Consider the following 144,179-nt stretch of genomic DNA (forward strand, 5'->3'; position numbering starts at 1 on the left):
GTGGCCCCTGTGTCCCTGAGAATTACTATGGGCTTGCTTGCCCCACTCGAGGGGTATGGGGTTACTTCCCCTTCAGAAACAAAACCCTGATAACGTTTTAAATTTTTCGACACTTGCAGCCATAAGCTTCCTGGGTCTCACTCTTACTGCAGTTAAAGCCATAGCTTGTTCTGCTATGCTTTCCATTACAGAGTGGGTGTGCTCTGATTAACCCTACTGGTTTCCCCTTTAGTTTCCAGCTGTCATCTCTTAAAGCCCTGCTTTATTACAATGGAAGCACACAGGGTCTCACTCTTGCTCACAGCACCTTCCTTTTTGGCCAGAGGAGGGCCCCCTGTGTCTCCTCCTTTTCTTTCTCTCCGAGGACTGCTTGGGCTGCTATCACCTTCCCACTCTTTGTCCTTTTCGGATTTATGGGGGTGATTAGGAAAGGTTCTCGCCTGGGAAACTGACTTATAAATTAAAGCAAACTCATCAGCTAGAACGGTCGCTTGCCAGGCTCTCGGAACCCACTGCTCCTCTACATGTGGAGAGTGGGAGAGAGTGTTTAATTCCACTAACAGAATTACTTCTCTGAGATTTTCATAGCTGAGCTGTACTTTAAGAGCCCTCAGCCACTGGTCAAAAGCCAGTTGCTTACTTCTTTCAAACTCCAGATAAGTTTGCATCTTGTGGGTTCTAAACTTTCCACGATAGGCTTCGGGTACTCATTCATATGCTCCAAGGATAGCATTTCTGATCAGTGCATAATTTGATGAATTCTCATCTGGCAACAGGGAATAAACCTCATGGGCTTTTCCAGTTAGCTTGCTTTGTAGTAAAAGAGACTAGGTCTCAGCTGGCCAATTTAGTTGCCTTGCCAGTTTCTCAAAGAACACAAAAATTCTTCCACATCCTCCTCATTGAATTTTGGAATTAGTGGAGCTAGTTTTAAAAATTTTGTACCCAGCCCTGAATTATGCTCCTCCATATTGGCCATGCTTTCACTTGGTTTACTTTGTCACTCCCTAGTTAACTCAAGCCGCTTCAACTCTCTCTCTTCACATTCCTACCGGAACAGTCTTTCTCTCTCCCTCTCCTCAAATTCAAGTTTCCTCTGTTCCAATTATATCTTTGCTAACCATACCCTGTCAGAGTCGGCTTCTAACCCTGTTTCTGCTTCTTCAGATTCAAGGAAAAAATGGTTGGCTGTTAGCCTTAGGAGTTCAGACTGCCTAGCCTTGCCACGTACAGTGATCCCACACTGCTCAGCCATTTTCCTCAACTCCTCCATAGACAGTGCTTTTAACTTATCCCAAGTTACTTCATCCTGGCTTGGAGAGCTACTAGCTTCAGTTGCAGACATGTTAGTATTCAAGCACGCACAACCACAAGAAAATCTGCATTGAAATCTTGCTTTTTTTTTTACTGGGAACAATTTGGCTTCACACTTCCAATTTCTCTTGTTTGTCTGTGGGTCAATTCCAGTTGCTAGCACCCAAATTTCTGTTCTGACCAGGTGAGAAAGAAGTCTAGGATTCCCTTTCAGCCTTTACCTGGTCCTACTGTAATAGGGTTTAATTTTAAACACATCATGTTTTTAGCTTCCCCTTAGTGAATCTTTGTTCACCACTTTCCAATTATAAGGCAAAGAAACCAGCACAAACAGGCTTTCTTAGGTTTAAAGAGGAAAGTTTGAAATTTATTAAACTTGAACTTAAACTCTAATTCGGTTAACGCCTATGGATACATGCCACACTCATGCTAGCATGCAAACGCGATACACACATGCAAATGGAGACAGAAAAGAGCAGAAGAAAAATAAAGTGGAAAGGTTTGAGGCAATATCTGAAGAGTTTTTGTTAAGGTTCTTCGAGCTCATTGTAGAATCCTTGATTGTAGGTAGATCTTGCTTTTCTTTGAGGCCCAGTATTCTTCTTAAACCTTGTTCACTGTGGGAGACTTTTCCCTCTTGAAGTCCATGTGTCTTCAGTGGATTCAGAGGCTTGTGAGAAAGAAATGGGAGCATACAGATAGACAGGAGGTCTTCTTCAGTCCAGGAGCATTCTGCTTTCTGCAGGCTCTCAGTTCAAACTGTACAATTCAAAAAACTCAAGTTGCCCAAAATGTTAGTCATGTGACTAGCTGGTTTGACCATGTCCATTTGTGTATTTGGCCATCTTAGCAGTCAACCTGGAATGCGAGCTCCGCTACCTTCAATGTCTGGTGATCAAAAGTCCACTGTGTGTTGAATGTATCAGGGAATGGCTGCTTTTTCCTTCCAAACACTGTCTGTTAATATGCAAATGTCATTTCCAGCCACAGTTGATCTGTTCAACAAGTCTTTTCTTAACTCCAGTAACAGTTTAAACTAATGTTCATGACAAAATTAATGTGCCTCATTCTTGGCAGGTGAGGGCCTAGCAGGACACCACCCCTAACAAATCTTCCAAGGACCGGTCCCATTAATCACTCACAGTGAGCAACAGAGCCTAATCTGTTAGAAGAAATGGGGCTTGTTTCAGGAATGGGAAACTTGGCGCCACTGCCGGTACATAAAGGAGAATGCATTTTTGCTGGTGATAGGTTTTTCAGCACTTGCCGTGTGCCTCAAATAGTGTGTCCAAACACCACGTTTCCTAATGCAATGCTGGAGGTGCTACTGGAAGAAGAGCACCATAAAGAGCTGGTCTGTTTGGTGCTGTAATGCACCTCCTTAAGAGAAAAAGCCTGGGAGGAGGTGACACGAAAAGATAATGCGATGTTCACAATCTAGGAGACCTGGTTCCAAATGCAGAAAAGGTCACCAGAGCTGACAAGATCAGTCAAGGTAAGGCTACTCACCATTAACTTATGCCAAATATAACACTAGTACATGCACCCAGACCCATGATATCCAACAGCACGGGTATTTGGATGCACCTTTACATGCTCGTAGCATTTATAACATCTCTGTACTACTCCTTTGATTGCAGTACAATGTGACTCATAACAGAAGGAAGCAGGCATGCATGGGAGTAGAACGCTGAAAAATAGAATAGAACCACAGAATGATTATCGCACAGAAGGAGGTCATTCAGTCCATCAAGTCCATGCTAGTTCTCTGCAAAAACAATTTAGCTAGTCCCACTCCTCTGCCTTTTCCCCATAGCCCTGCAAATTTGTTTTCCCTTCAGGTGCTCATCCAATTCCCTTTTGAAAGCCACAATAGAATCTGCCTCCAACACCCTTTCAGGCAGTGTATTCCAAATCGTAACCACTTGCTGCATAAAAAGTTTTTCCTCATGTAGCCTTTGATTCGTTTGCCGATTACTTCAAATCTGTGTCCTTTGGTTTTCGACCCTTCCACCAATGAGAATAGTTCTCCCTACCTACGTTGTCTTGGCCCCTCATGATTTTGAACACACCTATCAAATCTCCTTTCAATTTTCTCTTCTCTGAGGAAAATAACAAATTCACCAATGTATCCAGGTAACTGAAGCCCCTCATCCCTGGAACCATTCTCACAAAATTTTCTGACCCTCTCTACAGCTTTCACATCCTCCCTAAAATGTGATGCCCAGAACTGGACGCAATGTTCCAGTTGAGTCTGAACTAGTGTTTTATAAAGTTCATCATAACTTCCTTGCTTTTGTACTCTATACTTCTATTTATGAAGCCCAGGATCAAAGAACAAAGAACAGTACAGCACAGGAACAGGCCATTCGTCCCTCCAAGCCTGCGCCGATCTTGATGCCTGCCGAAACTAACACCTTCTGCACTTACGGGGCCCATATCCCTCTATTCCCTTCCTATTCATGTATTTGTCAAGATGTCTCTTAAATGTCGCTATCGTATCTGCTTCCACCACCTCCCCTGGCAGCAAGTTCCAGGCACTCACCACCCTCTGTGTAAAAAACTTGCCTCGCACATCCCCTCTAAACTTTGCCCCTCGCACCTTAAATCTATGTCTCCTAGTAACTGACTCTTCCACCCTGGGAAAAAGCTTCTAACTATCCACTCTGTCCATGCCACTCATAACTTTGTAAACCTCTATCATGTCGCCCCTCCACCTCCGTCGTTCCAGTGAAAACAATCTGAGTTTATCCAACCTCTCCTCATAGCTAATGCCCTCCAGACCAGGCAACATCCTGGTAAACCTCCTCTGTACCCTCTCCAAAGCCTCCATGTCCTTCTGGTAGTGTGGCGACCAGAATTGCACGCAATATTCTAAGTGTGGCCTAATTAAGGTTCTGTACAGCTGCAACATGACTTGTCAATTTTTATACTCTATGCGCCGACCGATGAAGGCAAGCATGCCGTATGCCTTCTTGACTACCTTATCCACCTGAGTTGCCATTTTCAGTGACCTGTGGACCTGTACGCCCAGATCTCTCTGCCTGTCAATACTCCTAAGGGTTCTGCCATTTACTGTATACCTCCCACCTGCATTTGACCTTCCAAAATGCATTACCTCACATTTGTCCCATGTGCCTTATTAACGACTTTCTCAACCTGCCCTGCCACCTTCAATGATTTGTCCACATATGCACCCACTTTAGAATTGTACCCTTTATTTTACATTTTAAGTTGTTAGGTAGGGAGTTCCAGGATTTTGACCCAGTGACAATAAAAGTATAGTGATATATGCCCAAGTCAAGATAATGGACTGAATTTTATCAGCCCCCTCAAGACCGGCTGGGAGGCAAGAGTCCTTGTAAAATGGCTGTGGAAGGCATCAGGATGGGACCCCAACGTCTTCCCGTTGCCATAGGATATTGGGGATGGCAGCAACATGGCTGCCCACCGACTGGAGGTGGCCAGCCAATTATTTCAATTAATTGGCCAATTAACGGCCACTTTCTGCTCCCATCCGCATTTTACCAGTGTCGGGACAGGCCCCCACCCCATGGGGAGACCTCCAGGCATATTGTGTTGTGTGGCACTATCACCGTGCTAAATGGGATAGATTTTGAACAGATCTAGCAATGCAAAACTGGGCATCCATGAGGCGCTGTGGGCTATCAGCAGCAGCAGAATTGTACTCAACCACAATCTGTAACCTCATGGCCCGGCATATCCCCCACTCTACCATGACCATCAAGCCAGGAGCCCAACCCTGGCAAAGAGTGCAGGAGGGCTTGCCAGCAGCAGCACCAGGCATACCTACTAATGAGGTGTCAACATGGTGAAGCTACAACAGAGGAATACTTGCATGTCAAACTGCATCAGCAGCATACAACAGACAGAGCTAAGCGACCCCATAACCAACGGATCAAATCTAAGCTCTGCAGACCTGCCAAATCCAGCCGTGAATGGTGGTGGACAATTAAACAAATAACTGGAGAAGGTGACTCCACAAATATCCCCATCCTCAATGAGGGGGGAGCCCAGAACATCAGTGCAAAAGATAAGGCAGAAGAGTTTACAACAATCTTCAATCAGAAGTGTCGAGTTGATGATCCATCTCCGCCTCCTCCTGAAGTCCCCAGCATCACAGATGCCAGACTTCAGTCAATTCGATTCACCCCGTGTGATATCAAGAAATGACTGAAGGCACTGAATACTGCAAAGGCTATGGGCCCTGACAATATTCCGGCAATAGTACTGAAGACCTGTGCTCCAGAACTTGCTGCGCCCCTAGCCAAGCTGTTCCAGTACAGTTACAACAGTGGCATCTACCCTGCAATGTGGAAAATTGCCCAGGTATGTCCTGTACACAAAAAGCAGGACAAGTCCAATCCGGCCAATTGCCACCCCATCAGTCTACTCTCAATCATCAGTAAAGCGATGGAGGGTGTCATCAACAGTGCCATCAAGCAGCACTTGCTTAGCAATAACCTGCTCAGTGATGCTCAGGTTGGGTTCCACCAGGGCCACTCAGCTCCTGACCTCCTCACAGCATTGGTTCAAACATGGACAAAAGAGCTGAACTCAAGAGGTGAGGTGAGAGTGACTGCCCTTGATATCAAGGCAGCATTTGACCGAGTATGGCATCAAGGAACCCAAGCAAAACTGAGGTCAATGGGAATCAGGGGGAAAACTCCCCGCTGGCTGGAGTCATAACTAACGCAAAGGAAGATAATGGTTGTTGGAGGTCAATCATCTGAGCTCCAGGACATCACTGCAGGAGTTCCTCAGGGTAGTGTCCTAGGCCCAACCATCTTCAGCTGCTTCATCAATGACCTTCCTTCAATCATAAGGTCAGAAGCGGAGATGTTCGCTGATGATTGCACAATGTTCAGCACCATTCATGATCCATCAGATACTGAAGGAGTCTGTGTAGAACTGCAGCAAGACCTGGACAATATCTAGGCTTGGACTGATAAGTGGCAAGTAACATTCGCACCACACAAGTGCCAGGCGATGACCATCTCCAACAAGAGAGAATCTAACCATCTCCCCTTGACATTCAATGGCACTACCATCGCTGAATCCCCCACCATCAACATCCTCGGGCCTACCATTGACCAGAAACTGAACTGGAGTAGCCATATAAGTACCGAGACTACAAAAGCATGAGAGGCTTGGAATCCTGTGGTGAGTAACTCATCTCCTGACTCCCCAAAGCCTGTCCACCATCTAAAAGGCACAAGTCAGGAATGTGATGGAATATTCTCCACTTGCTTGGATGGGTGCAGCTCCAATAACACCCAAGAAGCTCGACACCATCCAGGACAAAGCAGCCCGCTTGATTGGCACCCCATCCTCAAACATTCACTCCCTCCACCACCAACACACAGTGGCTGCAGTGTACCATCAACAAGATGCACTGCAGCAATGAACCAAGGCTCCTTAGACAGCACCTTCCAAACCCGCGACCTCTATCAACTAGAAGGACATGGGCAGCAAACGCATGGGACCACCACCACCTGCAAGTTCCCGTCCAAGTCACATACCATCCTGACTTGGAACTATATCACCGTTCCTTCATTGTCACTGGGTCAAAATCCTGGAACTCCCTTCCTAACAGCACTGTGGGTGTACCTACCTCACATGGACTGCAGCAGTTCAAGAAGGCAGCTCACCACCACCTTCTCAAGGGCAATTATGGATGGGCAATAAATGCTGGCCTAGCCAGCGATGCCCACATCCCATGAATGAATTTAAAAAAATTTTTTTTAAATTAAGGCAGTCTCCCAGCGTGTTCCCAGAGGAGGAGGACCTTCCTTTGTGGCTGCTCCATGGCCCATAGAGGGGGCCCCTTGGTGGCAATGCGTGCTCCCGTGACTCCGACGTCGCTGGAGGGTTCACCCCTCCAATTGCCAGAGCTTACTTGTCTGGCCATGCAGGCAAGGACAGCTTCATTATCTGAAGAATTACAAATATTGCTGAACACATTTGACCTAATGATGGAGGGAAGGTTATTGATGAAGCAGTTGAAGTCAGTTGATCCTGGGACACTGCCCTACGGATCACTTGCAGTGATGGTCTAGAGATGAGATAATTGGCCTCAAACGACAACAATCGTCTTCCTTTGTGCTTGTTGTGACTCCAGCCACTGCAAAGTTCTACTCTTGATTGCCATCGACTTCATTTTTACTAGAACACCCTGCAACAGAACATAGATAGGCTAGCAAAATGGGCAGACAGGCGGCAGATTCAATTTAATACAGATAAGTGTGAAGTGATGCATTTTGGCAGAAGGAATAGGGAGAGGCAATATATACTTAATGGCACAGTTCTCAAGAGTGTGCAGGAACAGAGCGACCAGGGGGTGCATGTGCATCGATCATTGAAGGTGGCAGGACATATTAAGAGAGTGATTAGCAAAGCGTATGTGATCTTGAGCTTCATAAATAGAGGCATTGAGTACAAAAGCAGGGAAGTTATGCTGAACCTTTTATAAAGCTCTGGTTCAGCCCCAACTAGAGTATTGCATCCTGTTCAGATCACCACACTTTCGGAAGGATGTGAGGGTCCTTGAGAGGATGCAGAGGAGATTTACCAGAATGGTTCCAGGGATGAAGGATTTTAGTTACAAGGTTAGGTTGGAAAAGCTGGGGTTTTCTCCTTAGATCAAAGGAGATTGAGGGAAGATTTAATAGAGTTGCACAAAATTAAGACAGTTAGATAAGTTAGTTCAGGAAAAACTGTTCCCATTAACTAATGGTACAGACTAGGGGACACAGATTGAAGGTTTTGGGCAAGACATGTAGGGGGAATATGAGGAAGAACATTTTTACACAGTAGGTGATAATGACCTGGAACTTGCTGCTCACAAGGGTGGTGGAAGCAGAGACAATCAATGACTTCAAAAGGAAATTGGATGGTCACTTGAAGGAAATAAACTCGCAGGGCTATGTGGATCGAGAGGGGATGTGGGACTGACTGGATAGCTCTGTGGACAGCTGGCATGGACTCGATAGGCTGAATGGCCTCCTTCTGTGCCAGAAATGACTATGACTTTATGACTCAATGACCTAGATGCCACACTCAGTCAAATGGTGACTTGATGCCAAGGACATTCTCACTTACCTCACCTCTGGAATTCAGCACTTGTGTCCATGTTCGGACTCGGCTGTAGTGAGGTCTGGAGCCAAGTAATTCAAGCAGAACCCAAAATGCACAGTCCTCAGTGCAAACAGTGTATTTAAGGTAATCTACAAACTTTATTATTTTCTTCAAATATCAAAACAACAAAGACACTTCTCCTGTGCCTGAAACACAATAGCTTTCTTCTTACATGGCTACTCACCACCACAAATTCCTCTGATTAGGCTCATACTCCTCTTTGTTTCCAGATGACTGGTTAGCAGAGCACAGGTGACCAAATATAAGCCCACAATCAGAAATTCATGGTGACAATGTTACACAGCTAAAGCACTACAAAGAAACATGGCCCTGTCCCTCTCATTGACTTAATTCATGTCTCTTTCTCAGATTTGGCTATCAATTAAGCTGATTAAAATGATCCCTAATGATCACTGGCCTAATACCGGTGTCAACCGGGCGAGGCCCTTAATTTGGCATTAATTGCCCACTTAAGGGCCTCAACTGGCAGCGGGATGGGAAGGCCATCCACGGGTCGTCCCACCACAGACTTAATTGGAGTGGAGGTGGGAAGATGGTGGGCTCCCCACCCGCCACCATCCCACCTGATTAAATGATCTCCCCACCTCCAAACCCGTCACAGGGAGAGCATAAAATCCTGCCCTATGAGTGATTTGTCAGACAAGTTACATCCAAGTACAATGGCAACAATCAAACATGCATACCAAGGCCTTCCTGAACTATATATGTTTCTGACTTGTCCTGAAATTTGAGTATTACTGCTGAAAGTAACAAAATACTGTACAAGAAATGGGTAAACTGAAATGTTTTATTTGTGTCCTGACCTAGCAAACTGCCACCCAGGGCCATGCAAAGGACTTCAACATACTTAATTACAGACCCCTTCATGCATTTCTTAGCAGCATGGACAAATTACTTTTTCCATGTAAAGCTTTTAACAACAGTAAATTGCACCTTGAAGTTAATCATTGTCCTGATTTAGGGGCCACAATCTAATCATACACATAGATGTCAAGAACAGCATTATTATCCGTAAGTCATTCTGAACAAAATTAGTTTGAGGTCAGCAAGGCTTTGAGATTTTTTGATATGGTAAGGTGCTATTAAATGCACACCCCCATCATAAAGCAGCAAAGCTCTTTAGGTTTGGTTACTGCCTACCTAGGGGAAGCTAATCTCAAGATAAAAACTGTGAGGAAGGCAACGGGCAACCTGTAGTAAGTGACTCAAGAATCTCATGTTAGACTTGAGATAGGACCTGCCCTAGGTCAGAGCACAATAGGTGGGATGCTAGAAGCCTGGCTAGGTTTAACTTAGTGATTGGAAAATTCCAAGTATATGCAAAAGGAGGACCGACAGGGGGATCAATCAATAGAAAGGGATGTGATATAAACATTGCTGAAACCTTACATTCTAGATGACTGATTAACTTTTCACAAACTGTCAGCAAGCCAGCTAAAATATGAGCCTTCAGCTTCCTTTCTGCTACGTTCACAGTTGGATGCATACTATCACCAGCCCTGCAGTGTCACTACCTCGAGTCTACAGCTAATAAATTGCTTCACTCCTGGTGACTAGAGAACAAACAAATTTGATTTATGTAATTCTATTGTGATTTTGAAGCAGTGTTTCCTTCTGCCATTTCAAATACAAATGCCTACAAAGTGTCATAGACTGTCAAATTCCCCAAACTAATATTAAAAAGTAATATCAGGGATTACTGCATGAGATGCAAGTTTCCAAACAGCAACAACGACAACAACCTACATTTATATAGCACCTCTAACATTGTAAAATGCCCCAAGGAACTTCCCAGGAGCCTTAACAAACATAATTTGACAATGGCCTGAAATTTATGTTGTTGCCGCTGCTCCTGGCAGCAGCTGTAAAAAATGGCGGTGCCACCTTGATATTAAACGTGGCGGCTCATTTACATGGCCAGGGCGTACCACACCGCCCAATGACGTGCAGGGGGCGGGAGATCCATCCCTGGCAAAGACGTCTGGCGCCACTGCGCAGGCACCAATGCCATTTTTAAAGGGCTCCCAGCCCTTACATTTAATTTACATTTTTAAAGGAATATGCACTTTAGATTTAATTTTTTTTTAAAATAAATATTTCTATCCCCTCTCCCACACCCCAATATCCATTCAGTTCATTCCTTGCCCTCTCAACCCCCCCCACCCCCAAAATACATACCTTATGTACTGACCTTCCCCCCGCCAAAGTTCATTAACTTTTACCTTCTATCTCTTCCCGCCATCCCCTCTACCAATCAGAATGGTTTTGCCCCACTTCTCCCCAAACCCGCACTGAAATACTTACCTGCTCCCCCCTCCCTACCAGTGTCCCACGTCGGATCTCCGAACAGATATCTTCCAATATGGGCCCAACACCCTTGGTATCAGGCTCTGTGGGGGTGGGGGGGGCACTGCTGGTGCAATCTTCTGCCCCCCACCCCCCTCCAACTTAGGGGCTGCAAAAAAATCCAGCCCAGTATTCCAGGTATGTTCTTACCAAAGCCCTGTACAAGTGCAGCAAGACCTCTTTATTCTTGTACTTTAAATCCTCTTTCTAGTAGTCTGAAGAGACCATGTCTGCTGACGAGGTCAAAGGCTTTGGTGAGATCAATGAAAGCAACGTAGAGGGGCATCTGTTGTTCGCGGCATTTCTCCTGTAGCTGGCGAAGGGAGAACAGCATGACAATGGTGAATCTGTCTGCTCGAAAGCTTCACTGTGCCTCAGGATAGACACGCTCAGCCAGCTTCTGGAGCCTGTTTAAAGCGACTCGAGCAAAGACTTTCCCCACTATGCTGAGCAGGGAGATTCCACGGTAGTTGTTGCTGTCACCGTGGTCACCCTTGTTCTTATAGAGGGTGATGATATTGGCATCGCGCACGTCCTGTGGTACTGCTCCCTCGTCCCAGCACAGGCAAAGCAGTTCGTAGCGTGCTGAAAGTATAGCAGGCTTGGCACTCTTGAATATTTCAGGGGTAATGTCGTCCTTCCCAGGGGCTTTTCTACAGGCTAGGGAATCAATGAAATCACCGAGTTCCAATTTTGTGGCTGTGCGTCCAGCTCATCCATGACTGGCAGAGACTGGGCTACATTGAGGGCGGTCTCAGTGACAACATTTTCCCTGGAGTACAGTTCTAGGTAGTGCTCCACCCAGCGGTCCATTTGCTTGTGTTGGTCAGTGATTGTGCCCCCTGATTTAGATTTGAGGGGGGCGATCTTCTTGACGGTTGGCCCAAAAGCTCTCTTAATGCCATTATACATTCCTCTGATGTTTCCGGTGTCAGAGGCCAGCTGAATATGACTGCATAGTTGTTGCCAGTAGTCATTTGTGCAGCGCCTGGCTGTTCTTTGTGCAGCACGTCTGGCTGCTTTAAGTGCTAGGGATGTTAACTTGCTGGGGGCTTTCCTGTAGTTCAGCAGTGCAATGCGCTTAGTGGTTATGACAGGTTCCAGCTCTTCAAAGTGAGATTGAAACCAGTCTGCATTCCGCTTCACACGTTTGCCATCGGTGGTCATTGCTGAGTCATAGATGGCGTCTAACCTTCCTGCACACCAGGGAGTGGTTGGTGTCGCAGTCCACACTGTGGAAGCTGCATTTGATTTGAACGCTGTTTAAAGAGGCTCACCTTGTGACAATGAGGTCCAGCTGGTGCCAATGATGTGATGTTGGGTGCCTCCAAGAAACCTGGTGACAGGGTTTAGTATGAAAGAACAAGTTGGTGATGCAGAGGTTATGATAGGTACACAACTCAAGCAGTCTCTGTCCATTCTCATTCATCCTTCCAATGCCATAGCGCCCAAGGCAGGAGGGCCATGAGTCATGGTCGGCCCCAACCCTGGCATTAAAGTCCCCCAGCAGGAACAGATGTTCGGTACCGGGGATGTGACTAATGATATTATGGAGTTCCTTGCAGAACTGGTCTTTAGCTTCAGGTGGGGAGCAGAGTGTTGGAGCATAGATGCTGAGTAGGTGTACTGGACCAGAGGCGCTGAGCAGTCGGATGGACAGTATGAGTTCCGAGCCATTTGAAGGTGGCTCTATCATGCTGAGCAAGGATTTTCTGATGGTAAAGCCCACTCCATGCTGTCTTGGTTCTTCAGGATCCCTACCCTGCCAGAAGAAGGTGTAGTCTTGCTCTCCTGGAGATCCGCTTACAGGGAGGCTTGTCTCCTGAAGTGCTGCAATGTCCACATTGAGTCTACTAAGCGCGTTGTTAATGATGGCGGTCTTCGAGAATCGTTGATTTGTGTAAGGTCTTCCGACAGGCCAGGACACATAGTTCTGGTGTTCCAGCTTGCAAAACGAAGGGCTGGTGTTTTCTTTCCTTTTTTGTCGTGCTGTTTGGTGCGGTGTTGCAGTCCACTTTTTGAGCAATGACCTTGAGCTCCAAGCACCCATTGAAGCAGGTGGACTGTGGCGGGACAGAACCTTATTGACCGGAGACTGCCCGGTTTGAGGCGGGCGGTAGCTGTCCGGTGAGATGTGATGACCTCTCCCACCGACAAAGGCAGTCCGTGGCGCCCAATCTCTACGCCAATTGAGCTGGACTTATAACCCGTAACTGCCGCCTTCTGTGTTGTTTTGGTTGCTGTGAGGCGACTTTGGAGTGACCTCTCCATGGCGCATGTATGGAGGTTGTGAGTTGCCCAAGCATCAAAACCCCCCTTCTTGGTGGGGTCCAAAGGAGTGCAGAGCATGACGTTTGGCACCGGTATGGCTGCAGGAACTGCCGGAAATATGCCAAAGTTGACACATTGGGGTTCTACTCTGGATTTACTGTTAGGGTTTACTCCCTTAGCCTTGGTCTCTCCTGAGACGCCCACAAGGCAGTGGGGTTGTTAGAGCCCCTGTTCAGGGATAGGTGGATGTCGGTGGGAGGAGGTGGGGGGAAGGGGGTGCTGGGGGGAGGGGGTGCGAAGGGGAGGGGTGCGGTGAGAAGGGGTAGAAGGAAGGGGGTGCGAGGGGGAGCTGGGAAGGGGTGCAGGGGAAGGGGGTGCGAGGGGAAGATGGTGCGAGGGGGGAGCTGGGAAGGGGTGCGAGGGGGTGGGGGAAGGGGGTGCGAGGGGGGTGAGATGGGAGGGGGGCGCAAGGGGGGAGCTGGAAGTGGGAGCAGGAGGCGGGGAGGGGGTGGAGGAAGGGGTGCAGGTAATAAAACATTTCATCAGCTCCCACTATTGTCCTCTAATGATCTGAATGCTGGTGGGGTACCTTCATTAATTGGTTAGTTGTAATGCACTTAAGAAAGGACCTCATCAGGTAAATCGGGCTCTCGGTGAACCTGTTCGCTTCCATCTGCATCTGACCTTGTCAGCAGACGTGGTCTCTTCAGACTACTAGAAAAGATCGGATGTCCACCAAAGCTACTAAGTATCATCATCTCATTCCATGACAATATGAAAGGCATAATTCAGCATAGCGGTGCCTCATCAGACCCCTTTCCTATCCTCAGTGGCATGAAACAGGGCTGTGTTCTCGCACCTACACTGTTTGGGATCTTCTTCTCCCTGCTGCTCTCACATGCATTCAAGTCTTCAGAAGAAAGAATTTTCCTCCACACAAGATCAGGTGGCAGGTTGTTCAACTTTGCCCATCTAAGAGCGAAGACCAAAGTACGAAAAATCCTCATCAGGGAACTCCTCTTTGCTGACGATGCTGCATTAACATCTCACACTGAAGAGTGTCTGCAGAGACTCATCGACAGGATTGCGGCTGCCTGTAACGAATTTGGCCTAACCATCAGCCTCAAGAAATCGAACCTGTCTCTCGATGCAGAAATCAACAAGCGCATGGGAAAGGCTTCCACTGCTATGTCCAGACTGGCCAAGAGAATGTGGGAAAATGGCGCACTGACACGGAACACAAAAGTCCGAGTGTATCAAGCCTGTGTCGTAAGTACCTTGCTCTACGGCAGCGAGGCTTGGACAACGTATGTCAGCCAAGAGCGGCATCTCAATTCATTCCATCTTCGCTGCCTCCGGAGAATCATTGGCATCAGGTGGCAGGACCATATCTCCAACACAGAAGTCTTCGAGGCGGCCAACATCCCCAGCATATACACCCTACTGAGCCAGCGGCGCTTGAGATGGCTTGGCCATGTGAGCCGCATGGAAGATAACAGGATCGCCAAAGACATATTGTACAGCGAGCTCGTCACTGGTATCAGACCCACCGGCTGTCCATGTCTCCGCTTTAAAGACGTCTGCAAACGCGCCATGAAGTCCTGTGACATTGATCACAAGTCGTGGGAGTCAGTTGCCAGTGATCGCCAGAGCTGGCGGGCAGTCATAAAGGCGGGGCTAAAGTGTGGCGAGTCGAAGAGACTTAGCAGTTGGCAGGAAAAAAGACAGAAGCGCAAGGGGAGAGGCAACTGTTTAACAGCCCCAACGACCAATTTTATCTGCAGCACCTGTGGACGAGTCTGTCACTCTAGAATTGGCCTTTATAGCCACTCCAGGCGCTGCTTCACAAACTACTGACCACCTCCAGGCACTTACCCATTGTCTCTTGAGACAAGGAAGCCAAAGAAGAAATCCTCTTGAAATAAAGGCTGACATGCCATTTGCCTTCCTACGTCCTTGCAGTACTTGCATGCTAACTTTCTGTGCTCCTTGTACAAGCACACCCAATTCTCTCTGAACATCAACATTTACAAGTTTCACCCCTTCTAAAAAAGTCTGATTTTCTATTCTTAGCAAGCAAAGTGAATAACTCACACTTCCTTACATTATACTCCATCTGGCACCTTGTTGCCCACTCACTTAACCTGTCTATATCTCTTTGCAAACTCTGTGTCCGCGTCACAGCTTGCATTTCCATCTACCTTTGTATCATCGCAAACTTAGATACATTGCACTCTGTCTCTTCATCTAAGTCATTAATATAGATTGTAAATAGCTGAGGCCCTAGCACCATTCCTTGCAACACTCCACTAGTCACAGCCTGCCAACTTGAAAATTCAGCATTTACACCTGCTCCCTACTTTTTGCTTCCTGTCCATTAACCAATCCTCTATCCATGTTAATATAGTACATCAACTCCATGAGCCATTATCTTGCATATTAACGTTTTGTGCGGCACCTTGTCAAATGCCTTTTGGAAATCCAGGTACACTACATCTTCTGGTTCCCCTTTATCCACCCTACTAGTTACTGCCTCAAAAAACTAGTAAGTTTGGCAAACATGATTCTCCTTCTGTAAAACCATGTTGACTTTGCCTGATTTTGCAATGTTTTTATCAATGCATGGTTTAGACTTCCTTAATAATAGATTCCAGCACTTTCCCAATGGCTGATGTCAGGTTAACTGGCCTGTAGTTCTCTGTTTTCTCTCTCCCTCCTTTCTTGAATAGCAGTGTTACAATTGCTAACTTCCAATCTGCCGGGATTGTTTCAGAATCCAGGGAATTTTAGAAAATCATAGCCAGCACATCCACTATCTCTGCAGATATCTCCTTTAGAACCCTAGAATGTAGACCATCAGGTCCTGGGGAATTGTTAGCTTTTAGTCCCTTAAGTTTCTCCAATACTTATTCTCTACTGATACTAATAGCCTTAATTTCCTCCCTCTTTTTAGCTCCGAGTTTACCTTCTATTTCTGGTCTGCAACTTGTGTATTCTATCGTGAAGACAGACAAAAATATTTGTTCAATGTCTCTGCCATTTCCTCATTCCCCATAATAATTTCTCCTATCTCTGCTTCTAAGGGATCATCATTTACTTTAGCTGCTCTCTTCCTTTTTATATGGTTACGTAAGTAAAAGCTCTTACAATCTGTTTTAATATTCTAAGCTAGTTTATTCCCATATTCTATTTTTCCCATTTTATCAACTTTTTGGTGGCCCTTTGCTGTTTTCTAAAACACTCCCAATCCTTAGATTTGCTTCTATTCTTTGCAACATTATAAGCCTTTTCTTTTAATCAAATGCTATCCTTAACTTCCTCAGTAAGCCATGGATGGATCTTTCTTGCTGAGTTTTTATTTGTCAATGGAATATATTTGATGTTGTTTCTTTAAATGTTTCCACTGTTTATTTACTGCCAGACCTTTTAGTTTACTTACCCAATCAACCTCAGCCAGCTCTCTCCTCAGACCTATGTAATTCACTTTAAGTTTAAGATTTTTGTTTGTAATTGAAGTAGGTTGCTTTCAAACTTTTTAAAAATTCATTTCATGGGATGTGGGTGTCGCTGATCAGGCAAGTATTTATTGCCCATCCGAAGGCAGTGGTGAGCTCCCTTCTTAGAGTAATAGAGAGATACAGCACTGAAACAGGCCCTTCAGCCCATGGAGTCTGTGCCAGCCATCAATCACTCATTTATACTAATCCTACATTAATCCCATATTCTCTACCTTCCCTCAATTCTCCTACCACCTACCTACACTAGGGGCAATTTACAATGGCCAATTTACCTATCAACCTGCAAGTCTTTGCCTGTGGGAGGAAACCGGAGCACCTGGCAGAAACCCACACAGTTACTGGGAGAACTTGCAAACTCCACACAGGCAGTACCCAGAACTGAACCCGGGTCACTGGAGTTGTGAGGCTGCAGTGTTAACTACTGCGCCACTGTGCTGCTCACTGCACACTACAGTCACTGCGGTCCATGTGTGGGTAGGTACAACCACAATGCTATTAGGAAGGGAGTTCTAGGATTTTGACCTAGTGACAGTGAACGAATGGTGATACAGATTCAAGTCAGGATGAAACGTGACTTGCAGGGGAACTTGCAGGTGATGGTGTTCCCACGCATCTGCTGCTCTTGCCCTTCTAAGTGGTAGAGGTCACAGGTTTGGAAGGTGCTGCCGGAGTAGCCTTCGAAGCCTGAACATGGAATTCAATTGTATTATGATCACTACTTCCCAGCAGATCTTTTACTATGAGATGACTAGTTAACCGTGCCTCATTACACAATGTTATATCTTAAATAGCTTCATACCTAGTTGGTTCCACAATGTCTTGTTCCAGGAAACTGTCACGAAAACATGCCAGAAACCCATCTTTTAGACCAGCTTGCCAATTTGATTGGTCCAGTCTATAGGAGATTCAAGTCGCCCACAATTATTACATTGCCTATGTTACAAGCTCCAATATTTTCTTGTTTAATGCTCTATCCAATGGCATATCTACTGTTAGGGGGCATATAAACTACTTCCATCAGTGTTTTATAACTCTTGCTATTCCTAATCTCCACCCATACTGATTCTACTTCATGACCTTCTGAGCCAAAGGCCTTTCTCAGTAATGTCCTTATGTCATCCTTTACTATCAGGGCAAGCCCTCCTCCTTTGCTGTTCTGTCTGCCTTTTCAAAATATTGTGTACCCTGGAATATTTATTTCTCAACCTTGGTCACCTTGTAACCATGTCTCTGTAATTATTTTAAACAGATTAGCACCTCCACGATAATAGCAGGAAGAAGAATTTCAGACAAATGCTTTAATTGCTGGTACATTAATGTCTCACACACGACGGGCTATATTTTGTTTTCCTGTTGCCAGAAGCGGCGGTAGGCGTACAAAATGGTGGCCAGCATGCGCACATCATGCACTGCCACACCGCCACGATCTTGAACCCAGCAGCTTATTAGAATATGCAGGGCAGCCACTGGCCCCCACCACCCAATCGAGTGGCGGGGCGGCCTCGGTGACATGTGAATGCGGCAACGGTCTCTGTGCAGGCTCTGGTGCCATTTTTAAAAGGCTGCCAGCGATGCATAGAGAGTGCAGAGTTGCCCCCATTACCTCCCCGCTATACGCAGAAAATAAATGCTTTCTCCACCAGCCCCCCCATCACTACATTAAAATTGCAGAGTTGACCCCTTCTTCCCCCAACTGCACAAAGTGCAGAGTTGACCCCTACCTTCGCCTCCAACAATTGCGCAAAGTGTACAGTTCACCCCTTCCACCACCACCCACCCACCCCCCCACTACACTTCAAATGCAGAGTTCTCCCCTCACCCACCTTGGTGAAACCAGCATTCCCTGGATGGGAAAGTGAAGACATGTGAGGGCCGCCCGTTGCGCTGAAGATCCAGAACCAACGGTAAGACCGTGGGCAATTCAAATTAATTGTGTGCAAGCAGGTAATTTCAATATTTAAACCATGGTCCTGCTGCAGAGGGGTGGAAGGACCACCATGGAGCTTCCCCACCACCGGGAGGTTCGGGCCCAGCAATCCCGGTTGGACTCCGTGGTAGGCCGCTGCCGCTCCAATCTACCGGCCCCCCACCTCAGCATGGAGCCCGACATCAGGAGGTGAACAAAATTCAGCCCTAAGTTGCAGGCCAAAGTTTAAATTTCAAAATAATTTTATTATGTTTGAGGCATTTCAGCTAAAATCTAATCAAATGTGCCTGTGATTGTAGATGCTCTGTTGACAATTCTACAATAAATATGACCAAAATGATATTAAACAGTTTGGAATTTTAAATGTGCTAAATCAGAATTACTGCTGTGACTGAGCTGAGGTTACTCTACACCTTGCTGATTCCCTCTAAACTGCCATTGAACAATATGTAGTATCTGTGGCTTGTGAAGGAGAGCCCTCAGGCATGTAGGTAATTACAGGCCGGTGAATCTAACATCAGTGGTAGGGAAACTATCGGAAAAAATTCTGAGAGGCAGGATTAATCTCCACTTGGAGAGGCAGGGATTAATCAGGAATAGTCAGCATGGCTTTGTCAGGGGGAAATCGTGTCTAACTAACTTGATTGAATTTTTCGAGGAGGTGACTAGAGATGTAGATGAGGGTAAAGCAGTTGATGTAGTCTATATGGACTTCAGTAAGGCTTTTGATAAGGTCCCACATGGGAGAGTGGTTAAGAAGGTAACAGCCCATGGGATCTAGGGCAAGTTGGCAAATTGGATCCAAAATTGGCTTAGTGGCAGGAGGCAGAGGGTGATGGTCGAGGGTTGTTTTTGCGAGTGGAAGCCTGTGACCAGTGGTGTACCACAGGGATTGGTGCTGGGACCTTTGCTGTTTGTCATGTGCATTAATGATTTAGATCTGAATGTAGGAGGTATGATCAGTAAGTTCGCAGATGACATGAAAATCGGTGGTGTTGTAAACAGTGAGGAGGAATTCCTTAGATTACAGGACGATATAGATGGGCTGGTAAGACGGGCAGAGCAGTGGCAAATGGAATTTAATCCTGAGAAGTGTGAGGTGATGCACTTTGGGAGGACTAACAAGGCAAGGGAATATACAATGGATGGTAGGACCCTAGGAAGTACAGAGGGTCAGAGGGACCTTGGTGCACTTGTCCATAGATCACTGAAGGCAGCAGCACAGGTAGATAAGGCAGTTAGGATGGCATATGGGATACTTGCCTTTATTAGCCGAGGCATAGAATATAAGTGCAGGGAGATTATGATGGAGCTGTATAAAATGCTAGTTAGACCACAGCTGGAGTACTGTGTACAGGTCTGGTCACCACACTATAGGAAGGATGTGATTGCACTGAAGAGCGTGCAGAGGAGATTCAACAGGATGTTGCCTGGACTGGAGCATTTCAGCTATGGAGAGACTGGATAGGCTAGGTTTGTTTGCCTTAGAGCAGAGAAGGCTGAGGGGGAACCTGATTGAGGTGTACAAAATTATGAGGGGCATATATAGGGTAGGTAGGAGGAAACCTTTTCCTTTAGTGGAGGTGTCAATAATCAGGGGCATAGATTTAAGGCAAGGGGCAGGAGGTTTAGAAGGGATTTGAGAAAAAGAGGGTGGTTGGAATCTGGAACGCAGTGCCTGAAGAGGTGGTAGAGGCAGGAACCCTTACAACATTTAAGAAGTATTTAGATGAGCACTTGAAATGCCATAGCATACAAGGCTACGGGCCAAGTGGTGGAAAATGGGACTGGAATAGATAGGTGCTTGATGGCCGGCATGGACACGATGGGCCGAAGGGCCTGTTTCTGTGCTGTTTAACTCAATGACTCTATGAGATGAGGAGCACAGTTGGAGAACCTCTCCAGGAAAGTTCCACCTAGTGATATTATGATCCACAGTACATGATGTTTTGAAGACCATTCATGAGTTGATTGGTAACACAGTAGGAACAGCTATCAACAACAACTTATATTTATATAGTGCCATTAATGTAATAAAGCATTCCAAGGCACTTCACAGGAACATTATAAAGCAAAATTTGACACCAAGCCACCTAATGAGATATTAGAACCGATGACCAAAAAGATGTAGGCTTTAAGAAGTGTCTTAAAGGAGGAAAGAGAGTTGGATAAGTTTAGGGAGCGAATGTCAGAGCCTAGGGCCTTGGCAGCTGAAGGCATATCCACCAATGATGGAGTGATTGAAATCAGGATGCTCAAGAGGCCTGAATAAGAGGAGCACAGATAATTTGGTGGGTTGTGGAGCTGGAGTTGATTATAGAGATAGATCACGGAGAGATTTAAAGCAGCAGCCTACGAGTCTCCACACCAGGAGATTAGGAAGTGGTAAAGACCTCGGCCTGCAGTAGCAGCAGAAGTACAGAGAGAAATGAGCCAATCCCCTACCTCTGGGGAGGTGACCAGAGAAGCATCTGAAAACATGCAACCCCCATAGGTGAAATAGATTTTATATATATAAATATGTATCTGTATATTATAGTATAAATGGAATTGATCTGACACTCTTGTTGAAGGGCTCACCAAAGATCTCAATTTTTAGACAATACCTCCTGCCCTGTTGATTACTGGGATTTTCCAGCTCTGGTCAGTGCCTTGAAATCATAGAAGAAAGTAATCATACATGAGAATTAAATGGACTGAAGTGTCAATTTGATGCTCCATTTAACTGGTGCATAACAGGCAGTTGAGAAGCAAAAATAAATGCATTAACAGGAGGTCTGTGTAATAATGTGCATTAGAAATATTTAATTCCAGAACCAAGTTTAGGAGAGTGTATGCATCAAGAATTACTTCAGAGGAATTATTAGTAGTTCCTAGAATTATAGAATGGTTACAGCACAGAAGGAGACCATTTGGCCTATCATGTCCATGTTGGCTCTCTGCAAGGGCAACTCAGCTAGTCCTACTCCCCTGCACTTTCCCCAAAGCCCTGCAAACTGAAATGCTGTAACCTGCAAGGCTACGAACTAGGTGCTGGAAGGTGGGATTAGAATGGGCGGCTAGATTTTTCAGTTGGCACAGACACAATGGGCTGAATGGCCTCCTTCTGTGTCGTAACTTTTCCATGATTCTATGGTTCTGTGCAGATTCTTATCCATTTCCCTCTGAAAGCCACAATTGAATATGCCTCCACCACACTCTCAGGCAATGCATTCCAGAGCCTAACCATTTGCTGTGTGAAAATGTTTTTCCTCATGTCAGCATTGGTCCTGTAAACAATCACCTTATACGGGTGTCCTTTGGTTCTTGAACCATCCACCAATGGGAACAGTTCTCCTTATCTACTCTGTCATGATTTTGAACAGCTCTACCAAAGTTCCTCTCAACTATCTCTTCTCTAAGGACAACAATCCCAGCTTCTACAATTTATCCATGTAACTGAAATCCCTCATCCCTGGAACCATTCTTGCAAATCTTTTCTGCACCCTCTCTAGAACCTCCACATTCTTCCTAAAGTGCAGTGCTCAGAATTGGATGCAATACTCCAGTTGAGGCCAAACCAGTGTTTTAAAAAGGCTCATTAGAACTTCCTTGTTTTTATACTCTATGCCACTATTTATAAAGCCTAGGAACCCATATGCCATTTTAACCACTTTCTGAACCTGCCCTACCACCTTCAACGATTTGTGTACACATACCCCAGGCCTCTCTGTTCCTGCACCCCCTTTAGAATTATACCTTTTAGTTTCTATTGCCTTTCCTCATTCTTCCTGCCAAAATATATCACTTCATACTTCTCTGCATTAAATTGCATCTGCCATGTATCTGTCCATTCCACCAACCTGATTATATCCTCTTGAAGTCTATCACTATCCTCCTCACTGTTCACAATACTTCCAAGTTTTGTGTCATCTACAAATTTTGAAATTGTGCTCTGTACACCCAAGCGTAAGTCATTAATATATATGAAGAAAAGCAGCGGTCCTTGAACTGACCCCGGGGAACCCCACTGCATACCTTCCTCCCGTCCGAAAAACAACCATTCACCACTCGCCGGCATTGACTCGATGGGCCGAATAGCCTCTTTCTATGCTGTCAATGACTCTATGACTCTACTCTCTGTTTCCTGTCACTCAACCAACTTCGTATTCACGCTGCCACTGTCCCTTTCATTCCAAGGGCTTCAATTTTGCCAGCAAGCTTATTATGTGGCACTATATCAAAAATCTTCTGGAAGTCTGTGTACACTACATTAACTGCATTCCCTCTCTGTTACAGAATCACAGAATTGTTGCAGCGCAGAAGGAGGACATTTGGCCCATTGTGTCTGCACTAGCTCTCGGAAAGAGCGATTCGCTCAGTTCCATTCCCCCGCCTTCTCCCTATAACCCTGCACATTCTTCCTATTCATAGAACTGTCCAATTCCCTTTTGAATGCTTCAGTTGAACCTGCCTCCATCACTTTCTCAGGCAGTGCATTCAGGACCTTAACCACTCGCTGCGTGAAAAAGTTTTTCCTCATGTCACTTTTGCTTCTCTTACCAAATACTTTAAATCTGTGCCCTTTCATTCTTGATCCTTTCATGAGTGCGAACAGTTTCTTTTTATCTAATCTATCCAGATCCCTCATGATTCTGAACACCTACATCAATCCTCATCATTGCCTCATCAGAAAACTCAATTAGGTTAGTCAAATACCATTTGCCTTTAACAAACACATGCTGTCTTTCCTAAATTAGTCCACACTTGTGCAAGTGACTGTCAATTTTGTCCTGAATTATCGTTTCTAAATGCTTTCCTACCACCAAGTTAAACTAACTGGTCTATAGGTGCTGTTTTTATCCCTACACTCTTTATTGAACAAGGGTGTAATATCTGCAATTCTCCAGTTCTCTGGCACCACTCCTGTATCTAAGTAGGATTGGAAGATTATGGCCAGTGTCTCTGCAATTTCCTCTTTTATTTCCATCAGTATCCTCAGATGCATCCCATCTGGTTCTGGTTATTTATCAATTTTAAGTACAGCCAGCCTTTCCAATACCTCCTCTTTATCAGTTTTTAGCCCATCCATGTCTCATCTATCTTCTTTTCCACTGTGACTGGCAGCATCTTCTTCCTTGGTAAAGACAGATACAAAATACTCATTTAGTACCTCAGCCATATCCTCTGCCTTCATGCGTAGATCCTTTTTTGGTCCCTAACTGGCCCCACCATCCTCTTACTACCTTTGTACTATTTATGTGCCTTTAAAAGACTTTTTGATTCCATTTAATATTAGCTGCCAGTCTTTTCCCATACTCTCTCTTTGCCTCTCTTATTTCCTTTTTCACCTCTCCTCTGAACTTTCTATATTCAGCCTGGCTCTCACTTGTATTAGCAACCTGACATTTGTCATACACACCCTTTTTCTGTTTCTTCTTACTGTCTATCATTCTTGTCACCAAGGGAGCTCTGGCTTTAGTTGTCCTGCCTTCCTCCTCGTGGACATCTACAGTGACTGTATCCCAACCATCTCCTCTTTAAAAGCAGCCTATTGTTCTGTTACAGTTTTGCCTACCAATCTTTTATTCCAATTTATCTGTTTTCATCCCACTGAAATTGGCCTCCTCTAATTAAGTATTTTTACTGTAAATTGCTCCTTGTCCTTTTCCACAGCTAACCTAAAGCTTATGATACTATGATGACTGTTCCCTAAATGTTCCCCTACTTACACTTCATTCCCCAGCAATGCCTCCTTCCTCATTGGGCCCATAAGGAACTGATTAAGAAAATTCTCCTGAACACAATTTCCCTGCAAATCTGCTCCTTTATATCTTTCCCACTAGTTGGTGGTCAATAGAATGCAACCAGTAGTGTAATGGTACCTCCATTGTTTCTTAAGTATAATCAAATAGATTCTGTCCTCGACCCCTTCAGGACCTCCTCACTCTCCTGCTCTGTGATATTCTCCTTAATCAATACCACGCACCCCCCCACCACCCCGCCCACCCCCTCTCCCCCTTCCATATCTTTCCCAAACACTTTGTATTCAGGAATATTTAGTACCCAGTCTTGCCCTTTTTTCAGCCATGTCTCTGTTATCACTACAACAACGTATCCCCATGTGGTTATTTGTGCCTGCAACTCACCAGCCTTATTTACCATGCTTTGTGCATTTACATGCATGCAAATTAAAGCTAGTTGTGACTTTATTGCATTCCCTCTTACTCTAACCCCACCTAATACCTTACTATTTCTTAGTCTGGTGCAATCTATCTCTCCTAATCCTTTGTGCATCTTGGTTTTCATTTCTAATGCTACATCCTAGTTTCCGTCTGCCTGCCAAAGTAGCTTAAACCCTCCTTAACAGCACCAGCAAACCACCCCATGAGGGCATTAGTCCTGTTTCTGCTGAGGTGCAATCCGTCCAGCCTGTATAGGTCCCATCTCCCTCAGAACCAGTTCCAATGTCCTTCCTCCTGCACCATCTCTCCAGCTACACATTCATCTACTCTATACTCCTATTTCTATACTCACTAGTGCATGGCACCAGGAGTAATCCGGAAATTACTATATTTGAGGTCCCGCTTGCTAGTCTCTTTCCTAGCTCCCTAAATTCTACCTGCTGAACCTCATCCCTCTTTCTACCTATGTCACAGGTACTGATATGGACAATTAACTCTGGCTGTTCACGCCAACCCCCACCCCACCCTCCCCCCCACCCTGCCATTGGAATATTCTGCAGTCACTCAGTGACATCCTTGACCCTAACATCAGGGTGGCAATGTACCATCCTGGATTCACATTTGCAGCCGCAGAAATGCCTGTGAGTTCCCCTAACTACTAAATTCCCTATCAATATTGCTTTCCCAATCTTCCTCCTGCCCCCTGTACAGCTGAGCCACCCATGGTGCCTGATCTTGGCTTTGGTTGTACTCCCCAAATGAACCATCACTCTCACCAGTATTCAGAACTGAATACCAGTTGGAAGCAGCACAGTGGCGCAGTGGTTAGCACCGCAGCCTCACAGCTCCAGCGACCCGGGTTCAATTCTGGGTACTGCCTGTGTGGAGTTTGCAAGTTCTCCCTGTGTCTGTGTGGGTTTTCGCCGGGTACTCCGGTTTCCTCCCACCACCAAAAGACTTGCAGGTTGATAGGTAAATTGGCCATTATAAATTGCCCCTAGTATAGTTAGGTGGTAGGAAAATATAGGGACAGGTGGGGATGTGGTAGGAATATGGGATTAGTGTAGGATTAGTATAAATGGGTGGTTGATGGTCAGCACAGACTCGGTGGGCTGAAGGGCCTGATTCAGTGCTGTATCTCTAAAAAATAAATACCTGCCTGGTCCTCTTTGACTGCTGGCAGTGACCCATTTCCTCTCTGCCTTCATACCCTTAAGCTGCATGGTGACCACATCCAGAAACATCTATCCACATAGTTCTCAGTCTTGTGGAAGTACCACAGTGATGCCAGCTGCTGCTCAAGCTCCTATACCTGATGACACTTCCTACACATGTAGTTGTTCAGGACATGTTAAGTGTACTGGAGTTCCCATATGGAACAGGATATGAAGTCCACAGGACTGAGATGCCCTGCCATGCCTCTATTGTTTAGAGTAACTAAACTTAACAGAAATAAACTAAAGACTTTTTAAAGATTTATATAAAAACTAACTTCCCTTGTATTCATCTCACTTTTAGTTTTTTTTAACTTCACCTCCTGATGCTCATGCTCACCCTTCTCCGATGCTCCGCCCCAAAACTCCTTCAGGTCTGCTGCTTTTATCTGTTGGCCTCCAGCACGGTTTTCCCTCAGGCTCACTCTCTCAGATTTCTGTTGATTCCCCACCCCCACTTTAACCTGTGGTCTCCAGCACTGTTTTCCCTCAGGCTCACTCTCTTGGATACCCGCTGACTTGCTGCCACCACTTTTACCTTTTGGTTTCCAGCACTGTTTTCCTCAGGCTTAGGCTCAGGAGTGTTGTAAACAATCTAATGGATGGGATAAACAGTAATAGAACTGATAGTCATTGTCAAATTTCTTTACTCTGTTTTGTTGTTTTTATACGAATCGATGGCCCCATCCTGTGAATGAATAAAAAAAAACTACCCTCTTCCACTCCAAATTGTGACGCAGTTTATTGGATTCAGGAGAGGCAGCTCTCAGCTCTTGACCCAGTACTATTGGAGGTAATTTTAACCTAACGCATTCTGTGGAAAACTGACATGATCAGATTGGATGCCTATTTTATATGGTGCCTGATTTTTCTTTCTATTGACTTCAGTTTGGCATACAGGGCAGTGTGCCTGTTTTGTCTAGCAGCAGGAACTAAGGATTTCCGGTAGTTCATGGTACCATAACAGGAGAAATTATGACTTCTTTGCTTATTTGTGTTTCTACTGAAGCCATATCACATTAGGGTCTCAAAGGCCCATCTGGAGAGGATGTCTGCAACTTCATCAAATTAAAAGCAATCTTTTGTTGTGCACCTATTGTTCTGAGAATTTTGAATGAACAATATCCTTCATGCACATAGAATGAGTTTTACTAAGGTATTAACTGTGTCAAATAATATGAATTAACAGTATGTTATTTATAATTTCCATTTATTGTTTCAGGAGACAAACATTGCAATTAACTTTCCACATTAGCACATTTTTATTTTAATGCAGCATAAAATGTTGACAACACCAAATATTTGGAATATCCTAGTTATATGTATAAGCCTTAGCTTTAATTTGAACACTTACATACATCTAGTGAAAAAAAATTTCTTTAACTGAATTTTTCTTCAATTAACATGTAAATACAGTTAAATTACAGGTGAATAAGACAATACTTATATAATTATTTACACAAAATGTTTTTACATTAAAAGTAATTTGAAATGTTTTGCCACGATAATATGCTATATAAATGCAAGCATTATTATGAACATGTATATATATATTCTTCGAAAGGAACTATAGCAAAGATCCTTTAAAACAAGGTAAGCACTTAAGAACATGACTGCAGAAAAAAATGTCAACTGCTGTCCATGAGTGAATGATAGCCTGAGTGATTATGATCTTAAAACTATGCTGTGCAATGTCAGAGCACAAATGTTTAATGTGTTCAGATACCAGTTTTGAATCTGCTCTTTCAGTGCTGATGTTAACCTATGAAAATGGGGAAGCACCTTTGGTGAAAGAGCAGAGAGATACATTGATATGAATTTGTTCAGCATTAATTTGCAGATCTCACAGAGTGATTTCAAACCCCATGTGTGCACTTGCTGCATATTAGAAATTCTATCAAAACGTTTAGAACATATTCAGTTCTCAAAAACATCTGCTTCAGCTTATATATGTGTTAAATTGGAAACTGGTAAAAATCAATAATATGGCTCACAATATGGGCGATCATAATGTAAGGACCAAAAATCCCATTAGTCTAAAATGGAAACAGCCACAAATAAAGTTAGAAAGCAAATATTTTTGCATGCTATTGCCTAAGTACGGGCCAATAAGCAGCAATATTTCAGCTTATGCCTGCAATAGGTTTTATTACAATCAAATGGATATTTTGGAACTTTGATATGGATAACTAATTTTAACAAGCAGAAGTCTGTTTTGTCCTTACCACTTGGTTATTTGACCTCAGTAGCATGCATCCAAAAATATTCAATGTTTTGTAAGATTACTCTGTGCTTACAGTCAAAAAGCTCCTAACTGCAATAATGAAGCTTACAAAAAGTGCTTTACATTCAGTCACAAAAGGCAGATATTAATACTATTAATTTTGTGGTGAAATAATCACAATTACTCAAATGATGAAAGGAATAAATATTTCACTAACATGCAATAATACATTTATCATCAAATAAGCATTAATATATTTGGCACAATTAAATTACTGCTTTTTGTGTAGACAAATATTACTGTAGCTTAAACAGTTGCTTAACCCTTCATACTTTTTCAGTGGGGGTGCTAGCCTTCTCTGGAAAACTGACTTGGATTAACCTGCATGGAATTTTTTATTTTCTTACAGTAATGCATGTTTCAGATTCTGACTTATTACCCATGAAGATAACTTTTCACTAATTGAGTTTGCTCATTTTAAAATAAACAGCATTTGATTTATTGAAACCAGGAATGGTTTCATTTTATTCATTTTAAAAATGCAACAAAAGTGTTTATTTTCAAAGGTCTATATAATTTGAGTCAGCTCCACATTTAAGTTAATTTTATTCTTCTGCAGGCCAGTAGCCGAATGAGTCTCTACTTCTAGTCATGCAACATTTTCACTGCCATCTGTATTCTTACATGAGTAAGCAACACCTTTTGTGATACTTCTCATCCCGTTTGACACCTTAAGTTCTTTTTTAAAAGTGGAGGGAAAGCAAAACTCTTTAAAGCACCTTTTAAAGTTTTCATCCAGAAAGGCATAAAGAACAGGGTTGAGGCTGCTATTGGCATATCCAAGAGCAACACAAAAATACCAGCTTGGCATAATTGCCATAATTTCATGATTACAGACAGCTTGCACTAAGACTAGAATATGGATTGGGGTCCAACAGATGACGAAGACTGCAACAACCACTAAGACCATTCTTGTGATTCTACGCAAGTTCCTGTCCTTCTCTTTTGATCCAGAAAGCACACGCACACTTCTCAACCGCCTAAGCATTAATGTGTAGCAAACTGTTATGATAGCAACCGGAATAACGAAGGAAAAAAGAAACACAGCTATTTCAATTGTGGGCTTCCAGTAACTGTGGGGCTGAGGATGAACCAAAAGGCATTCAATTTCTGGAACAAAAGAAACAGAAAGCAAGTTAAGACATGTTAACATCTGAATATTTGTAATTTTTGCTGCAATGATCCTGCACATTTTTGTACTACAGGTTGTTCCCCTGTGGCATTGCACATGAGGACATGAATATAATGGGCCCCCCGGAGACAGGTTAGGAGGCAGGGGGGGGCCCCATAAAATTGCAGCAGGAGGTGGGAGGCTGGAGGTGGGAGGCTGGGGGCAGAGGGCCCATCGCCTTCCTGTCACAACGCAATTAAGTCGGGGACGGGATCGGCTGACATTCCCGCCCAGAGGCCAATCGAGGATCTTAAGAGTCCTATTACCAGCCACTTAAGGGCTTCTTCCCGCTGCCGCTGGGATTGCGCCAGTGGCGGGGGGGCCTCCCCCATGCGGGGGGGGGGGGGGTCACCCAGTAAAATGAGGCATATTAGAAATTCTATTGGGATGCAGACTTATTTGGGGGGGTGGGGCTCCTCAGTAGGCAATCTGTGGCTCATGGAGGGCCCCTGCCAGCAAACAACCCACCTCCCGCATTGCCGAGGCATGCTGGTCTGGCCTGGCGACCCCACCTCACTTACCTCAGGTTCAGGTCTCCAGCACTGGGCCTAGCAGCACTGCCAATACTACTAAGCTGCCAGCCCTCTGATTGGCCAGCAGCTCTTGGAGGCAGGATCCCTGTCTTTAAAGGGACAGGGATCGATGCCAGGCTGTTAATTGCCTGGGCATCATAGAATCGCGCTGGGGAGGCTCCGAATGGCAGATGCGGGATTCTCACTGCCTTTTCAGGAGCTCTGCTGGCTCCACAAAATTCAGCCCTAGGACTCAAGTTGAAGTATAATCTTCAGATGTAATGTGGTTAGAGGGCAAGAGATAACTGGATCAAGAAGTGCAGATTTTATTCAATACCCATTTTAAAGTCATGGGCTGCAAAATTCAGCTCCATGGCCCCCATATTTTCAGTACTATGGGTGTTGTTTCGCATCCACTTCTGGTGCGGCTGCCCCAACGCAATTTTGGATATGTTGGTAGCACAGGCAATAGAAGCATGCACCAGAGTATGCAGAGTGATGTCAGTCAGCGAGTAACACTGATTTGACTCTAGCACTGCCATTTTCAACATCAGCTGTCCAGCTAACATCCTCTCTTAACCATGGACAGCGGAACATATGTTCCACAGCAGGAAGGACGACCCCCCACCCCCCACCAACTCTATTTAAAGGGATCATCAACAACTTTCAAGTAAGTTACTGATTGATTTCTACTGGCTGCTGAGTTGGTAGAAGTGCTTGATGGTTTGTACTGTCATTTAAAGTTGAAGTCTACCGGGAGTGGTTTGGCATATAGTGAAGGTCTTGGTTCTGACTTCAAGGGTTCTGCTCGACCACTTACTCCCAGTCATGGGCGCTGCAGTTTCCATTCCCCTCGGCCTGCAGCATGACAGTGAGAGTCAGCAGAGGCAACATTAAGGACAAGCTGCTCAAAGAGGGAGTTGGGGGAAGGGGGAGAAAAGCTCTCAACAAGAGGCCATATCCACCAGGGTCTTCAGGAAGCAATTGTCTGACCTCAACTGCAGCGAGGAACAGTTCATTAGATGCCTCCATTTCACTAAGGGGGTTTCCACTGAAATCTGCCACGTGTTGCAGGCAGACCTGCAGCCTTAGAGCAGGGCGAGAATGGCACTGCCAGTGGCTGTGAAGATGACTGTGGCATAAACTTTGTCACGTTGGGCTCCTTTCAGGCCGGAACAGGGGGCATCTCCTGCAAAATCTCACAGTTCACTGCACACTGTTGTATAAGGAAGGTGTCTGGCACACTGTATGAGAAGAGAGGGGAATGCATTGCCTTCCGAGTGTGCATGTGGCTTCACCGGGATAGTAACGTTCCCCATGGTGCAGGGTGCCACTGATTGCACACATGTTGCTTTGTGGGCACCACATCTAAACTCAGAGAAGTATCAGAACTGAAAAGAGTTCCACTCCCTCAATGTGAAGCTGATGTGCGACCATGCTCAGCACATCAGGCAGATCAATGCATGCTATCCTGACAGCAGTCATATTGCGCCAGCCCACTGTGCCAGCATTTTTGGGCCCCATGAGAAACTAGACGGTGGCTACTGGATGACAAGCATTATCTACTGGCCTAAAAGCAAAATACTGCGGATGCTGGAAACCTGAAATAAAAACAAGAAATGCAGGAACCACTCAGCAGGTCTCGCAGCATCTGTGGAAAGAGAAGCAGAGTTAACGTTTCGGATCAGTGACACTGGCACTTCTCTGACACTTCCCTTCCCTTCCTCGACTTCTCTGTCTCCATCTCTGGGGATAGGTTGTCTATTAATATCCATTATAAGCCCACCGACTCCCACAGCTATCTCGACTACGCTTCTTCACACCCTACCTCCTGTAAGGACTCCATTCCATTCTCCCAGTTTCTCCGTCTTCGACGCATCTGCTCTGATGATGCTACCTTCCATGACGGTGCTTCTGGTATGACCTCCTTTTTCCTCAACAGAGGATTCCCCCCCACTGTTGTTGACAGGGCCCTCAAACGTGTCCGGCCCATTCCCTGTACCTCTGCCCTCAACCCTTCCCCTCCCTCTCAGAACCGTGACAGGGTTCCCCTTGTCCTCACTTTCCACCCCATCGGCCTCCATATCCAAAGGATCATCCTCCGCCATTTCCGCCACCTCCAGCGTGATGCCACTACCAAAGGCATCTTCCCCTCCCTTCTCCTGTCAGCATTCCGAAGGGATCATTCCCTCCGCAACACCCTGGTCCACTCCTCCATTACCCCCACCACCTCGTCCCCGTCCCATGGCACCTTCCCCTGCAATCGCAGGAGTTGTAATACCTGCTCATTTACCTCCTCTCTCCTCACTATCCCAGGCCTCTTTCAGGTGAAGCAGCGATTTACTTGTACTTCTTTCAATGTAGTATACTGTATTCGCTGCTCACAATGTGGTCTCCTCTACATTGGGGAGACCAAGCGCAGACTGGGTGACCGCTTTGCGGAACACCTCCGCTCAGTCCGCAAGCAGGACACTGAGCTTCCGGTTGCTTGCCATTTCAACACTCCCCCCTGCTCTCATGCTCACATCTCTGTCCTGGGATTGCTGCAGTGTTCCAGTGAACATCAACGCAAGCTCGAGGAACAGCATCTCATCTACCGATTAGGCACACTACAGCCTGCCGGACTGAACATTGAGTTCAATAATTTCAGAGCATGACAGCCCCCCATTGTACTTTCATTTTTAGTTGGTTTTTCTTTTTTTCTTTTTTACATTTTTTACAACCTTTTTTTGCACTTATTTCATTTCATCTTAGTTTATTCAGTTTGCTTACCCACTGTTTTTTTTCATGTTTGCACTTGCTGCTATTCAATATTCAGTCCGTTAACACCTTTTCTGTACTAATGTTTTGTCTTTCAACACACCATTAACATATTGTTTGCCTTTGCTCCATGACCTTTTGGTCAGCTATGTGGCCTTGTCCAATCTACACCTTCTCCTTTGTTATCTCTTGCCCCACCCCCACCTCACTTGCTTATAACCTGTGACATTTTTAATATTTGTCAGTTCCGAAGAAGGGTCACTGACCCGAAATGTTAACTCTGCCTCTCTTTCCACAGATACTGCCAGACCTGCTGAGTGGTTCCAGCATTTCTTGTTTTTATTATCGACTGGCCACCTGGCTCATAACTCTGGTGCACAATCCATGTGCACTTGGTCAGTGTGCGTATAACAAGAGCCATACTGCCACATGGAATGTTATCGAACAGATGATTTTGCATTCTTCAGCATCACTTCTGGTGCCTGGACAGCTCTGGAGGAGCCCTGCAGTACTTTCTAGAGGGCACTGCATGATTAGTTGTGGTTTGCTGCAACCTGTATAACCTCAGCATCATGACAGCAGAGCCCTCACTGCTAGCTATACATCAAGCAGCCGAGGAGGAGCAACAGGAGGAGCAGGAGAAAGGAAGGAGGCAACCAACACATTCCCTTTTCGACTGGGCTGTCCGTGATCAACTTATCCGACTCTGGTACTAAGGACACAACCTCAATTCTTCATTCTACAATAATCCCACACCTTACCTTCCTCTGTCCCTGACCATTTCAGCGCCCTTGTTCCCACAGAGCAATCATTCCAAACTAGCTTTATCAAACAAACCATCCAATATTCCATACAAAAGTCAACTAATCACCCTTGTGCATACCCTTAGTTCTTGTCTTCCATGTGCCTTTGTCTGGCCTAGTGCTCCTATGCATTGCGACCTTAGTGGCTACAGCATGGCTGGCAGAAGACTGCTGACTTTTGGGGGAGGAGACTGCAAATGGCCTTGAACTGTCTTCAGATTGCACCACTGCAGCATGGGTGACAGTGGTCTGGGTTGGCTGGCAGACAGGTAACAGCAGAGACACTGGCAGAGTGGCAGTGGAGGGAGGACGAGACTTGTAAACTTGAGAAAGGACAGCAGGTTTGTGCTCCACGGAGCCAATCCCCAGGGGCGGTGCCTCAGGAATCCTAGTAATGAGTTGGAGGACAGATTGCTGGACTGCTTTGAGACTCTGCAACCTCTTTGAATACTGGTATCTGCAGCCATGAAGGCAACAATCTGTGCTTGCATGGCAAATTGCCGCACCTGCATGGGCTTAGTCTGAGTTCCCACTGCAGCACTCAGGCGTTGGGTGGTTTCTGCTTGTGCAGCAATGGAAACCGAGATATCGGCCATCAGATGCTGTGTCATGGTCGAGTCCACAAATGTGTTAATGGAACTGGCCACCATTTCCATGTTGGAAAGGTTGGGCTCCAAGCTCTGTGCAAAATCATGTGTAAGGATGGTGCCAGACTCCTCTATGCTCCTTGACAGTGACAGCAGGCCTTCTGCCAGGCCCGCCAATGCACCCTTCATTTCTGTGTGCCTACCCATTAGGCTTTTGCTGTACACAGTCCAACTGAAGTCCTCATCTGAGTCATCTACAGCAGAACCCATCTGCAACTTTATCCTCTGGTGAGCTGGTATCCATGCTACCCATTTCTTCTGACCTGGCTGCAGGCCATTTGTGTCCAGTGACTCACCACATGCAGACCCCACCTCTATGCTAACCTTTAAAGTACGCACAGTGCCAGTATCTGATCTCATGGCTGCATGTATGAGATTGAATGATGGTATTTCATCATCATCATTCTCTTCTTCCTCTTGCACAACATGCTCCTGCACTATTGCCTGGCCAGTTGCAGTTTTTGGGTAGGAGAAAGGATCAAGGGTAAGGTTGCAGTGAGGTTAAGGGGTCAAAGCAAGAGATGCATGCTTACATCATTAGCAGCTTGTAAATCAGAAGAGATTGTGGGATATGGAGGATGTGAGATGTGAGAAGGAGGATTAGATATGAGCAGACCATCATTTTTGATGCTTTCAGCCCCGCCACTGGCCATGGCCTCAGTCATGGCTGCTAGAATAATGGCGAGCACCGTCTCCTCCATGCAGCCATGTCTGTCCCTGGCCGGTTAGTTGCTGCTGCCTGCAAAAGTGAAGGAAGTGCGTCAGTGAGTGTGGTGCAATGTATTTGGGTGATGTGACTGTAATGGTTGACTAGCTGGCAGTGTCTGCAAGCTGTGAGATGTGGGTATGAGGCTTGCAGTAGTGCTAAGTGTGTGAGGGTGAGCTGAAGCTATGAATGTGAAGTATGTGTCATTGTTACGACCAGGTGAGAAAGAGGTCGAGGGTTCCCTTTCAGCCTTCACCTGGTATTACTATAACAGGGTTTAATTTTTAAACACACTGTTTTTAGCGTCCCCTTGGTGAATCCTTGTTCACCACTTCCAAATTATAAGGCAAAGAAATCAGCGTATACACAGGTTTTCTTAGGTTTAAAGAAGAAAGATTGAAATTGATTAAACTTAACCTCTAATTTGGTTAACGCCTATGGATGCACATCGTGCCCATGCTAGCATGCATACCCTACACACGAATGCAAATAGGGACAGAAAAGAGAAGAAAAATAAAGTGGAAAAGTTTCAGGAAATCTCTGAAGAGGGTTTTTTTGTTACTGTGCTGTGAGCTCGCTGTAGAGTTCTTGATTGTAGGCAGGTCTTGCTTTTCGTTGGGGCTCAGTAGTCTTCTTATACCTTGTTCAATGTAGGAGACTTTTCTCTCTTGGTTCATGTGTCTTCAGTGGGTTTTTGGAGTGAGAAAGAGATGGGAGCAGACAGGCAGACAGGGGGTTTTCTTCAGTCCAGCAGCATTCAGCTTTTCTGCAGATTCTCAGTTCAAGACTGTACAATTCAGAAAAAAACCCAGACTGCCAAGCAAGTTAGTCATGTGACTAACTGGTTTGACCACATCTGTTTGTGGATTGTATTGGAGTAGGGGATAGCTCCTTTGTTCCAAACACTGTCTGTTAATATGCAAAAATGTCTTCCCAGCCAGGGGCCTGGCAATCCCTTGTCACAGGCCTTCTCTTCTTCCCAGCAACAATTTGAAATTTAATGTCCATGTGGCGAAATTACTGTGCCTCAGCATTGGCAGGTGGGGGCCTACATGGCAGTCATATTTGATAGAAATTGTTAGTAGGTGAGTGATAGGTATGTGGTACATTGCACAGGCTAGCAGTGCAGTTGGTGGAATATGGCATTTCAAAATGCATTCACTCTCCATGACCACTGGTGTGAGGTCACTGGATTTCTTTTGGAACTGCATCCAGCTCCTCAGGGCTACACTGTTGACATTGACCTGCATGGCAATCTGCTCCCATTGTCTTCTCAGAGATTGTCTGGAGGGTCTCCCTGCCCTTTAGATAGAGGACTTCTCTTCTCCTGTCCACCTCCTGCATCCAGGCTTCCAGAGCTGCATCCAAGAACTTTGGAACTTGCTCTCTGCCATGTTTTGCTACTCCTTTGTTTTTATCAGGTCAAACTGACTTCTAGAATGACTTCCAGCACCTGTTTCAGCCAAAATACACCTGCCTTTTAAGAGGTGCAGGCTGGCTTTAATTAGTACAGGCGAGCTTGAACTCATGCTAGCCTTTCGAAATTTTGCGCCCCCTATTCAGCCCTGGCTGCACACGGCAATCATTGCAATAAGCAGGCAATATGAAATTTGCAAAACTGCCTGTATCAGAAGCAAAGGCGGGGGTCAATCACGCTTTGCGATCCTTGCGCTCATTTTTGGTGCTTTGTTAATTTTGCTCCCACTCATTCTGTTCTTATTTTTATATGCATTATAATTCCTTTATCCATATTTGCCACGGAAACTGCCAATGTAACTTGTTATACCGTAACTATACTCCCGTGCTAGTGGCTCAGTGAGTTTGTTTATTGAGTCGTTGACCTATATCAACCAGGAGGTTCCTCAGTTCGATTTAAGAGTTTGTTCTGAGTTAGTTGACCTTGTCCAGTAGAAATACTATAATTAGTCTGTATCGGCATTCAAATTAAGAAGTGGAAAGGTGGCTAGAGTTTCTACTCCTGATCACTATCCAAGTGACATTTGTCAGAACTGCACATGTGTGGATGCTGCAGGAAGACAGAATCATGCTTGACTAAGATGCCACTGAGGTAAATAAAATAGATTGCTCAAACACAATGTCAAGACTTGCAAATGCAGAATGCCCACATAGGCACAATACTAGAGGTATAAAACCACATCCCAGCAAGGTCTCTGTGTTTTTAAGGAATAAATGCATTGGAATGGAAAAACGATTGGTGAGAAAAGAAAAAATAACACACCGGAAACAGTGATTGAATAAAAAACAAAGTTTGTACTTGTCTTTGTCTTTGACTTTTGTGAGGATTATAATATAACCTCCCCCAAGATCATATATTTGATCAAATAAAATCTTTATAATGGAGCCTGCATGTAGCCAGTAGTAAATACAGGATTACTCTGTGGCATTGATATGTTAAAAACTTTCCAGGTCAGTGCAAAAAAAGAAGACAAGTATCAAGTCTCGTACTTGATCAACACCATTTGTCAATAATTTAAATATTTTTATTTGGCAGCCTTTTTAACTTTTTTTGTACACTCCACGGTGTTAGTGGTGGAATTATTTTTTCATTTGAAGCGCCCAGTGTCAGCATTAAGCACCCTCAGGCCAAAAATAGCACAGGTTAGCAGCATTATAATTTTCTGTCCCTGGTGCCCCATCAATGTGCCTTAATCTCAATCCCGAAAGAGCACCTGTTACTGAATGAATGTGTTATTTCCACTTTCCAAACATTTTTTCTGTTGACCATGCCATACTGGGTTGGGACTACCCAAAATCACTTCATGTTGGGTCGTTATAACCAACAGAGAGAGGAGACTTCCATCCCAATAGCGGACTTTGATTTGTACCAAAGTCTATGAGGTGAGAAAGATTGCTGGATTCACCAGCAATGAACTGTTACTGATGGAACAATAAAAGCACATATACCATCGGCAATGCCAATTAAGAGGTACTGTTTCTTTTATATGACATATATTTGATAGTATATGATAAATATAATATAAAGCAATACTTTGTTGTGACTTACCATTGTTTTCCATGTCAGCCGATCCCATAATCATTGCTGGTATTCCAATCACAGAAGCAAGTACCCAGATGCACACATTGACAACCTTTGCATTGAAAGGGGTTCTTATATCTAATGCTTTAACAGGGTGACAGACGGCTATGTACCGATCAACGCTCATCACTGTCAGAGTAAAGATGCTGGTGAACATGTTGTAATAGTCAATTGATATCGCTAATTTACAGAGTATATTTCCAAAAGGCCAGAATCCCAGGAGAGTATCAGTTGCTTGGAAAGGTAACGTGATTAATTCTAATGCATCTGCAAGTGCTAGATTGAAAATATAGATGTTTGTTGCTGTCTTCATCTTTGTATATCTGAAAGAAATGGACCTTATGAAAGTCACTGAGCTTTATTTGGAATTTAAACAACACAACTGAAAAAAAAATCAGATGTATACATCATACTTATCAAGATACTGAAACTTCTCTTTTATAAATATACAATATAGAGGGGGTAATTTTCACTTTATCACTAATCTGGCTGAGCTGATTGACAAGCCATTACAGAACCCAATCAATTTTCATTCCATTGTATTTGTGAAAATTACCCACGAGTATTGTTTCACATAGAGAGCTGTCGGTCACTGGAGTAATCCTCTTGCTATTGTACTTTGTTGACCCTTAGCGAAAACATGGTCCCTCACTTGGTTTTCTACACCTGCTACAATGTACTTGAGTAAACTACAACATAATGATTGTACTGATAAATCATCTTTCTGTAAACATATTGATGACTCTTAAGTAATAACTTTTTTCAGCCTTATGATTCAAAATCAAAGAAACTATAGCACAGAAAGGATCTATGTCAATGATAGCTCTTCTAGTGGACCTATCCTAATCCCATTTCCCTGTCCTTTGTCCTATATACTTGTATGTTCTTTTTCAAATACTTAGTTCAGTTCTTCTAGTGATAATCCTCAGTCTATGCAAAGATTTGTAGGATAATACAGTTAGATTATATGGAGGACCTAGCATGCCAACAAGTTTTGGTCTGACAGCAATTTATATCTAGAAATTCAACTTGGCCTGGATTAACAGCAAGTGAATCATCAAATGACAGCAGTTTTCAGTGGAGGACCAAATAGCATGATATGTATTGTAAAATTTTGTACAAACTGAAAGGGTCAAAATGTACACAACATAATTATTTAATAGTTTGCCTTAGTATAAAAGACTTTGAACAGCTATCCTCTGCATTGTGTTGAAACTTGCAAAATGATACACCATTCAGTATTCTTATTCCATAAAAAACTAATATACCTCAATAGGATTGCAAACCAGTTATCATTGCAGTAAAACTGTGCCCATTAAAATTCAAATCGTCGTTGAAGAAAATACATTTTTATTAGTTCATGAATACTGAAAGATGAGACAAATGAGGCAAATTATAGTTTGCTGTGTAACTGTAATAAGTTGTTAAAGATGAAAGTAAATATATCTAAATACTGTTCTAAAACTGGAATTATGAAACCCACTAATTTGTTTACTGTGGTTGGTAATTTTTTTCCCATTGTACTTTTTATAATCATACCCAGAAATGGCAAACTGGAGTAAAATAAATACATAAAATCAGTCAAATGAAATAAATTAATTCAATTTTATATAACATACAATGATGTAAAATACAAACATGTGTATGTGTAAAATGGGGAAACACATGATTAGTTTCACGAGAAAGTATGGGTTCATAATCTATGATTAGGGCCAGTGGAAACCTTCCAGGAAAATTTTTAAACTCTGAAGAAATAATGAATTAATTTTCAGGATCACATTGTCACTCCAAAATGTATTTTCACATTGTGAAAATTGATACACTTTACCTTAACAATAAAAGCACTTAAATAATTACAGACATATTCATTTAGTCGTTTGGTAGTACAGAACTTGAGTATTGCTGAAAATAGAGACATGTCGTTGAAGCTTTCCATCTTGCACTCATCAGGACGATACGCAAGAATAACCAATGTAAGGGAAAACAACAACTTATACTGCATGAGAAGAGAGTGCTGATGGGTTGGCAAGTGAACTCTGATTGGTAGAGGCGTCGCGATGAAGAATGCACTAGTTTACGGTGACCGACAGTTAACTGTCAGGCTTTGTTTGAAATTTAAACCAGGCAGCTTGGCTCTGATTGGTCAAGGTGTTACCCAAAGGAATGAAACAGAGAATGGCTGTCAATTATTTTGGTCAGCTGAAAAAGGCGCAATGTTTGTACATATTCTTTCTGTCTGCAAAGAACAGTGTCCAGTGTATTAATATATGTAGCTTCCAGTACGCGCAAATGTGCCACACAGTGAGCCCCATTGACAATATTAAATTGGTTGCCAGCGTAGTTCTTTGCACACTGTGGATTATTTAGCAAATGTTCAATCACAGAATCATATCTAATGTTTAGGAGGCCTCCAGCGTTTGAGGTCGTGGTGGGGGGCCCGGAAAATTCGTCCAGGAGAGGCCCACCATGATCCCCGATGCTGAGAAAGCCCCGCCGCATTTTACTGGTGGCGGCGAGGCCTTGGTGCGACCCTCCCCCGCCTCTGAGTGGCAGGAGCTACATTTAAATATGTTAATAAAGGTTAATGCATGCAAATAAACATAGCTGGTCCTGAAAACCGTCCCACACCAATATTCCAGCTGCCGGCCGCAACTCATGCGCCGTCAGAAGTCCATTCGGAATTCCAAGGCATGACACTGGTGGGGAGGGGAGAGAGTGAAAATTTCAGGGCAGGGGACAGGGGGGAGTGATGAAAACCACTCCGACTGGTTATGGGGATGGTGGGAAGGGGTTTAGGGTCAAATGGAATAAAGTTCAGGGGGAAAAGTTGTGAGTGGAAAATCACTTTTTTGGGGGAGATAGGACAAAAATCAACTGATTATTCATGGGGGGTTTGTGGGAGAGGGGATTGGAAATGTTAATAAAATTTTATTTATTTCGAGATACAGCACTGAAACAGGCCCTTCAGCCCACTAAGTCTGTGCTAACCAACAACTACCCATTTATACATTAATCCCATATTCCCACCATTCTCCTACCACCTACCTACACTAGGAGCAATTACCTATCAACCTGCAAGTCTTTGGCTGTGGGAGGAAACCGGAGCACCCGGAGGAAACCCACACGGTCACAGGGAGAACTTGCAAACTCTGCACAAGCAGTACCCAGAACTGAACCCGGGTGGCTGGAGCTGTGAGGCTGCAGTGCTAACCACTGTGCCACTGTGCCGCCCTATTGCACTATTATTTCACTTTTATTTCACTTTTTTACAACCCTGTCTCTTTAAACATTTAAACGGCTCTGAAGGGCTTTAAGCCATTTAAAAATGGTGCCGGTGCCTGCATGGCAGTGCCGGACGCTGTTGCTGGGGACGAACGGCCGCCCCCTCTATGTCATCAGGGGCGGCCGCTCCGCTCCCTCCATTTAAATGAGCCGCTGCATGAAATATCACAGGGGTTCAAGCGTCAGTGCATCTGCACCTGAAGACTGCCGACTTTAAAGCACGTCGCCGCAATGTAGGGCACGCTAATAAAATTCAGCCCATCGAGTCTGTAATCGATTTCATAAAGGAAATGGCCTTGTAATGTTGAACACCAGGGATGCACAACTGAGTCCAGGATTACTCAGGTGAAAATACCACCAATTGTCTCATTTTAATATTAATACCTAATGCCACTTCTGGTGGTATATGCCGGAATTTCGATTGCAAGGCTCCAATTTTCCTCCCTGCTTACCTGTATTGAGAACAATTGAGAACAATTAATGAAAGCAGCTTTATTTCCTTTTAGTTAACTTTATATAACATTCATATACTTTGTGCAATCAAGGTATGGTTTTGTTGCATGGTACTTGTGCAAGAATTGATTATTGCATTGGGATTGTTAACATGGTATGCATGCATCATTGACACTGCTTTTATGGTCAGGGCAATTTTGTATGGCCTCTGGGATTCATCTGTGCCCTCCTGGAACATAAAAACTGTCCATGTGTGGGATCAGAATTCCTTTCCCCCAACTGGACCTTAAAATGAACTTTGTGGAGTATGGGGAAGGAACCTCAACCCCCAGGAAAATAGTACTGTGAATGAGAGCCAAACCTCAACACAAAGCACACAGAGGAAGGCTGCATTCTGATGGGTCAATGTCAAACATTCCAACATCACAACAGAACTGATACTGTTAAAGGACAGGTATTTGGAACATTATCATAACAGTGACACAGCATAACTGCCATCATCTTAAGTAATTGGGGAGGCCATTGTTACAACTAACCGGCCTCAGTCCACAGCATTCACTCCCGTCAAGACAGGAGAGAAACCTTTTTCATATATATCAGCTCTGGAGCCTGGACTAACTCACCTTGGTGGAGCTCATTGTTCTCGGTCATGGAAATAACATCATCAGTAAATGGATTTGTCTGGACCAGGCAGGTAACAGAGGAAAGAGATTAAAAGGTGCTAAGTGCTGACCATCCAGCAGGATGGCTTCAGGAGATGTGTTCATGATATTTTGATAAGGATTGTCATAAAAAGGACAAGATCAAAGGGTTTGGCACTGCAGTTATGTGAAGAAGGATGGGGACTGGTCATCTCAGGTCCAGGCCTACAATCAACATTGGTAATGACCAGCCATATGGGTGATTGAAAGTTTTTCAGTCAAATCTTGAAGGGGTTTGTCCTGTGGGGGCTGCAGTTGGAAGAAGGGTCGAAGTTGGTCATCTTGATTTAGGACTTACAAACAACACTGGGACTGACTGGCTGTGTGGGTCATTGTAAGTGTTTTTAGCCAAATCGTTGTGATCTTGGTCTGTGGGTTCGGGACAAAAGCATAGTGTTTTTTGCCTGAAATTTGTAAGTTTGAGCCAAGTCGTAGTGACTTTGTTTTGAGTAACTGGGAACAGTGGTCAAATCGCTGAAGGGTTCAGCAGGGAATTGGGATGTCAATTTTAAGTTACTGCAGGAGGCTTTGTACTGAGGACAGTTTTGATTTATTTCTGTTTCAACTAACCATTGAGGTGTCTGTAAAGGGGTTATTATTGGATTCAATAAAACAATAATTCATGGTTAAGCCAAACCCTGTGTCGTGTGTAATTTTGTTCTTGTAATTCCTAAAGTCCAAGAACTGTAGTAAGGGGGTACGGGAATGGAACCTCTTACACATGTGAACTAGAATTAGTGTTTTTTTTATGTTATATTATGTCAGAAATAGAACTCTGCAATGTGGTAGCGTTTTATTCATCCTTTTCTGATTGCAATTTTGTGACCTGCAAGATGATATTCTGTGCAGTGACAGGTTTATGAAGTCAGGAAAGCAACATGTTCCATTGTATTTCTAGTCTCCTCCCGCACTTTTTTGGCTAGCCCAGAGTTCAAATGTAAATATTTTCATGGGGTATTTAATGTAGTAAAGATCCCAAGATGCTGCAGAGTAAGGGGTCCAACCCAAGCAGGAAAAGAGAAATCAAAGAGGGTAGCCAAAGGCACTGTTGAAGAAATGGCTTAAAGGAGGATTTTCAAGGTAGGGAGAAAGGTAACAGGATAGAGGAATTTATGGAGCACATTCCCTTCATAGAGTGTAGAGAGAAGATGGTTGAAGCCTCAGTCATCACATATAGAGCAGAGGGAAAGAGGTAAAATTTGAAGCAGACTTGCATTAGAAGAATGGAGGTGCAGCCAAGGATACAGAACAAAAAGATGCTGCACAGGTAGTGAGAGGCTAAACGGTGGGTAGATAAAAGCAGCAATTTTGGTATTAATGGAAGTTGGCAAGAATGAGGGTGAGTGGTTAAAGGAATTTTATGCGGAATAGGATGTAGATAGCAAAATGCTAAATTAATTGGTGTTTGTGTATAGTGTTGGAGGCCAGAAAGGAGGCAGTTGGAAAAGTCAACTTGAGAGCTGCCGAAAGTGTACTCGAGAGCTTCTGATAAATTTTATAGCATTGAATCTTTCTACTCTTGGTGAACCCCTCTAATCTTATGTTCCAACACTCATCCTTTGCTCCTCTATCACCAGACTACTTCTTGTTACTTGCTGTCTTTGTCCTCATTGATGGTCACTCTTTTAACTGCTTTGTTCCTATCCTCTGGAACTCTCTGCCCATTTCATTCTGCCTTGCCACCTTGTTTTCAAAGATCTCCTTGAAACTTTTCTTTCTAACCATGGGCACCCACCCTAACTCCTATATTTTCCCTTTTCTCAACAGCTGAACACCTATTGCTTTTTCCTCCTTACTGTAAAGCAGTCAGTCCTGCAGATAAGCAGCACTGTAGGAAGTGCAACTTGTCACAGATTGGCAAACAATGAAAAAAAAATTACCATTATCCACTTACTCCATTTATTCTCACCCCCATTTCTCTCAAATTTATACCATATTCACGGACTCACTTTTAATAATACCATGTGAAATCCATGATTATATAGTTTACCTGTATAGTTACAATAAAAGCTCATGCAACAGTCCCTTCTGAGATGAAATCCAGCTATTTTTCCAGACTAAGTGACCTCTTAAGGATTAAAATTAGAATGCTAAGTAAGAGGACCACTTAAGAGAATAATAATGGCAATTAATTACTATTTTTACTGGCACAATCGGTTTGGGAAGCTGCCAATTTTCTGTTCCTTATAGTATGCTCTACTTTCTATCACCAATTCATAGCACAATATGTTGTTTTGTTTCATGGTTGGGTGACACTAGAAGTGGTACACAAGAAATCTTTTGGACTAAAAATTGGGTTGCTTCTGTTTGCCAGCACGGGGATCGCGATTAGCCTGCACCATTTCTGTTGAGGCAGGCAACATGCAAACTTCATGCTGCCTGTTCAAATGAATGTAGGGTTCAGCCAAGTGTGACCCGCGCTGCTGGCTGACTAAGCGATCAATAGGGGGCCCAGCTGTTGCTGTCTTGCAAGTGGTTGTAAGGAGGAGACCAAATGGGGCACCAGCCAAGAGAGGTTCTCGGATGTGGTGCTGGAGGCCGTACACCAGGGAGGCTGACAGGAAGAGAGAGGTCATCTTTCCGCAGTGGGCCAGGAGGCCCTCGAGGAACACCCTCAGAAGGCAATGGGGGCAGGCTGCCCAAAGGACCTGGCTGCAGTGCCAGAAGAAGTTTATTCACCTCATGCAGGGTGGTCAAGTTCAGTGCATGCATCTTCAATGGACATCTCCTATCCTCTGCACCACCAACCTCTCCCGCTGCTCAATGCACCACACACCTATCACTCACCAATCTGCAGTCCTTAGCAGTCAGGATTCAGGCCTAATATTCAGATGCTCCACCTCAACCTCATACACCTTCCAATGCTGCCAACTTCACACCCACCTCTCACATACGAACATACGAATTAGGAGCAGAAGTAGGCCATTCAGCCCTTCTAGCCTTCTCTGCCATTCACTAAGATCTTGGCTGATCTGTTTGTTTCTCGAATTCGACACTCCCATCTACCCCCGATAACCTTTGATTCCCTTGCCAAACAAGAATCTATCTACCCCCGTCTTAAAAATATTCAATGACCCCGCCTCCACAACCCTCTGAGAGAAAAAGTTTCTCCTCATCTCTGTCCTGTTTTCTGCCTCCCCCCTTCTTGAATTGAGGGGTTATATTTGCTATTTTCCAGTCTGATGGAACCTTTCCAGAATCTAGCGAATTTTGAAAAATTAACACCAAAGCATCTACTATCTCATTAGCCACCTCTTTTAAGATCCTAGGATGATGCCCATCAGGACCCGGGGACTTGTCAGCCCACAGCTCCATCAGTTTGCTCAGTACCGCTTCCTGGTGATTGTAATTTCACCAAGTTCCTCTCTTCCTTCCACCTCCTGATTTACAGCTATTGCCGGAATTTTTTTGTATCCTCCACAGCCTCCATATACTTCCAGCTATTCAGCAATGGTAGGCACATTGCAGTACAATCACTGACATTCTTTCCTCTCTCTTATAGGACAAGATGGCCCCTAATTGCAGGGAGCAGAGAAGGACCGGAGGGGGATGTGGCATGCCTGCATCGCCCAAGTCCGCTGTGCTCAGCATTATGGGGATGGCTGTGACAAAGGCCATTGCATCCTGTGCTGCCAAGAACATTCAGGATGACAAAAAACGCTAGAAATACTCAGCAGGTCAGGCAGTATCTGTGGAGAGAGAAACAGAGTTAACATTTCAGGTCTATGTGACCTTTTCTCTCTCCACAGGTGCTGCCTGACCTGCTGAAATATTTCCAGCATTTTCTGTTTTTGTTTCCGATTTCCAGCAGCTGCAATATCTTGCTTTTGTACACTCAGGACGAGGCCTGTTCCTGCTTTATGCCCTCTGAAAGTCCCACTTCACTCTCATCCCGCTATCTGGCATAAAGTGCAAGCTGCTGATGATGTGACCATGAACCACTTGCTTTCAGGTACCCAAGAACTGCCGCCTGATCACTGCAACCCCATGAGGAAGGTTGATAGCAGCTACACACCTGAGTAAGAAGCACCATCACCTGATCTGACACTCTCAGCCACCAGCTCAGATACTGACACAGCGCGAATGCTAGAGGGTAGTATAGAGCTGGGATCTGCATGCGGTGACTCACCGGGCATTAGTGGGCTGCAACTAGGCCAGGGGGAAAGGACAATTTACTGGCCAGCCGCCCGGAGGGAGAGGTCACAGACGAGTTCTGCTACAGGGGACTCAGATGAGGATTTTGATCGGGTGATCTATAGGGGAACGTTGATGAGGATGCATACTGAGATATTTGGTGCATTTGCACCCTGCTAGACAGCCTCCTGACACTGTAAAGGAGCGTGGAGGAGTTCAATGTGTTCCAATGTGGCACAGGATTTTGTGCAGAGCTTGGGTGCCCATCCTTTCCATCATGGAAGTGGTGGTCAACTCCATGACAGCACTTGCGGACCCAGCCTGATTGGACATCTCGTGGCCGTTGTCTCAGCTTCCACTGCAGCAGACGCAGAAGCGTCCCAACATCTCAGTGCTACAGTGGAAGCTCAGGTGAGGTCATGAGATCTATGCTTGCTGCCATGCAAACTTAGGCTGCTGTCAGCATAGCCGTGGATCCCAGTGCTCAAAGGAGCATGCAGGCTATCACAGCAGTCCAGCAATCTGTCCTCCAACAGATTACTAGGACTGCTGAGGAGCTGCACCTGGGGAGTGGCAGAGGCTTCTGCTGCCCTCTCTCAGGATGAGAACATTCACGCTCCCACCACTGCCAGCCCACTAGTCCCCCTTCCGTTGTCACATCGTCAGTCAGCCCAGACTGCTGCCACCCAAACCTAAGTGGTACAGTCCAAAGGTGGGGCCTCAAAGCCAACAGCTGCTCAAGGTCATCCTCCAAGGCCATCTGCAGTCTCCCCCAGTGTATGTCAGAAGCCTTCCACCAGCCATGTTGAAGCCACTAGGGTAGCACTGCTTGGGAGCACTAGGACAGGCAAAGGCACTAAGGGAATGCACAAGGGTGAATAGTTCAGTTTTGTATGTGTTATTGGAAGTGTTGTTGGATAAAGTTGTTACGAAAAGGTTTTTATTTGATGGCTTTAATTGCTGGATTTTAGCCGAAAGACACTGTGATGGAACTCAGCAGATGGATTGAAAGGTGGGGAATGGTGGAGCAATGGTGGTGACAGAATGACATTATAAGGGAACCAGAGTCTCAGTAGGCGTTCATGGACAGCCTGTCTGGTGCAAAGGGGTCCTGGATGTTTCAGCCCTGCCTCCCCTTCCCCCTCAGCCCCTCCGCCTCCTCCTCTTCCTCCTCCTAATGTGGCCTCCGTATGCCTGATGGCAAAGGCTGCACCCTCGTAATAGTAAGGTTGTGGAGAATGCAGCAGACCACCATGAATTTTAGGACACGTTCCGGCGAATATTCTAAGCATCCCACTGAGAGGTCCAGGCTGCAAAACCGTTGCTTGAAAAGGCTGACAGTCTGCTCCACATTACTGGTGGTAGCATGACTCTCACAGGCATGTTGTCCTCGCATGGTCAGGTGGAGGGGAGTCATCAGCCATATGTATAGTGGGTATTCCTTGTCTCCAGCAGCCAGTCTTTGGTTCTCTGTGGTGGCCTTCCAAGCATGGGGCATTGCGCAGGCCGTACCAGAGGTGGCTGTTCTGAGAGCCTCCAACTTTATGTAGTGCCAGTTTCAGTAACACTACAGAGACAAATCTTGCAGCCTTTGAACTGTCAAACCAGTAACTGTCATCAACATCATCAGGAATGAATAACACCTGTGCCAACTGAAAACCTTAGGCAGAATTTTATCTGGCCCTTGGAGATAGGAACAAAGGCGGTGGGGGTGGGGGCATGGGGGGTGGCAGCATTAAATCAGGAAGGAAGATGTCAGACAGGAAGTCCCATCCCGATTTTGTCAATGGCAGCAAACATGAAGGGCAGAGATCTGACATCGACGTGCCGGCAGACAATTAGGGAAGTTAAGAGGCCTATTAACAGAGATTTTATTCTCAGTTTTAAATTTTATTGACAGCACTCAGGAATAATGCGACTTCAGAGCCCTGTCTGGTTGAGGGAGGTGACATGGAGACGGGAGCTCATTGCTGGCTACAAAGGGAGGCCATCGGGAGAGGCAGCATCAATTGCAAGGCAGGGTTGAAAATGGAGGGCATCGGAAATAATCTGAGGAGATCGAAGCAAAGGTCTCAGAACTGCAGGAGAGTCATACAAGGGGGCAGACAGGCATGTAGCATCTTGTCAGACATTACAAGCGGGGGAAAGGAGATGGGGAGGGGACTGTTGCAGTGAAGGCCTTGCACTTAGTGGGAGGCCACCTATCATGGGCCTCATTCATCCAGTCTTTGGAAATGCACCTGAGCGGAAAGGAGGTCCAGGCACTGGCAGCAGCCCCGGTGTGACCTGTGAGCCCACAGGAGGGTCGGTATCAGCTGCCACATGATGGAGAAGGGTGCAGAAGGGAAAGCCAGCAGCTTCCTCTGTGCAGAACAAAACTACCCTCTAGAGAGGGACTACCAGTCAAGGCTCAACTACCTACAGAAGACCGACAGGCAGTGCCAACGAAGACTCTGCCTCTCCACGCAGGCTGTCATTGGTCTATGCGTTGTGATGCAGGATAAGCTGAGCCCCAGGGGACTTGGTGGAAATCCAATGCCAGTGGTGCTGAAGGTCACTGGAGCACTGAACCTCTACACCTCTGGATCATTTCAGGGATCTACTGGGGACATTTGTGGAATCTCAAAGTCAGCGGCCCATCAGTGCATCAAGGAGGTCACCAAGGCCCTTTTCAAGAGGGCTGGCAACTATGCGCGCTTCTGCACCAATCCCAACTCTCAAGCTGAGAGGGCCATTGGGTTCGGGGCCATCGCTGGTTTCCCCCAGATGCAGGGTGTCATCGACTGCATGCATGTGGCCATCAAGGCTTCTGCACACTAGCCAGTGGCTTTCATCAACAGGAAGGGCTTCCACTCTCTCAATGAACAACTGGTCTGTGACCACCGCAAATGGATCCTGCAGGTCCATGCACACTTCCCAAGAAGATGCCATGATGCATACATTTTAAGATAGTCCCAGGTGCCAGAGCTTTTCCAGCCTCTCGTGCGCCTTCAGGCTCCTTGGAGACAAAGGCTAGTCATTGAGGACATGGCTACTAACATCCATGAGGAACCAACGCACGGATGTAGAAGAGAGATACAACACCTGTCATGGGACAATGCGAGTGACCATCGAGCAGGCCATTGGTCTAGTGAAGATGAGATTCAGGCGCCTGGATCAGTCTGGTGGAGCCTTTCAGCATGCCTTGGAGAGGACATCATGTATTGTAGTGGTCTGCTGTGCACTACACAGCCTGTCGCTACAAAAAGGGGAAGCGTTGAACAATGAGGATAGCGAGGAGCGTGCTGCCTCTTTGGACATGAGGATGCGAAGGAGGAAACTTGCCAAGCAATGCCAGATGAAGAACACCAGGGACAACAGAAAAGATGCCATGCAATACATGCAAGGAAGATTCATGATGCCCTTATACATTCGCGTTTCCTTTGATCTGTACTATCACATGCAGGTTGGGCAATAAAGACCTACCTTCATGCAGCCCTATTATCACCTTCCTTCCTTTAGCAAGTCATTGCCCACCGCCCAGGTGCACAGCGCTCAGCTGGCAAGACTCTAGACTTGACCCCTCTCAGCATGATCCCTCGCCTCAGGCCCCTTGACAGAGGCAGAATTGAAATGAAGCACCAAAGGCCATAAATAAGAGGGAGGGATCTTGTGAGATGAAAACTTATCTTTATTCACCGTCACAACAAACGCTTCCCTTTCCATTCACATTACACTTTCACCCATGAACCCCGTGGACCTCTAGGTGCCCTTCTTGATTCTTTTGCATGTGCTCCTGCGCGGTGCTCCCCCTGCGCTGCCAGCGGCTGCTGACCTTGTTTCCCCTTGGCTAGGGATGACCTTGGTGGGCGTCCTCTGGATGCCTTAGGCCTAGAGTGAAGAAGTAGTACAACCCTCTGTCGTCAGGGGTGAAGAAGGATCTGGCGTCATTGGCAGAGGTGCTGAGAACTGTTGCCCATACCAGGAGCACCCCGAAGGGCCCCCAGCTGTGAGGGACAGCTGCTCCCCTTCCTTTGCAAGCCATACTTGTGCCTCCCTGCTGATCAGAGAGGTGATGCCAAGGGCCTCATCCCCAACTCACCCTGTCACTGCTGACGTGAGCTCATGGTCAAGTCGAGGGTATGCAGGTCTGCACGAACCTCCTACAGATACTCAGTGCTCTGCTGGATGTGGCTCTACAGGACAGCCACCAATCTCTCAATAGAGGATGCCACTCGTGCACCTGTGAGAGACAGTGCAGCACTCAAAGCCTGGACAGACTCCTCCACTGTCAATGCTTGAGCATGCATAGCCTCTGGCATCTCTGCCAGATGTTCCCTGACCTCTTGCAGCAACTGCAACATTTCCCATGATGCTGGACACCAGAGGCACATCCTGAGACTTGGGCTCAGTATGGGCCTGGCCTTTCACAGTCCTCCAACTGTCTGAGGCTTGGGCTGTCACAGCCACCATCAGCTGGTGGGTGTGTCCATGCTGTGTCCACCAGGTTGTGTGCCCGAATCTAACCATAAACACATACCCACTGAGGTGAGAGTATCTGTGCTGGTGGAAGGTGCGGGGGTATGAGGTCACGATGTACCCTCTGAGGCTCCATCCTCCCCTCAGAGGTGGCAGGGTCTCCCACAGTCCTGGCGGTCCTTTGTGATGTTCTGCGTGACCTGCATGAGAGAAAAGAGACATTGAGGGGTATAGGGCCTCCCCTCCCAACAGAGCAAACACACCAATGGTGGAGATCCGTGTAGGCGCTGGATGCCTCTTGAGCAGCATGGCTACATCACTGCAGACGCATCCTTGTGCTCCAAGATGACCTTACTCACTATCTTGAGATGGTGCCCTGTCTCTCTGCTAGCTCCCATGGCCTCCTCCTCCTTGAGGCTCAATACATGGAGATGTGGCAGCCCACCACCACTCTTGGCCTGCTCAAACGAACATATGAATTAGGAGCAGGAGTAGGCCACTCGGCCCCTTGAGCCTGCACTGCCATTAGATAAGTTCATGGCCGAACTGATTACTCCAAATTTCCACCTACCCCCGATAACCTTCCACCCCCTTGCTTATCAAGAATCTATCTACCTCTGCCTTAAAAATATTCAAAGACTCTTCTTCCACCACCTTTTGAGGAAGAGAGTTCCAAAGACTCATGACCCTCTGAGAGAAAAAATTTCTCCTCATCTCTGTCTTAAGTGGGTGACCCCTTATTCTTAAACAATGACCCCTAGTTCCAGATTTGCCCACAAGGGGAAACATCCTTTCCACATCCATCCTGTCAAGACACCTCAGGATCTTATATGCTTCAATCAAGTTGCCTCTTACTCTTCTAAATTTCAGCAGATACAAGCCTAGCCTGTCCAATCTTTCCTCGTAAGACAAACCCACCCATTCCAGGTATTAGTCTAGTAAACCTTCAGTGTACTGCCTCCAACGCATTTACATCCTTCCTTAAATAAAGAGACCAGTACTGTACACAGTACTCCATTTGTGGTCTCATCAATGCTCTGTATAGCTGAAGCACAACCTCCCTACTTTTGTATTCAGTTCCTCTCGCAAAAAACGATAACATTCTATTAGCTTTCCTAATTACGTGCTGTACCTGCAAACTGCTTTCTGCGATGGTGTGCTATCTTCTGCTGCAGACACAAAGATGAGTGTTGTTGGTCTTCCAATGGGGACAAGCCCAAGACATCTGATGGTAGTAATCCAGAGGGTGCTGATGGGGGGACCCAGATGCCTCCTGCAATGTGACCCCTTTCCAGGGACATTGTAGGGATTTTCTATGAGAAACGGTATCCCTTCAACACCATTCAGCCATGCCTCAGGCAGCTTGTCCACTGTCTGAACCTTTGCCCATGATTGGGTGGGCTCTCCCTCTCCACTCATGCACCCTCCTACTCTGACACATGCAAGGCCCAAAAGATCAAGGGTTTATGAGGTACTTTCTTTCGCTGTCCAGATGAGGTCATTGAGCGTCTTGCAGCACTGAACCCAGGTCCTTGAGGTGACTTCAAGCTGCTGGTCTCCTCTGCTATCTGAAGCCAAGCTTGCTTGGTTAGGTGCCCAGCTCTCCTCCTCCCATCCCTGGGGAAGAGGACCTCCCACCTTTCCCTAGCAGCTTGAAGGAGAACCTGAAGCTGAAGCGTGGGGCCACCCAAGGCCTTCTTTCTGACATTGTTCTGCTCCCTCTGACCCCTGAAGAATTCCTTCCGCTTGGCCGGCAAATGTTGAATGCAGGGCTGGCAGCCACTTAAATATGTTGCCAGCACCTGCCATGGCATCATCTGTTGCCAGTGGCTCCGCCTCCGCCCCGCCACCTCCACGTTATTCGATGGCCCTGCACCTCATGAAACTTAATTGGCTGGCTGCCGCTTGATTGTGTGTGACTGGCCGCTCTTGGCCCCGATGGAAGCCGCACCCACTTCTGGTCCAGATGTCAGGACCTGAGACTTCCGAATAAAATCGGGCCCTTAGTCTATGCTGAATTAGATATCAATCAAGGTATAATTTGAAGCACCGTTATTTGCCTCAGTATATCTGGACTGGTGGGTGCCATTGAAACTATGGCTTGTAATATCCAACCTATAGCAGCTCCTGCTGAATGTGGCACATTCTGCACGTACATGCGTGGAGTTTGGATCAAGCTGGGCAGGTTCTGGCTGTGGTATCCTCACAGTGGATGGCTCGTGCAAATTTTCATGTGACCTTACAGAGTCATGGCTCACACCTCAAAAATGACCTCCTAGGGAAATATCATAGAATCTTACAGAACAGAAGTAGGGCACTCAGGCCATCAGGTTGGATTTTATTAGTGGACTGCGCCGTGCCCCCGCGATATTAGGCGCGGGGGCTGTTTTAAATAGAGGGGGTGGAGCGGCCGCCGTGTCTCCGGCAACAGCATCCAGTGCCACCGTGCAGGCCCTGGCACCATTTTTAAAGGGCTTCAAGTCCTGACAGCTGATTTACAATTTTTAAAGGGACCAGCACTTGGAATGTCAATAAAACCATTAAATTCAACATGAAAGTGCCACTTCCACCCCCCCGACAATGGTCACAAAATAAGTTTATTTCCCTCTCCCCCTGAAAAACCATTATTGACAACCCAGACCTTTAAACCCCAAACTTTCCACTCTTTGCCCTTCAACCCCTTTCCACCATCCCCACAGCCAATAAAAAATGTTTTCCTCTCTCCTCCACTCCTCCCGCCCTGAAAATTCTGTTACTCCCCACTCCCTGCCAGATTCTTGCCTCGGAACTCCATACGGCCAAGTGCTGGAAAATGGGATTAGAATAGTAAGGTGCTTGATGGCCAGCACAGACACGATGGGCCGAAGGGCTGTTTCTGTGCTGTATAACTCTAAGATTCTATGACTCTAATTCCAAAGGCGTGCGAGGGATAAATGGCAGCTGTAAAATTGGCGTAGGTCGGCTGCTGCCAGTAGGGGAGTGAATTTGCATCTAATTTAGGCTAATTTGAATATGTAGATAATGGCCCTGCTGTCAAGTGGCGGGGGTGGGGCCGCACCGAGGTCCCCCCGTCACCGGTAATATGCAGCAGGTCTTTCTTGATGTCGGGGGTTGAGATGAGCCTCTCCCTACAGATTTTACGGGCACCCCCCCCATGACAAACAGTATCAAGGGGCTCATAAAATTCAGCCCATCATGTCCATGCTGGTTCTTTGGAAGAGCTAGTCAATTAGTCCCACTCCCCTGCTCTTTCCCAAGAGCCCTGCAATTTTTTCCTTTTCAAGTATATATCTGTTTTGTCTTTATGTTGTTTCTGGTTCCCAGATGTTGGAAAGAATCACACTTTAAACTTGGAAAAGGCTGGAGTCAGTCTGGTTTATTACAGCACCATGCTTTGTCCTGCAGAACCTGGTTGAACTGGTTCTTGTGTTACACATAACTTGACTCCCTAGTGCAGCCGTGAATGTGACCCCCTACTGGAACACTTACACATAACAACTAGTTCCTGGCTAATTAGTTCCTAACACTTTACAGATAGTATAACAATATATACTTATATAACATCCCTCTTTCTTTAAAACATCATGCCCCTATATCAATATACCTGTCAATATAAATAAAAAGAATTATCATCCAACTTGTGGAAATAATCTGAACCCCTTTTTAGAGTCTTTTACAGAGTATTCCTTTTTAAAATATTATTCGCGGTATTGCTTGGGTGGTAAGATGTTGTGCCTCCATCTTGTAGATTTGGCATTTGTTGCTCTCAGTGGTGAGTTGGCACACTGTACAGGCGATGTTGTGTCACTTGTTGGTGATGTTACTAATGTTGTCTCTCTGGATAGTGATGTTTCTGGTGTTGTTGATGGTCTTTTCTGTTGCTCCAGCTCAGGTGTAGGTTGAATATGGATTCTGTTACTTCTCATTTGGTTACCTGTTTCGGTCTCAATGATATAAGACCTTGGAGTCTCAGCTTCACTCACAACTTTTGCTGGGCTCCAGATTTTCAAGATTGGATCCTGTATACGTACAGTTTGTCCTTTCAACAGCTCGGGTACAGATTTAGCATATTTGTTGCTCACTGTGCTTCAGTGAATTGTTGTCTCACTTCCTCCTGGTCACTTAAAAGATGTATTTTGGTTGGCAGAGTTATCTTATATTTTCTTCCATTTAACAGCTCTGCAGGTGATTTCATGTCAGCCTTGAGAGTTGTGGATCGGAGTGACAATAAGGCCAGGTTTGGGTCTTCCTTCATCTCTTGGCATTTCACAAGTGTTCTTTTGACCGTCTGGACATGTCTTTCTATAAATCCATGTCCCCGTGGGTAGTGTGGTGATGAGGTGATGGTGTTGAACCCATACTGGTCAGCAAATTCCTTAAATTCTCTGGATGTAAATTGGGTGCCATTGTCACATATTAACCTTTCAGGACTCCCTTGCTCAGCGAACAGAACTCGTACTGCTGAGATTATTGTTGTGGCTCTCAAGTCTTTCATCTTCCGGATAAAAGGGAATTTTGAGTAGTAGTCTGCGACTATGAGGTACCATTCTTGATTATGTGTGAATAAATTGACTCCTACATTATGCCATAGTCTGGGTGGTACTTCAGTAGCTATCATCTCTTCTTTCTGTGTGAGTTTCTGTACATCTGGCCTACATTGCATGTAGACACCATATTTTCAATATCTTTGTATATGCCTATCCAGCACACAGCTGATTTGGCTCTGAGCTTACACTTCTCCATTCCCATGTGGCCTTCATGTATCTTTTGGAGAAGTTCTTCCTGCATTGTTTTGGGTATGATTATTCTGGATACAGCCAGCAGAACACCATCTTCTAGTGAAATGTCATCTCTGATAGACCAGTACTGCCGTATTGCTGGCTGTTTGTGCTGTATCCTATCAGGCCATCCCTGGATCACTTGCTAAGAGAGCATCTGTAACTCCTCGTCTTTGCTGGTCTCATCTCTAATTCGACTCAGTTTTGGTGGTGTTACATTCACTAGATGATGAATCTTCATGCCTAGATCTTCTATCTCATGTTTCTCCTGTGGCGACAACTGAGATAGGGTGTCTGCCAGTCCCATTTCTCTTCCTGGCCTATATTTCAGAGTGAAATCATAACTCTGAAGCCTCAAGTGTAACCACTGCAGTCTTACTAGTGCTTTACATAGATTTTTCTTGTAGATCTGCTCCAGTGGACGATAATCACTCTCCACTATGAACTTTCTCCCATAGAGATATGTGTGGAACTTCTCACATCCATACACGACTGCCAAAAGCTCTCTCTCTATGTTGGCGTATCTTGTCTCAGCTGATGTCAGAGCTTTGGACGCAAATGCTATTGGCTTTCCCTCTTGTACCAGGTCTGCTCCCAGTCCTTTTGTGGAAGCATCTACTTGTAGAGTGACAGGTTTCTTTCTGTCGTAGTGCAACAGACTTGTCTCCTTGCATACTATCTTTTTGAGTTAGTTGAAAATTCTGTCATGTGACTCTGACCACTGGTACTCTGCATCTTCTTTCATCAGCTCCCGCAGGTTTGCCGTGTTTTCTGACATGTGCGGAATAAAGGAGCTCATGTATTGTATCAAACCAAGGAAACTTCTCAACTCTCTCTTATCTCTTGGGGCTTCCATCCTCGAGATGGCTGAGATTCTTTCAGGGCTCGGCTTAACTCCATCAGGTGTATACACCATTCCGAAGAACTGACATTCTGTCACTTTCACAATACATTTGTCTGCGTTTAGCTTAATCCCAGCTTTCCTGGTTCTCTCCATGGCTTCATGTAGATGGTTGTCATGATCTTTTCCATCTACACCATATATCTGGATATCATCAGCTATGCCAACTGCTCCTTTGCATCCCCTGTATGTCTCATCTACTTTCTGTTGGAAGACATCCTGGCTCACTTTGAGGCCAAAGGGTAGACGCAGGAATTTGTACCATTCGAAGGCTGTGTTGAATGTTGTCAACAGTGAAGATTCTACATCTGGCTTCACATTCCAGTAGCCATTTCTGGCATCAAGCTTGTTGAAAACTTTTGCCCCTGCCAGTGCTGGTGTGATTTCTTCCAATATTGGAACAAGGTTGTAATCTCTCTTTACTGCTTGGTTAAGATCTTTGTGATCTAGGAAAATTCTTAGCTGTCCATTTGGCTTCTCTCTGACCATGATGGAATTTACCCAATCTGTTGGCTCTGTGAGTCTGGCAATTGCCTTCTTTTCTTCCATTTCTTGGAGCTCTCTTTCAAGCTTTCCTTCTAGTTCTACTGGTACTTGACATGGGGGACGAATCACTGGTTTCATCATTGGGTCAATAGTGATGTGATACTAAAAGTCTTCAAAGCATCCAACTGTCTCATGAAAACAGTCTGGGTACATTTGTACCAGATCTTCTTTGCTTCTTATCGGAGGGCGCTTTTCAACGGGTGTACTATCTTCTACCCTCAGTCTCGCCTCCTTCACCTCATGGTTTACTGAGATAATCTGTAACTCTTCACAACTGCTCAACCCCAGGATAGCTGGACCATCTGTTTCTGTGATGTAGAACATACAGTTAACATCTTTTCCTTTGTGTGTCCCTCTGATTTGATTGTTCCTATGTTCCTAGCTGTTAAATCTCAGTTCCCCCGTGTGCTGTTAGCATGACGTTGTTTGGTTTCACAGCACCTTCCCTTGGATAACCATTTTTCTCCAAATTTTCAGGAAAGATCTGCTGGTATAGTCTGAGCGGGATGATGTTACTCTGTGCTCCAGTATCAACCTTCACCTTCAAGAACATGTGCATTAATTACAACAATTATTCATTCCTGTCTGGCGCAAAAATAAAATGGGAAAGGTGGCTCAACTGTGGCTTACAAAAGAAATTAGGGATAGTATTAGATCCAAAGAGGAGGCATATAAAATTGCCAGAGAAAGAAGCAAGTCTGAGGATTGGGAGCAGTTTAGAATTCAGCAAAGGAGGACAAAGAGATTGATTAAGCAGGGGAAAATAGAGTATGAGAGTAAACTTGTGGGTAACATAAAAACTGATTGTAAAAGCTTCTATAAATATGTGAAGAGAAAAGGATTAGTGAAGACAATCCTTACAGACAGTCCCTTACAGTCAGAAACGGAGGAAATTATAATGGGGAACAAAGAAATGGCAGAACAATTAAACACATAGGTTAAACACATGGTTCTGCCCTCACAAAGGAGGACACAAATCACCTCCCAGAAATGTTAGGGAACCAAGGGTCTAATGAGAGGGAGGAACTGAAGGAAATCAGTATTAGTAAAAAAAATAGTACTAGGGAAATTAATGGGGTTAAAGGCTGAGAAATCCCCAGGACCTGATAAGCTACTTCCCAGAGTACTAAAGGAAGTGGCCCTGGAAATAGTGGATGCACTGGTGGTCAACTTCCAAAATTCTATAGACTCTGGAGCAGTTCCTACAGATTGGAGGGTGGCAAATGTAACCCCACTATTTAAAAAAGGAGGGAAAGAAAAAACAGGGAATTGCAGACCAGTTAGCCTTACATCAGAAGTGGGAAAAATGCTAGAGTCCATTATAAAGGATGTGATAGCAGAACATCTGGAAAGCATAAACAGGAGAGGACAATGTCAGCATGGGTTTACGAAAGGGAAATCATGCTTAACAAACTTGCTGGAGTTTTTTGAGGATGTAACGAGTAAAATAGATGAGGGAGAACCAGTGGATGTGGTGTATTTGGATTTTCAGAAGGCCAATGCTGCATGCCTTTATTTAAACCACTGCAAAAAAAAAAACCCTTAGCAAATGTAATCACCTCTAAGTCTGCCAAATGATGCTCCACCTCCCGAAGGACGTGGATGAGCTTTCCGGACGTCGATGGTGGGCACTGAGGAAATGGCTTATTACCTGCACCAGATTCCACCCCCCCTCCCCCCCCTTTACCCCCCTTCCACCCCCCCCACCCCCGTCCCCTTCCCTGCTCCACCCTCTCAGCTCACCCCCTCACAACCCCGTCCCAGCCCGCACCCCCCTCGCACCATCTTCACCCCGCACCCCCTTCCCCTGCACCCACCCCCCCCCCCACCCCCTCCCTCTACCCCTCCCCCTTGCATCCCCTCCTCCCACCGGCACCATCCTACACCTGTGTAGGGGCCCCAACAACCCCACTGCCTTGTGGGCGTCTCGGGAGAGACCAAGGCTAAGGGAGTAAACCCTAACAGAAAATCCGGAGCGGAACCCCGTAGGCGGTCATGTGTCACCTTTGGCATGTTTCCGGCAGTTCCTGCAGCCATACTGGTGCCAAACGTCGTGTCCTGCACTCCTTTGGACCCCACCAGAAAGGCCGAGAGGGGGGTTTTGACGACTGGGCAACTCTCAACCTCCATAAATTTGCCCAGGCATGCGCCATGGAGAGGTCACTCCATAGTTGCCTCACAGCGACTGAAACAACACGGAAGGCAGCAGTTACGGGTTATAAGTCCAGATAAATTGGCGTAGAAACTGGGCGCCACGGGTTGCCTTTGTCGGTGGGAGAGGTCATTGCACCTCACTGGACAGCTACCGCCCGCCTCAAACCGGGCAGCCCCCGGTCAATAAGGTTCTGTCCCGCCACAGTCTGCCTGCTTCAATGGGTGCTTGGAGCTCAGGGTCATTGCCCGAAAGGTGGACTGATACACCGCACCAAACAACATGAAAAAAGGAAAGAAGGTACCAGCCCTTCGCTTTGCAAGCTGGAACGTCAGAACTATGTGTCCTGGCCTGTCGGAAGACCTTACACAAATCAACGATTCTCGGAAGACCGCCATCATTAACAACGAGCTCAGTAGATTCAATGTGGACATTGCAGCACTTCAGGAGACTCGCCTCCCCGCGAGTGGCTCTCTAGCAGAGCAAGACTACACCTTCTTCTGGCAGGGCAGGGATCCTGAAGAACCAAGACAGCATGGAGTGGGCTTCGCCATCAGAAACTCCTTGCTCAGCATGATAGAGCCTCCCTCAAATGGCTCGGAATGCATACTGTCCATCCGACTGCTCACCACCTCTGGTCCAGTACACCTACTCAGCATCTATGCTCCAACACTCTGCTCCGCACCTGAAGCTAAAGACCAGTTCTATGAACAACTCCATAACATCATTAGCAGCATCCCCAACACCGAACACCTATTCCTGCTGGGGGACTTTAATGCCAGGGTTGGGGCCGACCATGACTCATGGCCCTCCTGCCTTGGGCGCTATGGCGTTGGAAGGATGAATGAGAACGGGCAGAGACTGCTTGAGTTGTGTACCTATCATAACCTCTGCATCACCAACTCGTTCTTTCACACTAAACCCTGTCACCAGGTTTCATGGAGGCACCCAAGATCACGTCGTTGGCACCAGCTAGACCTCATTGTCACAAGGCGAGCCGCCTTAAACAGTGTTCAAATCACACGCAGCTTCCACAGTGCGGACTGCGACACCGACCACTCCCTGGTGTGCAGCAAGGTTAGACTCAGACCAAAGAAGTTGCATCATTCCAAGCAGAAGGGCCACCCGCGCATCAACACGAGCAGAATTTCTCACCCACAGCTGTTACAAAAATTTCTAAATTCACTTGTAACAGCCCTTCAAAACACTCCCACAGGGGATGCTGAGACCAAGTGGGCCCACATCAGAGACGCCATCTATGAGTCAGCTTTGACCACCTACGGCAAAAGTGCGAAGAGAAATGCAGACTGGTTTCAATCTCATAATGAAGAGCTGGAACCTGTCATAGCCGCTAAGCGCATTGCACTTTTGAACTACAAGAAAGCCCCCAGCGATTTAACATCCGCAGCACTTAAAGCAGCCAGAAGTACTGCTCAAAGAACAGCTAGGCGTTGCGCAAACGACTACTGGCAACACCTATGCAGCCATATTCAGCGGGCCTCAGACACCGGAAACATCAGAGGAATGTATGATGGCATGAAGAGAGCTCTTGGGCCAACCATCAAGAAGATCACCCCCCTCAAATCTAAATCCGGGGACATAATCACTGACCAACGCAAACAGATGGACCGCTGGGTTGAGCACTACCTAGAACTGTACTCCAGGGAGAATGCTGTCACTGAGACTGCCCTCAATGCAGCCCAGCCTCTACCAGTCATGGATGAGCTGGACATACAGCCAACCAAATCGGAACTCAGTGATGCCATTGATTCCCTAGCCAGCGGAAAAGCCCCTGGGAAGGACAGCATTACCCCTGAAATAATCAAGAGTGCCAAGCCTGCTATACTCTCAGCACTACATGAACTGCTATGCCTGTGCTGGGACGAGGGAGCAGTACCCCAGGACATGCGCGATGCCAACATCATCACCCTCTATAAAAACAAAGGTGACTGCGGTGACTGCAACAACTACCGTGGAATCTCCCTGCTCAGCATAGTGGGGAAAGTCTTTGCTCGAGTCGCTCTGAACAGGCTCCAGAAGCTGGCCGAGCGCGTCTACCCTGAGGCACAGTGTGGCTTTCGTGCAGAGAGATCGACTATTGACATGCTGTTCTCCCTTCGTCAGATACAGGAGAAATGCCGTGAACAACAGATGCCCCTCTACATTGCTTTCATTGATCTCACCAAAGCCTTTGACCTCGTCAGCAGACGTGGTCTCTTCAGACTACTAGAAAAGATCGGATGTCCACCAAAGCTACTAAGTATCATCACCTCATTCCATGACAAGATGAAAGGCACAATTCAACATGGTGGCTCCTCATCAGAGCCCTTTCCTATCCTGAGTGGTGTGAAACAGGGCTGTGTTCTCGCACCCACACTTTTTGGGATTTTCTTCTCCCTGCTGCTTTCACATGCGTTCAAATCCTCTGAAGAAGGAATTTTCCTCCACACAAGATCAGGGGGCAGGTTGTTCAACCTTGCCCGTCTAAGAGCGAAGTCCAAAGTACGGAAAGTCCTCATCAGAGAACTCCTCTTTGCTGACGATGCTGCTTTAACATCTCACACTGAAGAATGCCTGCAGAGTCTCATCGACAGGTTTGCGTCTGCCTGCAATGAATTTGGCCTAACCATCAGCCTCAAGAAAACGAACATCATGGGGCAGGATGTCAGAAATGCTCCATCCATCAATATTGGCGACCACGCTCTGGAAGTGGTTCAAGAGTTCACCTACCTAGGCTCAACTATCACCAGTAACCTGTCTCTAGATGCAGAAATCAACAAGCGCATGGGTAAGGCTTCCACTGCTATGTCCAGACTGGCCAAGAGAGTGTGGGAAAATGGCGCACTGACACGGAACACAAAAGTCCGAGTGTATCAGGCCTGTGTCCTCAGTACCTTGCTCTACGGCAGCGAGGCCTGGACAACGTATGCCAGCCAAGAGCGACGTCTCAATTCATTCCATCTTCGCTGCCTTCGGAGAATACTTGGCATCAGGTGGCAGGACTATATCTCCAACACAGAAGTCCTTGAAGCGGCCAACACCCCCAGCTTATACACACTACTGAGTCAGCGGCGCTTGAGATGGCTTGGCCATGTGAGCCGCATGGAAGATGGCAGGATCCCCAAAGACACATTGTACAGCGAGCTCGCCACTGGTATCAGACCCACCGGCCGTCCATGTCTCCGTTATAAAGACGTCTGCAAACGCGACATGAAATCGTGTGACATTGATCACAAGTCGTGGGAGTCAGTTGCCAGCATTCGCCAGAGCTGGCGGGCAGCCATAAAGACAGGGCTAAATTGTGGCGAGTCGAAGAGACTTAGTAGTTGGCAGGAAAAAAGACAGAGGCGCAAGGGGAGAGCCAACTGTGCAACAGCCCCAACAAACAAATTTCTCTGCAGCACCTGTGGAAGAGCCTGTCACTCCAGAATTGGCCTTTATAGCCACTCCAGGCGCTGCTTCACAAACCACTGACCACCTCCAGGCGCATATCCATTGTCTCTCGAGATAAGGAGGCCCAAAAGAAAAGATTGAGAATTGGTTGACAGACAGGAAACAGAGTAGGAATAAACGGGTCTTTTTCGGGGTGGCAGGCAGTGACTAGTGGGGTACTGCAGGGATGAGTGCTTGGGCCCCAGCTATTCACAATACATATATAATGACTTGGGTGAGGGAACTAAATGTTACAATTCCAAGTTTGCAGATGACACAAAGCTGGGGGGGGGGGGGGGGGGGCGGGGAATGCGAGCTGTGAGGAGGATGCAAAGAGGCTCCAATGTGATTTGGACAAGTTGGGTGAGTGGGCAAATGCATGGCAGATGCAGTATAACGGGGATAAATGTGAGGTTATCAACTTTGGTTGTAAAAACAGAAAGGTAGATTATCTGAATGGTGATAGATTGGGAAAGGGGGAGGTGCAACGAGATCTGGGTGTCCTTGTACACCAGTCGCTGAAAGCAAGCATTCAGGTGCAGCAAGCAGTTAGGAAGGCGAATCATATGTTGGCCTTCATTGCAAGAGGATTTGAGTACAGGAGCAAGGATGTCTTACTGAAGTTATACAGGGCCTTGGTGAGACCACATCTGGAGTACTGTGTGCAGTTTTGGTCTCCTTATCTGAGGAAGGATGTTCCTGCCATGGAGGGAGTGCAAAGAAGATTTACTAGGCTGATTCCTGGGATGGCAGGATTGACATATGAGGAGAAATTGGGTCGACTAGGCCTATATTCACTAGAGTTTAGAAGAATGAGAGGGTATCTCATAGAAGCCTATAAAATTCTAACAAGACTAGACAGGCTAGATGCAGGGAGGATGTTCCCGATGGCCGGGGGGTCCAGAACCAGGGGTCACAGTCTCAGCATACAGGATATGCCATTTAGAACCGAGATGAGGTGAAATTTCTTCACTCAGAGGGTGCTGAACCTGTGGAATTCTCTACCGCAGAAGGAAGTGGTGGCCAAGTCATTAAATACATTCAAGAAGGAGTCGGATATATTTCTTAATGCCAAAGGGATCAAGGGGTATGGGGAGAAAGCAGGAACAGGGTACTGAATTAAAAGATCAGCCATGATCTTTTTTGAACGGCGGAGCAGGCACGAAGGGCTGAATGGCCTACTCCTGCTCCTATTTTCTATGTTTCTAAATCCAGCTTTCAGTTTGCCAGTTTGTAGGAAAACCTCGCCTTGGCCATTCAGCGCCTCACTGAAATGCAGCAAAATGCCCTCCAGCTTCTTGGCTAGCAGGGAAGTGAGGAAGGTTGTGAGAGGGAAGATGGAGAAGGGGGACTCATGGAAGTGGGGACTCTGCTCAAAGCCCTCCCACTCCTACCCACTTTTCTTCAAAACCCAGAGAATATCAGCATGATCACTTGAGCAGTCGGAGCAGAGGAAGTAGTAGCCTGCCACTAGCTCTGCTGAAGACATAAGGATAGCTCCATGTCAGAGTAATATGAAAAGGAAGAGAACGAATTTGTAGTTGCACAAGAGTTGCCAGACTTGAGTATTTCCAACATTTGCTTTTTTTTTTAATCAGTTAGATGTTTAGTTCTGTGTTAAATTGTCAATTTTAGGTTCAATGTTATTCAGTAATTTAAAATGGGTTACTCACAGGTGGTGAATTGACTGTGATTTAAAAAGCTTATTTTTGTGATAACCCCATTTTCAGCTGTATTATTCAAGCTTTAACAATTTACCACTCAAGTATTTCAAGGGATATTTATTAAAGCAAAATTTTTAATTATTTTAGATTACATTTTAAAATGCTGCCCAATTATGTTGTTTCATGACAAGTTTTGCATTCGCCAATGTACAATGAGCTTCAGCAAAAACTCAAAAAATGGAACATTTCTCAAAAAGGTTGCAATTTGCACTGGAATAGCCAATTGCACCCAAAGTGGAAACTTTCGTCCTATATCTTCACGTCAAAAAGTAAAACCTCAATCAATAATCAAGTTAACATTGAATTGTGAATGGTTCTACACATCTTATTAACAAGACTATCCAAAACTTACTAAATTTGCTGCAGTACGTTTTCATCTTTATTGCCTGGGTATTGAGTATTGCCTGGGCAGAGAACAGGAAAATCTGGAAGTTTCTGTAAGGGACATGCTTTCCTCCCAATCAGATTCTTCTTTCTATGTTGCCCTGGAAATGTTTAAGTGACAGGACAGTGGAGAGGAAAATCTACTCCAACCTTCTATCATTACTAAATGGTTGTATTTTAACTTGCCATGGAATGTAAGCATTCAAATTCAGGATTCAAAAATCAGATCTAATTTAGAAGTTGTGAAGTATCGAAATGATTCTTAAGTGAACATAAATATTCTTTGCTTTTACTACTACCATAATGCTGTAACTGTAAAAATTCAATATTGTAGTGTTAAGAGTGTACAGTAGTGTTCTGCTGCACTGACAGCTACTTATCTGAATTATATAATCCTATATTGATCCTGGTTATGAAATGCCTTTCAAGAATCTTGAAGTTAAAGGCCATAAGTACACATAGGGGTTCCCTGGTGAAAGGGTGAAAACAGGGGTTAAATGTGTGCTGTGCTAATGAGAAATACCTGTTTGAAAGTATGGATTTAGTACACAATTTTCAGGTGTATTGATAATTATCATAGTTCAAATGAACTGGCTGGCAGAGAAGCAAACATTGAAGGATGGCTCAGTGAGCAAGAGAGAGGGCACCTAGGTTCCTGAATGCGGCACTGAAGGTCTTGTGGAAGAGGTCCAGAGCAGGAGGGATGTCCTCTACCTGTAAGGGGGAAGGAGGGCACAGAGACAGCACACATGGGAAGAAATCACCCAAGAGGTGACAGCTAGGAGTCCTGACTCCAGGACATGCCTCCAGTGCTGCAAGAAATTTAATGACTTGAAACAAGTAGTCAAGGTAAGATCAAATCTCATGAACACACCACTCAATAACTGCACAACTACCAGCATCACAACTTTGACATACTGCATCCACCATTTAACTATACATTGACATTCACACACCTCACACTATTGCATCCTTCAGAGCACTAGGCACACCTCAAGACACATCTCACAACTTATCAGCCATGTGAGGCAGCACACACACACACGCACGCACGCACGCACACACACACACGCGGTGGCGTAGTGGTATTGTCACTGGACTAGTAACCCAGAGACCCTGGGTATTGCTTTGGGGACATGGGTTCAAATCCCACCACAGCAGAAGGTGGAATTTGAATTCAATTAATAAATCTGGAATTAAAGCTAGTCTAATGATGGCCGTGAAACCATTGTCGATTGTTGTAAAAACCCATCTGGTTCACTCATGTCCTTTAGGGAAGGAAATCTGCTGTCCTTACCTGGTCTGGCCTAAATGTGACTCCAGACCCACAGCAATGTGGTTGACTCTTACATGCCCTCTGAAATGGCCTGGCAAGCCACTCAGTTAGGGCAATTAGGGATGGGCAATAAATGCTGGCCTGGCCAGCGACGCCCACATCCCATGAATGAATAAAAAAAAACACTCACACCTGTCAACACACTCATTCATGATCACCACTCTTTCTCTTTCAGGACAAGATAACATATAACAAGCAGCAGGACCTGATTGGGTGAGGGGAACCACACCTACATGACATCACTCCCCTTGAGGAGGCAGTGCTGACCAAGATGGGGAGGAGAGTGGGAGACGCTGTGGCCAGAGGCAAAGCTGTGGGTACATCACCTAGGTGGCCGCTCCACCTTCCTTATCGATGCACAACTCTTCCTGATCCCTAATCCTCAAACCAGTCCTTACTCCCAAGCTCCATATGGTCTCATCACACACACCCTCCTATAGTGGCCACACATGCTGCACCCTAACCCTTCCAGTTTTATCAGTTCAGACTCCCAGCAACAAATTCCATCTTGTCCTCCAAAGGAAGCGGAAGGCAAGCAAGAGCCACCTTGCCCACTCTTGCTGTTCCCCTCCCACCAAACGGAGGAAGAGGCGGAGGCTGAGAATGAGGATGAATGCACTGTGTCAACTGCTACCACTGTCACAGGCACCAGTTCAGAGACCAGCACCATGCATAACTTGGAGGCTAGTTTAGAAGACGGATCCCCACAGTGGGATGCACTGGGCACTAGTGGGCAGCAGCAATGCAGGGTGGAAGGGACAACATGGGTGCTGCCTTGCCAGGGGGAAAGGTCACATGCTAGTTCTGCTGTAGAGGAGTCAGATGAGGATCTTGCATGGCCAAATTTCGGAAGAAGGCTAACTGTTCAGACAAATCAAATGCTGGCTGCAACGGACAGCTTATTTGACAGCCTATGGGTTGTGAGTAGGGAGATCGAGTATTCCATCTCCACCTTGGTGCATGGCTTCACGCAGAGCCAGAATCCATCCTGTCCAGTGTGAAGAGGCTGGCCAATTCCAACTGGCGACCTGTGGAGCCCAACATCATGCAGCGTCTGATGACTGAGTTTTCAGATTCCAAGGAACAACAAAGTGCTACAATGGAAGCTCAGACAGCTGCCATGGTGACTCTGGACTCCTTCCTTGAAAGATGCTTGCAGAGTGCTTCTGATGCCCACAGTTCTGTCCTCCAACAGATCACTGGGCTGGCTGAACACAGACTCCAAGATAGTGATGTAGCAATCATGGAGCAGGAACATCTGACCTCTCTCCAGATGCCAGCATTGCTTCTCCTTCCCCGGTCACTACACCATTGCTTTTGCTGTTGCCTGTCAGCCAGGTGGCCCAGTCTGCTGAAGCCATCACTGAGATGGTGTAGTCTGAGGCAGGGCCATCACGGACCACAGCCTCCCAAGGGAGTCTCAGGAGGACTTCTGAACTGCCTTCTTCAGATTCTCAGTGGCCATCCACCTCGCCTGTTTCTGTCACTGGGGTTGAAATTCATAGAATGCAAGGGGACTTATACAATAGCCACTAATGGTAAGCACCAGGGTGACTAGTTTAATATTTATAAGTGCTGTATCATGTTTACATGGTTTGTTTTTGATAAATATAAACAGTGATTATGGTAATTGGGCAGTGGTGGAATTGGCTGTCTTTTTTATTGTAATCTCTGTGGGGAAAGGGTTGAACGATTGATTGCAGACGATGGACTTCCTGATGGATCCTCAGCCATGCAAGGTATATCGTGGCAACAGTGCTCTGGAGACTGATGATGGCGGACGTCTCTCAAAAGCTCTCTTCAATTAGATGGTGGCAAGCGTCCCTTCCAGGCACGGGATATCTACTTGGAAGCCTCTGGTGCTCTTCCTCCTCTTGTAGCTCCTGAGCTTCACCGTCTGGCACAATTGCTTTGGAAACACTGGTCTCACATAATCATTGAATTGCAGAGCATGCAACAATTCATCAGGAATCTGGACACCTTCTCAGCTGAGTACTGCCAGGCACCTCCTGACCTGTCAAGGCATCTAAACCTCTGCTTGAGGACCCCAATGGTCTGCTCAATTATATTCCAGGTGACTGAGTGGCTCTCATTTTATGAGTGCTCATCTGGTATCTGGAGGTTTCTCAGGGGAGTCTTCAGCCATGACATCATAGGGTATCCCTTGTCACTTGTCAAACATTGCATTGGGGCTCAAAGATCTGTGGGATGTATGACTATTTCTTATAAGTGCATTGTGGCACCTCCCTGGATAGCAGGCATTCACCAGCATGTCACAGCTGGTCACAAACAAGTGCACAATGAGGGAATGGAAACCCTTCCTCACATGGCCACATTTGTACAGTCAATGGCTCCCTGGACCATGGGGAATCCTGCAATCCTGTCAACTCATAGAGCTCTCTGCCTCTGGTTTTCTCTGGCAATAGGGAGTGATATATTGTCAATTGGCAGAGTGTATAGAGCCGCAGCAACCTCCCTTATTCAGGATTGCACAGGGGATTGTGAGATGTGACTGATATCACCTGTGGCAGCCTGGAAGTTCCAGTCACATAAAAATTAAGTGCCACTTTGACCTTGACTGCCATAGGTAATGCAGTCCTGGTTGTACTGAAAGGTTTGAGTCTTTGTTCCATAAAGCCACAGATTTCTGTGATGATTTCCTTGGTAATACGCAGCCTCCTCATCCACTGGTTTTGGGTCATGTAAATTTAGACTATTGCACTCTGAAGGCCATGGGTGGATAGGGCCTCCTGCTGAAAGCCCTCCTGTTCCTCTCTCCTGCAGCAGCTAGTGATGCTCTGCCTGGCCTCATCTCCTCCTCCCATTCCTCATGCAATCCAAGGGGGACCCCTAGCAAAATACCCATAACCAAGCACTCCCTTGATCCTGGTGACTCCTATAAGGTGTCTAATTATATAGAGTATCACAACACTCAATCTTTTTAGATGAAGTTCTGAGAGAACATCCAGGAAAAATGTTGATAGACTGTTGGTGAACTCTAGACAAAGTGTCCAGGAAAACTCACAGGTGTCTCAAAAGCCCTCTTCAAACACAAGGTAGTCAGTCAATCTCTAGCAGTAAGTAAACACTTCAGGCTGACCATGGCTTTAAATATTGTTGGAAATTCTCAACAATGACTTGTTTATTCCTGTTCAGCAAGGTGCTGTTAGAAGAGGTTGCTCAGTGGTTATCCACCAAAATGACATGCAGCCTGTTTAACGGGTGGTAGTAGGCGACTCAATTGTCAAGTTGCCTCTTAATGATTCTCTGGAAAGCTATTCCTAGCCCGCAGTTAGTTTCTTTACCAAGATGGTGTCTTGTGCTAAACATGGACTGAACCAACAATGCAGTTTAAGACCCCATCTCGGCTACCTCTTTAGTGCTTAAGTATCGCCCCTATATTCTTTACTTTGTGGTATTGTTCCTATGTTAGCTTAGCAGTAACACTGAAGCACAGATTTGAGAAAAAACATGCAACATACTTATCCGCAATTTACATACAAATTCTAAACAGAAATACATGCCTAATTGTTTATCCCTTGCATGTTATACTGTATATTGGTTTGCAAGACTGCACAAAGCTATTGATAAAAAAATAACTTTTTTGTAAACTAAGTTTGATTCAAGCACAATATTAATTGCACATTTTGTCCCTTTCTACCATCCCTAATCTCAGAGGCTTAATCTAAATTCACTTTCTCTGTATAACATTTCAAGTGTAACAACCCTATAATGTCACTCCAGTTAAGGCTTCTGAGCTGGTTTACACTTCACCGTTTATAAACTTTACTGATCTGATCCAAAAGCTCATTGATATGCATGTTGGAACAAGTCATACGGTATATGAAATGGACAGCACATAGCACTGCTGGAAGCAGTAATTTTAGCAAATGTTGAATGTTATTATTTACAAAAGTAGAAGTGTTGCCATTACAGGGCTATGAAGCAGCAGGGCCATTGTCTGGAAGAGGTGTTAAACTGAGACTCCATCTGCCTGTTCAGCTGGATGTAAAAGATTCCATGGTATTATTCAAGGAATAGGGTGTCCTGGATAATATTCCTCCCCAAACCAACACCAATAAAAGCAGAATAGCTGGCCACTTGTCTCATTAACTATTTGTGAAACTTTGCAATGCTATATTTGACTACATAACAGTAACCACACTTTAAAAGCACTTTGGAATGTCGTGAAAAGAAATGAAAGATGCCATTATAAAGGCAAGCTCTACCTTCTTGCTTTTCTGGGTACATCAGATTTTCCACATTTTCAATTAGGTGCTACACTGCAACAGCATCAAAGCTTTGCCGATTACAGTCAATGAATGCCTCTTTAACAACTTAATAAGTAGCTCAAGAACATTTTTGTAAGTGTGATCTGACTACCTCATCAGTTGTGTTTGGACTGTAACTACCAGTGTAGCCAGCTTAAGCATGTGAATGGGAGACAGCCTTTGTGAACAGGAAAGGAGACTGAGCATGATGGAGAAGGAAGACAACCTCCGTGAAGAGGAGTGGAAGTATCAATAAAGGGGGCTCAGCACTTTAATGAAGGAGGAAGATTGCATCTATGAAGAAAGAATTGTCTCTGTAACAGGGAAAATTGCCTCTGTGAATGGTAGACTGTACCTCTGTGAAAGTGGGGGAGGGGTGGATTTCTGTGAAGTTGTGAGTGTCTGCATAGGGAGGAGAGTGTCTATCTGTGAAAGGGAAAGAAGAAAATGCTTCAGTGAAAGAGGATGAGAGATTCTGCTTGAAAGAGGGTAAATGTGTGTCTGTGAAAGTAACAGGATAGAATATATTCCTGAAGGGACGGCGCAAATGCATCAGTTAAGGGTCAGTGGCTTTGCAAATGGGGAAAAGTTACAATTCAAGGATACTTGAGGCAGTGATAGTCTGCTGAATGCAGATTAAACCCAAATGTACTTTATTTTGCTATGTGTTTTTAGATTAAAAATCTATCAGTTGGGAAAGATAAAATATATTTCAAATTTAACCAGAATTTTCCAATTAAATATAAACAATTCAGAATAATCAGGGGAGCATTCCCTTCTCCGCACCTCCAGAAAATGCATGTCAATGAGTAAGAAGGGTAAGGCAACATATGGAAGGATTGTATACAATTTAAATGTGCTGCCTAAACCCTCGGCTCCAACAAATCTGAATTTGCATAAATCATTCTGCTCAAATTAAAGTGCGACTAAGTGTGGGTTAAAAAATGTAGGGGAAAAAGAAATGATACTCATTTCACCCATTTTGTGTCAAAACAAGAAGTTACTGCAATTTGTTTCAAGTAAGTATTGACATTTGGTCCTGCTCAAGAAATTTACTGAAGGAAAGGGAGACAGGAGGGGATAAGGAGAGAAGAACAAAGAGTAAGACAGTGGAGACCTACTTAACAGCATGTTTTCTAGCTGCTGGCATTGAGCAAAAAGATGATTCTGCCCCTCAGCCCCTCCATTACTTCAAATTATGTTTTGAATTAGAGTGGATGTAAAAATATTGGACTCATTCTTTACAATGGAGGAAAAGAAAATGCCAATTTTATAGTATAATGGAACAAAAATTGCAAAAGGCTAATACATAATATCATTGTAACTAAATTGTGCAAGAACTGTAGGGTAGATATACTATGTTTTGACTAGAGACGATGTACGTTCTTGGCAGGCAGATGAATTGTACAGGAGAAAATATCAACAGTAAAATATCAACAATGTGGGGAGTTTATTCTTGGATTCTAATCTTCACACAAAAAATTAGCTAATATTGTTTAACAGTCTGGCACACTGCTGTGTGTAGGGTGGAGCATGGAAAAGAACTACTGTAAAAGACAATGTTTTAACGTGTTATGTGTCTATTGCTCAGGAAATGTTGGCGGGTCCATTGCCTACAACACGTGTTGCGTTTGATGCATATTAGGCTTAAAATATAGAGTCAGCCTATATGAAGGTAATTAGAATTTGAAATGTAAACGTTTTCTCCATCTCCCTGCAGAACTGATATATTCCACTGCAAAGCCGATTTACTCCAGTAACCATAGACAGGGCAAGTGCAATAAACTCCAGTTTTATTTTGGAAAACATAACGCACTAGGGTGCGCCTTAGTTCTGAACTTGTCGTATACTTAAAACGCAATAAAATTAAGCCATTAACAAACCCATCCCAGAAAAAACCCGAAACGTTCCAGAGAATCGTATTTTCCCCTTGTTTGTAAAAAAAACAATCGATTAGCTTCAGTAACTATATTGAAAAAAAATCATTGAAGAACGTGAAATGAATACAATGGATTAATTTTAAATCTTATAATTTATCTGATTTAAAAAACTAACCTCAATTCGGGTAAAATGGAAGTTTCTCATCAACTTATTATTCAGCACATGGGTCTAACTGCAAGATCAAACTGCCTGGGTGATAGTTTGTAAAACAACTGAATTCCGTATGATATGGCACTTTCTATTACGACATTAGGAATTTTGGATTGAGAGCCAATGCTGGTGTACCCGGATCCCTCAGGAGGGCGCTCGAAGGCAGTAACCACAGCTAAGTTGTCTTTTACCTTTATGAACTTTTTTTAATTGTTGAAATGCACATAGAACAATGTTAACATGAAAAATACAAGCCTTACCTGACGACAACGTACATTACCAGACAGTTGCCCACCAGTCCCGCTATACAAACAAACAGATAGACGACGATGATGGTAATTCTGAGCGTGGCTGACCTTTCCATTATGAAGTCGGTAACATTGTCAGACCAGCGATCAAGTAGAATCGTATCATTTTCATCAACGGAGTCATTGAAATATTTGTACTGTTTAAGGCTCCCGAAACCGCAGACTGTATCAATTTCCATGATGCAGCCTGACCTGTGGTAATACAATATCAATATACTTAATGGCAATGTAGATCTTTTTGACTGAAAAATTCACCTATACAGTAAATAACTTGCAAATAAATACGTTATTTCAAATTATGGACAAATTATTACAGTTGTGCCTTAAGCTTAAATTCAGAAATCTATTTCAAACACTGTACCCCTTGACAAGCAATTGGACTTCAGAAGCCTAATGAAATTTCAAAGTGCAGCTTGATGGCAGATAGCCTTCGGTGTTCGAACGCGAACAGAATGATGAAGCTGAAATTCTGGGCAAGTTATATAATCTGAAAGCCTCAGACACGTTTTTTTTTTCGGGTGGGGCCAGGGAGGTTATCACTGTTTCAGCGCCGCCGAGCGTTTGAAATATTACAGATATAAAACTTGCAGTCTGTTCCTGCCGAGCAACGTTCAGCATGAGGTTGTCTCACCCCCTTAAATCTTTCAAATTGTTTAATCTCATCCAGCACGTAGGCAGTAAGGTTTTCTCTGCAGCCTGTTGCCATCAGTAAAATTGCAAGTCCTAATACCGTTACAGGAGCCTTTTCCGAGTGCAACGCATGCAGCATCCTCTGGATGCAGTCTGCCAGCAGCACACAAGGGGACAGTCTGCGCATTAAACCATTCTGATCAAATCTTGACTTCCTTGGGATCGTCATGCTGGGAAATATTGGACTTTCCGCATTTAAATAAGCCTCTGAAGTAAGCTATCAGGAGTAGGATCTGGATCTGAAGTTTTCCAGTTGCCTGGTTCCTAATCATTCACGCGGTTGCCGACTTCTGTGAAGTGGAAACGAAGAGATTTTGAAGTTAGTGATTCCGGAGGACAACCCGATTCAAAGATGTAAAGTGAAAATGTAATTTGTTGAAGAATAATGAACGTGCTATTTAAGATGATCACCTAACCTCCATTAACATAATCCCCAAGTCATTTAAATAGATCAGTTCTTAATTATGATATATTACCCACTCGGAAAGGCCACATATTATCGCGTTTAGCGAACATTCATGTCATATTTCCAAGTGTGGTTCCTCGGATTAATCAGATATTTTTACATTGATCAGTTTGATCTTTTTTTTCCCCGTTAATAAACTCCTTATTTTAAGTGTTCCATTAGATAGTCGCTTGCTGTAAACGTAATTACATTGATTTCCCATTCCCTTTGGGCACAGCATCGTAAATAACCAGCTGCCACAGTGAACCCCTTTCTGAGCGAACACATGCTGAATATTTCTTACAAAAACCGAACGCAGATTCGACTTCCGTTTTTAAACCGTAAAGGAATATTAGGATCTCTGCAAAATAGGTTTAAAAAATCTATATTTTGCTGCGAATACATGTTAAATCAAAGCAGTGATTATGTGCGGGGAGTTAGTTACCTTTCTCGACAAAAGAGTAGACCTCATGCATATTTTTAATTCTTCATTTTTATAATTTGCTTTGCACACGGAAGGGGACTTAAAAATTCAACTTTATTTAAAATCATTTTGGTTAAAGTATTCTGTAGCTTGCCTTCCACATTACTAGGAAACGATATGTACCAACTAAATATAGACATTAAATATAGACATAGCCCGCTTCCATCATCTGTGTATGTGTATAGCTCCTCAGGGACTGCTCAGTGCAAGGGCTGTAGAGCATGATAATATGTGCAGGAGTGTTATGACCCTTTGAAAAAGAAGACAAGATTGGGCTTAGCTCTGATGGTTTTCTCCCAGACCAACAATGTACTAACATTTGTAGTCCAGGCTCATATAGCACTAAAAATCAAAAGAAGTTTAGAATAAAAAGCAATGAAATGTTACTGAAGCTGAACAGAATGCTGATCAGGCCTCAGACCATTTTGTGTTTGGTATTTGGATTCCCTATCTTAAGAAAGATATGCATACCTTGGAGAAAGATCAGATGGTATTTCGATTGAAAAATTGGGTAACTTGGGTCATATTCCCTGAAGATGGGCAGGTTAACTGGCGATCTGATTGAGGTGTTTAAAATAATTGAGATGTTTAAAATCCACACAAGAGAACTAAGAATATGAAACACACCCCAGAAGAAGGCTGTAGATGTAAAGTCCATTTTGAAATATTCAAAAAGAGGAGATTAGTTTGAGAAGTTATGGTATATGGAGAAAGGCAGGAAATCGAGATTATGCAAATAGAGCTGCTATGGCTAAAACATATTGTGGGGCAGGGTTCGCAGGGTGAATGGTCTGACTGTTCTTAGGTTCTTAAGAATTACCACTCTGACAAGGTGCAGGGGCATCAACATCCTTCAAATGTACCCGACATGAATCATCTCAGAAGAGGAAAGGTAAGGCTTTTTTTTGAAATGAAGAGATAACTGAAATAGGGTGAAAATCAAATCAATAATGTTTTGGTAATAGTCTCTCTTCCTATTACCAGAGCCTATTAAACCTTAGTCTCGTACTATGATGTTGTACAAAATATTAAATCCACTCTTTCTAAAGTGATCTGCAGCTAAAAGCATATCTATTTTCTGTCTTTTGGTTGTGTCTTTGAACCAAAGCCCCATCTACTCTCTCAGGTGAAGTTAAAAGATCCCATGGTGCTATTTGAAGAAGAGCAGGAGAATTATTCCAGATGTCCTCTACAATGTTTATCCCTCAACTAATATCACTAAGAAAACAAACTAACTGGTCATTATCACATTACTGTTTATGTGTCCTTGCTGTGTGTAAATATATGGCTGCTGTGTTTCCTTCCATTACAAAAGTGCCTGCACTTCAAAAGTACTTCATTGACTGTAAAGTGCTTTGTGACATCTTGAGATCATGAATGGCGCCACATAAATTCAAGACTTTCTTCTTTCACTGCAGTAATAATTCAAGATAGAAACTTCAACCATAGAAAAGACACGAATTTTCTTTTTCAAATAAAACTATATAATGTAAACAAAATGATCAAAAGCATGCAAGGCTACAACATCGAACTGGAGTTTGGATGTTTAAATGAAGTACTTAAGATTTATTATAAGTTTATAATACATCAAGACCCAAAATATATGTTACTGTCTCAATATATTGTTAGTCATCTGTTATGCTCTGTGTCATACAAATGGTTGACTGTAGGTAGAATATGTAATTTTGGACATAAACCTGTACTTCTGTGACTCTCTTTTGGGCCTCCTTATCTCGAGAGACAATGGATACGCGCCTGGAGGTGGTCAGTGGTTTGTGAAGCAGCGCCTGGAGTGGCTATAAAGGCCAATTCTGGAGTGACAGGCTCTTCCACAGGTGCTGCAGAGAAATTTGTTTGTCGGGGCTGTTGCACAGTTGGCTCTCCCCTTGCGCCTCTGTCTTTTTTCCTGCCAACTACTAAGTCTCTTCGACTCGCCACAATTTAGCCCTGTCTTTATGGCTGCCCGCCAGCTCTGGCGAATGCTGGCAACTGACTCCCACGACTTGTGATCAATGTCACACGATTTCATGTCGCGTTTGCAGACGTCTTTATAACGGAGACGGGTGACTATAGCCTAAAAATTACTGCTATATTAGTGGACTAATGGTATGCAGATACATTTATTTATTTAATGATAAAGCACTGAAACAGGCCCTTCGGCCCACCAAGTCTGAGCCAACCAACAACCACCCATTTATACTAACCCTACAGTAATCCCATATTCCCTACCACCTACCTACACTAGGGGAATTTACAATGGCCAATTTACCTATCTGCAAGTCTTTGGCTGTGGGAGGAAACTGGAGTACCCGTCAAAAACCCACACAGTCACAGGGAGAACTTGCAAACTCCACACAGGCAGTACCCAGAATTGAACCTGGGTGCCTGGAGCTATGAGGCTGCAGTACTAACCACTGCACCACTGTGCCACCCTACCACTGTGCCAGTCTTTTGGTTTGCTATTTTACTGGAGGATTTTACACATTTAAAATAAATAGGTTAATGCTTATGTTAAAATAGCAAATGGAGAAAGATCATTGAATATATTAAGCAAAATACTGCAGATGCTGGAAATCTGAAATAAAAACAAGAAATGCTGGAAATACTCAGCAGGTCTGGCAGCATCCGTGGAGAGAGAAGCAGAGAAACATTAAGCATTTGTGTGCAAATATCACCAACAATAATTTCTAGGCTAATATAAAAGTTCTAACACTTCAGTGAGGAATAAAACACAATTCTGGAACATATCTAGGTTGGTTCAATTTTTTATTAATCCTTATGCTATTAAAATATTTGCTGTTACTCATTCTCGTAAACTTCTCTTTTGCAATTCACCCTGTGATCGTCACATAATTTAAAAATTGTCAACCGCTTGCATAACTCTATTGAGCTTTTCTGTTGGATGAATTTATACTAAAGTCACATGCCTGTAAAATGACTTGTATCAGGAATTGGAAACATTTTTTTTCCTGTCTTTTACACCCCAAGAAACCAAGTTGTTGTGTTAGGTTACAATTTCAAAGGTTGAATGCATTTCCTTTCTTCATGTATTCAAGTGTTACATATTTTGAGAATCAGTTCTATTTCTGTTTGCCTTTCATTTGAACTACCAGATCAGGAGTTCCATCTGAAATTGTCACTACCACATTGTAGTCTGCAAGGATGCCTCCACAGAGGTACTGTAGTGATCTAAGAATTGACTTTAATAGTTTCTTGCATTTTGGGTTAATATTCTTCATTTTCTTGGTAAGGTGAGATTGACTACTCTTGCTGTCAACCAGAAGATTCAACATTATCAGTACTTGATTGGTTCTGATCAAATGAGAGAGACTTGAAGAATTTGGTTAATTTGTAGGTTCATACTGCATTTGAACACCTTTGTTATTGTTATCTGCCTCTACATTACTTTATTGCACCCTGTCAAATCTTTCCATTTTCCATAGGATCATATTTATTTGCTTGTCTGGTGCATAGATTTTGAAATGTGGATCTATTCTTCTTACACTGCAATTTTGAGTACATATTGTGCACAGCACAAGCCTCCTCCCACCCTTCTGCATCTAACTCCATCAATATATCCTCCTATTTCTTTCTCCCTCATGTGTTTACCTAATTTCCCCTTAAATGCATCTATGTTAGTCACCTCAACTCCTTCTTGTGATAGAGAATTCCACATTCTGACATCCTGTCCCATGATGTTCATTTTCTTGAGGCTGATGGTTAGGCCAAATTCGTTGCAGGCAGCCGCAAACCTGTCAATGAGACTCTGCAGACACTCTTCAGTGTGAGATGTTAAACCAGCATTGTCAGCAAAGAGGAGTTCCCTGATGAGGACTTTCCGTTCTTTGGACTTCACTCTTAGACGGGCAAGGTTGAACAACCTTCCCCCTGATCTTGTGTGGAGGAAAATTCCTTCTTTTGAAGACTTGAACGCATGTGAGAGCAGCAGGGAGAAGAAAATCCCAAAAAGTGTGGGTGCGAGAACACAGCCCTGTTTCACGCCACTCAGGATAGGAAGGGGTCTGATGAGGTGCCGCTATGTTGATTTGTGCCTTTCATATTGTCATGGAATGTGGTGATGATACTTAGTAGCTTTGGTGGACATCCAATCTAATCTAGTAGTCTGAAGAGACCACGTCTGCTGACGAGGTCAAAGGCTTTGGTGAGATCAATGAAAGCAACACAGAGGGGCATCTGTTGTTCGCGGCATTTCTCCTGCAGCTGGCGAAGGGAGAACAGCATGTCAATGGTTGATCTCTCTGCAAAGAAAGCCACACTGTGCCTCAGGGTAGACGCACTCGGCCAGCTTCTGGAGCCTGATTAGAGCGACTCGAGCAAAGACTTTCCCCACTATGCTGACCAGGGAGATTCCACGGTAGTTGTTGCAGTCACCGCGGTCACCTTTGTTTTTATAGAGGGTGATGATATTGGCATCGCGCATGTCCTGAGGTACTGCTCCCTCGTCCCAGCACAGGCAAAGCAGTTCATGTAGTGCTGAGAGTATAGCAGGCTTGGCACTCTGGATTATTTCAGGGGTAATACTGTCCTTCCCAGGGGCTTTTCCGCTGGCTAGAGAATCAATAGCATCACTGAGTTCCGATTTTGCGCAGTCAGGCGCTGCGCAAATGACTACTGGCAACACCTATGCAGTCATATTCAGCTGGCCTCCGACACTGGAAACATCAGAGAAATGTATGATGGCATTAAGAGAGCTTTTGGACCAACCATCAAGAAGATTGCCTCCCTCAAATCTAAATCAGAGGACATAATCACTGACCAACGCAAGCAAATGGACCGCTGGGTTGAGCACTACCTAGAACTGTACTCCAGGGAGAATGTTGTCACTGAGGCTGCCCTCAATGCAGCCCAGCCTCTACCAGTCATGGATGAGCTGGACGTACAGCCAACAAAATCGGAACATATTCAATTATATTCCTCCAGAAATGAACCCCAGGGCTTTATTTGCATTTATATGGTCTTATTAACCTGCATTGCTACTTTTAATGATTTGTGCATTTCAGATCCCACTGTTCCTCTATCCTATTTGCAAAGTTTTTTTCCAAGGACTAATGTGGCCTCTAAAATCTCTAAAATCCTTTGTAAAGAATCACCGTGAATTTCCTCAGGTTTTCTCCAATTAACCACAGTATGTTTTACAGAGATTCAATGAAAAACAAGTTTGTGCAACTATTCGGTGTTTCTATTGAAGTTGGTAGTGACCAGTCGGGAACACTTCCAAGGGAATTCCTAGTGATTGTCTCCAAAACATTGTCTCCTTCTGTCTCTTTCTTGTCATTGTAAAGTTGTCTATTTCCTCTCTATGAATTTTGAAAACACTGAATTTGTTTTTTCTTACAGCCATTCATTTGTTGTTAAATTTTCTCCATTCCTATTTACATGTCCTGAAGTTGTTGACTCCATGCAGGAATACAGTTGCACCAGCGTCTGTCACCTTTCAGTAGCTCATGCAGATGGTCATTATGCAGGCATGAGTCTGCTCAGTGAATGTTGGCAGGTTATTCAATCATGTGCGATAATGCCCTCACACAGGGCTGGATTTTAAGAGCCCGTCACGGATCTCGGCGGTGATCTCAAAAAATCGCCAAAGGGCCGCCACAATCTCAAGCACGGCGGCTCATTTAAATAGCCGCGGTGGCCTGCCCCCCGCCCCCCCCAGTCTCGTGGAGGGGGTGGGTTGTCCGTCCCTGCCAATGGTGTCAGCTGCCTGCGCACAGGCGCTAGTGACATTTTTAAAGGACAGCCAGCCCTGCTGCCCAATTTAAATTTTTAAAGTCCAAACCCCAAAATTAAATAAATAAATTTCTAATGTCCCTTTCCCACCCCCCCACAACAATTACAACTATTTCCCCTTCCCCCCTCCAAAACACTTACAAAGAACAATGAAGAAAGAACAGTACAGCACAGGAACAGGCCATTCGGCCCTCCAAGCCTGCGCCGATCTTGATGCCTGCCGAAACTAACACCTACTGCACTTACGGGGCCCATATCCCTCTATTCCCTTCCTATTCATATATTTGTCAAGATGTCTCTTAAACGGCGCTATCGTATCTGCTTCCACCACCTTCCCCGGCAGCAAGTTCCAGGCACTCACCACCCTCTGTGTAAAAAACTTGCCTCGCACATCCCCTCTAAACTTTGCCCCTCGCACCTTAAACCTATGTCCCCTAGTAACTGACTCTTCCACCCTGGGAAAAAGCTTCTGACTATCCACTCTGTCCATGCCGCTCATAACTTTGTAAACCTCTACCATGTCGCCCCTCCACCTCCGTCGTTCCAGTGAAAACAATCCAACTTTTCCAACCTCTCCTCATAGCTAATGCCCTCCAGACCCGGCAACGTCCTGGTAAACCTCCTCTGTACTCTCTCCAAAGCCTCCACGTCCTTCTGGTAGTGTGGCGACCAGAATTGCACGCAATATTCTAAGTGTGGCTTAACTAAGGTTCTGTACAGCTGCAACATGACTTGCCAATTTTTATACTCTATGCCCCGACCGATGAAGGCAAGCATGCCGTATGCCTTCTTGACTACCTTATCCACCTGCGTTACCACTTTCAGTGACCTGTGGACCTGTACGCCCAGATCTCTCTGCCTGTCAATATTCCTAAGGGTTCTGCCATTTACTGTATACCTCCCACCTGCATTAGACCTTCCAACCTCACATTTGTCCGGATTAAACTCCATCTGCCATTTCTCCGCCCAGGTCTCCAACCGATCTATATCCTGCTGTATCCTCTGACAATCCTCATCATTATCCGCAACTCCACCAACCTTTGCGTCCTCCACAAACTTACTAATCAGACCAGCTACATTTTCCTCCAAATCATTTATATATACTACAAACAGCAAAGGTCCCAGCACTGATCCCTGCATAACACCACTAGTCACATCCCTCCATTCAGAAAAGCACCCATCCACTGTTACCCTCTGTCTTCTGTGACTGAGCCAGTTCTGTATCCATCTTGCCAGCTCACCTCTGATCCCGTGTGACGTCACCTTTTGCACCAGTCTGCCATGCGGGACCTTGTCAAAGGCTTTACTAAAGTCCATACAGACAACATCCACCGCCCTTCCTTCATCAATCATCTTCGTCACTTCCTCAAAAAACTCAATCAAATTAGTAAGACACGACCTCCCCTTCACAAAACCATGCTGTCTCTCGCTAATAAGTTTGTTTGTTTGTTTCCAAATGGGAGTAAATCCTGTCCCAAAGAATCCTCTCTAATAGTTTCCCTACCACTGACGTAAGGCTCACCGGCCTATAATTTCTGGATTATCCTTACCACCCTTCTTAAACAAAGGAACAACATTGGCTATTCTCCAGTCCTCTGGGACCTCACCTGTAGCCAATGAGAATGCAAAGATTTCTGTCAAGGCCTCAGCAATTTCTTCCCTTGCCTCCCTCAGTATTCTAGGGTAGATACCATCAGGCCCTGGGGACTTATCTACCTTAATGCTTTGCAAGACACCCAACACCTCCTCCTTTTTGATAATGAGATGACTGAGACTATCTGCACTCCCTTCCCTAGGCTCATCATCCACCAAGTCCTTCTCCTTGGTGAATACTGATGCAAAGTACTCATTTAGCACCTCACCCATTTCCTCTGGCTCCATGCATAGATTCCCATCTCTGTCCTTGAGTGGGCCAACCCTTTCCCTGGTTACCCTCTTGCTCTTTATATATGTATAAAAAGCCTTGGGGTTTTCCTTAATCCTGTTTGCTAATGACTTTTCATGACCCCTTTTAGCCCTCCTAACTCCTTGCTTAAGTTCCTTCCTACTGTCTTTATATTCCTCAAGTGCTTCATCTGCTCCTAGCCTTCCAGCCCTTACAAATGCTTCCTTTTTCTTTTTGACTCGGCTCACAATATCCCGTGTTATCCAAGCTTCCCGAAACTTGCCAAACGTCTTTCTTCCTCACAGGAACATGCTGGTCCTGGATTCTAATCAGCTGACATTTGAAAGACTCCCACATGTCAGATGTTGATTTACCCTCAAACAGCCACTCCCAATCTAAATTCTTCAGTTCCTGCCTAATATTGTTATAATTAGCCTTCCCCCAATTTAGCACCTTCACCCGAGGACTACTCTTATCCTTATCCACAAGTACCTTAAAACTTATGGAATTATGGTCACTGCTCCCGAAATGCTCCCCCACTGAAACTTCGACCACCTGGCCGGGCTCATTCCCCAATACCAGGTCCAGAATGGCCCCATCCCTAGTTGGACTATCGACATACCGTTTCAAGAAGCCCTCCTGGATGCTCCTCACAAATTCTGCCCCATCCAAGCCCCCAGCACTAAGTGAGTCCCAGTCAATATTGGGGAAGTTAAAATCACCCACCACTACAACCCTGTTACCTTTACATCTTTCCAAAATCTGTCTACATATCTGCTCCTCTACCTCCCGCTGGCTGTTGAGAGGCCTGTAGTAAACCCCCAACATCGTGACTGCACCCTTCCTATTCCTGAGCTCCACCCATATTGCCTCGCTGCATGACCTCTCTGAGGTGTCCTCCCGCAGTACAGCTGTGATATTCTCCTTACCCAGTAATGCAACTCCCCCACCCCTTTTACATCCCCCTCTATCCCGCCTGAAGCTTCTAAATCCTGGAACATTTAGCTGCCAATCCTGCCCTTCCCTCAACCAAGTCTCTGTAATAGCAACAACATCATATTTCCAAGTACTAATCCAAGCTCTAAGTTCATCTGCCTTTACTGTTATACTTCTCGCATTGAAACAAATGCACTTCAGACCACCAGTCCCGCTGTGCTCAGCAACATCTCCCTGCCTGCTCTTCCTCTTAGTCCTACTGGCCTTATTTACTATGTCCTCCTCATTTACTTCACTAGCTGTCCTACTGCTCTGGTTCCCATCCCCCTGCCACACTAGTTTAAACCCTCCCGAGTGACGCTAGCAAACCTTGCAGCCAGGATATTAGTGCCCTTCCAGTTTAGATGCAACCCGTCCTTCTTGTACAGGTCCCATCTGTCCCTGAAGAGAGCCCAATGGTCCAGATATCTGAAACCCTCCCTTCTACACCAGCTGCTCAGCCACGTGTTTAGCTGCACTATCTTCCTATTTCTAGCCTCACTGGCACGTGGCACAGGGAGTAATCCAGAGATTACAACTCTGGAGGTCCTGTTTTTTGACTTACTACCTAACTCCCTAAACTGCGGTTAGCACCGCAGCCTCACAGCTCCAGTGATCCGGGTTCAATTCTGGGTACTGCCTGTGTGGAGTTTGCAAGCTCTCCCTGTGTCTGCGTGGGTTTCCTCCGGGTGCTCCGGTTTCCTCCCACATGCGAAAGACTTGCAGGTTGATAGGTAAATTGGCCATTATAAATTGCCCCTAGTATAGGTAGGTGGTAGGGAAATATAGGTACAGGTGGGGGATGTGGTAGGAATATGGAATTAGTGTAGGATTAGTGTAAATGGGTGGTTGATGGTCGGCACAAACTCGGTGGGCCGAAAGGCCTGTTTCAGTGCTGTATCTCTGAACTAAACTAAACTAAACTAACTCCCCCTGCAGGACCTCATCACTCTTCCTGCCTATGTCATTGGTACCGATGTGTACCACAACCTCTGGCTGTTCACCCTCCCCCTTCAGAATGCCCTCTGTCCGTTCAGAGACATCCTTGACCCTGGCACCAGGGAGGCAACATACCTTCCTGGAGTCTCTTTCACGTCCACAGAAGCGCCTATCTGTGCCCCTGACTATAGAGTCCCCTATAACTGTTGCTCTTCTGCGCTTTGTCCCTCCCTGCTGAACAACAGTGCCAGCCGAGGTACCACTGCTCTGGCTGCTGCTGTTTTCCCCTGATGGGCCATCCCCCCCAACAGTATCCAAAACGGTATACTTGTTAGAGAGGGGGATAGCCACAGGGGATTCCTGCACTGACTGCCTGCCCCTTCTAGCGGTCACCCATCTATCTGCCTGCACCTTGGGTGTAACCACTTCTCTAAAACACCTGTCTGTGATGCTTTCCGCCACCTGCATGCTCCTAAGTGCATCCAGTTGCCGCTTCAACCGATCCATGCAGTCTGTGAGGAGCTGCAACTGGGTACACTTCCTGCAGATGTAGTCGCCCGGAATGCTGGAAGCGTCACGGACTTCCCACATCTCACAGGTGAAGCACTTCACCCCTCTAACTGACATTTCTATCACTAATTAGTTAATTGATATAAAATAAATAAATACTTATTAAATCCTTACTAAATTATGATACACTTCACTATGTGGTCCCTGGTGCTAGATTTCTACAATAAATATTAAATGCTGTCTAAATACAGTAATCTCCTCCCTCTGGTTTAGTTACTCTGCTTATTAATTAGTTAATTAGTGTTTTAATCAATTTTTATCAGTTTTATTTTCAAATTCGGTGCAGATTCCCTACCAGCCAATCAGGTCACAGCTTTCCAGTGACGTCAGTTTTTCAGTTTTTTTATCTTTATCATCTGACCTCCCCCCCTCACTTCAGTGAGGAATAAAACACAATTCTGGAACATATCTAGGTTGGTTCAATTTTTTATTAATCCTTATGCTATTAAAATATTTGCTGTTACTCATTCTCGTAAACTTCTCTTTTGCAATTCACCCTGTGATCGTCACATAATTTAAAAATTGTCAACCGCTTGCATAACTCTATTGAGCTTTTCTGTTGGATGAATTTATACTAAAGTCACATGCCTGTAAAATGACTTGTATCAGGAATTGGAAACATTTTTTTCCCTGTCTTTTACACCCCAAGAAACCAAGTTGTTGTGTTAGGTTACAATTTCAAAGGTTGAATGCATTTCCTTTCTTCATGTATTCAAGTGTTACATATTTTGAGAATCAGTTCTATTTCTGTTTGCCTTTCATTTGAACTACCAGATCAGGAGTTCCATCTGAAATTGTCACTACCACATTGTAGTCTGCAAGGATGCCTCCACAGAGGTACTGTAGTGATCTAAGAATTGACTTTAATAGTTTCTTGCATTTTGGGTTAATATTCTTCATTTTCTTGGTAAGGTGAGATTGACTACTCTTGCTGTCAACCAGAAGATTCAACATTATCAGTACTTGATTGGTTCTGATCAAATGAGAGAGACTTGAAGAATTTGGTTAATTTGTAGGTTCATACTGCATTTGAACACCTTTGTTATTGTTATCTGCCTCTACATTACTTTATTGCACCCTGTCAAATCTTTCCATTTTCCATAGGATCATATTTATTTGCTTGTCTGGTGCATAGATTTTGAAATGTGGATCTATTCTTCTTACACTGCAATTTTGAGTACATATTGTGCACAGCACAAGCCTCCTCCCACCCTTCTGCATCTAACTCCATCAATATATCCTCCTATTTCTTTCTCCCTCATGTGTTTACCTAATTTCCCCTTAAATGCATCTATGTTAGTCACCTCAACTCCTTCTTGTGATAGAGAATTCCACATTCTGACATCCTGTCCCATGATGTTCATTTTCTTGAGGCTGATGGTTAGGCCAAATTCGTTGCAGGCAGCCGCAAACCTGTCAATGAGACTCTGCAGACACTCTTCAGTGTGAGATGTTAAACCAGCATTGTCAGCAAAGAGGAGTTCCCTGATGAGGACTTTCCGTTCTTTGGACTTCACTCTTAGACGGGCAAGGTTGAACAACCTTCCCCCTGATCTTGTGTGGAGGAAAATTCCTTCTTTTGAAGACTTGAACGCATGTGAGAGCAGCAGGGAGAAGAAAATCCCAAAAAGTGTGGGTGCGAGAACACAGCCCTGTTTCACGCCACTCAGGATAGGAAGGGGTCTGATGAGGTGCCGCTATGTTGATTTGTGCCTTTCATATTGTCATGGAATGTGGTGATGATACTTAGTAGCTTTGGTGGACATCCAATCTAATCTAGTAGTCTGAAGAGACCACGTCTGCTGACGAGGTCAAAGGCTTTGGTGAGATCAATGAAAGCAACACAGAGGGGCATCTGTTGTTCGCGGCATTTCTCCTGCAGCTGGCGAAGGGAGAACAGCATGTCAATGGTTGATCTCTCTGCAAAGAAAGCCACACTGTGCCTCAGGGTAGACGCACTCGGCCAGCTTCTGGAGCCTGATTAGAGCGACTCGAGCAAAGACTTTCCCCACTATGCTGACCAGGGAGATTCCACGGTAGTTGTTGCAGTCACCGCGGTCACCTTTGTTTTTATAGAGGGTGATGATATTGGCATCGCGCATGTCCTGAGGTACTGCTCCCTCGTCCCAGCACAGGCAAAGCAGTTCATGTAGTGCTGAGAGTATAGCAGGCTTGGCACTCTGGATTATTTCAGGGGTAATACTGTCCTTCCCAGGGGCTTTTCCGCTGGCTAGAGAATCAATAGCATCACTGAGTTCCGATTTTGCGCAGTCAGGCGCTGCGCAAATGACTACTGGCAACACCTATGCAGTCATATTCAGCTGGCCTCCGACACTGGAAACATCAGAGAAATGTATGATGGCATTAAGAGAGCTTTTGGACCAACCATCAAGAAGATTGCCTCCCTCAAATCTAAATCAGAGGACATAATCACTGACCAACGCAAGCAAATGGACCGCTGGGTTGAGCACTACCTAGAACTGTACTCCAGGGAGAATGTTGTCACTGAGGCTGCCCTCAATGCAGCCCAGCCTCTACCAGTCATGGATGAGCTGGACGTACAGCCAACAAAATCGGAACATATTCAATTATATTCCTCCAGAAATGAACCCCAGGGCTTTATTTGCATTTATATGGTCTTATTAACCTGCATTGCTACTTTTAATGATTTGTGCATTTCAGATCCCACTGTTCCTCTATCCTATTTGCAAAGTTTTTTTCCAAGGACTAATGTGGCCTCTAAAATCTCTAAAATCCTTTGTAAAGAATCACCGTGAATTTCCTCAGGTTTTCTCCAATTAACCACAGTATGTTTTACAGAGATTCAATGAAAAACAAGTTTGTGCAACTATTCGGTGTTTCTATTGAAGTTGGTAGTGACCAGTCGGGAACACTTCCAAGGGAATTCCTAGTGATTGTCTCCAAAACATTGTCTCCTTCTGTCTCTTTCTTGTCATTGTAAAGTTGTCTATTTCCTCTCTATGAATTTTGAAAACACTGAATTTGTTTTTTCTTACAGCCATTCATTTGTTGTTAAATTTTCTCCATTCCTATTTACATGTCCTGAAGTTGTTGACTCCATGCAGGAATACAGTTGCACCAGCGTCTGTCACCTTTCAGTAGCTCATGCAGATGGTCATTATGCAGGCATGAGTCTGCTCAGTGAATGTTGGCAGGTTATTCAATCATGTGCGATAATGCCCTCACACAGGGCTGGATTTTAAGAGCCCGTCACGGATCTCGGCGGTGATCTCAAAAAATCGCCAAAGGGCCGCCACAATCTCAAGCACGGCGGCTCATTTAAATAGCCGCGGTGGCCTGCCCCCCGCCCCCCCCAGTCTCGTGGAGGGGGTGGGTTGTCCGTCCCTGCCAATGGTGTCAGCTGCCTGCGCACAGGCGCTAGTGACATTTTTAAAGGACAGCCAGCCCTGCTGCCCAATTTAAATTTTTAAAGTCCAAACCCCAAAATTAAATAAATAAATTTCTAATGTCCCTTTCCCACCCCCCCACAACAATTACAACTATTTCCCCTTCCCCCCTCCAAAACACTTACAAAGAACAATGAAGAAAGAACAGTACAGCACAGGAACAGGCCATTCGGCCCTCCAAGCCTGCGCCGATCTTGATGCCTGCCGAAACTAACACCTACTGCACTTACGGGGCCCATATCCCTCTATTCCCTTCCTATTCATATATTTGTCAAGATGTCTCTTAAACGGCGCTATCGTATCTGCTTCCACCACCTTCCCCGGCAGCAAGTTCCAGGCACTCACCACCCTCTGTGTAAAAAACTTGCCTCGCACATCCCCTCTAAACTTTGCCCCTCGCACCTTAAACCTATGTCCCCTAGTAACTGACTCTTCCACCCTGGGAAAAAGCTTCTGACTATCCACTCTGTCCATGCCGCTCATAACTTTGTAAACCTCTACCATGTCGCCCCTCCACCTCCGTCGTTCCAGTGAAAACAATCCAACTTTTCCAACCTCTCCTCATAGCTAATGCCCTCCAGACCCGGCAACGTCCTGGTAAACCTCCTCTGTACTCTCTCCAAAGCCTCCACGTCCTTCTGGTAGTGTGGCGACCAGAATTGCACGCAATATTCTAAGTGTGGCTTAACTAAGGTTCTGTACAGCTGCAACATGACTTGCCAATTTTTATACTCTATGCCCCGACCGATGAAGGCAAGCATGCCGTATGCCTTCTTGACTACCTTATCCACCTGCGTTACCACTTTCAGTGACCTGTGGACCTGTACGCCCAGATCTCTCTGCCTGTCAATATTCCTAAGGGTTCTGCCATTTACTGTATACCTCCCACCTGCATTAGACCTTCCAACCTCACATTTGTCCGGATTAAACTCCATCTGCCATTTCTCCGCCCAGGTCTCCAACCGATCTATATCCTGCTGTATCCTCTGACAATCCTCATCATTATCCGCAACTCCACCAACCTTTGCGTCCTCCACAAACTTACTAATCAGACCAGCTACATTTTCCTCCAAATCATTTATATATACTACAAACAGCAAAGGTCCCAGCACTGATCCCTGCATAACACCACTAGTCACATCCCTCCATTCAGAAAAGCACCCATCCACTGTTACCCTCTGTCTTCTGTGACTGAGCCAGTTCTGTATCCATCTTGCCAGCTCACCTCTGATCCCGTGTGACGTCACCTTTTGCACCAGTCTGCCATGCGGGACCTTGTCAAAGGCTTTACTAAAGTCCATACAGACAACATCCACCGCCCTTCCTTCATCAATCATCTTCGTCACTTCCTCAAAAAACTCAATCAAATTAGTAAGACACGACCTCCCCTTCACAAAACCATGCTGTCTCTCGCTAATAAGTTTGTTTGTTTGTTTCCAAATGGGAGTAAATCCTGTCCCAAAGAATCCTCTCTAATAGTTTCCCTACCACTGACGTAAGGCTCACCGGCCTATAATTTCTGGATTATCCTTACCACCCTTCTTAAACAAAGGAACAACATTGGCTATTCTCCAGTCCTCTGGGACCTCACCTGTAGCCAATGAGAATGCAAAGATTTCTGTCAAGGCCTCAGCAATTTCTTCCCTTGCCTCCCTCAGTATTCTAGGGTAGATACCATCAGGCCCTGGGGACTTATCTACCTTAATGCTTTGCAAGACACCCAACACCTCCTCCTTTTTGATAATGAGATGACTGAGACTATCTGCACTCCCTTCCCTAGGCTCATCATCCACCAAGTCCTTCTCCTTGGTGAATACTGATGCAAAGTACTCATTTAGCACCTCACCCATTTCCTCTGGCTCCATGCATAGATTCCCATCTCTGTCCTTGAGTGGGCCAACCCTTTCCCTGGTTACCCTCTTGCTCTTTATATATGTATAAAAAGCCTTGGGGTTTTCCTTAATCCTGTTTGCTAATGACTTTTCATGACCCCTTTTAGCCCTCCTAACTCCTTGCTTAAGTTCCTTCCTACTGTCTTTATATTCCTCAAGTGCTTCATCTGCTCCTAGCCTTCCAGCCCTTACAAATGCTTCCTTTTTCTTTTTGACTCGGCTCACAATATCCCGTGTTATCCAAGCTTCCCGAAACTTGCCAAACGTCTTTCTTCCTCACAGGAACATGCTGGTCCTGGATTCTAATCAGCTGACATTTGAAAGACTCCCACATGTCAGATGTTGATTTACCCTCAAACAGCCACTCCCAATCTAAATTCTTCAGTTCCTGCCTAATATTGTTATAATTAGCCTTCCCCCAATTTAGCACCTTCACCCGAGGACTACTCTTATCCTTATCCACAAGTACCTTAAAACTTATGGAATTATGGTCACTGCTCCCGAAATGCTCCCCCACTGAAACTTCGACCACCTGGCCGGGCTCATTCCCCAATACCAGGTCCAGAATGGCCCCATCCCTAGTTGGACTATCGACATACCGTTTCAAGAAGCCCTCCTGGATGCTCCTCACAAATTCTGCCCCATCCAAGCCCCCAGCACTAAGTGAGTCCCAGTCAATATTGGGGAAGTTAAAATCACCCACCACTACAACCCTGTTACCTTTACATCTTTCCAAAATCTGTCTACATATCTGCTCCTCTACCTCCCGCTGGCTGTTGAGAGGCCTGTAGTAAACCCCCAACATCGTGACTGCACCCTTCCTATTCCTGAGCTCCACCCATATTGCCTCGCTGCATGACCTCTCTGAGGTGTCCTCCCGCAGTACAGCTGTGATATTCTCCTTACCCAGTAATGCAACTCCCCCACCCCTTTTACATCCCCCTCTATCCCGCCTGAAGCTTCTAAATCCTGGAACATTTAGCTGCCAATCCTGCCCTTCCCTCAACCAAGTCTCTGTAATAGCAACAACATCATATTTCCAAGTACTAATCCAAGCTCTAAGTTCATCTGCCTTTACTGTTATACTTCTCGCATTGAAACAAATGCACTTCAGACCACCAGTCCCGCTGTGCTCAGCAACATCTCCCTGCCTGCTCTTCCTCTTAGTCCTACTGGCCTTATTTACTATGTCCTCCTCATTTACTTCACTAGCTGTCCTACTGCTCTGGTTCCCATCCCCCTGCCACACTAGTTTAAACCCTCCCGAGTGACGCTAGCAAACCTTGCAGCCAGGATATTAGTGCCCTTCCAGTTTAGATGCAACCCGTCCTTCTTGTACAGGTCCCATCTGTCCCTGAAGAGAGCCCAATGGTCCAGATATCTGAAACCCTCCCTTCTACACCAGCTGCTCAGCCACGTGTTTAGCTGCACTATCTTCCTATTTCTAGCCTCACTGGCACGTGGCACAGGGAGTAATCCAGAGATTACAACTCTGGAGGTCCTGTTTTTTGACTTACTACCTAACTCCCTAAACTGCGGTTAGCACCGCAGCCTCACAGCTCCAGTGATCCGGGTTCAATTCTGGGTACTGCCTGTGTGGAGTTTGCAAGCTCTCCCTGTGTCTGCGTGGGTTTCCTCCGGGTGCTCCGGTTTCCTCCCACATGCGAAAGACTTGCAGGTTGATAGGTAAATTGGCCATTATAAATTGCCCCTAGTATAGGTAGGTGGTAGGGAAATATAGGTACAGGTGGGGGATGTGGTAGGAATATGGAATTAGTGTAGGATTAGTGTAAATGGGTGGTTGATGGTCGGCACAAACTCGGTGGGCCGAAAGGCCTGTTTCAGTGCTGTATCTCTGAACTAAACTAAACTAAACTAACTCCCCCTGCAGGACCTCATCACTCTTCCTGCCTATGTCATTGGTACCGATGTGTACCACAACCTCTGGCTGTTCACCCTCCCCCTTCAGAATGCCCTCTGTCCGTTCAGAGACATCCTTGACCCTGGCACCAGGGAGGCAACATACCTTCCTGGAGTCTCTTTCACGTCCACAGAAGCGCCTATCTGTGCCCCTGACTATAGAGTCCCCTATAACTGTTGCTCTTCTGCGCTTTGTCCCTCCCTGCTGAACAACAGTGCCAGCCGAGGTACCACTGCTCTGGCTGCTGCTGTTTTCCCCTGATGGGCCATCCCCCCCCAACAGTATCCAAAACGGTATACTTGTTAGAGAGGGGGATAGCCACAGGGGATTCCTGCACTGACTGCCTGCCCCTTCTAGCGGTCACCCATCTATCTGCCTGCACCTTGGGTGTAACCACTTCTCTAAAACACCTGTCTGTGATGCTTTCCGCCACCTGCATGCTCCTAAGTGCATCCAGTTGCCGCTTCAACCGATCCATGCAGTCTGTGAGGAGCTGCAACTGGGTACACTTCCTGCAGATGTAGTCGCCCGGAATGCTGGAAGCGTCACGGACTTCCCACATCTCACAGGTGAAGCACTTCACCCCTCTAACTGACATTTCTATCACTAATTAGTTAATTGATATAAAATAAATAAATACTTATTAAATCCTTACTAAATTATGATACACTTCACTATGTGGTCCCTGGTGCTAGATTTCTACAATAAATATTAAATGCTGTCTAAATACAGTAATCTCCTCCCTCTGGTTTAGTTACTCTACTTATTAATTAGTTAATTAGTGTTTTAATCAATTTTTATCAGTTTTATTTTCAAATTCGGTGCAGATTCCCTACCAGCCAATCAGGTCACAGCTTTCCAGTGACGTCAGTTTTTCAGTTTTTTTATCTTTATCATCTGACCTCCCCCCCTCCGAACTGCACAAAGTTTAAGGTTCAACCCTTCCCACCATCCCCTACATCCATTATGTTCATTTGACCCCACCCACCCCCCGACCCCCACACTGCCAAACTTACCTCCTCTCGCCTCACCACCAGTGTGATGCCACGTTTCCCCAGACGGGGATCTGAAGGCACAGAGGTGCCAGCCGATTTGCCGATGATAGTGGCGGGCTTTCAAGATTTGAGGTAAGTATATATAAATTCATTAATTTTATTCATATGAATATTTAAATTCTGGTCCTGTCGCCCAGTGGCCTGGAGGTGGTGGGGGTGGGGGGGGTGGGTGGGGGTGTGCCGCCACGAAGCCTCGCCACTGCTGGGAGGTTCGGACCGGGCATGTTTTTCAGCAGATGTGATTGAATAGTGAAGTTCTGGCTGATTTTCCCCTCCCTATCCCAGGCCCAATTGTAATATCCCTACTACGGCACCAACTGAAAGCAGCTAGCTCAACACATCATCAAACCTACGGTTTTTTCATTTTTGTGGCTGAGCTGCCAATTAAGTGATTGGCAGTTTTCCTCTTGATATTTGATCGACTTAGAGCTGAAGACATATTGCAATAAAAACTATGGATAAGACTTATTACAAAGCTTTGTTAGCCCAGAACTTGCTGGAGACTTACGTCATTGGACCAGCTCAGTTCAATGACTGAAAAAAAAGACTTAAATTACCGTTAAATTAATTTTTCCACCTGCCCCACCCAATGGATTTCAATACATTCCTGCCCTTTCTTCCCCCCACTACCCCGGGATTTGTTTATTAAGAAATTGGTCCTTCTCCGCACCCCCCCTCAGTTCGGCACCTTTGCCCTTTACCCCTTCCAATCACCCTCACCCCAACCAATCCACAGAGATGTCACCCCACTCACCCTCTCCCGCACAGAGAAACAATCCTCCTCCCCCCCTTCCCCTCAGGTGTCGCACCATGTTTCCCCGAATGGGGATTCGACTGCCTGAATGAAGATCGGTGCAGCAATCAAGGATGCGACAGGACCCTCATTAAATCAAGTATGTAAATTAGTTTACATATTGAAATGGGGGTCCCGTTGCCGAGCGGTGGGGCGGCCACCACGAGGCCTCGCCGCTGCCGCTGAGATCAGCATGGGGCCTGTCGCCGTCGATGTCGGTGGCGGGCCTCCACCGCACCAATCTTCATTGTCCCCCCCCACCAACGTTCCCAATGGTGGAGGGGCTTTAAAATCACATGACAATTGGTTCAGGGTTCCAGCAGTTACCATGTATATTCATAATACAGAAGAGGTCAATTGACCTTTTAATCCATTTTGTTTTCTAGCAAAAGTTATCCGTTTTGAGTTCCAATTCATCAGTTCATTTTATAGTTCATAATTTCCCCTGGCGTGAGTGTGACAATATAAATGAAACAAGTTCAGCAAATCTATCAATTTGCTTCCAAAACATAGAATGGGGCTTTGTGGATTATGGAAAAATAAGCCAGTGCTGAGTTGGTTACACAGTTTGATGTGAAGTGTAAACTATTTCTAATAGCTGTGGCATCCTTTGTACTTCCTGGTCATGGCGCATTCACAGCAACATCTACTAACATTCCAATAACCACTTTACCATGCTCGTCATCAAGTCTTAGATTTAGTGTATTCAACTGACATTTTAATGATGAGGGGAGATTATATGCAATTGATTGCTATAAAGTTAATAATCTCTGGATTACTACCTGAGCCAGGAGCAAATTGGCATAGGGCAAATAAAATTGGGGAGTTAAAACATGGCTCAAGATTGATGTGGGAGAAGTGGGTTTTGACTGATTGAGCATTGGCACCAGTACTGGGGAAAGAGGGAGCTGTACCATTGGAATGACCTTCACCTGAACCACAGTGGAACCATTGCACTGGGAAATCATATAACTAGAGCTGTGGAGGACTTCAAACTAAATAGTTGGTGGGAGGGTTCCCATGAGGGAAGATTTGGAAAATTAAAGAGAAAGAACAAGGAAATAGTGCAGGTTAATAATACAGGTAATGAGAACCAGAGTGTGACTGAAAGGAGCAGAGCGTGCAAAGGTACGAGTGCGCTTGCAAATAAGGTCAGAGTAGGCAAAAACAGTAGGAAGGCAGAATTAAAAGCTCTTTATCTGAATGCTCACAGCATTCTTAACAAGATGGAAGAGTTAAGAGCACAAATAAAAATAAATGAGTATGATATAGCCATTCCAGAGGCACGGTTGCAAGGTGACCAAGGCTGGGACTTGAATATTCAAGGGTATTTTACATTTCAGAAGGACAGGAGGAAAGGAATAGGAGGTGGGGTAGCTCTGTTAATAAAGGATGAGATCGGTACAATAGTGAGAAATGATCTTGGTTCAGAAGATCAAGATGTAGAATCAGTTTGGGTGGAGATAAGAAATAGCAAAGGAAAAAAGACACTGGTGGGAGTGGTGTATAAGCCCCCTAACAGTAGCTACACTGTAGGGCACAGTATACATCAAGAAATATTGGGGGCTTGCAAGAAAGGTATGGCAATAATCATGGGTGATTTTAATCTTCACATCGCTTGGACAAATCAAATTGGCAAAGGTAGCCTGGAAGATGAATTCATAGAGTGTATTCAGGACAGTTTCTTAGAACAATATATTCTGGAACAAACCAGGGAACAGGCTATTTTAGACTGGCTATATGTAACGAGACAAGATTAATTAAAGACCTCATAGTAAAGGATCCTCCAGGCTTAGTAACTAAGGTAAGAAAGGTCCACAGTTTATTTTCATATATAGTAAATAGTGTTTTTTAGGGAGTTCTATAGTAACGAGGACCAGGGAAGAAGGGCCCCAGAGTAACTGATATTATTTGATATTAAGCATCTTCCAAAAGGTTTAATTTAAAGGGTTAAGTCATGGCAGGAGAGCTCAAAGCCGTGGTGTGCTCCTCAGGCTCTATGTGGGAAGCCGGAAACAATTCCAGTGATCGGGACCAGCATGTGTGTCGGAAGTGTCTCCAGCTGCAGCACCTGGAAGCCTGGGTTTCAGAGCTGGAGCGGTGGCTGGGGATCCTGTGGAGCATCCGTGAGGCGGAGAGTATCGTGGATAGCACGTATAGAGAGGTGGTCACACCGCAGGCTCAGACTCCACAGGCAGGAAGGGAATGGGTGACCACCAGGCAGAGCAAGAGGACTAGGCAGGCAGTTCAGGAATCTCCTGTGGCTATTCCCCTGCAAAACAGATATACTGCTTTGGATACTGTTGGGGGGAAATGGCCTCTCAGGGGAAAGCAGCAACAGCCCAATTTGTTGCACCATGGTTGGCTCTGCTGCACAGGGAAGGAGTAAAAAGTGTGGGAATGCAATAGTTATAGGGGATTCAATTGTAAGGGGAATAGATAGGCGTTTCTGTGGCCGCAAACGAGACTCCGGGATGGTATGTTGCCTCCCTGGTGCTAGGGTCAAGGATGTCTCAGAGCGGTTACAGGGCATTCTGAAGGGGGAGGGTGAACAGCCAGTGGTCGTGGTACACATGGTACAAACGACAGAGGTAAAAAGAAGGATGAGGTCCTAAAAGCAGAATATAGGGAGTTAGGAAGTAAGTTGAAAATAGGACCTCAAAGGTAGTGATCTCAGGATTACTACCAGTGCCACATGCTAGTCAGAGTAGAAATAGCAGGATATATCGGATGAATACTTGGCTGAAGAGACAGTGTGAGGGGAGGGTTTTAGATTCCTGGGACATTGGGACCGGTTCTGGGGGAGGTGGGACCAAACTGGACGGGTTACACCTGGGCAGGACCGGGACTGATGTCCTAGGGGGAGTATTTGCTAGAGTGGTTGGGGAGGGTTTAAACTAAAATGGCAGGGGGATGGGAATCTTTACAAGGAGTCAGAGGAAGGGGATCAAAGATAAGAACAAAAGACATTAAGGGGAATAAGAAAATTGATAGGCAGAGAAATCAAGGGTCAGAATCAAACAGGGCCACAGTGAAAAATAGTGGGAACGGGGTAGGTAATGTTAAAAAGACAAGCCTTAAGGTTTTGTGTCTTAACGCATGTAGCATTTGCAATAAAGTGGATGAATTAATCATGCAAAGAGATGTAAACGGGTATGATATAGTCGGGATTACGGAGACATGGCTGCAGGGTGACTAGGGATGGGAAATAAACATCTAGGGGTATTCAGTATTTAAGAAGGACAGACAAAAAGTAAAAGGCGGTGGAGTTGCATTGCTGGTTGAAGAGGAAATTAACACAATAGTGAGGAAGGATATTAGCTCTGACAATATGGAATCTGTATGGGTAGAGCTGAGAAACACTAAGGGGCAAAAAACATCAGTGGGGGTTGTATATAAACCCCCAAACAGTAGTGGTGATGTTGGGAATGGCATTAAACAGGAAATTATAGACGCATGTGATAAAGATTATGGGTGACATTAATCTGCATATAGATTGGGCAAATCAAATTGGTCACAATACCGTAGAGGAGGAATTCATGGAGTGTATACAGGATGGTTTTCTGGACCAATACATTGAGGAACCAACTAGAGAACAGGCCATCCTAGACTGGGTATTGTGTAATGAGAGAGGGATAATTGACAATCTAGCTGTATGAGACCCCCTGGGGATAAGCAACCATAATATGATGGAATTCTTCATCAAGATGGAGAGTGACATAGTTAATTCTGAGATTAGTGTCCTGAATCTTCATAAAGGAAACTACAAAGGTATGAGGTGCGAGTTGGCTATGATGGATTGGGAAATGTTACTAAAAGGGATGACGGTGGAAAGGCAATGGCAAACATTCAAAGAGCGCATGAATGAACTGCAACAATTGTTTATTCCTGTCTGGCACAAAAGTAAAACGGGAAAGGTAGCTAAACCATGGCTTACAAGGGAAATTAGAGTGAGTATTAGATCCAAGGAAGAAGCACACAATTTCACCAGAAAAAACAACAGACCTGAGGATTGTGAGCAGTTTAGAATTCAACAAAGGAGGACCAAGGGATTCATTAAGAAGGGGAAAATAGAGTACGAGAGTAAGCTTGCGGGGAACATAAAAACTGACTGTAAAAGTTTCTATAGGTATGTAAAGAGAAAAAGATTGGTGAAGACAAATGTAGGACCCTTACAGTCAGAAACAGGGGAATTTATTATCGGGAACAAAGAAATGACTGACCAACTAAATGCATACTTTGGTTCTGTCTTCACAAAGGAGGACACAAATAACATATCAGAAATGTTGCAGAACACAGGGTTTAGTGAGAGGGAAAAACTGAAGGAAATCAGTATTAGTAGAGAAATGGTGTTGGACAAATTGATCCGATTGAAGGTCAATAAATCCCCACGGCCTGATAATATACATCCAAGAGTAATTAAGGAAGTGGCCCTTGAAATAGTGGATGCATTGGTGGTCATCTTTCAAGATTCTATAGACTCTGGAACATTTCCTACAGATTGGAGGGTCGCTAATGTAACCCCACTATTTAAAAACGGAGGTAGAGAGAAAGCAGGGAAGTATAGACCAGTCAGCCTGACATCGGTAGTGGGGAAAATTCTAGAGTCCATTATCAAAGATTTTATAGCAGAGCACTTGGAGAACAGTGGTAGAATCGGGCAGAGTCAGCATGGATTTATGGAAGGAAAATCATGCTTGACAAATCTACTAGAATTCTTCGAGGATGTAACTAATAGAGTTGATGAGGGGGAGCCAGTGGATGTGGTTCATTTGGACTTTCAGAAGGCTTTCGACAAAGTGCCACATCAGAGGTTAGCATGTAAAATTAAAGCACATGGGATTGGGGGTAGTGTATTGCGATGGATAGAAAATTGGTTGGCAGACAGGAAACAAAGAGTAGGAATAAACGGGTCTTTTTTCGAATGGCAGGCAGTGACTAGTGGGGAACCGCAGGGATCGGTGCTAGGACCCCAGCTGTTCACAATATATAATGATTTAGATGAGGGAACTAAATGTAATATCTCCAAATTTGCAGATGACACAAAACTGGGTGGAAGGGTGAGTTGTGAGGAGGATGCAGAGAGGCTTCAGGGTGATTTGGACAAGTTGAGTGAGTGGGTAAATGCATGGCAGATGCAGTATAATGTGGATAAATGTGAGGTTATCCACTTTGGTAGCAAAAACAGGAAGGCAGGTTATTATCTGAACGGCTATAAACTTAGAGAGGGGAATAGGCAATGAGACCTGGGTGTTCTTGTACACCAGTTGCTGAAGGTGCAACAGGTGGTAAAAAGGTATGTGGCCTTCATAGTGAGAGGATTCGAGTACAGGAGCAGGGATGTCTTGCTGCAATTATACAGGGCCTTGGTGAGGCCACACCTGGAATATTGTGTGCAGTTTTGGTCTCCTTATCTGAGGAAGGATGTTCTTGAGGGAGTGCAGCGCAGGTTTACCAGACTGATTCCTGGGATGGCGGGACTGACATATGAGGAGCGATTGAGTCGGTTAGGATTATATTCGCTGGAGTTCAGAAGAGTGAGGGGGGATCTCATAGAAACCTATAAAATTCTAACAAAACTTGACAGGGTTGATGCAGGAAGGATGTTCCCGATGCTGGGGGAGTCTAGAACCAGGGGTCATAGTCTAAGGATACGGGGTAAACCTTTCAGAACTGAGATGAGGAGAAATTTCTTCACCCAGAGAGTGGTGAACCTGTGGAATTCGCTACCACAGAAAGCAGTTGAGGCCAAAATATTGTATGTTTTCAAGAAGGAGTTTGATATAGCTCTTGAGGCGAAAGGGTTCAAAGGATATGGGGGGAAAGCGGGAACAGGTTACTGAGTTGGATGATCAGCCATGATCATAATGAATGGCGGAGCAGGCTCGAAGGGCCAAATGGCCTACTCCTGCTCCTATTTTCTATGTTTCTATGAAATATTTCATAACTCTCAACAAATATAGATTCCAGTGAGGAAAAAAGACTGTACCAGAAAGATGCACCATCCGTGGCTAACTAAGGAAATTAAGGGTGGTATCAAATTGAAAGAAAAGGCATACAATGTTGTGAAGGTTAGTGGTAGGCCAGAAGATTGGGAAAATATCAGAAGCCAGCAGAGCATGCCCAAAAAAAAGGGAGAAATTGGAGTATAAGAGAAAACTATCAAGAAATATAAAAACAGACAATAAAAGCTTCTACAAATATATAAAAAGGAATAGAGTAGCTAAAGTGAACATTGTTCCCTTAGAAGGTGAGACTGGGAAATTTATAATGGTAAATTAGGAAATAGCAGAGGCTTTGAACAGGTGTTTTGTATCCGTCTTCACAGTAGAAGAACCAAAAAGACATCCTAAGATTTGTGGAAAAATCAGGAGGCAAAAGGGAGGAAGGAACTAAAACAATTACTATCACAAACGGCTGACAAGTCCCCTGGACCTGATGGCTTGCATCTGAGGGTCTTAAAGGAAGTAGCTGCCTACCGGATGTATTGGTTGCAATCTTCGAAAATTCCCCAGATTCTGGAAAGGTCCCAGTGGACTGGAAAACCACAAACCACATCTGTTCAAGAAAGGAGGGAGAGAGAAAGCAGGAAGCTATAGGTCAGTTAGCCTGTTATGACCAGATGAGAAAGGTGTCGAGGGGCCTTCACCTGGTCTTACTGTAACAGGGTTTAATTTTAAACACACCGTATTTTAGCTCCCCCTTGGTGAATCCTTGTTCACTACTTTCCAATTATAATGCAAAGAAACCAGCACAAACAGGCTTTCTTAGGTTTAAAGAAGAAAGGTTAAAATTTATTAAACTTAAACTCTAATTCGGTTAACACATAGATGCATACACGATACACATGCAAATAGAGACAGAAAAGAGCAGAAGAAAAATAAAGTGGAAAGGTTTGAAGCAATATCTGAAGAGTTTCTTGTTATGGTTCTTCGAGTTCACTGTAGAGTCCTTGATTGTAGGTAGATCTTGTTTTTCATTGGGGCCCAGTATTCTTAAACCTTGTTTGCTGTAGGAGACTTTTCTCTCTTGGTGTTCATGTGTTTTCAGTGGATTCAGAGGCTTGTGAGAAAGAGACAGGAACAGAGAGGAGAGAGATCTTCTCAGTCCAGAAGCATTCTGCTTTCTGCAGGCTCTCAGTTCAAACTGTAGAATTCAGAAACCCCCCAGGTTGCCAAGCAGGTTAGTCATGTGACTAACTGGTCTGACCATACCTTGACTCTGTGGCATTGTATCATCGTAGCAGGGAATGGAATGCGCTTTCCTGCCTTCAATGTCTGTTAGTATGTAAATGTTGTTTTCCAGCCAAAGTCTGATAGTCCTTGTAACAGGCCTTCTCTTCTTCCCAGCAACAATTTGAAATTTAATGTCCATGTTCTGAAATTAATGTGCCTCATTCTTGGCAGGTGGGGGCCTGCATGACATAGCCTAACATCTGTCATTGGGAAAATGCTTCAATCCATTATTAAAGAGATAGTAGCAGGTCGTCTAGAAAATCACAACACAATCAGGCAGAGTCAACATGGTTTTGTGAAAGGGAAATCGTGTTTCACAAATTATTTAGAGTTCTTTGAGGATGTATCAAGCAGGGTGGATAAAGGGGAACCTGTAGTTGTATTTGGATATCAAAAAGGTATTCAATAAGGTGTCACATAAAAGGTTACTACACAAGATAAGAGCTCATGGTATTAGGGCTGATATATTAGTATGGATAGAGGATTGGCTAACTAACAGGAAACAGAGTCGAGATAAATAGGTAATTTTCAGGATGACAAACTGTAACTAGTGGAGTGTCACAGGGATCAATGCTGGGGCTTCAACTATTTACAATCTATATTAATGACTTGAATGAAGTGTCCGACTGTGTTGTAGCCAAGTTTGCTGATCATACGAACATAGTTAGGAAAGCAAGTTGTGAGCAGGGTACAAAGAGTAGGCAAAGGGATATAGATAGGTTAAGTGAGTGGGCAAAAAATTGGCAGATAGAGTATAATGTGGGAAAATGTTTGTTTGTCCACTTTGGCAGGAAGAATAGAAAAGCAGAATATTATTTAAATGGAGAGAGACTGCAGAATGCTGTGGATCTGGGTCCTTGTACATGAATGACAAAAAGTCAGCATGCAGGTACAGAAAATATTTAGGAAAACAAATGGAATGTTGGCCTTTATTGCAAGGGGGATGGAGTATAAAAGTAGGGAGGTCTTGCCACAACTGTACAGGGCATTGATGAGACTGCACCTAGAGTACAGTGTACATTTTTGATCACCTTATTTAAGGAGGGACATTCTTTCATTGGAAGCAGGGGAGAGACCATGATCAGGAAGGTGGTTCTCCCGGGGATGGGAGGGATGGTTGATGGTGAATTTTAATAGTTTACACGCTGCCTGGTAGGGGAGAAACCATATTCAGTGGCCTTTGATCCTGCAGGTGCTGTTTTTGTGCTTTTTTTTGTTTTTTTGGGGGGTTTCAGTGCCACTTTTACGGCATTTCGCCCTTTGGGATTGGAGATCTACCGTAGTTGTTGCTTTCCTGTTGGTTGGGATTTTAGCACCTGACCCAGGAAAGCTTCAAGCAAAAAGTGGCTGCAACCAACACCAGAGCTCCAGGCGAAGATAGCGAAGGAGGTACACCCATCGACCGCGCCTTCTACATTAAGAAAATCCTGATTGAAGGCTGTGGATTCCAAGCTGCGGACATCTTCTGCCTGCAGGACTTCCCCAGCAGTGGATATTTTGATGTGACGTTCAAGAACGTGGCGGGATGCATCAAGTTCGTGAAGGTGTTCAAGGAGAAGGGAAACCAGGCACCGTTGTCCATCCTCACAGTGGAGCCACTCTTCGCAATGCAACGGGCTGGTGACAACCCACCTTTACAACCCCCATGTTCCTGTCGTCGATGTGCTCACCTTCCTCGCCAGCTATGTCTAGGTGGCCGGCAGCAGCACTGATGTCAAGGACCCATTTGGGATTTGGACCAGCAAGCGGCAGGTCAAGGTGACCTTGAAGGTCGATGCCAACGGAGCCATCATCCATCCTCCAGCTTCACTATTGGGTGAAGTCGAGGCTTCTTTGTTTATGCGGGGCAGCCCAGACTTTGTCAGACCTGTGGCCAATCTGCAGCACAGTCGCCTGCAAGAACTGCAAGCAGGAAGGCTATCAGACCGAGGATGTAAACACAGTAAGTGCTGCAACCTGTGTGGTGGGCAGGGCACCTCTACAAGACCTGCCCCAAACACTGCCTCAGTTCCACAAAAGCAGCAAGGTCCAAGGAAAGACTGGACAAAGGAGACCAGCAACCCTCTCGGCAGCGAGGAAAATCTGTCTGAGAAGGAGAGGAAAGGGGAGGTAGCTGCCAACACCTACCCCATGCCCAGAAACTCCTCCTCAACACACAGAATCCACAGGACAGGGGGGTGGACACCTGCCTCATGAGCTTGGACCAGGAGAAGGCTTTTGACAGGATATCGCACACCTACATGATGGACGTGCTCTCCAAAATGGGGTTTTAGGGAGGGAATCTGCAATTGGATCCAACTGCTCTACACAAACATCAGTAGAGTCATAGAGAGATACAGCACTGAAATAGGCCCTTCGGCCCACCGAGTCTGTGCTGACCATCACCCACCCATTTATATTAATCCTACATTAATCCCATATTCCTACCACATCCCCACCTTCCCTCAATTTTCTTACCACCTACCTACACTAGGGGCAATTTACAATGGCCAATTTACCTATCAACCTGCAAGTCTTTGGCTGTAGGAGGAAACTGGAGCACCCAGCAGAAACCCACGCAGTCACAGTGAGAACTTGCAAACTCCACACAGGCAGTACCCAGAACCGAACCTGGGTCACTGGAGCTGTGAGGCTGTGGTGCTAACCACTGCGCCATAGTAGCACAGTCTCAATCAATGGGTGGGAATCAGAAAGTTTCCTGATTAAATCTGGAGTCAGACAGGGCTATCCTCTCTCCCCTGTCTTGTTTTTTTGCTGTATTGAACCTTTTGCTGAGTCCATTAGAAAGGATGTGGGCATAATAGGGGTTACAATCCCAGGCAACGGAGGCACTCAGGTCAAAGCCTCCCTGTACTTGGACGACGTGGCCATCTTTTGCTCAGATCTGTTGTCCGTTCGCAGACTGATGAGCATCTGCGACCAGTTCGAACTGGCCTCAGAAGCCAAAGTAAATTGCGGCAAGAGCGAGGCCATGTTCTTTGGGAACTGGGCTGACCGATCCTTTGTCCTCTTCACCATCAGGTCAGACTACCTGAAGGTGCTGGGGATATGGTTGGGGCATATGCCAGAACTTGGAGGAGTGAGTAGCCATGGTACACCATAAACTGAGCATGTGGGAGCAGCGTTCTCTCTCTATTACGGGTAAGAACCTGGTCATCAGGTGCGAGGCGCTCACGTTGTTGCTGTATGTGGCGCAGGTCTGGCCCATACTCCACTCCTGCGCCATGGCTGCCACCCGAGCCATCTTCCGCTTTATCTGGAGATCCAAAATGGACCGTGTCTGGAGGGACACGATGTTCAAACTGCGAGATAAAGGGGGAGAAAAACATACCCAACGTCACCTTCATCCTGATGGCCACCTTTGTGTGCGGCTGTATCAAGCTGTGCGTAGAGCCCCAGTACACAAACACAGTTGTAAACTCTTCTTACTATCTGCAGCGCTGGTTTCAATAAACAGCAAATAATAGATTATGTAATTTTTAGTGTATATTTTGGGACAATAACAAAATTGTATTTTATCCTTAAGAGCTTTTTTACCTCTGGATTCTGAATCCAGTGGCTGCATTTGCCTTTTTGGATCAAACTCATGGTCAGCAACAGAAGATTGTGGTTAAGCAACTGCAACCACAATCAAGAATGGAAGCAACAACACTGTAGAACAGAATTTAGCCCATGGGAACTTGGAAATGAAAGTGGAATAGAATAGGTTGAATTTTCTAACTCAATATTAAGAACCATATATCTGAGCTGCTTTGGTGCAAAATAAATCTCTTTTCTATTAAAGAAATGAAACAGTTTTTATATATTACATCTCTAAAGCACTGCACGGCCAATGAATTACCTTTGAATTGCAGTCACTGTTGTAATGTACGCACATGGACAGCTAATTTGTGCAAAACAAAATTTCATAAACAACAAATGATGAATGCCTAGTTAATCTGCACTTAGTGACATCGGTTGAGGGAGGAAAGTTGTCGTCACACTGAGAAAACTGCCTCCTCTTCTCCGTGCCATGGGATCTTTTGCATTGGTGGGTGGCAATTATAATACAACTAGTCTGATCTACTTATGTCTGGGAATACTGGGGACAAAATTTGATAGCACCCAAACAGACACAGGGATCACAATGCAGGCAGCATGCCAGCTTCGAGCTGCCTGCTCATTTCAATGATTTTAGCACCCAGCCAGTGCTAACCGCACTGTTGATTGGCTGAACACATCAGCAGGGTGTCAACATTGTGAGTGGCTGGCACCACTTAGAGTAAGCCTGCATTTCTTAAAGCTAGTCTGTATCTCTTAACTAATCAAATAAATAAATGAGGAAGGTTAGAAAGACACGATAGGGCAGGTGGTGTGCTGTAACTGCAGCATGTTGGAGTTTGTGGAGAGCATTGCAATCCTGGGTAACTATATCTGCAGTAAGTAACTGCAGCTCAAGAAAGTTCAGCTCAGAGTTGTTGAGCTGGAGTCCCAGCTGCAGACATTGCGGGACATCAGGGAAGTGGAGAGTTACCTGCACATTTGGTTCCAGGAGGCAGTTAGACACCTTGGTCAATGGTCAGGGACAAGAGGGTGTGACAGCGAGTCAGGCAGGTGTGGGGATCCAAGATGTACTGATGGAGGAGACTCAGCCCTTAACTTTCATCAATAAGTACAAGGTACTTTCTACCTGTATGGATGACAACAAGGACTGCAGCGTGGATGGGAAAACTGTAGTACCATGGTGCAGGAGGCCAATCAAGTCAGGAAAGTGAAAAGGAAAGTGGTAGATAAGGGATAGTATCTCAGGGAAATAGATACTGATCTCTGCAGCTGCGACTGGGAGTTCCAAAGGTTTGTGTTGCCTGCCTGGTGCCAGAGTTAAAGACATCTCCTTGCGGCTGGAGAAGACCTTGGAGTGGGGGGTGGGAGAAGGATCCAGTTGTCGTGGTCTTTGTAGGAACCAACAACAGAAGTAGAACTGGGAATGATGTTCTGCTGAGCGAGTTTCAGGAGTTAGGATCCAAATTTTAAAGCAGAACCTCAACAGTAATAATCTCTGGATTGCTACCTGAGCCAATAAGCATAGGGATAAACAGATTAGAAGGTTAAATGTATGGTTGAAAGAGTGGTGTGAGAGGCCGAGATTTTGATGCATGGGCCATTGGCACCAGCACTGGGGAAAGAGGGAGCTGTTCTGTTGGGAAGGGCTCCACTTAAACTGGGCTGGGACCAGTGTCCTGGCAAATTGAATAACTGGGGCAGTGGACAGGACTCTAAACCAAGAAAGGCAGGGTGGGAGGATTTAGGAAAGGATGAATTTAAAATCAACAAGGAAAATGCCAAGGTCTAGAGAAGAGCAGCACTTTGGGTAAAAATAACCAGAGTGGGTCAGAAAGGGACAGAGAGAGTAACAATGGTAATAGGGCATTAGTAAGCCAGATTTTATTCCGGCGAAGGAGTCACGTAAGTGGGGGGAGACTCCGCCTCTGCCCTCCGTTAGACCCCTGTTGCTATCACACGATGGGCAGCAATTAACTGCCTGCCGCTGAGGACACCATCCCTTTAAGGACAAGTTCCTGCCTCCAGAGTTGCTGGCCAATTGGAAGGCTGGCAGCTCTGCAGCAACAGCAGCACCACTGGGAGTGAAGGCAGGAAACCCTGCAGTATCCAAGACTGGAGGAAACACGGGAGAGGTAAGTAGGGTCAGGGCCACCAGGACCAGTCAGGCAGGCTCTGGCAACTTGTGGTTGGCGAGGATTGGGCAGTGTTCTTCCCAAGGGAGGTGGCAGCCCTGGATTTCCCCCAAAGGAAGGAACCTCCCTGACCCTGCTAGGAGGCTGCTAGACTTTACCTGGTGGCATTTCCCCATGGCAGTGGGCCCCTTGACTTTCAACAATATTGGAGTGGAGGTGGGAAGAGACCCTTAACTGACCATTAATTGGGCACTTAAGGGCCTGAATTGGCCTGGGGCTGGATGGCTGTCCTCGGTCTTCCATGCGGCAGAGACAATGGCAGGAGGCCCAGGTGAGATCGGGAACGTTGCCCCCTGCCATTTTGTTTCCCCCATGCCTCCATGCCCATCTCCAAGGGCAGCACAAAATCCTGCCCAGTGGCAAGGGTGATGTCAGGAAAAATTAAAAAAAGTCAAAGCTAAAGACATCATATGTGAATATTCATAGCATTCACAACACATTAGATGAATTAATCGCACAGATATAAATTAGTAGGTTTAATCTAATAACCATTATGGAGATGTGGTTGCAAAGCAACCAAGGTTAGGAACTAAAAGTTCCAGTAAACTTAATTTTCAGAAGGGATAAGCAAAATGGAAAATGAGCAGGAGTAGTCCTGATAATAAAGGATGGGATAAAGTCAGTAGAAAGAAAGGATCTTAGCTCAGAAAATCAAGAAGTAGAATCAGTTTGGATGGAGCTAAGAAATAGCAGGGGGCAGAAAACATTGGTGGGAGTTATTTATAAGTCCCTAAACAGTAGTTGTAGAGTACAGCAGAGTATAAATCAGGAAATTAGAGGTGCATGTAATAATCATGGGGATATTAATCTTCATCTCGACTGGGCAAACCAAATTTGCAGTTCTGGTGTGGAAGATGAGTTCATGTACTCTATGTAAGATATTTTTCTAGTTCAGTATGTCGAGAAACTAACAAGGGAACAGGTTATTTTGGATCTAGTATTGTGCAATGAGAAAGAGGTAATTAGTAGTTTTGTCGCAAAGGGACAACTACAGAACTGTGACCATAATATGGGTAGAATTTTAATTTGAGTTTGAAAGTGATTTAGTTGAGTCAGAAACTAGAGTCTTAAATCTAAACAAAGCAAACTACGTAGGTATGAGGGTTAAGTTGGCTAAGGTAGATTGAGAAACTACATTAAAAGATATGATGGTAGACAAGCAATGGCTAATATTTAAAGACTTGATGCATAATTTGCAACAAATATACATTCCTTTAAGGCACAGAAACCCCACAGTAAAAGTGGTCTAGCCATGGCTAGCAAGAAGTGTTAAACATCATATTAGATCAAAGGAAGCAGATTATAATGTTGCCAACAAGAGTAGTAAGCCTGAGGATTGGGAAAATTTTAGAATTCATTAAAGGAAGACCAAGAAGTTGATAAGGAAATAAAAAATGAGAATATGAGAGCAGACTAGCAAGAAACAAAAACATATTGTAAACAATTCTATAGGTATGCCAATAGGAAGAGATTATTGAAAGTAAACATGGACCCATTGAGGCAAACTCAGGTGAAATTATAGTGGAGAATAAGGGAATGGCACAGTCATTAAACAGATACTTTGGCCGGGATTTTTCCCTCGGCAGACGGGAGCCGTCCACGGACTGGAAAGTCGGTGGCGAACCCGCCTCGCCTGGCCTGGGGATCCAATCTGTATTTTTCCGTTCCCTAGCCTTTAATTGGTCTGAGGTGGGACGTCCACCTGCTTGAGGCAGGTAGTCCCACCAAATGGAGCTGCCGAACAATCAGCGGACCGGCAGCTCTCTATCCCAGCAGTGCCACCAGAAGCGGTGGCCACTGCTGGGACTGCATCCAGCCATCGGGAGGAAGATGTTGGGAAGTCTCAAGAATGAAGGTAGGTTTTTGGTGCCTCACTGGGGGCGATCAGTTGGGCCCCAGCGAGGCAAGGTGGTCAATTGGGGGGGATGGGGGGGACGTATTGGGAGTTGGGCATGGTTGGGGCAGTGGGGGTGGCCCTCTGTCGGGCACAAAGTGCCTGATCATGAGGGCCCACCTCCAGGCTGTCTGAGAGCTGCCTGCTTTTGTCAGGCAGCTTCTCTCGGGCCTGGGCCGTCTGACCCCAGTCACAGGTAAAATCCCTGTGGAAGGTGAGCAGAGGCCTCCAAGTGGCTGTTAACAGGCCACTTAAGCGTCTTGATTGTCCTGGGGCGGGCAGGCTGTATTTCGTCACCGCCGTCCTGCGTAAAGTGGTGGCGGAGGCTGGAGTGGTTCGGGAAGGGCCCCCAAGCCTTCAGCTCCATTTTACGCCCTCCCCACCCCACCCCTTCCACCTTCCCGCTCTTTGGGGGGGCATAAAATTCCAGCCTTTATCTGTATTCATGGTAGAAGACACAAAAAACATTCCAGAAATAATGGAGAATGAAGGGTCTAGCGAGAATGAGGAACTTAAAGAAATCAGTATAAATGAAGAAATTGTACTGGAGACATTAATGGGATTAAGTAGCGACAAATCCCCTGGACCTGATTACCTGTATCCTATGATTTTAAAAGAGGTAGCAGTAGAGGTAATGGATGCATTGATTTTGATCCAACAGAATTCCTTAGATTCTAGAACAGTTCCCAAGGCTTGGAAGGTAGCAAACATAACCCTACTATTTAAGAAAGGAGCAAGAGAGAAAACAAGGAATTATAGGCCAGTTAGCTTAACATCAGTAGTAGGCAAAATGCTAGAACCTATTATTAGGGACATGAGAAAAGGACACTTAGAAAATCATAACATGAGTAAGCAGAGCCAACACGGATTTATAGAAGAAAAATTGTGTTTGACAAATCTGATCGTGTTTCTTGAGGATGTAGTTGGTAAGATGAATAAGGGGGAACCAGTAGATGTAGTATTTTTGGATTTTCAAAAAACATTCGATAAATTGCCACACAAGAGATTATCACATAAAGTTAGGACTCATGGGATTGGGGTAATATGATAGCTTGGATTGAGGATTAGTTAATGGACAGAAGGCAGAGAGTAGGAATAAACAGGACACTTTTGTGTTGGCAGGCTGTAACTAGTGAGGTACTAAAAGGATCTCTCCATGGCGCATGCCTGGGCAAATTTATGGAGGTTGAGAGTTGCCCAGTCGTCAAAACCCCCCTCTCGGCCTTTCTGGTGGGGTCCAAAGGAGTGCAGGACACGACGTTTGGCACCAGTATGGCTGCAGGAACTGCCGGAAACATGCCAAAGGTGACACATGACCGCCTACGGGGTTCCGCTCCGGATTTTCTGTTAGGGTTTACTCCCTTAGCCTTGGTCTCTCCCGAGACGCCCACAAGGCAGTGGGGTTGTTGGGGCCCCTACACAGGTGTAGGATGGTGCCGGTGGGAGGAGGGGATGCAAGGGGGAGGGGTAGAGGGAGGGGGTGGGGGGGGGGGTGCAGGGGAAGGGGGTGCGGGGTGAAGATGGCGCGAGGGGGGGGCGGGCTGGGACGGGGTTGTGAGGGGATGAGCTGAGAGGGTGGAGCAGGGAAGGGGACGGGGGTGGGGGGGTTGGAAGGGGGGTAAAGGGGGGGGGAGGGGGGGTGGAATCTGGTGCAGGTAATAAGCCATTTCCTCAGTGCCCACCATCGACGTCCGGAAAGCTCATCCACGTCCTTCGGGAGGTGAAGCATCATTTGGCAGACTTAGAGGTGATTACATTTGTTAAGAGTTTTTTTTTTTGCAGTGGTTTAAATAAAGGCATGCAGCATTGCCGACAGTGCGCTGCAGATGCTCTCCGAGCCATCTCCCGCGGGCGCTTTGAAGTTGCGGCCGGGGGGGCCGTTCGTGGATGTTTTGGGTGTTCGGGGCACCTTTTCACAGGACTTCTCTCGGGTCCCGCAGCTCCTTCTTCACCTCAATGGACTTACCGCATGCCGTGGCTGCAGACACTCTGGACTGTGAAGACAGCAGGATCGGAGATTAAAGTATCGGCAGCTGTTCTCGTCAGTTTCATCCGGATCAATTTCATTGAGAAAACAAAGAGCAGGTGTGGCTGGGGGAGGGCAGTGGGCCCAGGTAACATACACTAAACTAACTGTTAACTTTTAGATAGGGCTAAAATGAACTGATTTAAAGAGCCAGGGGAATTTAAACAGTTTAAGAGGGCAGATTGGGGGAGAAAACGTTAGGGATGGGAGCAGATGGCCATGGATAGAGTTGAACAGCAAGGGAGCTTCCTAGGGAGCTTCCAGCACAGGAGCCATCTTGAAACCATCATTAACAACGAGCTCAGTAGACTCAATGTGGACATTGCAGCACTTCAGGAGACTCGCCTCCCCGCGAGTGGCTCTCTAGCAGAGCAAGACTACACCTTCTTCTGGCAGGGCAGGGATCCTGAAGAACCAAGACAGCATGGAGTGGGCTTCGCCATCAGAAACTCCTTGCTCAGCATGATAGAGCCTCCCTCAAATGGCTCGGAACGCATACTGTCCATCCGACTGCTCACCACCTCTGGTCCAGTACACCTACTCAGCATCTATGCTCCAACACTCTGTTCCGCACCTGAAGCTAAAGACCAGTTCTATGAACAACTCCATAACATCATTAGCAGCATCCCCAACACCGAACACCTATTCCTGCTGGGGGACTTTAATGCCAGGGTTGGGGCCGACCATGACTCATGGCCCTCCTGCCTTGGGCGCTATGGCGTTGGAAGGATGAATGAGAACGGGCAGAGACTGCTTGAGTTGTGTACCTATCATAACCTCTGCATCACCAACTCGTTCTTTCACACTAAACCCTGTCACCAGGTTTCATGGAGGCACCCAAGATCACGTCGTTGGCACCAGCTAGACCTCAGTGTCACAAGGCGAGCCGCCTTAAACAGTGTTCAAATCACACGCAGCTTCCACAGTGCGGACTGCGACACCGACCACTCCCTGGTGTGCAGCAAGGTTAGACTCAGACCAAAGAAGTTGCATCATTCCAAGCAGAAGGGCCACCCGCGCATCAACACGAGCAGAATTTCTCACCCACAGCTGTTACAAAAATTTCTAAATTCACTTGTAACAGCCCTTCAAAACACTCCCACAGGGGATGCTGAGACCAAGTGGGCCCACATCAGAGACGCCATCTATGAGTCAGCTTTGACCACCTACGGCAAAAGTGCGAAGAGAAATGCAGACTGGTTTCAATCTCATAATGAAGAGCTGGAACCTGTCATAGCCGCTAAGCGCATTGCACTTTTGAACTACAAGAAAGCCCCCAGCGATTTAACATCCGCAGCACTTAAAGCAGCCAGAAGTACTGCACAAAGAACAGCTAGGCGTTGCGCAAACGACTACTGGCAACACCTATGCAGTCATATTCAGCTGGCCTCAGACACCGGAAACATCAGAGGAATGTATGATGGCATGAAGAGAGCTCTTGGGCCAACCATCAAGAAGATCACCCCCCTCAAATCTAAATCGGGGGACATAATCACTGACCAACGCAAACAGATGGACCGCTGGGTTGAGCACTACCTAGAACTGTACTCCAGGGAGAATGCTGTCACTGAGACTGCCCTCAATGCAGCCCAGCCTCTACCAGTCATGGATGAGCTGGACATACAGCCAACCAAATCGGAACTCAGTGATGCCATTGATTCCCTAGCCAGCGGAAAAGCCCCTGGGAAGGACAGCATTACCCCTGAAATAATCAAGAGTGCCAAGCCTGCTATACTCTCAGCACTACATGAACTGCTATGCCTGTGCTGGGACGAGGGAGCAGTACCCCAGGACATGCGCGATGCCAACATCATCACCCTCTATAAAAACAAAGGTGACCGCGGTGACTGCAACAACTACCGTGGAATCTCCCTGCTCAGCATAGTGGGGAAAGTCTTTGCTCGAGTCGCTCTGAACAGGCTCCAGAAGCTGGCCGAGCGCGTCTACCCTGAGGCACAGTGTGGCTTTCGTGCAGAGAGATCGACTATTGACATGCTGTTCTCCCTTCGTCAGATACAGGAGAAATGCCGTGAACAACAGATGCCCCTCTACATTGCTTTCATTGATCTCACCAAAGCCTTTGACCTCGTCAGCAGACGTGGTCTCTTCAGACTACTAGAAAAGATCGGATGTCCACCAAAGCTACTAAGTATCATCACCTCATTCCATGACAATATGAAAGGCACAATTCAACATGGTGGCTCCTCATCAGAGCCCTTTCCTATCCTGAGTGGTGTGAAACAGGGCTGTGTTCTCGCACCCACACTTTTTGGGATTTTCTTCTCCCTGCTGCTTTCACATGCGTTCAAATCCTCTGAAGAAGGAATTTTCCTCCACACAAGATCAGGGGGCAGGTTGTTCAACCTTGCCCGTCTAAGAGCGAAGTCCAAAGTACGGAAAGTCCTCATCAGAGAACTCCTCTTTGCTGACGATGCTGCTTTAACATCTCACACTGAAGAATGCCTGCAGAGTCTCATCGACAGGTTTGCGTCTGCCTGCAATGAATTTGGCCTAACCATCAGCCTCAAGAAAACGAACATCATGGGGCAGGATGTCAGAAATGCTCCATCCATCAATATTGGCGACCACGCTCTGGAAGTGGTTCAAGAGTTCACCTACCTAGGCTCAACTATCACCAGTAACCTGTCTCTAGATGCAGAAATCAACAAGCGCATGGGTAAGGCTTCCACTGCTATGTTCAGACTGGCCAAGAGAGTGTGGGAAAATGGCGCACTGACACGGAACACAAAAGTCCGAGTGTATCAGGCCTGTGTCCTCAGTACCTTGCTCTACGGCAGCGAGGCCTGGACAACGTATGCCAGCCAAGAGCGACGTCTCAATTCATTCCATCTTCGCTGCCTTCGGAGAATACTTGGCATCAGGTGGCAGGACTATATCTCCAACACAGAAGTCCTTGAAGCGGCCAACATCCCCAGCTTATACACACTACTGAGTCAGCGGCGCTTGAGATGGCTTGGCCATGTGAGCCGCATGGAAGATGGCAGGATCCCCAAAGACACATTGTACAGCGAGCTCGCCACTGGTATCAGAGCTACCGGCCGTCCATGTCTCCGTTATAAAGACGTCTGCAAACGCGACATGAAATCGTGTGACATTGATCACAAGTCGTGGGAGTCAGTTGCCAGCATTCGCCAGAGCTGGCGGGCAGCCATAAAGACAGGGCTAAATTGTGGCGAGTCGAAGAGACTTAGTAGTTGGCAGGAAAAAAGACAGAGGCGCAAGGGGAGAGCCAACTGTGCAACAGCCCCAACAAACAAATTTCTCTGCAGCACCTGTGGAAGAGCCTGTCACTCCAGAATTGGCCTTTATAGCCACTCCAGGCGCTGCTTCACAAACCACTGACCACCTCCAGGCGCGTATCCATTGTCTCTCGAGATAAGGAGGCCCAAAAAGAAAAAAAAAAAGACTAAAAGGATCAGTGCTGTGGGCTCAGCTATTTACAATCCATGTTAATGATTTAGATGAGGGGACTGAGTGTAGCAAATCCAGGTTTTCTGATGATACAAAGTTAGATGGGAGTGTAAGTGGTGAGGAGAATGCAAAGAGGCTGCCGAGGAATATAGACAGATTGGGTGAATGTACAACAATATGGAAGATGGAATACAATGTGGCACAATGTGAAGTTATCCACTTTGGTAGGAAAAATTAAAAAAAGAATTGTTGAATGGTGAGAGATTGGGAAATGTTGTTATTCAGACGGACCTGGGTGCACTTATACATGAATACATGCAAGGTGAGGTGAGAGTAACTGCCCTTGACATCAAGACAGCATTTGACTGATTATGGCATCAAAGAGTCTGAGCAAAACTGGAGTCAATGGGAATCAGGAGGAAAACTCTCCACTAGTTGGAGCCATACCTAGCACAAAGGAAGATGGTTGTGGCTGTTGGAGGTCAATCATCTCAGTCCCTGGGCATCACTGCAGGAATTCCTCAGAATGGTGTCCTAGGCCCAACCATCTTCAGCTGCTTCATCAATGACCTTCCCTCCGTCATAAGGTCAGAAGTGGGGATGTTCACTGATGATTGCACAATGTTCAGCACCATTCGCAACTCCTCAGATACTGAAGCAGCCTGTGTCCAGTTGCACCAAGACCTGGACAACATCAGGCTTGGGCTGATAAATGGCAAGTAATAATTGCACCACACAAGTGCCAGACAATGACCATCTCAAACAAGAGATAATCTAACCATCTCCCCTTGATGTTCAATGGCATTACCATTGCTGAATCAAAATCTTAGGGGTTATCATCGATCAGAATCTGGACCAGCCACATAAATACTCTGGCTACAAGAGCAGGTCAGAGGCTGGGAATTCTGTGATGGAATACTCTGTACTTGCCGAATGGGTGCAGCTCCAACAAGACTCAAGAAGCTCAACACCATCCAGGACAAAGCAGCCCAGTGGTTTGGCACCCCATCCCCCCATCCACCACCTTCAACATTCACTCACTCCACCACCGACGCACAGTGGCAGCAGTGTGTACCATCTACAGGATGCACTGCAGCAACGCACCAATGCTCCTTAGGCAGCACCTTCCAAACCCACGACCTCTACCACTTAGAAGGACAAGGGCAGTAAGTGCATGAGAACACCACTACCTGCAAGTACATCTCCAAGTCGCACACCATCCTGACTTGGAACTATATCACCATTCCTTCACTGTTGCTGCGTCAAAATCTTGGAACTCCATTCCTAACAGCACTGTGGGTGTACCTACACCCCACGGACTGCAGCAGTTCAAGAAGGTAGTTCACCACCACCTTCTCAAGGGCAATTAGAGATGGGCAATAAATGCTGGCCGAGCCAGCGATGCCCACATCCCACGAACGAATAAAAAAAAAATAGACATTTGACATGCAGGTACAGCAAGGATGGTAAATGGTATGTTAGCTTTTGTTACAAAGGGATTGGCATATAAGAGTAAGTAAGTCTTATTACCATTATACAGGGCATTGGTGAGGTCACACCTGGAGTACTGTGTGCAGTTTTGGTCTCCTTATCTACGGAAGGACATAGTTGCCCTAGAGGGATGGCAGCAAAATTTCACTAGACTTCTTCCTGGGATGAGGGGCTTGTCCTATGAGGAGAGATTGAGTAGACTGGGCCTATATTCCCTGTAGTTTAGAAGAATGAGAGATGATCTAATTGAAACATACAAAATTCTTAAGAGGTTTGACAGGGTAGATGCTGAGAAATATTTCCCTTGACTAGCGAATCTAGAATATGGGGTCACAGGCTCAAATAAGGGATCAGCCATTTATGACCGAGATTAGGAGAAAGTTCTTGACATGAAGGGTTGTGAATCTATGGAATTCCCTACTCCAAAGAGTTGTGTATATTTAGCTGTTGAGTATATTTAAGACAGAGGTCTATAGATTTTTGGGCACTAAGGGAAATAAGGGATCTGGTGATAGTGCGGGAAGGTGGAGTTGAGGTCGAAGATCAACCATGATCTTGTTGAGCAGGCTTGAAAGGCCAAATGGCCTACTCCAGCTCCTGTGTCTTATGTTCTTAAAGGGGAAGTGCATTTTGGTTGAAGCAGGTGCTGTCAGTCATGCTGGAACTGACTTTGACCTGGGAAACATTGAAGAATGGAACAACATGGGAGTGATTGGGCTCTAGGCTTTTCAGACGCTGCACTGGAGGCCTTGGTGGAGAAAGTGGAAAGGAGGAGAGATGTCCTTTATTTACAGGGAGCCAGGAGTCCCTGCAGACATGCTCAGAAAGCAATGGGAGATGATAGCCACGGAGGTCAATGCCAGGAGTCAAGCCCCAAGGACCCAGATGCAGTGCTACAAGAAGATCAAAGACTTTACATGAGTGTCCAAGGTCAGTGAATGCATCTTCAAATGCCTTATCCTACCAACTGCACCACTCATACACTGCTCAATTCACCACACCCCCAGCATACATCTACTAACAATCTTCATCAATCAGGATTCACACCTGACATTCATATGCTCCATCCTACACTCACAGTCTTAGCAATGCTGCAAGTCTCACACCCACATCTCACAGCTTGCACATACTGCCAGTTACTCAACCATGACAGCCACATCAGCCAACCTCTCACTCTCACGCTTCCCTCTCTCTTGCAGGACAAGGCAGGGCACAGCGGAGGCAGCAGGAGCTAACAGGAGCGGGATAGGCATGTCTGCATGTCCCAAACCCCATGGAGGAGACGATGCTGGCCATTATTGGGATGGCCATTCCTGAAGCCACAGCTAGCAGTATGGCTGAAACCACTAAAGTTGACGATATCATCACGCCTAATTCTCCTTCTCACATCACACTTCCCCATCATCCCATAATCTCTTCTGATTTACAAGCTGCAGATGGTGTAAGCGTGCACCTTTCCCATACTTTTCCTGCACTCAGCGCACCAAATCCTTACCTTTGTGTGTTTTTCCTTTCAGATACCCAAGAAGTGCGGCACAGTGGCGCAGTGGTTAGCACTGCAGCCTCACAGCTCCAGGGACCCGGGTTCAATTCTGGGTACTGCCTGTGTGGAGTTTGCAAGTTCTCCCTGTGAGCACGTGGGTTTTCGCCGGGTGCTCTGGTTTCCTCCCACAGCCAAAGACTTGCAGGTTGATCGGTAAATTGGCCATTGTAAATTGCCCCTAGTGTAGGTAGGTGGTAGGGAATATGGGATTACTGCAGGGTTAGTATAAATGGGTGGTTGCTGGTCGGCACAGACTCGGTGGGCCGAAGGGCCTATTTCAGTGCTGTATCTCTAAATAAATAAAAATAAAAACTAACTTGCATGAAGTTTATGATCCCTTTATATAGTGGGGGTGGTCCTTCCTGCTGCTGAATCTGTGTTCAGCTGTGCGATGTTGAGAGGTCATTGGCTGGAATGTTGAGCTCCAAAATGGAACACTAGTAGGCATCATGATCTGCCTGCTCTGTATACTTCCAGTGGCAGTTCACTGCATGCATACTAACACCCTCACCAAAATGGCGTCTGGCATGATTTGCCCCAAAAGTGTGTGCATGTGCCAAGAATGATATTTTGGAACTCTAGTGCCATAAAATGTACGCAAACAATCCCAATTTTTTGTGCATTGTGTTCATCAGCTGTATTCTTCATATACATTACAACAGGTCAATTTGATCAGAGATCAGTGTTGACTGTAATTTTGTACTTCAGAATAAATGCAGTGAGAAAGAAATCATTGGAGTATGATAGATAACTGCTAAAACCCTTTTTATCCCGCATGTCACAAAGATGACCTGACCTGAGCTACCTGAGTTAACCTGAGTTATTTGGAGCCAAAGATATACTTGCGACCTCAACACAGCCATTAAAATAGGTATACTGCCTGCTTATAATTACCAGTATAAAATGTCAGCTAAAATATTACTACTGAAATCTTTCAGTCCTTCTGTACTTAAAATAATGACTACTGAAATGGCACTTTATTGGTAAAAATCAACTTGCTCTTCCAAAAGGGAATGCATAATTTCTTAACACCAAATGAAAACTCAGTGAAGGCCCACACAATCTTTAAACTTCAAAGGATATTGCTCAGGGCTTTCGAATTGAACCTTTTAGATTGTATCACAACCAATCAGCCAAATATATGGAGATATTGATGACAAATGAAGACATAAAAAATACATGAAGCAAATCTGGATGATGAGATAAATCAGGACTGAATTAAAACAAACATCATGCTGAGAATATTATTTGAAATCAAGTATCATTTGTCCTAAGTAAGAAATATAAGATATTGACAACTCAAATAAAATATCACAAGCATCCTAACCACATAGATAGTAAATGCTGAACCAATCACAAATTCTGAGTCATTTCAAGTAACTTTTTTTTAAGATCAGAAGTAACTTTTTTTTTAAAAAAGTGATGCCTGATGAGCAGGCAGTTTTAAAAAATGGGGAATAGTATTCCATTAGGATAGTTGAAGTTGAGACAAATACCTGTCTTGGTGAAGAAAAGAAATGTACAGAATTTACCATATTACGTTAGACATGGACAGATAGCTAATTTGTAAATCTGATAGTTGCAATTTTCCACATGATTTAGCAAACTCAGGTAAATGTTATACCAAGGTATGTGACAGAAGACAAGGGCTTAGAAATTTGACACAGTTGTAAAATGGTCACTAAAGCAACCAATATGTAGGGTGGTGTGCACACACGTTGGGCTGGATTTAGTAAGCCCAGCGCAGGTCATGGCAGTGGACCCAGAAGTGGGCACCATTTTGGTGAGGGTGTTAATATGCATGCAGTGAACTGCCACTGGAAGTATACAGAGCAGGCAGATCATGATGCCTACTAGTGTTCCATTTTGGAGCTCAACATTCCAGCCAATGACCTCTCAACATCGCACAGCTCTGAAGTGAATCAGGTGTCAGAGGATGCACCGTCACATGATTCTCCTGCACCATCCACCATTAGAGATACTTTCACCTCGGTGGGTTTCCGCTCGTCTTTAGAATCAGGGTCACAAGCTGGTGAGAGCATCACACACGTGCCTGAGTATTTTCTGAGGCTGAGATACCCAAGGCCATTGACAGTCGGAAGACTGTGGGTGGCTAGGCCCATGCAGAACTCCAGGCTCATGATGAGCTTCTGGCGTTGACAGCACAGGGCATGCTGGAATTGCAGAGAGGAGTAAGGCAACATCTGGCGGAGATGCCAGAGGCAATGTGCAGCCATGAGCGGATGATGGAGGAGTCCATCCATACCAGGAGTGCTGCGATGTCTCAGCCATGTGAGAGCGCATGGCTTCCTCCATCGAGAGGTTGGTGATCCTCATGTAGAGCCAGATCCCAGTCTTCTACAGCTCCTTGTCCTTCTCTGGTCAGCAGGAAGGTTCAAGTGGGCCTTGAAAGGGAGGAGGAGAGGCTGACCTCCACAGCTGAGGACGCTCTGAGTGTGGACAGTGGCTCCTCAACCCTTCCACCATGGAGCTCAACTCCAGTAGTCACGACCCTTGAGGAGAGTTCTGCACCTGTGCAGGAAACTGTCAGGTGGCCGGGGCCCTCTAGACCTCAGGCTACCAGAGGATGGCCACCAAAATTATCACAGGACAATGGGCAGCCCGATCAGCAGCTTGCCTCCAGCCCAGTTGCCAGCACAGGGGTCACACCTCATAGAAGACTCAAACACGTAAAGAAAACCCAAGATATACTTGGAGTTTCATGGGTGTTTGACATTTGGCATTTGTTTTCTCTTATAAAGTTCTTTTGTTTTTGAAATTAACTTTCATTGTGGAAAATTATTATTCTATCATGCCTTAATTGTGAGCTGCTGACTTCACCTTTTCCTCTTAGTGGATGCCAATGTAGGCAAAGCTCTCATTTGATTAGCATCTCCCATGTACCATAGCGCATGGTTCAGCTGAGTGCTAGGCACGGAAGACAAATAGAAAGGAGTCGACAGACTAAATGCATTGATGTGAGTCTTTATTATTCTTACTCTGAGAGGCAATAATGATGACTGGAAGCGGGTTAGTATGAAACTAGCCCTTGCCTTCTTGGCCCTTCGCTCAATGTGCCTGGCCTCTGGTGCAAAGGGTTTAACATCCAGTGCTGCCTGCTCTTTATCCTCCTCCGCGTCCTCAGTCAGTGGAGGAGTGTCATTTAATCATGTTCTCGTCATGCAAGGCCTCCCCCCTCTTTGGGCAGTTTGTGGAGGGTCCCCATCAGCAAACAAAACACCTCCCTGTACCCCCCTCCTCCTGTACTCAACGCCCACCCTCCCCTGCAATTGCCAGGGCCTTCTGGACTAGCTCTGATGACCCTGCCTCACTTACCTGAGGTCTGGGTCTCCAGCGCTGGGCCTGGGTCCATGACCACTTGTAGTTCTGGCAGTGGCCACTGCTCCCAGTGGTGCTGCTAATACTACTGAGCTGGTAGTCCTGTGATTGGCTGACAGCTCTTGGAGGCGGGATCTCTGTCTTTAAAGGGACGGGGATCCTGGCGCCCGGCTATTAATTGGCCTGGCACTGTAGAATCGTTCTGGGGGGACTCCAGCTGGCTAAGGTGGGATACCCCACCCCCCACCACTCCCCACCGCCTTTTCGGTCTGGCGTTGGGAACCCCACCGTGGACAAAAAATTCAACCCTAGATCTTACTAAGAGGAAAAGCAAGACTTGAAGATTTTGGACGCCTTGAAGACCCACTTTGAACCCTCTACTAATGTCAATTATGAATGCTATGTGCTAGAGCTCAGGAAGAGAGGGAAAGTATTGATCAGTATGTGACTGTATTGAGACGTCTAGATGAGTCTTGTGAGTTTGGGCAACTGAAGGATGATCTCATCAGATATAATTGTCTTAGGAACAAGGGATTCTGCTGTGAGAGCATGTCTGATGAGAGATAGGAAGCTTACTCTTGAGAAAGCTATTGACATGTGCAGAAACTCTGAGGTGTCCCAGTATTAGCTGAAGAGCATTGATGAGAGAACCAATGAAGCTGTGAATTATGCTGAGAGGCAGTCCAAGTGTTCCAAGCACAAATCAATGATGAAAAGGAAGGAGAACTCTCAGAAGGGCCAGCAGAAAGATTAAGGCCAGAGTACTGGATGTAAATATTGTGGATCACACCACAAGAAGGAAAAGAAAGCATGTCCAGCATGGGGAAAGCAATGCCCTAACCGCAAGAAGCTGAACAACTTTGCACGCAAGTGTTTTGCGAGAGAGGAGAAAAGCAAGCCTGTAAAGATGTTTGATGGAGAGATGTCTGATGATGATGCTGATGAATCACTCTACACCCTAGAACATGGTGCATCAGACAACAAAAAAAGCTTCTCATTACATGGTGGCAGCTGTGGTAAGAAGACAGGATCCAAGTTTGAAGACCACAGGAAAACAGCTTTAAAAACTACCTGCAGCTAAAAGAGAGAAATTTAAAAGAAATACTGGCCCAAACAGTGTAAAGAAGAAAAAAAAACTCACTTCCAGCTGTCGAAGACAGAGCTGAATGACAGGCTGCCAATCAATTACTGTGATTACGTGAGTCAGTGTGCTGTCATTACAGGAACACCAGTTTAAAAAAATGACTTTGAGGTGCTTGAAAAGTTGATTTTCTATTAAAGGCTCAAAATAAAACCAGGGAAAACCCAATTGCTATTTCAGGTTGATCGATTGTTTCAAAGGCTCCCCCAGGTTGATCAGGTCCGCGCCATTACAGGAGACACCTGACAGCAAAAAGTGCGGGAATCTCCATTCATGCAGCTCACAGCTCACAGCTAGAACTATAAAAATAAACCCATTAAATCACTCCAGCATAAAGAGCTTTCATTCACTCAGCCAGAGTTTAAACAACCCCATTAAAACACTCAACTGTGAAGAATTGCCTGTTGAACGGCTGTATAAACAAATGTTAGTAAAAAAAGAGCACTTGAAATACCTATTTCACAGCTGTATAAACAGACAGACTAGAGCGCTGGAAGCTAGATAAACAGACGAGCTGCTCCTGTCAATAAAACCAGCCAGTCTGAAGAAAAGAATTTTTTTAAAGGGTAGCAGTACAGAGTCACAGAAGCAGGTTCTTAAAGAAGGTTAAAGCAAAAGAACAGAAGGAACATGGCTACCAATTTTCCCAGCATGAACTGGAAAGTCTTGGATATCCCATCCAAGCTCAAACTTTTCCAACAGAAAATGCAATTTTGCTTTACAGACCATGTAATAGTAGAACCAGAAAAGCAGGCTGTAAAAATAATGATAGCGATTGGAAATGAGGGATTGCACAGAATCAATAACTCTGGATTATCTGAAGAGGACCAGAAAGATACCGCAAAGATATGGAAAGTGCTGGAAGACCAACTCAGATTATGAGTGAATTTTAGAATTCACCGCCTAGAATTGATGCCCTACAGGCAACAGCCACACAAATCAATAGACCAATTCGTCAGCAGATGCCGAAGTAAGGGCAATGAATGCGACTTCTCAGAAACTGAGCTGTCAAACCAAATAATGGAACTGGTGATTGTATCAACACCCATTGAAGTATTTCAGAAGGACCTTGGTGAAAAGGAAAGGTCACAGCATTGATGCACTTCTGGAAGATGGCAGGAAGTACAAAGCCATTGAACCTGGACAACAGCATTTGCAAATACTAGGTGCAGCCAACAGTATCGGTATAATAACCAGGTCGAAAAGAGAAAGTAAGCTGTGTGGTAAGTGTGGCTGGTCCCACTCACGGCCACGTTGTCCTGCATTTTGAGATCTGTGTAAGGCGTACGATGTAAAAGGACACTGGGCCTGCCTATGCAGGAATTTTGGTTCCAAAGATGCAGCTAGAAGTTACAGTGGAACATAAAAATGAACAGAAAACAGGACAACAGCAACAAAGAAAGCACCAAAGACCTGTGTAAACGCAAGCAGTTACATGAGATCCACAGCAAAGCAGACCTGAGACAAGACTCAAAGAGAAGTATCCACATTGTGAACCTGACACATCACATTGATGTACAACAACTGGAAGCTTTTGCCACTGTTAACATCGTGTGCCCAAAGAAAACTGTCAAAACTCAAGGTCAAGACTGACACCGGTGCTAGTGCAAATATCCTACAAGTCCAAATCCTCAAAGATATGTATCGTAGTTGCTGGAAATCAATGATACAAACAACAACTGCCAAGTTATCTGCATACAAGGGTCACCCATCCCTTGTAGTAGTACACTAACAATGCAATGCAGCTATAGCAAGTTGGCTTGGAAACCACAAGTATTCTACTTGGTAGACATGAGTTGACCAGCAGTGGCAGGACTACCAGCGTATAAAGACCTCAGCATCATTACTATCCACAACAGCCTTGCCAAGGGGAAATCTCCAAGGACCGGAACCCACTCATAGCTTCTGACCAGCAGCAAACCGTGCAGTCTGGAAACCCAGGAACTGCACAACAATGCCACGCCTTCACTTCTGCTCTCTAAAGAACCGCCAGCACTACAACGCGCCAAAACGGACAGGTACCGCCATAAGGCGAAGTATTCTTCCCCCGACTAGTCCTTGACCTTGAGCCCCAAGCCTTCAGACACGAAGGGTGAGGGGAGGCAAAGGACCTGCAATGCCCTGAAGAGGCAGAGGAGGAATGAGTTGAAGCATTGATTATTGGCTCTTCGAGATGAGGTGCCGGAGCTTTCCAAGAATGACAAGGCCTCAAAGGTGGCCATCTTGAGAAAAGCAACAGAGTATGTCGGCAGGCTGAAGGCAGAGCAACATAAACTGAATGCAGAGAGGGAGAAACTTCAGAAAGAACAGCAACAATTGAGATGCAAATACCCCAAGCAAGAGTTGTCAAACCACCAAGACGATATATGGACTTATCTTTGGAAAGAAGGGGGATGTTGTGTGATTGCCTTTAAAAGTGATGTCACTTCAAGATCATAGTATGCTAATGAGCTGAGTACCAGGATGCAGTCATGCAGTCGGAACCGAAGAAGGGTCACTGACCCGAAACGTTAACTCTGCTTCTCTTTCCACAGATGCTGCCAGACCTGCTGAGTGGTTCCAGCATTTCTTGTTTTTATTTCAGATTTCCAGCATCCGCAGTATTTTGCTTTTATAATAGATTAGCTGTTTAACAAACCTGTTTGAGATCTTCAATCAATTAAACTCCACACATTTATGTTGCATTAGACAACATAAAAGCTTCTCATTACAACAGGGAGGCGACGGTACCTGTGACCCCCCTGTCGCCTGCTGCCCATTGCGATCCTCTGTGCCCCCCCCCTTTCAGGGGGCCACATAAAATCTCAGCCTCTGTTTCAACTTGCCAAGTGAAGTTGGATTAAAGCAGCAGCTTTCTGACTACATTCTGGTTGCCATTTGGGAGGTACAGATCATTGCAGATGCTGTTTGGCATTTCCACTGTTCCAGAGAGTACTAATGCAGATATCATGAGATAGTCCAGGGTGGAAGCAATTGTGGATGATCTTCTAGTCTAAGGATGTGGAGATATGATGGAAGACGCCATCATAGACCATGATCGGAATCAGTGAGATTGCCAGAGAGAGCTCACCAGATGAACTTGAAGCGGAACAAGAAAAGGTTGCAACTGAAGATGACTGAAGTCAGGTATGTAGATCATGTACTGACAGCTAAAGGACTTTGCACTGATCCTGATAAGGTGTAAGATGCAGCAGAGATGAAGCAACCAAGAGACGTGAAGGCAGTGCAATGATTTGTTGTATTTGTGAACCACCAAGCCAAGTTCTTGCCCAAACTGTCATCAATGTGTAAAACTCTACGCATGCTTACTGCAAAGGATGTTCTGCACTATTGGGAAACGGAGCAAGAAGTAGCTTTCACTCACATCAAACAACTAGTTACAGCATTACCAGTGCTGAGGTACTATGATGTCAATGATGAAGTTACCCTGCAGTGTGATGTCAGTGAAACAGGACTGGAAGCAACCCTCATCTAGCAAGGACAACCAGTTGCATCCAGAGCATTAATGCAAACTGAACGACACTACGCACAGATCGAGAATGTGTGCCTGGCTATTGTGTTTACTTGTGAGCATTTCAACCAGTACCTGTTTGGCAGAGAGAAAGTGATGCAAGAGTCTGACCACAAGACACTTCAAAGCATCTTTCAAAAATTGCTTCAATCTGCTGCAAAGCATTTACAAAGGATGTTACTTTATTTGCAGAGATATCACTTGGAAGTTAAGTACAAGCAAGTGAAGCAGCTGTACATCACCGAAGTGCGGTTGAGAGCTGCGTTTCCTCTGAAGCTAATGATGCCAGTACAGAATGTGAAATCTTTCAGATTCAACAAGAAGCAACAGCACAACATGGTCTGGAAGTCATCAACCAAGCAGAGACATTGAATCTGACAGACAAACATCTTGCTCAGATCAAGCAAAATGTTCGACGAGATGCAACTCTTCAAATGGACAAAAGAGCTGAACTCGAGGTGAGGTGAGCTCTGCAGTCCTGCCACATCCAGCCGTGAATGGTGGTGGACAATTAAACAACTAACTGGAGGAGGTGGCTCCACAAATATCCCCATCCTCAATGATGGGGGAGCCCATTACATCAGTGTGAAAGATAAGGCTGAAGCATTTGCACCAATCTTCAGCCAGAAGTGCCAAGTTGAGGATCCATCTCGGCCTCCTCCTGAAGTCCCCAGCATCACAGATGCCAGACTTCAGCCAATTCGATTCACTCCACGTGAAATCAAGAAATGACTGAAGGCACTGGATACTGCAAAAGCTATTGGCCCTGACAATATTCCGGTAATAGTACTGAAGACCTGTGCTCCAGAACTTGCTGCGCCCCGAGCCAAGCTGTTCCAGTATAGCTAGAACACTGGCATCTATCCTGCAATATGGAAAATTGCCCAGGTATGTCCTGTACACAAAAAGCAGGACAAGTCCAACCCGACCAATTACCACCCCATCAGCCTACTCTCAATCATCAGTAAAGTGATGGAAGGTGTCATCAACAGTGCCATCAAGCGGCACTTGCTTAGCAATAACCTGTTCAGTGATGCTCAGTTTGGGTTCTGCCAGGGCCACTCAGCTCCTGACCTCATTACAGCCTTGGTTCAAACATGGACAAAAGAGCTGAACTCAAGAGGTGAGGTGAGAGTGACTTCCCTTGACATCAAGGCAGCATTTGACCGAGTATGGCATCAAGGAGCCCTAGCAAAACTGAGGTCAATGGGAATCAGGGGGAAAACCCTCTGCTGGTTGGAGTCATACCGAGTGCAAAGGAAGATGGTTGTGGTTGTTGGAGGTCAATCATCTGAACTCCAGGACATCACTGCAGGAGTTCCTCAGGGTAGTGTCCTAGGCCCAACCATCTTCAGCTGCTTCATCAATGACCGTCCTTCAATCATAAGGTCAGAAGTGGAGATGTTCGCTGATGATTGCACAATGTTCAGCACCATTCGTGACTCCTCAGATACTGAAGCAGTCCGTGTAGAAATGCAGCAAGACCTGGACAATATCCAGGCTTGGGCTGATAAGTGGCAAGTAACATTCGCGCCACACAAGTGCCAGGCAATGACCATCTCCAACAAGAGAGAATCTAACCATCTCCCCTTGACATTCAACGGCATTACCATCGCTGAATCCCCCACTATCAACATCCTAGGGGCTACCATTGACCAGAAACTGAACTGGAGTAGCCATATAAATACCGTGGCTACAAGAGCAGGTCAGAGGCTAGGAATCCTGAGGCGAGTAACTCACCTCCTGACTCCCCAAAGCCTGTCCACCATCTACAAGGCACAAGTCAGGAGTGTGATGGAACTTGCCTGGATGGGTGCAGCTCCAACAACTCAAGAAGCTCGACACCATCCAGGACAAAGCAGCCCTCTTGATTGGCACCCCATCTACAAACATTCACTCCACCACCGATGCACAGTGGCAGCAATGTGTACCATCTACAAGATGCACTGCAGCAATGCACCAAGGCTCCTTACACAGCACCTTCCAAACCCACGACCTCTACCAACTAGAAGAACAAGGGCAGCAAATACATGGGAATGCCACCACCTGCAAGTTCCCCTCCAAGTCACACACCATCCTGACTTGGAACCATATCACCGTTCCTTCACTGTCGCTGGGTCAAAATCCTGGAACTCCCTTCCTAACAGCACTGTGGGTATACCTACCCCAAATGGACTGCAGCAGTTCAAGAAGGAAGCTCACCATCACCTTCCCAAGGGCAATTAGGGATGGGCAATAAATACTGGCCTGACAAGTGATGCCTACATCCCATGAATGAATTTTAAAAAAAGTTACAGGAAGTTGTGATGAAAGGTTGATCTGAAACCATCAAAGATACAATTTTTGCTGTAAGAGAGTATTGGGCATACAGAGATGTAGTGACCACCCAGGATGGCATCTTGTACAAAGGCACTAGGGTCATTATCCCTAAAGAAAAGAGAAAAGAGATGCTGAAAGACATGCACACAAGCCATCAGGGAATTGAGTATCGCCTGAGGAAGGCAAAAGAAGTGCTCTCCTGGCCAAACATGAGTAATGAGATTAAGTACAGTTTTATTGTGAACAAATTATGTTGCAGATTTTTTGGAACACTGGAAATTACAAAAATTAACTTCCAGACAATCTAACTCTCATGCATGTGGCTTAATTTGCAAACAATTTTGCGCACAATTTTTTTTTTGAAAAGGATTATTTTTGGAAAATACTTTTGTACACTCTGGCTTGCCGTTCACATGTGACCTCTGATGTCAACGTATGCAAATAAAGGCTTTTGCCATTTTTCATTGCAATCCTGCTCCATTTTAAGCAGGGTCAGAAAAGAATCCAGACTACTATGGCTTGGTGACCAAGATTTAATTAGAAAGAGTTCCATTTGCAACACTGGAATTGTTGTAAATGCCAGAAAAACATACATAAAAGTTGCAAAATGGACAAAGATTGCTAGCATGATTTGTGCCTTGGTGTGTAGCATTTTATCTTTTGAAAAGTATGACAGGAGTAGAATTAAGGTAGTGAGTACTGCCCTACCGATGACAGAACATTTCTTGAATGGCAGGGATAAGATCAACTTCTAAATTATCTTGTGTCTACCATTGCAGCAATAGCAATTATAGAGGAAAATTGAGTGGTGTGTTGTACCTAGTCTTTACACCCAGTCAAACTGATACAATGCAGAATGTGATCTCTCTCTCTCTTACTGTTGCTTGGGAAACAGGCTTACAGTTTGCACCCACTGTCTTCAGAGAGACAAATAACTCTCAGTATTAAAGGCACACAGACCCCGCCCCCCCCCCCCCTTTAGTTTTTAAATCGAAAAAAAACAAGTCCATCACACCTCTGCCCTTGGCAAAATGAAACACTATTCTTAAAATGTGTTTCATTACAATGCAAAACAGAAACTGAAAAAAACACTCTAAACATATTTTAACTTTTATGCCCCCCCATTTACTCTACTGGTAATTAATAGAATTTTTCTTTGTACCATCATTATTTATATAACTTAAGATTAAATTCGTGACAAAGTGTCGGCGATAACATTGTTCTTCCCCGAAATTTGTACAATCTTCAAATGATAAGGCTGCAACAGCAAACTCCATCTGAATATTCTAACATTTTGGCTTTTAAATTTTTCCACAGACATTAATGGGTTATGGTCAGTGTATATTAATGTTTCTTTATAGTCTTGGCGGGCATATACTTCAAAATGTTTAAGGGCCAGCAATAGTTCTAATGTTTCATTTTCTACAGTGGAATACTTTTTATGGTGATGATTTAGTTTTCTTGAAAACTACCCTACTGGCTTTTCTATGCCCGATTCGTCATCCTGCAATAGAACTGCACCAACCCCCAGGTTGCTAGCATCAATCACTATCTTAAAGGATTTAGCAAAATTTGGAGCAGGCAACACTCGTTCATTAGTTAAGATTGCCTTTAGCTTTTAGCACTCATCTGACCATACTACTTTTGTTTTCTTTTTTTGTAGCAAATCGGTTAATGGAGCAGCTACAGTACGAAAATTCCGTACAAATTTCCTGTAAAAACCGTACATTCCTAAGAACCTCATGATTTCACGTTTAGTTTTGGGAATAGGGAACTCCACTAAGGCTTGTACTTTTGCTGTTCTTGGCAATACTTGTCCTTGCCCTACTATGTGTCCGAGGTAAGTTCCTCTTGCTTTTCCGAACTCGCTTTTTGCCAGATTTACTACTAAGTCCACTGCTTGCAGTTTTTTTAAACAGAGCTTTTAGCTAGTTTAATTGTTCTTGCTAGTGTTACTGTATATTAGTACATCATCAAGATACACTACACAATTGGTGACACTGGCTACCACCTGATTTTCATTAATCTTTGAAAAGTGGCTGGAGCATTTTTTTAGTCCGAATGGCATCACTCGGCACTGATAAAGAACATCTGGTGTGACAAAAGCTAATATTTCTTTAGTTCAAGGAGTCAAAGGAACTTGTCCGTATCCCTTTAACACGTTGATCTTTGTAAGAGACCTAGCACTGCCCACTCTGTCAATACAGTCTTCTAAGGGAGGAATTGGATGTCTGCCTTCGTTACTGCATTGACTTTCCTGTAGTCTATGCAAAGTCGAATTGACCCATCAGGTTTAGGCTAAGAGTATTGATGAACTCCAGCTGCTTTGACCAGGTTCAATCAAGTTGTTTTGCAGCATGTATTGGATTTCTGCTTTTACTTGGGCCTGTTTGCCCAGACTTAAGCGGTAAGGACGTTGCTTTAAAGGAACGGATTCCCCTATATCCACATCATGTGTGGCTAATCACTCATCCCTCCAGACTCTTTCAAAAGTTGCGAAAAGCCTGGTTAGGTCTTCACGTTGTTTTGCATCTAAGTGCAAAAGCATGTTGTCCAATTTTCCTAGCCATTCTGTATTCGCTAACTAGATAGTTCGTGGTTCAATCCTTTTCCTTCTCAACAGTCCCCATTATCTGACAAACCTGTACTAGCTTATCCTCCTCCCTGCGATAATATTGCACAACGGATTCTCCTTCCGGTGATATTTAGGTGGTACCACCATCTGTTCAACAACTGTCCAGTCTTCATCCGCAGTCTCCATTTCCTCATCAAAACCCCGTCTTCAACATAATAGCCTTCTGGAACTCCTTCTGTTAGAGCCTACTGTGCTATTTTGTATAACTCTGGATCAGCTTGCTGCGATGCAACTTCATTTGGATTATCTAAATCCCCAAATAAGGTTTCAGATATTCGGCTATCTGTTTGTGGTGCCAATTTTACCTCCGACAATGTATCCTGTTCAGCCATTGCTCAGGATACTACACACGCAGGAAATATTACTGGAACATGTTTCTGTAATTCTTCCATTTCTTTAACTTCACTTAGTTTCTCTGTAATTATAGGAGAAACTGATACTTTTAATCCGACCAAATCAATTCCTAGGAGTAGATCAATTCCCTCTGCTGGCAAACTATAGACAACTGCTACAGTTACCATCCCAGATATTAGGTCACTCTGTAGGCACACTTTATGTAAAGGTACGGGTATATACTCTCCGCCAATTTCATTAACTAGTACTTTACCATTCAAGGTGCTCTCTGGTGGAAACGTTATACCTTTCCCCAGCAAAAGTAGTTGAGTTGCTCCTGTATCCCTAAGTATAATGATAGGTTTTCCTGCCTCACTTAAGGAATATGGAGTCACTTTTCCCTTGGACAAGAATTCATTATATCTTTTGGGTATCTTATTCTTAACCTCTACATTCATTTTAGTTTTTGTATCTGGTTTTAGAGCTGCTGTGAAAGCTACAGCCTGGTCTGCTGTACTCTCAGTCAGAGCTCTTTTCTCTGCATTAGCTTTGCGCACCTGAACGAGTCCTATGGATTTACCTCACAACTTCAAGATAACCCATCTTGTGGCAATGATAATACTATGGCTTGCGGACCTCACTTCTACCCTCAGATTCTTCCTTTCTGGTCTGAGGAGGTGATCCTGGGGCATTCCCAGTTGTTCCTTCTTGTCCCCAGCTACCTGCCTTCCTTTCACTCTCCCACTTTCTCTCCTTCTCAGGTTTATGGAAGTGACAGACAAGAGGTTTTGGTTTATTCACAAGCTCAAAATCATCAGCAATTTCTGCTGTTTGCCTAGCTTTTAAAACTTTCAGATTATTGAATTTTTAAACTCTTCCAACAGAATCAATTCTCTAAGTTTCTCATATGTGGTTTCCATCTTTAGTGCCATTATCTCAAATTCTACGTCTGCCCAGCCAATCTCCGTAAATTCCAAAACTTCTGACGGTAAGCTTCAGGGACTAACTCATACGCAGCGAGAATAGCCTGAATACTTTGCAGAAGCCTCTTCAGGAAGCATTGCATAAACTTCATGAGCTCTGCCCATCAATCTGCTTTGCATAAGCAGTGTCCAACTTTCCTTTGGCCATTTCATTTGTTTGGCTATTTTTTTCAAAAGATATGAAAAATGCCTCTGCGTCCATTTCCGCAAACTTAGGGAGAGCTTGTATGAATTTAAACAGCTTTTTGCTGGGTCCTGGGCTGAATTCAGCTTCTTCCTGACCAGAATTTTCCCTGGAGTCAAGACTACCCCTTTGTCTTCGTGCCATCTCTATTAATTTAAATTCCATCTCTTCTCTTTCACTTTCTTTCTGCAGTTCAAGTTTTCTTATTGCAATTTCTTTCTCCTGTTGAAGCCTAAGTTTTTCCATTGCTAACTGAATCTTAGCCACTTCAACTGCATCACTCTCTGACTTGCTATCTTCTTCTTCTTCTAATTTTAATGTTGGGCTATTTCATCAATTATCTCTGCTTTTTTAGCACCTGATCTCAATTCTAACTACAATTCTGTTGCCAAATCTTTTAGTTTATTCTTAGTTAAAGTTGTCAAGTCACTGAGGGACACATTCTCCTTTCCCAGAAATGCTACAGCAACTGCTAATGCCATTCTGATGGTACAGCCTTTACCCTATTTAAAAAACCTGGTTCCTTTTATTTTTTTCTCTTTCAAATTATTACTCTTCTTATAATCCATGTAATTGGCATTGGATTTGGATCCCAGACGAGCGAACCCCCAATTAATATGTTGCGACTGAGGTGGGAGTCGTGCACTGTCAATTCAGTCCTATTACTCCACAGGTCACATCATATTATTAAAATTTCCCATCTACCGGAAATTAGCCAAATAAAACACTTTTTTAACCCGCAGCAAAAAACACACCAAACCAAGTATCTTTAAACAACAACAAATCAAATATTTATTAATAAACTAAGTTTTAAACAATACTGAGATAAATCTACGTCTGAAAAGACTTTATAACTTCTTAATCCTCCTAACCCTCATGCACATGCTCATACATTCAGAAACCAACGGTTAACCAGGTCAAAAATTATGTTTTAAATTAGAGCTGTTCCTTAGGAATAATAAAACAACTGGGTTGTAAGTCTTAGTGGGTTACATTCTCAGTTTGGTGAGGTGTCCCAGAGTCGAATAGTCAGATGCCACTCAAAGTCTCCAACCGAGTTTGATGAACTGTCTGTAATGGATAGAGTGTCACAGTACTTCAGCTGCAGTAGGCATTACACAAATCTTTCAACAAGGAGTAGAACAACAGGTTTATTTAGATTTTGAATTAGCTGTCTATCAGTAGAAACTTTACTGAGTTTCCAAAACTCGTAGAAACGTGAAAGGCAACAGAAAGTCACTCCTGAGGCAAAGACTTCTTAGGGACTGGAAGTAAAAAGGAATTTGCTACCTCCAATAATGCAAATATTCCTTTTCAGGGGTCTTTTCCTCTTTAGACAAAACACAGCCTGTAGGGCCATGCAGATTTTCTGCTGAGAGAGACAAATCCTTCCTTCCTTCAAGAGAACATGCTTCGCTGGTCTGCCAGTTCAAACTGTTTCTAGCCAGTCTTTACACCCAGTTAAACTGATACAATGTGGCATGTGACCTCTCCCTCTCTTGCTGTTGCTTAGGAAACAGGCTTGCAGCTCGCACACACTGTCTTCAGAGAGGCAAACAACTCTCAGTCTCAAAGACACACAGACTCCTCTTTAGTTTTTAAACAGAGAAGAAGAAAACTTCCATGGCAGTTAGCAGTCTGTATGCTTTGCTGTAAATTACAAAAGGTCTCCGATTTTCCCTGACCATCTTACAATAAAAGATACATTATTAAAACAATAACAGGTATTACATATTCATAAGTTGATATTTTCACTGAATGATTAAATTGATCTTTACTCAAAAGTGCATGAACATGCTCTATTTTGTTATTAGTGCAGTAAGTTATACAAGCTCCCAAGGGGACGTTTTAACCGTTTTATTGAATTTTCACTTTGAACACAGCATAAATCACTTTCAAGCCAAATACAATTTCATTTTAAAAACGTGTTGTGATATAAACTAGTTTTGTGGCACCAGGCCACTGGATTTATATCAAGCTGATTTAAATAGTGTTGTCAGTATATAATTTCTCACAGCTTAGGCCAATGCAACACACCGCTGCTTACCCAGCTAAAATCAGCTAACTCAGCAATCAAACCTGGGACCATCCTGATATTATAAGCGATGTTATAATACTTTTCCTTCAATTTTATCATTTTCTGTCTTGAAGGCACTGACTCAGGTATGGGTTTCACAAGTGCCAGTAGTTCTCTGGTACTTTGTCCAAGTAGCCATTATTCATCAGTGAGGTGAGACAGTGAGTTTAAGAAAGCTATTTGACTGTGGGGTCATCTGCATACATCTGAGAACGTCTACTGGACAGATTTCAGGAATGGGACTATGAGATTAGTTGTTTTACTTCTAGATTAGAGATACAGCACTGAAACAGGCCCTTCGGCCCACCGAGTCTGTGCCGAACATCAACCACCCATTTATACTAATCCTACACTAATCCCATATTCCTACCAAACATCCCCACCTGTCCCTATATTTCCCTACCACCTACCTATACTAGTGACAATTTATAATGGCCAATTTACCTATCAACCTGCAAGTCTTTTGGCTTGTGGGAGGAAACCGGAGCACCCAGAGAAAACCCACGCAGACACAGGGAGAACTTGCAAACTCCACACAGGCAGTACCCGGAATCGAACCCGGGTCCCTGGAGCTGTGAGGCTGCGGTGCTAGCCACTGCGCCACTGTGCCGCCCTAAACTTCTACTGAGGTTTTTTTTTAAAAAGCATTTATAATTTCATCACCCCAAGACTTTTCCCATCATTGCAGAAGTACTCCCAGAAGTACAGAGGGAACAAGAGAACTTTGACTGAAGTGTAGGAACAGCCATATTTATGAGCTATGATGTTAGCCCATGTTCTAGTAAAACTACCCCACACTATACAGTAAACAAGGTGGCTTTACTAGCAAGGTAATGGAAATCTTGATGCCACAGAGTTGCTTTCAAAACTTTTTTATACATATAAATGTTTTTGTCTGATGAATCAGGAATCTCTGGCTAAAATGAGCAAAGTTGATTTAAGCAATGTAAATTCTATGCATTTTCAATCAACAACAGCTTGCATTTATATAGTGCCTATAACATAGTAAAGTACTCCAAGGTGCTTCACAGGAGCGTATCAAAGAAAATTTGAGCCACATAAGGAGATACTGGGACAAATGACCAACAGCTTAGTCAAAGAGATAGGGTTTAAGGAGCAACTTAATTGCGGAGAGAAAGGTAGAGAGGTACAGAGGTTTAGGGAGGGAATTCCAGAGTTTAAGGCCAAGGCAGCTGAAGACGTGGCTGCCAATGGTAGCGCAATTAAAATTGGGGATGTGCATTGGAGGAGTGCAGAAGTCTCGGCGAGCTGTCGGGCTGTAGGAGATTACAGAGATAGGAAGGGACAAGGCAATGGAGAGATTTGAAAGCAAGCATGAGAATTTTAAAATTGTGATGTTGGTGGACTGGGAACCAATCTAGGTCAGCGAGCACAGGGGTGATGGGTGAACAGGACTTGGTACAAGTTAGGATATGGGCAGCAGAGCTTTGGATAAGCTCAAATTTATGGAGGATAAAAGATGGGGGGGGGGAGGTGGTCAGGAGATTGTTGGAATAGTCAATTCTAGTGGTAACAAAGGCATGGATGAGGATTTCAAAAGCAGATGAGCTGAGGCAGAGGAAAATTTGGATGATATTATGGAGGTGGAAGTAGGCAGTCTGGGTGATGGTGCGGATATGTGGTCGGAAACTCATCTCAGGGTCAAATATGTCACCACGGTTGTGAACAGCCTGATTCAGCCTCAGACATTTGCCAGGGAGCTGGATGGAGTCGGTGGCTATTGAATGGCATTTCTGGTGGGGATCGAAGACAATGGCTTTGTTCTCCCAATATTTAGTTGAAGGAAATTTTTGCTCATCCAGTACTGGATGTCGGACAAGCAGTCGGACTGCAGAAACGGACCAAGACTCCTTAGACAGCACCTTCCTAACCTGCGACCTCTACCAACTAAAAGGACAACGGCAGCAAATGCATGGGAACACCACAACCTTTAAGTTCCCCTCCAAGCCACACACCATCCTGACTTGGAACTATATTGCTGTTCCTTCACTGTCACTAGAGCAAAATCCTGGAACTCCCTTTCTGACATCATTGTGGGTGTACCTACCCCACATGGACTGCAGTGGTTCAAGAAGGCAGCTCATCACCATCTTCTCAAGGCCAATTAGGGATGGGCAATAAATGCTGGCCTAGCCAGTGACGCCCACATCCCATGAATGAATAAAAAAAAATTTAAATTTTAGAAATAGTGGAGGGGTCGAGAAAAGTCGCAGTGAAGTACAGCTGGTTATCAGCAGCTGGATAAAGGAAGCGAGACAGACATTAATTTCAAAGACAAACTTTCAGGGAGAAAAATAACATATTTATGTTTGATTTGGATTGAAAGGATGCTTATGCAGCTGTCAGTAGAAGAACAGATAAGATCATTCGACCTGTATAGAAAAGGATATTTTCAGCTTTTATGGTTTCGCAAACTGGCCTTTCATATGGGTTCAATCAAATGCTAAAATTCATCAAAGCCAAGGATACTTGTTCCAAGCATAGCTTGAAGAAAAGTTGTAGCAACTAGTATAAGGATGGCAATTTATTTGGAAGAAATAAGAAAAAGCAAAATAAGTATACCCCCACAAGTAATGTTGTACGAGCTAACAACTGTGAATACGAGGAAAGAAGAAAGTACTTGCATTTACATCGCACCTTATAGAAACATATAGAAAGATTTATGGCACAGAAAGAGGCTATTTGGTCCATCATGTCTGTGTCAGCCAAAAAAGAGATGTCCTGTCTAATCTCACCTTCCAGCTCTTGTTCCGCAGCCCTGTAAGGTTACAACACCTCAACTGTGTATCCAATTGTTTTTCTTTAAATGATTTTTGCCTCTACCAGCCTTTCAAGTGAGTTCTAGACCTTCACCAACCTCTGGATGAACAATCCTCACATCCTTTCTAATCCTTCAACAAATTACTTTAAATCTATGCCTCCGATTATTGACCTCTCTGACAAGGGAAATGGGTCCTTCCTATCCACTCTAGCTAAGCCACTCATAATTTTATGCGCCTCAATTAAATCTACCTTTAGCCTCCTTTGTTCCAAAGAAAACAAACCCAGCCTATCCAATCTTTCCTCATAGCTAAAATTCTCCATTCCTGGCTACATCCTTGTGAATCTCTCTGGACCTTATCTAGTGTGATCACATCCTTCCTGTAATGCAGTGTCCAGAACTTAATGCAGTACTCTAGCTGCTGTCTAACTAGTGTTTTATATAGTTCTAGCATAACCTTCCTGCTCTTAAACTCTATTCCTTGGCCAATAAAGGAAAGTATCCCATATGCCTACTTGACTACTTTATCCACTTGTTCTGCTGCCTTCAGGGATCTGTAGACATACACTCCAAGTTCCCTCTGTTCCTGTACACTTTTCAGAATCCTACCATTTATTGCATATTACCCTTACCTTGTTTGTCCTCCCCTAATGCATTACCTCAACTTCTCTGGATTGAATTCCACTTGCCACTTTTCTGCCCACCTATCTAGTCCATTGATAGCTTCCTGCAGTTTATAGCTTTCTTCCTCACTATCAACCACACAGCCAATTTTTGCATCATCTGCAAACTTTTTAATCATGCCCATCCAATTAAGTCTAAACCATTAGTATATACCAAGAACAGCAAGGGCCTAGTACTGAAAACTGTGGATCCCCACTACAAACAGATTTCCAGTCACAAAAAAACATCTGTCGACCTTTGCTTCCTGTCACTGAGCCAGTTTTGGATCCAATTTTCCTCTTTCCCTTGGATCCCATGTGCTTTTATTTACTGATCAGTCTGCCATGTGGGACCTTGTCAAAAGCCTCCCTGAAATCTATGCAGACTACATCAACCATACTAAAACTAAGTCCAGAACTGCCCCTTCTCTTGTTGAGCTTGCTACCTACTGGCTAAAACAGTTCTCCGGAATACATTTTAAGAATTCTGTGCCCTCTGTACCTCTGTACCTACTTGACCTCATCCTCACCAATCTACCTGTCACAGATGCATCTGTCCATGACAATATTGGTAGGAATGACCGCCGCACAATCCTTGCGGAGATGAAATTCCGTCTTCACATTGTGGATACCCACCATTGTGTTGTGTGGCACTAAGGTACCTTTAAAAGGTACCTGGACATGCACCTGAAGTGCTGTAACCTGCAAGGCTATGGACCAGGTGCTGGAAGGTGGGATTAGATTGGGCGGCTAGTTTTTTCGGCCGGCGCAGACACAATGGACTGAAAGGCCTCCTTCTGTGCTGTAATTTTTCTATGGTTCTATGGTACCACCGTGCTAAATGAGATAAATTTCGAACAGATCTAGCAACTCAAAACTGGGCATCCATGAGGCACTGAAGGCCATCAGCAGGAGCAGAATTGTATTCAACCACAATCTGTAACCTCATGGCCCGGCATATCCCCCACTCTATCATTATCATCAAGCTGGGGGACCAACCCTGGTTTAATGAAGAATGCAGGAGGGCATGCCAGGAGCTGCACCAGGCATAACTCAAAATAAGGTGTCAGCCTGGTGAAGCTACGACACAGGGCTACTTGCATGCCAAACAGTGGAAGCAGCATGTGATAGACAGAACTCAGCGATTCCATAACCAATAGATCAGATCTATGCTCTGCAGTCTTGCCACATCCAGTCATGAATGGTGGTGGACAATTAAACAACTAACAGGAAGAGGAGGCTCCACAAATATCCCCATCCTCAACAATGGGGGAACTGAGCACATCAATGCATAAGACAAGGCTGAAGCATTTGCATCCATCTTCAGACAGAAATGCTGAGTTGATGATCCATCTCAGTCTCCTCCTTCAGTCCCCAGCATCACATGCCAATCTTCAGCCAATCCGATTCACTCCACATGATATCAAAAAATGGCTGAAGGCATTGGATACTGCAAAGGCTGTGGGTCCAGACAACATTCTGGCAATAGCACTAAAGACTTGTGTTCCAGAACTAGCCACATCCCTAGACAAGCTGTTCCAGGAAAGCTACAACACTAGCATCTACCCAGCAATGTAGAAACTTGTCCAAGTATGTCCTGTGCACAAAATGTAGGACAAATCCAACCTGGCCAATTACAGCCCTCTCAGTTTACTCTCGATCATCAGCAAAGTGATGGAATGGGTCGTCAACAGTGCTATCAAGCTGCACTTGCTCAGAAAAACCTACTCACTGACGCTCAGTTTGGGTTCCGACAGGGCCATTCAGCTCCTGACCTCATTACAGCCTTTGTCCAAACATGGACAAAAGAGCTGAACTCCAGAGGTAAGGTGAGAGTGACTTCCCTTGACATCAAGGCAGCATTTGACCGAATATGGCATCAAGGAGCCCTTGCAAAAGTGGAGTCATGAGAATCATGTGGAATACTCTCTGCTGGTTCGAGTCATGCCTAGCACAAAAGAAGATCGTCGTGGTTGTTGGAGGTCAATCATCTCAGTCCCAGGGAATCACCGCAGGAGTTCCTCAGGGTAGTGTCCTAGGCCCAACCATCTTCAGCTGCTTCATCAATGACCTTCCCTCCATCATAAGATTAGAAGTGGGGATAATTATTCGCTGATAATTGCACAATGTTCAGCACCATTCGCAACTCCTCAGATAATAAAGCTGCCCGTGTCCAGATGCAGCAAGGCCTGGACAACATTAGGCTTCGGCTGATAAGTGGAAAGTCACATTTGTGCCACACAAGTGCCCGACAATGACCATCTCAAACAACAGAGAATCTAACCATCTCCCCTTAATATTCAATCCCCCACAACCAACATTCTGGGGGTTACTGTTGACCAGAAACTGAACTGGACCAGACACATAAATACTCTGGCTACAAGAGCAGGTCAGAGACTGGGGAATTCTGTGGTGAGTAACTCACCTCTTGATGCCTGTCCACCATCTACAAGGCACAAGTCAGGAGTGTGATGGAATACTCTCCACGTGCCTGGATGGGTGCAGCTCCAACAACACTCAAGAAGCTCGACATCATCCAGGACAAAGCTGCCCGCTTGATAGGCACCCATTCACCACCTTCACCATTTTCTCCCTTCACCACTGATACATAGTGGCAGTAGTGTGTACCATGTACAAGATACACTGCAGCAACTCACCAAGGCTCCTTTGACAGCACCTTCCAAACCCGCGTCCTCTACCACCTAGAAGGACAAGGGCAGCAGATGCATGGGAACACCACCACCTGCAAGTTCCCCTCTAAGCCTCACACCATCCCAACTTGGAACTATATCGCTGTTCCTTCACTGTCGCTGGGTCAAACTCCTTGGAACTCCCTTCCTAACAGCACTGTGAGTGTACCTACATCCCAAGGACTGCAGTGGTTCAAGAAGGCAGCTCATCACCACCTTCTCAAGGGCAGTTAGGGATGGGCAATAAATGCTGGCCTGGCCAGCAATGCTCACATCCCATGAATGAATAAAAAAAAAGTCCTAGTTAATATTATGGTAGTTAAAATATCCGAGTACTGTTCTTTAGTTTCTGCACTTTTCAGCAATTTTCCTACATATTTACTCTTCTATCTCCCTGTGGTTACTTAAGGGTCAATACTATGCTCTCAACAGTGTGATTGCCCCTTTTTTTGCTCCTCAGTTCAACCCATATGGCTTCTTTAGATGCTCCTTCTAGTACATCACCCTTTGTCACAGCTTAGATAATATCTGTTGCATTTAGGTGAACATGGCAGACTTTTTACACACTAAAGTCCGACAAAATATTAATGAGATGACCAGCTAGTTAATCTATTTTTGGTGGTACTAGCAGAAGGATGAATGCTGGACAGGGTATCTGTGAGCTCCAAGAATCACAATTTGATTGTCTTAAGATACATCAACATATATTTACTAACCTGAAGTCGGGGACGGCGGCAGCGGACCTGAAAGGAGTCAGGAGCAGACCTGTAAAAGAAAGAGTGGAGCTCGAGGCCCTTCACTAACCTGAAGTCGGGGACGGTAGCAGCGGACTCTCTGACTGTTTCGCCGCGCGCTCTATTTGGATTTAGTGTAAAAAAAAACGAACAGTGACATCACTGAAATTCTGTGCACTGAATGGTCGGTGGTCAGCAGCTGTTATTGCCTGGGGATAACTGAGATTGATTGGAGCTAAAAAAAAAAAAGTTCCTTGTAAATTAAAGCCCCAGGATAGCTACCTGTAAATTTTTAGTATTTACTGGCTATACTAGTGCTGTTTGCATGGAGTGAGGCTGTAAGTTAAGTGTGGGTATTTTCATTGGCTGGGGGCAGTGAAAGGAGCTCTTTGGTCTTTTTCTTTCTCAGCCTCAAAAGTACAGGGGATAAAAGTTGATTGTAAATAGCTGGTAAGTTATTACACGAGCAAGTTGTTTTTCCATTGTAAAAGTAAGTAATGGCAGGGCAGCTTGGCCAAGCGGAATGTACCTCCTATGCAATGTGGGAAGTTGTGGACATGCCATGTGACCTTGGTGAACATGTCTGCAGAAAGTATCTCCAGTTGCAGAAGCTTGAGCTTCGTGTTTCGGAGCTCGAGTGGCGGCTGGAGTCACTGGGGCGCATCCGCGAGGTGGAGGACTATGTGGATGACACGTTTCAGGAGGTAGTCAAGCCGGTGCCTAGGCGAGCACAGTCGGGGGGTGACTGGGTGGCTGCCGGACAGACAGAGAAGTCAGGGCAGGTTGTGCAGGAGTCCCCAGAGGACATTCCACTTTCTAACTGGTATTCAGTTCTGAGTACCAATGAGAGAGAGGGTTCCTCTGGAGAATGCACCGACAGTCATGACCGGAATGTCATGGCTGACTCTGCTGTGCTGGGATGGAGAAAAAGGGACAAAAGGGCAATAGTGGTAGGGGATTCTATGGTTAGAGGAACAGATAGGCATTTTTGTGGCCGTAAATGTGATTCCAGGATAGTATGTTGCCTCCCTGATGCAAGGGTCTTGGATATCACCAAGCGGCTACATAGTATTCTGGAGAGTGAGGGTGAACAGTTGGAGGTCGTGGTCCACGTTGGTACCAATGACATAGGTAGAAAGAGGGATGAGGTCCTGCAAAAAGAATTTAGGGAGCTAGGTAACAGATTAAAAAGTAGGATCGTAAGGGTTGTGATCTCTGGGTTTCTTCCGGTGCCACGGGCTCTTGAGTATATGAATAGGAGATTAGAGCAGATGAATGCATGGTTGGGGAGATGGTGCAGGAGGGAGGGCTTTAGTTTCCTGGATCACTGGGCCTGTTTCTGGCGAAGGTGGGATCTGTATAAGATGGACGGGTTGCACCTGAACCGGAATGGGACCAGCATCTTTGCTGGGCGGTTTGCTAGTGCTGTTGGTGGGGGTGGCGGGGGGGGGAGGTTTAAATGAATTTGGCATGGGGATGGGATACAGAGTGGAAGCAGTAGGGGTGTTGTACAATCAAATATAAATGAGAAGCTAAGTCAGTCTGGAGGGCAGAGTAAATGCAGACCTGTTAAGGCTCAAGCAAATAATGCACGGCTGGATTGCATCTATTTTAATGCAAGGAGTCTTACTAGTAAGGCAGATGAATTGAGGGTGTTGATTAACACATGGGAATATGATATTATTGCTATTACTGAGACATGGTTGACAGAAGGGCAGGACTGGCAGCTTAATATCCCAGGGTACAGAATCTTCAGATGTGATAGGGGAGGGGGTAAAAGAGGAGGTGGCATTGCACTGTTGATTAAAGAGTCAATTACTGCTGTAAGGAGGGATGATATCTTAGAAGGTTCCTCTAATGAGGCCATATGGGTGGAACTTATCAACAAAAAGGGGGCTATCACTAGGCTGGGAGTGTACTACAGGCCTCCAAACAGTCAGGCAGTGATAGAGGAGCAGATATGTAGGCAAATCTCAGAGAGATGCAAAAAGAATAGGGTAATAATAGAAGGGGATTTCAACTTCCCCTATAGTAGAGGGGATAGTATTAGTGCAAAAAGTTTGAAGGGGGCAGAATTCTTCAAGTGCATTCAGGAGAGCTTTTTGAGCCAGTACATAGAGAGTCCAACAAGAGGAGGAGCGGTACTGGACTTAATCCAAGGGAATGAAACCGGAGAAGTGGTAGAAGTGGCAGTGGGGGAGCATGTCGGGGATCGTGACCATGTAAGATTTAAGGTTGTTATGAAAAAGGACGTAGACTGGAAATAAGAGTACTGAATTGGGGGAAGGCAGGTTTCAATCTGATAAAACAGGATCTGCCTAAAGTGAACTGGGAGCAGCTTCTTATAGGTAAATCTACATCAGACCAGTGGGAGTCATTTAGAAAGGAAATTGTGAGGGTTCAGGTCCAGCATGTTCACGTAAAGGTGAAGACTAGGTACAATAAGTCCAGGAAACCCTGAATGTCAAGGGATATAGAGGATTGGATAAGGGAAAAAAAGGAGTATAGCAGATTCGGAGTGCTGAAAACAGCGGAGGCCCGAGAGGAGTATAGAAAGTGTAGGGGAGTACTTAAAAAAGTAATTAGGAGAGCGAAGAGGGGGCATGAAAAATTACTGGCAGACAAGATAAAGGAAAATCCCAAGGCGTTTTATATGTATGTTAGGGGCAAGAGGATAACCAGGGAAAAAGTAGGGCCCATTAGGGATCTAAGAGGCAATCTGTATGTGGAGCCAGAGGATATAGCTGAGGTTTTGAACGATTACTTTTCATCTGTGTTCACTATGGAGACGGACAATGTAGGTGTAGTGATCAGGGAGGGGGATTGTGATACACTTGATCAAATTAGCATTGAAAAGGAGGAAGTACTAGCTGTATTAGCGGGCTTAAAGGTGGATAAATCCCCAGGCCCAAATGGGATGTATCCCAGGCTGCTATGTAAGGCAAGGGAGGAGATAGCGGGGGCTCTGACACAGATTTTCAGATCCCCTCTAGCCACAGGAGAGGTGCTCGAGGACTGGAGGACAGCAACTGTGGTACCATTATTCAAGAAGGGTAGCAGGGATAAACCAGATAATTATAGGCCTGTGAGTCTAACGTCAGTGGTAGGGAAATTATTAGAAAAATTTCTAGAAGACAGCATTAATCTCCACTTGGAGAGGCAAGGATTGATCAGGGATAGTCAGCATGGCTTTGTCAGGGGGAGATCGTATCTAACAAAGGTGACTGAATTTTTCGAGGAGGTGACTAGAGGTGTAGAGAGGGTAAAGCAGTTGACGTCGCCCACATGGACTTCAGTAAGGCTTTTGATAAGATCCCGCGTGGGAGATTGGTTAAGAAAGTAAGAGCGCATGGGATCCAGGGTAATTTGGCAAATTGGATTCAAAATTGGCTTAGTGGAAGGAGGCAGAGAGTGATGGTACAGGGTTGTTTTTGCGAATGGAGGCCTGTGACCAGTGGGGTACCGCAGGGATCGTTGCTGGGACCCTGATTGTTTGTAGTGTACGTTAATGATTTAGACGTGAATATAGGAGGTATGACCAGTAGGTTCGCAGACGACACAAAAATTGGTGGTGTCGTAAATAGTGAGGAGGAAGGCCTTAGATTACAGGACAATATAGATGGGCTGGTAAGATGGGCAGAGCTGTGACAAATGGAGTTTAATCCTGAGAAGTGTGAGGTGATGCACTTTGGGAGGACTAACAAGGCAAGAGAATATACAATGGATGGTAGGACCCTAGGAAGTACCTAGGGTCAGAGGGACCTTGGGGTGCTTGTCCAT

The 144,179-nt window shown here is 45.0% G+C and overlaps 1 protein-coding gene across 3 annotated transcripts; it reads right to left on the minus strand.

Moving 5' to 3' along the window:
• Positions 1-28,806: 28,806 nt before the first annotated feature.
• On the minus strand, positions 28,807-72,980 carry oprl1 (opiate receptor-like 1). 3 transcript variants are annotated; one of them, XM_068048812.1, is made up of 3 exons: positions 72,778-72,980; positions 37,842-38,197; positions 28,807-29,327 (listed from the first exon to the last, which is right to left on the minus strand). In XM_068048812.1, exons 1-3 carry the CDS (start codon positions 72,879-72,881, stop codon positions 28,807-28,809), a joined length of 981 nt encoding a protein of 326 aa, XP_067904913.1. In that variant the 5' UTR covers positions 72,882-72,980. The 3 variants fall into 3 exon arrangements, with proteins under 3 accessions (XP_067904913.1, XP_067904915.1, XP_067904914.1); XM_068048814.1 differs by lacking the exon at positions 72,778-72,980 and adding an exon at positions 39,119-39,134 and having other exon boundaries at positions 37,842-38,201; XM_068048813.1 differs by lacking the exon at positions 72,778-72,980 and adding an exon at positions 38,555-38,577.
• Positions 72,981-144,179: the final 71,199 nt, after the last annotated feature.

The sequence above is a fragment of the Heterodontus francisci genome, chromosome 16, assembly GCF_036365525.1.
Source record: "Heterodontus francisci isolate sHetFra1 chromosome 16, sHetFra1.hap1, whole genome shotgun sequence".
Lineage (NCBI taxonomy): Eukaryota > Metazoa > Chordata > Chondrichthyes > Heterodontiformes > Heterodontidae > Heterodontus > Heterodontus francisci.

Coding starts and splice junctions, on each gene's coding strand:
- oprl1 (XM_068048812.1), bottom strand. CDS start 72,881: ATGGAAAGGTCAGCCACGCTCAGAATTACCATCATCGTCGTCTATCTG. Junction 38,198..72,777: donor GTAATGTACGTTGTCGTCAG/GTAAGGCTTGTA, acceptor CATTTCTTTCAG/ATATACAAAGATGAAGACAG. Junction 29,328..37,841: donor GGCTGACATGGAAAACAATG/GTAAGTCACAAC, acceptor CTTTTGTTCCAG/AAATTGAATGCCTTTTGGTT.